The sequence below is a fragment of the Papilio xuthus genome, unplaced genomic scaffold (genome assembly GCF_000836235.2).
Source record: "Papilio xuthus unplaced genomic scaffold, Pxut_1.1 DF827570.1, whole genome shotgun sequence".
NCBI classification, from domain to species: Eukaryota; Metazoa; Arthropoda; class Insecta; order Lepidoptera; family Papilionidae; genus Papilio; species Papilio xuthus.
Genome location: NW_013531079.1, coordinates 3743216 through 3861422, shown reverse-complemented (window position 1 = coordinate 3861422; position 118207 = coordinate 3743216). Strand labels below are relative to the sequence as shown.

General features: G+C 34.7%; 3 protein-coding genes across 3 annotated transcripts; 1 reads left to right on the top strand and 2 right to left on the bottom strand.

The window, feature by feature from the left end:
• Positions 1-21211: 21211 nt before the first annotated feature.
• Or-56 (olfactory receptor 56) lies at positions 21212-24343 on the bottom strand. Its single transcript, XM_013313168.1, has 5 exons — positions 23553-24343; positions 23009-23105; positions 22216-22320; positions 21680-21835; positions 21212-21280 (listed from the first exon to the last, which is right to left on the bottom strand). Exons 1-5 carry the CDS (start codon positions 24341-24343, stop codon positions 21212-21214), a joined length of 1218 nt encoding a protein of 405 aa, XP_013168622.1.
• A 17638-nt stretch (positions 24344-41981) lies between these two features.
• Positions 41982-81251, top strand: LOC106118507 (uncharacterized). Its single transcript, XM_013313167.1, has 8 exons — positions 41982-42054; positions 71698-71790; positions 73664-73863; positions 76045-76146; positions 76575-76683; positions 78437-78548; positions 79315-79493; positions 81148-81251. Exons 2-8 carry the CDS (start codon positions 71718-71720, stop codon positions 81249-81251), a joined length of 879 nt encoding a protein of 292 aa, XP_013168621.1. The 5' UTR covers positions 41982-42054; positions 71698-71717.
• Positions 81252-116252: 35001 nt separating this feature from the next.
• On the bottom strand, positions 116253-117143 carry LOC106118593 (allergen Api m 6-like). Its single transcript, XM_013313263.1, has 2 exons — positions 116997-117143; positions 116253-116544 (listed from the first exon to the last, which is right to left on the bottom strand). The coding sequence occupies exons 1-2, from the start codon at positions 117082-117084 to the stop codon at positions 116336-116338; spliced, it is 297 nt and encodes a 98-aa protein (XP_013168717.1). The 5' UTR covers positions 117085-117143; the 3' UTR covers positions 116253-116335.
• Between the last annotated feature and the right edge of the window lie 1064 nt (positions 117144-118207).

Genomic DNA, 118207 nt, shown 5'->3' with positions numbered 1-118207 from the left:
CATGGAAGTCACATGCATACATGCATACATGCTTCCATGCATACATGCTTCCATGCATACATGCTTCCATGCATACATGCTTCCATGCATACATGCATACATGCATACATGCATACATGCATACATGCATAAATACATACATGCATACATGCAAACATGCATGCATGCATACATGCAAGCATGCATGCATGCATACATGCATACATACATGCATATATGCATGCATGCATGCATACATGCATACATACATGCATACATGCATACATGCTTCCATGCATACATGCATACATGCATACATGCATACATGCATACATGCATACATGCATACATACATACATGCATACATACATACATACATACATGCAAACATGCATGTTTGCATGCATGCATACATGCAAACATGCATGCATGCATACATGCAAACATGCATGCATGCATACATGCATACATGCATACATGCATACATGCAAACATGCATACATGCAAACATGCATACATGCATGCAAACATGCATACATGCATGCATACATACATACATACATGCATACATGCATAAATGCATGCATACATACATACATGCATATATGCATACATACATACATACATGCATACATGCATGCATACATGCATACATTCATACATGCATACATACATACATACATACATACATGCATACATGCATAAATACATACATGCATACATGCAAACATGCATGCATGCATACATGCAAACATGCAAACATGCATGCATGCATACATGCATACATGCATACATGCATACATACATACATGCATACATACATACATGCATACATACATACATGCATACATACATACATACATGCAGGCATACATGCAGGCATACATGCATACATGCATACATACATGCATGCCTACATGCATACGTGCATAAATGCATACATGCATACATGCATGCATACATACATACATACATGCATACATGTATAAATGCATGCATACATACATACATGCATATATGCATACATACATACATACATGCATACATGCATGCATACATGCATACATTCATACATGCATACATACATACATACATACATACATGCATAAATACATACATGCATACATGCAAACATGCATGCATGCATACATGCAAACATGCATGCATGCATACATGCATACATGCATACATGCATACATACATACATGCATACATACATACATGCATACATACATACATACATGCAGGCATACATGCATACATGCATACATACATGCATACATGCATGCATACATGCATAAATGCATACATGCATACATGCATAAATGAATACATGCATAAATGAATACATGCATACATACATGCATACATGCATGCATGCATACATGCATACATACATACATGCATGAATGCATGCATGCATACATGCAAACATGCATGCATGCATACATGCATACATGCATACATGCATACATGCATACATGCATACATGCATACATGCATACATGCATACATGCATACATGCATGCATACATACATACATACATGCATAAATGAATACGTGCATTAATGCATATATGCATACATGCAAACATACATGCATGCATACATGCAAACATGCATGCATGCATACATGCAAACATGCATGCATGCAAACATGCATGCATGCATGCATACATGCATGCATACATGCATACATGCATACATGCATACATACATACATGCATACATACATACATGCATACATACATACATGCATACATACATACATGCATACATACATGCATACATGCATAAATGCATACATACATGCATACATGCATGCATACATGCATAAATGCATACATGCATACATGCATAAATGAATACATGCATAAATGAATACATGCATACATGCATACATGCATACATACATGCATACATGCATGCATGCATACATGCATACATACATACATGCATGAATGCATGCATGCATACATGCAAACATGCATGCATGCATACATGCATACATGCATGCATACATACATACATACATGCATAAATGAATACGTGCATTAATGCATACATGCATACATGCAAACATACATGCATGCATACATGCAAACATGCATGCATGCATACATGCAAACATGCATGCATGCAAACATGCATGCATGCATGCATACATGCATACATACATGCATACATGCATACATGCTTCCATGCATACATGCATACATGCATACACGCATACATGCATACATGCATTCATTCATACATGCATACATGCATAAATGCATACATGCATACATGCAAACATACATGCATGCATACATGCAAACATGCATGCATGCATACATGCAAACATGCATGCAAAATGCATAAATGAATACGTGCATTAATGCATACATGCATACATACATACATGCATACATGCATACATGCATACATGCATACATGCATACATGCATACATGCATACATGCATACATGCATGCATACATACATACATACATGCATAAATGAATACGTGCATTAATGCATACATGCATACATGCATACATACATGCATACATGCATACATGCATGCATACATGCTTCCATGCATACATGCATACATGCATAAATTCATACATGCATACATGCATACATGCATACATGCATACATGCATGTATGCATGCATCCATCCATCCATCCATCCGTCCGTCCGTCCGTCATGTATGCATGTATGCATGTATGCATGGATGCATGTATGCATATATGCATGTATGCATGGAAGCATGTATGCATTTATGCATTTATACATGTATGCATTTATGCATGTATGCATTTATGCATGTATTCATTTATGCATGTATGAATGTATGCATTTATGCATGTATGAATGTATGCATGTATGCATGTATGAATTTATGCATGTATGCATCCATCCATCCATCCATCCATCCAATCAATTGCATTTATAGTATTAGTAAGATAAAGCGTATATGATATTTGCATCTAATTTTGTTCATTTCCAAATAAAATATTAGAACGTTTAACTTTAATTTATAAATGAACGAAAGAAAATTATGATCCATTTATTTGCCAAGCGTGACTAGGCAGTTAAAGTTCTATTGTAACTGCAAACTGTTTGGACTAAATCCAAAAACAATACAAATATCTGCTCTATGGTAATAAATGTTCGCTGCCGAATGTGAACCGCAGTTAAATGTAACAAAAACTTACGTAAGCTTGTGCGTACTATGATAATTTATGTTCCTACATAGTTTACTGCATGGCTTATCTACGTTAATATCCATTGCTACGACGTAGCATTATCAAAGGTTACATACTCTGGTACGAGTAGCATATCTACGAACACTATCTTACAACGGCGTAGCATAACCATATTTGAATACTATGCAACATCGTAGCATAGGTAAGAAAGAATGTTCTAATAACTTTAACATCTAATAATATAAATGCGAAAGTTTAGATGGATAAATAGATGAATGTTTGTTTGAAGGCATCTCCGGAACGGCTCAACGGATTTTGATGAAATTTGGCATACATGTAGAACATAGTCTGGAAAAACACATAGGCAACTTATTCGTTTTTTTATTTCGCGCTGACGGATTCAGATAGTAATGTGTAAAGCATATTTTTATGAGCGAATGTTTTCTCTACTTCTACATAAAGCAAAGAATAAGGCTGTACGCATAGTTATTTTAATATTAAACTATTTTTATTACTTATAAATTACGTCATATTCAATTATAAAAATTAACTATTAATTTTGTTGCAATCGGGCTTAATTATTCGTTAAATTATATTTTAGTGTATATTTGCATTTGTTTCAAAGAACAATGGTACATTATTGTGAAAATTCAACATAATTCGTTTATCATTTCTAAAACAATAGCATTAAAATACATTGATATATTGAACCAAATGATTACAATAACGAAACAATTGAACCGTACAATGCATAATTAACAATACATCTGTACATATATAAAGGAAAGTCGTGTTAGTTACACTATTTATAACTCAAGAACGGCTTTACAGATATGATTGAAAATTAGTGAGGAGGTAGCTTAGAGCCAAGAGACGGAGATAGGATACAATTTTTTTTTCGAATTAATGCTTTGAAGATCTGCTTTTTATTTAATTTACTAATATTATAAATGCGAATGTTTAGATGGATGTGATGTGGATGGATGGATGGGTGGGCTACACTTATTAAGTTTTTATATGTCCACGCGGACAAAGTCGCGAGCGACAGCTAATATATTATAAAGAGAACAGATTTGATTGTTTATTTGTTTGCATTGCATATACTCCGAAACTATTGCACCGATTTCAAACATTCTTTTCCCGTTGGGAAGCTGAAGTATCCCCGTGTGATATAGGCTATATTTATTATTAGATTTTCTAACCCCACGTAGACGAAGTCGTGGAAAACTGCTAGTGTATGATAATCATATTGTTCTGTGTGGTGTCTACTTATCCAAAATTATTTGATAAAAAAATTGAAGTGTATAAACCAGATTATATACAAAACGAGCTATCGCAAGCGACAATAAAATCTAGTTGGCGCGATTAAATTAAAAATTTATTTATGTGGATTAAAAAAATCTCAATAAGCCTCTGTATTCATTCAGTTTGTTCTAAATCTGTGCCGAAGCCAGCTGCAGTGAAAGGAACATCTTTACAATGCGTGGTTTCCAAAATAATAATATATCTCGCCTTTAATATAATTGATTATAATTATTATATCATCATCAGCTCCCTGCACGTCCCCACCGAGGGGCTCGGAGCCTACCCTAAGTTACTGGTGACTAGGCCGTAGTCAACCACACTGGCCAAGTGCGGGCTGGTTTACTTCACACATATCTTTGAATTTCTTCTCAGATATGTGCAGCATCACGATGTTTTCTTTCACCGTAAGAACGTCGTAACGTAACGTAAATCTGAAATCGAAAAACACATTGGTTGGTACATGGCGGGATTCGAACCCAGGATCTGCAGTTCGCAAGTCCAGTGCTTGATCCCTGAGCCACCGATGCTCATTAGCCACCGACGCTCATTGACAAATTATTATATAACTGAGTTATATTTATGTGAAACTATTCTGCTTGTATAAAATCTTAGCTGTATAACTCTTTCAGTTTTCTTTCAGTTTTACAGAAAGTTGTAAAAGAATTTCTTTATTGCTGTTGCAGCTGAAGTATACTGCTCGCTCACTTGGGAGTTACTTCATTTTTACAATTCATGCGAAAACGTCGTATAAATGTTTGCGGTTTTATATTTAAATTCCTATCGTGATGTTAAAATATTCCTTTATTTTACTGCGACAATTGCTCCGCCTTATAAGTAGTTGTTCCTGTGCGGCTTGAAAATCTTTGTTCTATGTTCTATGTTCTTTGTTTTGTTCTCACGATATGTCGCCCGTGACTACGTCCGCGCGGAATTAAAAAAGGGTCTTGATAGACAGACGGACGGACAACAAAGTGATCCTAAAAGAACGGCTTTTCCTATGAGGTACGGAACCCTAAAACCATAATCAGTCTATGAGTTCTTCCAGACTATGTTCTATATGTATGCCTTTCATTTCAGTTCGGTCGTTCTAGAGATACCTTCAAACATGCATCCATCTAAACATTCGCATTTATAATATTAGTAAGAAGTAAGATTGTGTAAAATTTTCTATTGCATATATCAAAATTAAAATGCTCAAATAACATCGAAGGTCATTTACTGAAAACCGTTACCATGGTAACCGTCTTTGCCGCTATCGGTTTGCAATTTTAGTACCTTTCTCGAATAATAATTTATTTAAATTTACCCAACTACTAAGTTTAACAGCATAAAAATATATGGTCTATATCGTGACGTAAGTAAAGGGCCTTTTATTACGTAAAGAATTATTCAAAAACATGCCATGATTGTTACGATCCTGCGTTACAAAGAAGTATATGTTTAAGCCCTATTATATTAATAAAGATATAGCTTTGAGTCTGTTAAGTAAAGATTTAATGTTTCTGTGTGAGAAATTAAGCCTTAGTTAACTTGATCAAAGAAATATGAAGAAAATAATTTTAAAAGAAATGTAGACTAGATAAGATGAAATTAATTTTTTATTTATTTTTTTTTTTTGCAAAATTTTAGCAGTTTTTTTGTAAATTTACTAATATTTCTTTAACCATTCCAACTAACCTCTATGCTTGTCCTAGGATATGGTTTACGAGAATAGTCGAATGGCGGGATTCGAACCCCCTGACCTCGTGATCGGAAATCCGTACCCTTAACCATTAGGCTATTGACGCTTTAGAAATTAATATTGACTTTATCTTTTTATTCTTTCAGCAAGTAAAGTTCTATGCGAGATAATGTTTTTACTTAGAAAACTTCTGTAACAATAAGTTGGAAATTGATCAATGAAATTTAAATTAAATTGAAATTTCTATTAATAGTTTATCTAACAGAAGACTAGGACAATGTTCTGCGGTTTTTTTAAGAGTATATTGACGTTATTATATTGTTATATTCGTTGAATTTTTATTTATTTATTTATTTCATGTAACAGTAGGTATTGGGAGAAATATTACATTGGTTATTGGAAAAAATAATACGTCGGAAAATATAAGACGTGTGTACGTACCCAGTGTCGCACTATCGGGCAGTCAAGCTTGTCGCTAAGGCCTCTTAGTATGGTATGCCTTTATATCATTTGATTAAAATTATTTCAGGCGCTTACGCAAAAATGTTGGCATTAAAATTTGAAACAAGACAAAAAAGTTACATGAAAAGGGCGATATTCATTTTAAAATACTGTAAAAGTGGTGTCCCTGAAACCACATATATTTCTACAATCCACTGTAATTTATACGGACCGTATACAGTCCAGTATGTGGGGTACCGGGATAAAGTAAAAATGTTGACTTCGCTGAAAACAAAATGAAGAAATGAATAACCGAGTTTTCCTTTGTTTTGTTAATGAAATTTAATTTACTGACATATTTTATTTGTTGTTTTAATTGTAATATAATATTTTAAATAAAATAAAGCACGATAAAGCTTGCTTATAAAAAGTTTTTGACAACTATATTGTCGTCTCTTTTATATCCTTAGTAATGACAGAGATAGATGTTTTTGAACGTCTATATAGTATTAGTATATTGACGTTAGTTATTACAGATCGTCGGTGGCTCAGGGGTAACGCACTTGACTTGCAATCTGCAGGTCCTGGGTTCGAATCCCGCCATGTACCAATGTGCTTTTCGATTTCCGATTTACATATGTACATTTATCTGATTTTCTTACGGTGAAGGAAAACATCGTGATGCAACCTGCACATATCTGAGAAGAAATTCAAAGATATGTGTGAAGTCAACCAACCCGCACTTGGCCAGCGTGGTTGACTATGGCCTAATCACCCTTAACTTAGGATAGGCTCCGAGCCCCTCGGTGGGGACGTATAGCTGATGATGATATTAATAGTTATAACAAATATTGAAATTGATACAAACTATCAAAAATAAAGCTTTAGAGATGCTAGCGAAGACTTTATACCTTACTAGCTGTCTCCCGCGACTCTGGCCGCGCGGAATTAAAAAAAAGAAAATTAGTATCCCAGTATTCTTCCTGGTTATATTCTTTATGTATGTCAAAAATGCGAGATCCGTTGCAGTTCTGGAGATACCTTCAAACATCCATCCATTTAAACATTCGCATTTATATAATAACTAGCGGACCCGACAGACGTTGTCCTGTCTACACGTCTTTAATTTAAATAAATTAATATGAAGTTAATATTTGATGAAAATTGTGAATCTAAACCATTCCCAGATCCCCTTGAACACACACAAAAAATTTCATCAAAATCGGTCCAGTCGTTTGAGAGAAGTTCAGTGACATACACACTCACAGAAGAATTATATATATAAAGACATTAGTGTAAAGTAAGTTATCTATAATGTTTGTTTGAAAGTATCTCCGGAACGGCTAAACGGATTTTAATGAAATTTGGTACTCATGTAGAACATAGTCTTCAAGAACACATAGGCTACTTGTTATGTTTTTTTTTTAATTCTGCGCGGACGGAGTCGCGGGTGACAGCTAGCTAAGAAATTACTAAGTAAAACCTAAATCTGAAAGAGTAATAGATCCATACGGCGTCTTCAGCGGGCGGCACAGGACCATTGTGGCAATCGATGGGGGAGACCTACGTCCAGCAGTGGACAAATTTAAGCTGATAATGATGATGATGAATAGATTCTTAGTAAAGTAATACAAAACTGTAATCATTGTGGAATAGGAAAGAACCATTTTCGCACGTTCTGATAATATTAAGATATTATTAACTAGACGATATTATATATCTGTATTTTCCTTTGGCAACTATTAATTCTAGCAATTACCAACGCGTAATCAGATGACTGATATAATATGCTATTGAATTAATTCATACTAGTTGTGCCCGCGACTTCGTACGCGTGAAATACTATCTTTGTGTAGCATTTTAATTATTTAAGCTAATTTTACTTAAACATATTAAACTTAAAAAACAAATACATAAGGTATGTAAGGTACATATTCATAAAAAAAAACTTTCATCCCCTATTACCTATATTTTGCACTCTTGAGAATAATTTTTTTAACAAACATTAAATGTCATATTTATATCAAATTAACAACATAATAAAATTTAAACTACTAAATGTAAAAATTACGATAATTCCATACAAATTTCCACCCCCATTTTAAACCCCTTACAACCCTTTTTTTTGCGTTAAAAAGTAGTATGTCCTTTCTTAGGCTCCAGACTATCTATGTGCCTAATTTCATTTAAATCGGTTCAGTAATTTCAGCGTGAAAGGAGAACAGACAGACAGTTACTTTCGCATTTATAATATTAGTATGGATTAGATATAATTTAGCGAGTATTGAATAGAATGATTGGGTACAGGATGAAATGATATCCATTAGTTGTATTGATGTGATATCCATCCTTTTCACGCGTGTTGGATATTTAATGAATGGATAAATTACTTCATATACATGACAGTATTACGGATTATGTCGAATAACATATACTAATATGTAATTCTTATTTGAGTTTATAGAAGAGCGTCGGTGGCTCAGGGATCGTGATGCAACCTGCACATGCTTGTGAAGAAATTCAAAAGATATGTGTGAAGTCAACCAACACGCACTTAGCCAGCGTGGTTGACTATGGCCTAATCACCCTTAACTTAGGGTAGGCTTCAAGCCGGGGGGGGTATAGTGAGCTGATGATGATGTCATAAAATTCTCGAGTCACAACGTTATTTACTATACTCCTTCGAAACGCATTGACCGATTTTTATACAATGTTCTATGCACATTCAGTAGCTCTGGGAATCGGGTATCTATTTGTTAATCCAGCGCGGACGGATTCGCGGGCGACAGCTATTTCTCTTAAATTCTACTGATTCAATCCTTGATTAACACTTCAAAGTTAAAGTACTTTAAGTGTTATAATTAGACACGTTAAGTTACATCCAAAGCTATCTGTACTTAGTAAGCGACTTGGTAAACTTTGAACAGAAAGTTCTACGAACATCGTAGACTGAAGCGCTTGAATATGGTCGTTAGTCAACTCTTGTCGTCACTGTTATATGCAAGGATGACTGTTAGTTGAATAATTCTTGAGTTCCACTTCCCTAATCATATTTGTATACAAGAGGTCGCCCATTGGTCGAAATTCTATCTTACTAATATTATAAAAACGAATGTTTTGATGGATGTTTGTTTGAAGGTATCACCGGAACGGCTCATCGGATCTTAATGAAATTTGGTAGACGTATAGAACATAGTCTGGAAGAACACATAGGCTACTAATTATGTTATTTTCCACGCGGACGGAGGCGCGGGCGACAGCTAGTTGTTACATGGTTTTTATTTAGCACAGATGTAGAACCTGGTTTGGAAGAACACAGGCTACTTTAATATTTTTTTTTAATTTTGCGCGGACAGAGTCGAGGGCGACAGCTAGTATATAAAAATTAGTAGCCTTTGTGTTCTTCCAGACTATGTTCTACATCGCTGCCAAATTTAAGCGAAACCTATGCATCTGTTCTCGAGATATCTTCTAACAAACATCCATCCATTCAAACATTCGCATTTATATTAGGAAGTTTCTTTGTAGAAATTATACTACGCTACACAGAGTATGTACCAAGAATAAATACCTGGTCGGTCTCAAAGCTCAAGTATTCCGAAGTTTGATAACGTAGCATAGCACTGGCCGACAACTTCAACTTACTTGACATTATCATAGTTGTGCTTAACAAGTTGCAAATATTCAGATAAGTTAAAGTAAATTTTAAATATTGTTATACATATTTAAATGACGTACTTAGTTTTATTTTATGCATTTGTTTTACATATTTTTACTGAAATAACGTTAAAATAACGTTCCGATTTTATTAATATGAATCAACGTATTTTAACTTTAATAAGTTTATCAAAAACTTTCCAGTGTTAGGAAGAAAATCCGTCACTGTGCCGGTGTACTGGTACATATCTGAGAGGAAAATTCTAAGATATGTGTAAAGTCAACAAACCCGCACCGCATCGTCTAGTCAAGGAAGAAATTTGGGCGTTTCGTCTAGCCTTTGTTACTATTAATTCTGGATATATATATATTAAAAACTTTTAATATTACCTAGCTTCCAGTAAACTTTACGTACGTGTTCCGTAGTCGCAGAAACGTGACTGCAAATTTATGCGGTACAACATTTGCATTCATGTCCCACACTAAGTTGGCAAGGACGCTAAGCTGCAGCGCCTAATGGATATTGCATCATATCTTAAGTTTGCACCTAAGTTACATAGAATCCATACATATTAATAAAGTTGTGTGCATGTAATTTAGAAAAAAAAAACATATTTCATTGCTAAATAACTCTAAACTTTTTCTTATAACAGAAAGGGGCAAACGAGCAGCGGGAACACCGAGGTTTTCAACGACGCCCATGGACCTCAGAACTAAACGAGCGAGAACTAAACAGAGCTAAATAACTCTTGCCTCTGAAAAGTAGAGATAGATATGTTTTGGTTTCGGTTAGGTTAGCCATAAAACTCATGATTACTTTAGTCTCTACACCTATTAAAGCTTTTTTTATATTTTAACATGGAAACTTTACATTTTTGTTATAATCATTGTTTTTACTAGCTGTCGCCCGGTCTCATCGGAATATAAAAAAAACTGAATTATTAGACTATGTGTTCTTCCAGACTATGTTCTACATCTATGCCAAATTTCAGCGAGATCCATGCAGCCGTACTAGAGACATTCTAACAAACATCTATTCATCCATCGAAACATCGCGCTTATAATATTAGTAAGATTTATATGTTAAGATGATTTCATTTTTATACGAGTAATCTAGTCCAGTAAGCATGAAAGTAATAAATGCGAATATCGAAAAAATCGTTTTCTCCCGCTCCAAAGAATACGGTCGCAAAAATACTAGAGCGTACTAAAACCTACTTGATTGCTTATACGCGCTGTAATGTAAAACATAAAAATAGTACAATGTAAGAAAACGGTCTGAGTACGTTCAAATGGATATCGGGACTGCCATTTATGACGGATGAACTAGAGCCTACTGCGGACTTCCCTTCAGCTATCACTTCAGCCTTAGCTTCAGCGTTTTCTTATCTTCACAGTTTACGATTAATATTTTGATATTAGAAAAATAGGTCTACTGTTTTTTATGCTGCCAGCTTTCCGCTTTACACAGCTCTTTTGTACATTTTCAACATTAAAAGTCCACTCCACCAAATTGCCGGCCGTGTGTGCGGTGCGTCCGTTTAAGTTAGGGTTAAGGGGTTACATGGGTTTCGTCGGGTAAAAAAGGCTTATTTTCTATATTTTTTTCTATATAAAATATTTATTTAATTCAATTTTTTCTGTCTTATAGATACATATTTAGAGAATAATTTCTGAATTTAAAAAAAAATCGTTTTTTTGAACCCTCGAAACTCATGTAACCCCTTAACGAACACGTACCTCGATATTACAAAGACCCTAATAAGCCTTTTAATCGAATAATAAATAAAACATCAAAACCAAAAAGGCTTTCGTATTGAAAATGCTTACAAGTTTTCATTGGCAGTAGCTGTCAGTTGACTTAAAGGCTGTGGTTAATTGCATTTTCAAGCGACGACGTTAACCGGTGAAACTTTAATGGACTGAAAGTAAAAAGATCGATTGAAACTAATTTTAAATTGTATAATAACTTTGTTACATTTAAAAATGGAATATTTTTGTAGAGTTTTCTGTTTAAGTATCGAGGTTTATTTTCACTGAGTTTTAAATGAAAGAAAATATGATAGAATTGAATTCATTAAAGAAAAACAATATGAGAATAGAGAAAAATTTAAAAAAAAAGGGAAAGCTTTTTTATATTGATTATTTTTTTATATCATAAAGTGGCAAACGAGCTAGCGGCCACCTGAAATCGCTGAAATAGCGAAGTGACCGTTGTCCATAGACATACGCAATTGCATATGCGTTGCCTACCTACGTATAAACGACGGCGGAGAGGATGCACAGAAAAAAATATCTTCCCTTTCAATGCATCCTCTCATCCCGAAAGTCCACTTCCACTTTCCTTCCTTTCCTTATATGAAAAAGGGTGCGAAGGGAAAGAGAACTAAATTAGGCCTCCAGGACGCAGACTCATCAGTCGAAACGCGAGATATGTGCAGCACCACGATGTTTTTCTTCACCGTAAGAACATCAGATAAATGTACATATTTAAATCGAATGGAAAAACACATTGATATATGGCGGGCTTTGAACCCATGACCAGCAAATTAACCACTGAGCCTGTATATATTCTATAGTTATTATTTATGATTAAAAATAATATAATTACTTCATCTAATACGATTATAAGGTGACAGTTGCATTTAAATGTTTGTTTTTGTATAATACATACTAATTAACCAAACGTAGTATGGAAGTGAAGTCAACCAACCCGCACTTGGCCAGCGTGGTTGACTATGGCCTAATCACCCTTAACTTAGTATAGGCTCCGAACCCCTCGGTGGGGACGTATAGTGAGCTGATGATGATGAGTATGGAACAATTGAAAGATAAAATGATCTATGATTCCAGTGAACTTACGTCACAATCTCTTGCCAGACGTAACTAAGCTGTTATAGTAATGGGGAAACGACACAGTTTGGACTATATCCAACACAATACGAACATGTACTAAAGAATTTAAGTGCTCCTAAAGTTATGTTGTGAATGATTTAACTGTTGGTTTCTAAGATCAATATTTATGTATGAAACATATCGTCTTCCCTATCATTATTTTTGATAAAACGGTAATGTTTTTAATGGGGATTTTAAGCTCAGAAACTTATGATAAATGAAATAAATAAAAGCTGCAGTTTCAACTTGAAAGCGTACGTCTGTACGGTGTCTACCCATATATACATTTTTTATATCATGAGGTGGCAAACGAGCGAGCGGCCACCTGAAATAGCGAAGTGACCTTTGCTCATACATACGCAATTGCATATGCGTTGCCTACCTTTAATCGACGGAGGAGAGGATGCACAGAAAGAAAATATTTTCCCTTCCCATGTATCCTCTCATCCGGATAGTCCATTTCCACTTCCCATCCTTCATCATCATGTATAGATGAATTTAATTAGGCATTGTTTTAAAGTTAAAATAATTAATATCTTACTAATATTATTACTGTGAACGTTTGGATGGATGGATGTTTGTTTGAACGTATCTTAACAACGGCCGTATAGATCTCACTGAAATGTAGAACATTGTCTTTAAGAATACATAGGTTATTAATTAAGTTTTTTTTAATTCTGCGTGAACAGAGTCGCATGAGACAGTTAGTATTATTATAAGTTCTTATCAATATCATAGGTTTTTTTGTAAATTTCTTTACCTTTTAATTTTGTGTGATAAAATAATGTGTTTAATAATAAAACAAAACCTTGTAATAAAAGCCTTTTGCGGTGCAAATTAAATAAGAAAAAAACTCCACCGCTCAAAGGCGATGTTCTTTTGCTTATGTTCATTTGAGAAAAATTTTACGTTAAAATATTGTAATTTTAAAATATGCAGAACTAAAATTCTCTTTATTAATCCAATATTTTTCAGTTACATTTCTGTTATTCATATTTGTTAGTTAAATATCATCATCATCAGCTCACTATACGTCCCCACCGAGGGGATCGGAGCCTACCTTAGGTTAAGGGTGATTACCACAACCACGCTGGCCAAGTGCGGGTTGGGTTGGTTGACTTCACACATATCTTTGAATTTCTTCTCAGATATTTGCAAGTTGCATCACGATGTTTCCCTTCACCGTAAGAACGTCGGATAAATGTACATATGTAAATCGGAAATCGAAAAACACATTGGTACATGGCGGGATTCGAACCCAGGATCTGCAGATTGCAAGTCAAGTGCTTGACCATTGACCCACTGACGCTCCTGATTATTTGATAATTAAATATAATTACAGTTAATTATCACGTCAAACGTCGATTAATAATCAATTTCAACTTTGCCACAAACTGAAAATTGGTCACGCCGTGCATCGTATTGATTTTATAAATGCGAATGTTTAGATGAATGGATGTTTGTTTGACGATATCTCCAGAATGACTGAACAGATCTCGATGAAATTTGGCATACACATAGAACATAGTTTGGAAGAACTCATAGGCTACTAAGTATGCCGTTTTTTAATTCCGCGTAGACGGAGTCGCGGGCGACAGCTAGTTACTTAAAAGATTTTTTTAAACAACAACCCACAGAGTTAAGAACAGGTAAATGTTTGGATGTATTAAAACAATTCACTTATTCTACTTCTCTAAACTATGTTAGTATTCTACAAATACTTAAATGCAATTAAGTTGTGCGTTAACTTTAATTCTAAGTTGGAGACGACGAAGTTTCTCAAGACACAACTGGAAACTACAACGTTCGAAACTGCGACGATAAATTTGTTGTATACCGCTGGGATGATGTTCCTTTTGTGACCTTTTTATTTTACTTTTGTTCTTTTTAAAACAAATTTATTAAAACAAGCTCACAAGTTTTATAATATTTTAAAACAATCGTTCGTGTAGTAAGATATTGTGATGATAAAAATAGTAATTAAGACAGATATAAATAAATGCAAACACCACAAAAAGTGTTAGGTTATGTTAGGTTAGATTTTTTTATATCATAAGGTGGCAAACAAGCGAGCGGCTACCTGAAATCGCTAATATAGCGAAGTGACCGTTGCCTATAGACATACGCAATTGCATATGCGTTGCCTACCTTTAATCGATGGAGGAGAGGATGCACAGAAAGAATATATTTTCCCTTTCCATGCATCCGCTCATCCAGAAAGTCCATTTCCACTTCCCATCCTTTCCGTATAAGAAAAAGGGTGGGAAGGGAAAGAGAATTAAGTTAAGCCTCCGGGACGTACACTCATCAGACGAAACGCGGAATTGCTTCCGCTTGACGCCTGTCTTCTGTGTAGTCGTGGTATTTACCGGGCGAGCCGGGACAATTAGTGCGAAGATGTTAAAGCGGGCTCTACCACTGTTAGGTTAGATACATATAAAAACCATCTATCAATGTACCTGTTTAAAAAAGGGTGACAAACAGTTTTAACAGTGGTAGAGCCTACAATAACATCTATTGCACGAATGTACCAGCTCGCCTCACCACTACACGGAACAGCTGTTGTTTCATCTGATCAGTATACGTGCCGTGACAAAATTTTAGTTCACGTTCCCACCCTTTTCTTATTAAGAACGGACAGGAAGAACAAGGTAGATTTAGAAGGGGAATTATCCTCTTTCTAACCATGTCCTGCGTTGATTAAGGTAGACAACGCATCTGTAATTGCAGATGGTCAGTGCTTCGCTATGTTAGCGAATTCAAGCCTTCTCTGTGGTCTTTATTCGCAGCACCTTAAGTTGCCGCGCACTTTAAATATCTTTAAAAAAATTTAACTCCTATTGTGGCAAGATTTTTTTGTTTTTGAAAAAAAGCAAAAAATACGCTAAAGCAAATATAATTAATAAAACTAAGTTAAAAATTATTTTATAGTTATCGTATATTTTTATAGAGTTGTATGTATATAAAATTTAACTTCTATTGCCACGCTTCTGGATATCCTAACTAATGGACTTCGATGCGGTTATACCCGTTACATCAAATATTTAAGTGAGTTTGAAACTTTGTTATTGCATTATTAATTGTGTGTTTTAGTTTATATTGTGAAGTAGATGAGTTTATGATGGTCGAAAGTTATTCCTTGCATTATTTATTTTGATAATAAAAACTCGTTTACAAACCACCTTCTAACTTTAATATACTATGATAAAGTGTTGTCGTTCAACATTCTAACTATTTCATTTTCAAAGATAAATTTAACAAAACATTTCTGTATATGAATTAACAGAGTAAACTAAAATTTGTAAAATGAAAAAAAATTAAAGCAAAAAAATTTTTTGAAAAAATTTGTAATACCGAAAAAAAATTTACAAGTAAACAAAAAAAAACCAAAATTATTCTTAGTAAAATATGGAAGTAAAAAAAAAATTCTTTGAAAAATTTTTCAAGAAAAAAAAATGTTCTTTGAAAAAAAATCTATGAACTATATGGTAAAGTTCCATTAAATCCTAGCAGAAAACGAGACTCGATAATCCGAGCACACGGCCCGCAGATAATCCCCTTACGTATCGAAAGTTACGCGCCTAAAAGAAATCTCTTTAACGGAAAGATTTTTTCTTTACATTCGATTTGGAAACTGATTTATAAGCTGATATTTTGCTTTGACTAAAATCTGTTTACTAATCATCAAAGATCTTCATTATTTTAGGACAACGAAACAATAGTTTGTTTTAGATAACAAAATATGTTCGAGGTCTTTCTCTGATGAATGAGGTTCAAAAAATTTTAAGTTTGGGATATACTTCCCTATCTTACTATCATTATAAATACCAGTGTTTAGATGGATGGATGTTTGTTCGAAGGTATTTTAAGAATGGTTGAACGGATCTCGATAAAATTTGGCATACATATAGAACATCAAAAACACATAGGCTACTAATTATGTTCTTATAATTTTTCGCGGACGGAGTCAAGGGTGGCAGCTAGTATGACATAAAAATACATTGTAGAAAAGAAATGAAAGGAAAAAAGTCGTAAAGTTCACATAACGTCGGATGCCAATAACAATATTTCTAACGTAATAATGGCCGCCCAAATCCGCTTCCTCTCAAAACAATTTATTTAGTTCCCTTGCGACGCGCTACTTTAGCTCTGTCCGTTCAATATTTCACGCCACATAGTTCCTTCTAACAAAGATAATTTAACTCTTAAGCTGAAGAATATGAACTCTACCAATAGTCTAATACTTTGGGATACAAACATCTAATCACATTATCAACGATCATTCCAACTAAATAATAGGCGCGAGGCGCTAGGCGCTTGGCGCTAGGCGCTAGGAGCCTAAAACTTATCTGCAGTACTTAATAGAAAAAAAATAATATTTAATTTTAGAAATAGATTAAAGATGTGACTCGCTGACTGTGGCTCTAGATGGATGATGCGGCTCTAGATGTAGGCCTAGGAAGAAATGGATAGGTTTAGAGAAGATACATTTAGAGAGATTGCTGTTTAACTAGAGATCAATTTGAAGAACGATAAGGTGGTGGGTCTAGACATAATGGTATAAAGACACGGATATAAAGATAATTTATGTCTACATAACTAATTTCACACATATAACCTTACACCTCCGTGTGCTACAAGATAACAGTTTCCGAGATTTTCCTACGCTTTGATAAATTAAGCCCGCTCAAATATTTACATCAATTAACGTCACGTGGAATGTCATATAAATGAGACAATTAACTTCTGTGATTTTAATAATTAATTATAATTAATATTGAGACGAATAAAATAGGCTAATAAAAGTTGATTAAAGAATTTACCGTACCTTACAATTCAAACTCTATGAAGTTACAAACAAACAAAAAAAGGTCTTGACAGACAGAAGGACGGACAACAAAGTGATCCTATAAGGGTTCCGGTTTTTTCCTATGAGGTACGGAACCCTATAACGAAAAAATCGATAAAAATATGTCATAAATTTCATAGCTTATTTATTTCTTTATCCTTCCAATAAACCTAATAATTTTATAGGAAATTTTAAAAAGAAATGCATGATATTAATTGCAATTTAATCACAATTTTATTCTACATTTTACTAATATTATTAATGCGAATGTTTAGATGGATGGAATTTTGTTAGAAGGTATCTTCAGAACAGCTGCATGGATCTAGCTGAAATTTGGCATAGATGTAGAACATAGTCTGGAAGAACACATAGTCAACTAATTAAGTTTTTTTAATCCCGCCCAGACGAAGTAACTGGCGACTGATAATTTTAATATACAAGTATAAGTGAAGTAGATCATTAACATAACGTTCTTAATACTGACAAGTATAATGCAAAAGCTTCCTTATAGTCGTTACTCAATAGATGTCACTGCTACAATTTCTCAAGAGTGTACGAGGACTTTAATAGCTTTCAAAAGCCGCAACGTCACGGGCCATTTAGCGAAAGCTCTACCTATAGCATGTTGTTAGTTAAAGCTCTTCCTTTTCAAACATATTATATAACCACTAACTTTTGCCTTTAAAATCACGTGCGGTATTAAGAAATAAAATTTCATATTGGTAATTTAAAACAGTAAATCCAGCTCTATGTACAATTTTATCTAGATCTGATAAGTTGTTTTGGAGCTACTTTTTAACATCTATCCATCCATCATATTCGCCTTTCTAACAGTTTAACTAGCGCCCTGGGCTTACCTATCCCCCTTTCTGTCCAGTGCCCTGTGTGCCGTGGGCGGTCGCCTACCCGCGCTCTATTCTAACATCTCACGCCTGCATTCACCTAATAATATTATAACAGTCAAATTAAGTCATGCAGAAGAAAAATGTCATGATAAACAAGAATACAATAAACAAAAGAAGAAGTATTATTTTTATTTACCATAATAATACAAAAACTATTGATCTAGAATGAAAAATAGCTTTAGACTCTAAACCAGTGGTTCCCAAACTTATTTTGTCTACTGCCCACTTTGAGAATATTTCAAGCGCCCCATATTTTCACATATTTAATAACACTATAACTACAACTTAAATTAATTAATTATTGTGACCTATATATGTATATTAACGGAGAATTCTAAACGAAACTTTTACTATAACCCGCAACTTGAGACCTGCAGTGTCCACAAGGGGGCGTTATCGCCCACTTTGGGAAAGACTGATCTAAACGAATACATTTTATGAGTTATCCAAAAGTTATTATAATATAAAGAATTAATTTAAATATCGAATCAATCGATATTATAATAAACGTGCTGTCACCTACGACTAAGCACACGCGGAATTAAAAAAAAAAACCTTATTAAGTAGCCTATCTGTTCTTCCAGACTGTATTCCACATCTATGCCAAATTTCAGCGAGATAAATGCAGTCGTTCTGGAGATACCTTCATTCAAATATCCATCCATCTAAACATTCGCATTTATAATATTAGTAAGACTAGATCATTCGTGTTAATAAATTGATTTTAAAAAGCAAAGAGTAGGCACCCTACAGAGTTATATCTGGATCAGAGTAACTTAATCGGGCCGGAGCTCGTCAATATCCGCATTAGAGGCAATTTAGAGGCCGACACTAACGAAGGTTCAGTTTTCCTACTCTTGTGCGATAGATCGGAAAATTTCATTGAATTCCGTTTAAATGTATACACATACTAGTAACAACGGTTATTGTATTCGTTATTGATTTGGCACGCTGGATATAATAGTACGCTTTGACTTGACGTGCCAACTGAAATGTATATATTATTTAGAGTTTAAAAGTGTATTTTGGTAGAGCCCGCTTTAACATCTTCGCACGAATTGGCCCGGCTCGCCCGGCGAAATACCCCGACCACACGGAAGACACGCCTCAAGTGGAAGCAATTCCGCGTTTCGTCTGATGAGTGTGCGTCCCGGAGGCCTAATTTAGCCCTCTTTCCCTTCCCACCCTTTTTCTTATAAGGAAAGGATGGGAAGTGGAAATGGACTTTCCGGATGAGAGGATGCATGGAAAGGGAAAATATTTTCTTTCTGTGCATCAAAATCATGCCTGGTAGATTTGCTACTAAAATATAATATAATACGGTTTTCTAATTACAAACCAGCCAAATATGGTTTAGTATTCATCATCAGCTCATTATACGTCCCCACTGATGGTTGGACCATAAGTTAGTTACTTGCCCATATTCAACCACGCTGGCCCAGTGCGGGTTGACTTTACACATATCTTTGTATTCCTTCGCAGTTATGTGCAGCATCACGATGTTTTCCTTCACCGTAAGAACATCGGATAAATGTACATATGTAAATCGAAAAACTCATAGGTACATGCTGGGATTCAAACCCAGGACCTGCAGATTGCAAGTCAAGTGCTTTAACCACTAAGTCACCGACGCTCTTGTGAAATCAAATAATTTTATTAGTCCAACTTCTTTGTAAATTATGTATCAAACCATATGAATGTACAACATTCGTTTGCTTGAAATATTTATGACTACGAGAGGTTTTATTACAAAGGATTTTATGAGAAAAATTTTCATGTAAAAATTACGACTTGCAAAGTTGAGGTTAGCTTAAGTTAACGATGATTAGAAGTGATTTGTGTCTGAGCTTTGTTTGAAATCTTTTTCTTACTAATATTATAAATGCAAATTTTTGAATGAATGTTTGTTAGAAGGTATCTTCAGGAATGAGAATGGATCTCGATGAAATTTGGCACACATAGACATCTTCTGGAAGAACAAACTACTATGGCCTAATCACTCTTAACTTAGGGTAGGCTCCGAGCCCCTCGGTGGGGACGTATAGTGAGCTGATGATGTGTGTGCGTCTTAAATGGACAGAAGAAGGGAAGGAGATAGGGGACGTATAAAAAAATATATTTCTTTTACCTATACGTTTTCCTGTTAAAAACATATTCTCTGTGTACCACATTTATTTATTTATACTACGTATTTTCAAATTTGAAGGTCTATGGATAGCAAATAACGTTGGCCGGTTGCTAATTTATCATCATATAATTTTAAAAAAAATATAAATTGATTTGCAGTTGCTTTTGTTTCTTCTATTTGTTGAAAGCAGTTTCTTGAGATTGTCGTAATAAAGTATAATAACTGTACGCTCCTTTTAATATCTGCAAATGTAAGGATTTATTAATAAAGAGCTATAATTTATTCCTACATAATTTTTATATACGTCGTATAGTTCAGACTGTATAAGCAAAGAAAGCAAAATTGTTCCATTTTTATCCGTACCTTTGGCGCGGTTTATTGAGAATAACTCAAAAACTACTGGATAGTTTTTAATGTTTTAAAAAAAGAGACCAAATGACACTCATTCGAATAAAAAAAGAATTCTGATAATCTGACCACTAGGGACGGAGTTATCGACGAACAAAAAAAACATACAGACGAATTGAGAACATCCTCCTTTTTGAAGTCGGTTTAAAAGCTATTCTTTGTCGTATTAAAAAAGCAACCTGTACATTATTCTTTTGTTTTTATATTTTTATTTTAGTATACATTAAACTTACATTTATAAATGTGGCCACAGTTAAATTAGTGAATGGTCCAGCGGAGAAAACTATAGTTCTATTGAACTGACCAATCAATATTTGTATGTCCTTTTTACAATGTTTGTTTCTGTTCCACCAAATACTGTTATATGGTCCATTCATTACTTGCCTGCTCTGTAATAATTTTATTAATATTATAAATGCAAAAGTATACATGGATGTTTGTTAGAAGGTTTTTTTTATAACAGAAGGGGCAAACGAGCAGCAGGAACACCGAGGTATTCAACGACGACTGTGGACATCAGCAATAACAGAGAAACCGCAGATGCGTTGCCGGCCTTTTAGATGATAAGCTCGCTTCTTGAAGGATCCTAAGTCGTAGCGGTTTGGTATCTCCAATATGCATGGATTTCGATGAAATTCCACATAGATGTAGAACATAGTCTGGAGGAACAAATAGGCTACTGATTGTGTTTATTTAATTTCGCGCATACGCAGTCGCGGGTGACACAGTCAGTTAGGTAATAAATCAAAATAGTTAAAGTTTCACTAACCGCATAAAAGAGGTCGTTACTGTGCCAACAGTAAATAAATAACTGAACAACTCCAAATATTAAATATTCCGTAGTTAGGAAGCGTTGCATCGCGCTCGTCTCCACCTGAAAAGTAAGTTATGCTTGACATCAAAGAGGGAATATTCAAATTGAAATGCATAAAGCAATTTCAAAATAAAACTTAAATACACCACGTTTACTGTCTGTTCGGTATTAAATAGAATTTGTGAATGTGTCTTTAAAAGGACAGTAATTTATTTTTATATTATAGGATAGCAAAAGAGCGAGCGACCGCTGCCCGTAGACATTCGCAGCTGCAAATGCCTACCTTTAATCGGCGGAGGACATGCACAGAAAAAGAATATTTTCCCTTAACATGCATCACCTCATCTAGAAAATCTACTTCATCTCTAATCCTTTACTTTTAAGAAAAAAGGTGAATTTCTTCTCAGATATGTGCAGGTTGCATTACGATTTTTTCTGTCACCGTAAGAACGTGGGATAAATGTACATATGTAAATCGAAAAACACATTGGTACATGGCGGGATTCGAACCCAGGACCTGAAGATTGCAAGGCGTGACTCCTGAGCCACCGACGCTCTTCATTATTTTTAACCGTCATAAAGAAGGAGAAGGGTCTTAATTCGTCTGTGTTTTTTTATTCGATCGTCGATAACTTCGCCCCTAGTAGTCCGATTTTTATAATTATTTTTTTAATTATAATCTGCCAAAGACCTACAATCTATACAATTAATAAAATTTGTACGTCTGTCTGTCTGTAATATTACTTACTGTAATTTGATAAGCTGTAGCGCAAAGCATTATAGAACAAACAAACATGTAGAGTAACATTATTGGAGATAGACACGTATCAAACAGGCGAGTGTATCTGAAAATAAATTTCCTTTAATAAATTCGATAATTAAATTAATATAAAAAAATCTATAGTCAGTGATATTGTCTTTGCATTTAATAATTTTAAAAAGACGAAGTTTTTACTAAAGACAAGAAATAGGTCACGAAATATCGGAAGCTAAAACATCTTAATCGTTATGAACAGTATATTAGTAGAAACTACGAATGTCTAAAGTTTTTTTTATATCATAAGGTGGCAAACGACTGGCCGCCTGAAATCGCTGAAATAGCGAAGTGACCGTTGCCCATAGATATGCAATTGCATATGCGTTGTTTAATCGACAGAGGAGAGGATGCACAGAAAGAAAACATTTTCCCTTCCCATTCAATCTCTCATTCTGAAAGTCAACTTACACTTCTCATCCTTTCCTTATAAGGGAAAGGAAAGGAGCTTATAAAAATAATTAAAATCGATACTTACTTCATCAATTCAACATGCCGTTTATAACAATTACGTAGACGAATACAAGCAATACTATCAGATACTGGATTTGATTCCGTACCAAATATATCAGCACAATCTATCTTCAATAATTCCAATTCACCTTTGAAGAATACCATAATTACCATTGCATTCGTATCAAACGATGTTATCCAACCACCACCGTAAATAGAAGCAAAACTTTGTATTACCGAAGCTGTTATATGACCAGGGATTGTATTTTTATTAAAAGGTACCCATGAACTAACAACTTGCATGTACGATGCTGTACCATTTTCGACAAGTTCTCTATATGTTGGTAATGCTGCATATTTATATATCGGTAATGCCATAACTATAATAACAGTAGTGTACATAAGAGCCCAATATAAATATGTTATTCTGCGACAGTATTTTGTATATTTATCTATAGTTATTTTCTTAATATTATTATCACTAATTCGATGTGATAAATCGGCGTTGTTCACGTATTGAATTAAATTCTTCCAATGTTTCTGCCAGAATAAAAATGTCATCACTTTTGTTACACTTACTGTCGCCAACATTGTTATTTTAAGATTATTCAATAATAGATTTATATCGGATTTTATAAACCAAATATCAACGTATTCGGTTGCTGTAAAAATTGTAACGGATAAATGCATTAGTAAATAGAAATTTCTTTGTAATTTTGCCTTTGGTAATATTAATCCCCAGAATTTTAATGCTTTCACATTTGGACCTAGTAAAGGCATACTATCTGATTCGAGTTTATCAAAGATATGGTACATTTTGACACTTCAGTCGTCAAGTCGTCAAGTCGTCAGCGGCACTTTATATACTGTTCGTATGATTATTTAATTTACATCGAAATTACTTAATTTTAGAATAGTGTTGTGCATCATTTAAATTAAAAAACATCGACTTTTTTTTCATTCAAAATAAATTCGAATTTTTTTTTGAGTTTACGCACTCATATTTTTATTTTTTTATCTTAAATTTATTGAATTCACAAATATAAAATTTTCATTCTTTACTATAAGTCTCACATCAAAAATGGGTAGGTAAAATAAATATAAAATATTAGAAAAAATCAACAAAATTAATACAAAACTAGCTGTCGCCCGCGACTCCGTCTGCTAGGAATTAAAAAGAACTTTATTATTAGCGTATGTCTTCTTCCAGGGTATGTTCTACAACTATACAAATACCTTCAAACAAACATCCATCCATTCATCCAAACATTCGCATTTATAATATTAATAAGATTACATGCGCGCGAAAAGCATGACTTTCTCTGTATGTTAATAAAACTGGCAAAAACATAAAATAAACAGTGGGCAATCACTTTTTTAAAACACAAGAACACAATTTCTTAATTTACTATAATGATACGAAATTAGGCTGTTTATTTTAAATCCCTCGAGGCTTTTTAAACATATGTGCAAAATCTCATATACGTTCGGAAATAACTAAAACATTTTTTTTTGATAAAAAATGTTATTAACATAATGAGTTAAGGATATTTTACTTTATTTGCCTTTATATATTTAGGCATAGAAAAAAGTGAAAAAAAAAATTACGTGTGTCAAATTAATATATATATTTTTAGTTACTTTAGTAATTAGACTAGTTGGTACATCTCTAAATTAGAAAAGAAGACAAAATAATAACATATTATTTTTCTCATTATGATATCAAAATAGAGCTGTGTTAATTGAAGCCACAGAGTATTTTAAAACAGAAAAATTTCATTAGCGTCGAATAAAAAAAAATAAACTCACAAAATAAAAGACACATTTGAATCATAGCTTAAATGTTGTCTGTTAATCAAACATAGTTAGCGCTTAAAGCTTTGAGTTGGTCTTTACATTGCTTTTATGAAAAATAGGTATAGTAAGGCAATGTGGGGCTACCGCGAAGGGCGCCCGAGTCGGATATTCACCACGGTCGTCACTTAATTTACCTTATTTTAGGAAGATTTCTTCCGACATCAAAAAAGGGGCGCCATAAATCTCGCCCAGGGCGCCGGAAACTAAAACCGGCTATGCCTATAAAGTGATATCTACAAGTTTAAAATAATATTTTGGATTTGAATGGAACGATAAAGGTAATTTAATCAAATTTAAAAATATTTTATACTAGCTGTCGACCGCGACTCCGCCCGCGTGATATAAAAAAAAACATAATAAGTAGCCTATGTGTTCTTCCAGACTATAATATGTTCTATATGAATGCTAAATTTCATCGAGATCCGTACAGTCGTTCTGGAGATACCTTCAAACAAACATCCATACATCTAAATATTCGCATTTATAATATTAGTAAGACTGAAATGTCTGTGTAAAGTTACTCTGTGTACGTAATAACGCTATTTCTTATTAAAATTGATGGTAGCTGTATTAATTACATGAATATTGCTTTATATTCTTCAGAAGCGTGAAAATAAACATGAAATAATTACGTTAATTACGTTTTTATTTGAACAAAGATAATTTCTATCATTACTAGACATATCTTACTAATATTATAAATGCGAATGTTTAGATGTTTGTTAAAAGGTATCTCCAGAAGGGCTGCATGGACCTGGCTGAAGTTTTACTTAGATGTAGAACATAGTCTGGAAGAACACATAGGCTATTTATTAAGTTTGTTTTTAATTCCTCGCGGACGGCGTCGTGGGTGACACCTAGTTATATTATAAATGCGAATGTTAAGATGGGTGTATGGATTATTTGTTCGTGGTAGAACATAGTCTGGAAGAACACAAACACTCTTAATTAACTTTTTTTTTTAATTCCAATTGACGGAGTAAAAAAAAATTAATTTAAAAAGTTTTAAAAGACATTTTATATTGTCCCTAAAATTAAGCATGCATGTTTATTCTTGCTTTAATTATGTGCGTTCCATATTCATAAATGCGGCGTAAACGTGCGGTTTTTGGGCCAGAATAATTTTACAATGTTTTAAGAAAATTGTTCCCTTAATTATTTTTATACATTTAAATTTCTCGATTAATAGATACTAAAACGTTGACCCATTTAATCTATGTTTTTTTTTGTGTATATTAGCAGATTTTTTTGTAAATTAACTAATATTTCTTTTACCATTCCAACTAAGCTCTAGGCTTGTGCTAGGACATGGTTTATGACAATAGTCGAATGGCGGGATTCGAACCCCCGACCTCGTGATCGGAAATCCCTACCCTTAACCATTAGGCTATTGACGCTTAGTTTTACATCAATTAAAATAAAAATAAATCTCGTCTAAAATTTGTTTAACCGTAACACAGATTTAGAAGAATCTTTAATAACATTTTTTGAAGAAACCGAAAATGTTTTGGCTCTATATTATAAAACTTTACTAACTGAGGATATCTGACACCAAAATCTCTGTTTAAATTATATTACTATCTCTATTTTGTCATAGATAATGACGGGGATGATGGTATGTTTTCTACAGACATTTTGATCTCAAAAAATCGCTATAAGTCATTCTTTTACACACTCATCTACACAATGTCATGTTTTCCTCATGTATTTCTTCAACTAATCTTACTATCTTACTAATATTATAAATGCGAATGTTTAGTCCATCTAAATGTTTGTTTGAAGGTATCTCCAGAACAGCTAAATGAATCTTGATGAAATTTAATATACACATAGAATATAGTCTGGAAGAATACATAGGCTACTAATTATTTTTTTTAATTAGCGCGGACGAAGTCGCAGGTAACAACTAGATAAATATTAATACCAATCGAATAGAGCCGTTGCGTATTCTCTTTGTGAACTTTAGACTCTTTGATCAGTCCCGTAGCAATTTGTCAACATTCGTAACCAACAATGGCTTTTTATTTTATAAAGTAACCAACGGTCGCCGATGACTTCGTCCGCGTGGAGTAAAAAAATAAAAAAGTAGCCTATGTGTTCTTCTAGACTATTTTCTATATGCATGCCAAATTTCATCGAGATCCGTTCATCTGTTCTGAAGATATCTTGAAACAATTAAAATGTTGTCCTCTTTCCCTTCCCACCCTTTTTCTTATAAATAATTGATGGGAAGTGGAAGCGGACTTTCCGGATGAGAGGATGCATGGGAAGGGAAAATATTTTCTTTCTGTGCATCCTCTCCTCCGTCGATTAAAGGTAGGCAACGCATACCTCAATTGCGTATGTCTATGGACAACGGTCACTTCGCTATTTCCGAAGTTGGCGTGTGGCCGCTCGCTCGTTTGCCACCTTATGATATAAAAAAAAAAAACAAACATCCATCTAAACATTCGCATTTATAATATTAGTAAGGTGGAAAAAATAAAACAATAGTGTTATTTTAATTTATTTCGTAGACGCTATTAAATTAATTAAATATTAAGCCTGTTGTACATTTTTTTAATCATTTTATTTGAACAATTCTTTTTGTATTCAAATATTTTATATTATTAATTACCTATGATATTCCCTTTGTTATATCCAACTTCATAATTATTTGACAATTTATTTCTTTAGTCAGATTATAAAGTAAAGGAAAATACAATAAATTCACATATTAAAATATTTCACCAAAAGTATACGAATTTTTTTTAGACGAAAATAGCAAACTGATATATTAACACGTCTAAACACTCACGTATATTCGTCCGGTGGCGGCACCGACTAGTTTGGCGGGCATCGGGGGCCCTTCAACAGAAGTTTAGTGGAGTTTGAGTGGTAGTGGTATTATTTCGCGGACGCGGCCCGTCGCTCACTCGAAGGACCGCGTCCGCGAGTGAGTCGGACGAATATACGTAAGTGTTTAGCCGTGTTTATGTTTTTTTTGTTATTAAAAAATTAGCAGATTTGTATAAATTTACTAATATTTATACCATTCCAACTAAGCTCTAGGCTTGTGCTAGAACATGGTTTACGACAATAGTCGAATGGAGGGATTCGAACCACCGACTTCATCAGAAATCCTTACCCTTAACCATTAGGCTGTTAGCGCTTCCTAGAATATATTTACCTTATTGAAAAATAGACGGTTGGCTAAATGAAATTAAAGAAATACATTTTAATTATTTCAAACGTAATTATATAATTTCGACGTATAATAGTAAGTTTCTATTGAGGATAGTTTAACTCTACACTAAATTTACATTTTTATTGTTAATTGTTTTAAAAAATTGAATGATCTGATCTGATCGGCTCGACACTCTGGCGTTGCGGAGGGACATTAATTCCCTCTGCATTTTCTACCGCATCTACCAAGGGGAGTACTCTCAGGCGAGGTCGCGGACGAAAGCGCAAGCGTGCCCGTGGCCTCGCCATGATGCGTAGGAGGAACAGAGGGGTTTAGTGGGTATGCTTCCCATCCGGAAGAGAATCCCACATAACTACCGCGTCCCCCCCGGGGCGCGGAGTATGCATAAAGCATTCCCCTCTGAAAAAAAAAAAAAAAAAAAAGGGGAGTACTCTGAAGAATTGTTTGGAACGATTCCTGCAGCAGAGTTCCGGCATCGGACGACACGTCAGACCGCCAGGTTCCATCCAAACCATCTCGATGGCTGGCAATCCACAACCGTGCGGTTTGCGCGAATCTTCCCGCCTCGCATAGCAGCGTTGTGGAATGGTCTGTCCTCGGCGGTATTTCCAAACCGCTACGACTTAGGGTCCTTCAAGAAGCTAGCGTATCACCATCTCAAAGGCAGGCAACGCATCTGCGGTTCCTCTGGTATTGCTGATGTCCATAGGCGTCGTTGAACACCTCGGTGTTTCCACTGCTCGTTTGTCCTGTTCTGCTGTAGAAAAAAAATATTTTTCTCCAATTGTTTTATGCATATCTTTATTTTTATACAAATTTACACAGTTTTTAATGACTAATCAGATTATAATCGTCATATTGTGAATATGTATGTCTGCACATATCTGCAAAGAAATTCAATGATGTAAAGTCAACCTGCACTGGGCCAGCATTGACTATGGCCTAGTCAACTAACTTAGGGTAGGCTCCGAGCTCCTCAGTGACGTAAGAAATACGTATCAGTTTGTTTTTAATGACTCATTGTGAGTATAATTTTAAAATTCATTGAGTTGCAATTATATTAAGATCACTAAAATAGTAGTAATTATTTTTATTAAATTGAGATAGTCTTCTTTTGTTATTTTTGAAATCATGTTACCTTAAATTAACCGATTCACAGTAAAAGTCGGTAGAAACAAAAGTTACTCGTCGGTACGTTGGCAACAGCTGTGTAAACACGACTCGCTATTATTTACCTTTGAGCTTTTGTAAATTTTATTTTTGACATTGTTTTGTCGAAAAAGGAACATAAAAATGAAAAAACTATGAAATAAATGTTTCTAGCGAAATAGTTTGTCACTGAGGTTATTTATTTTAGGCTGTATTTAAAAGATATATTATAGTATTGAATTTTATCTTAGCTTAAATCTTACTAATATTATAAATGCGAGATTTAGATGGATGTTAGTTAGAAGGTATATCCAAAACGGCTGCATGGATCTCGCTGAAATTTAATATGGATGTAGAAAATAGTCTGGAAGAACACATTATCTACTAATTAATTTATTTAATACTGTGTGAAGGGAGTCGCGGACGACAGCTAGTATGTCATAAATGTGATTTTTTTGATGGATGGATGTTAGAAGGTATCTAAAGAACTACTACAAGGATCTCGCTAAGGAGAATAGATGTAGATAATAGTCTGGAAGAACACATAGGCTAATAATTAAGTTTATTCTCATTTCGCATGGACGGAGTCTGGGGGAAAGCTAGTATTATATTTACCATACTATAGATGGCGTGATTAAATTTATTTTTCATAATTCATGAACTAATTTCACTGTACCCCGATCAATTTAGTTTCTCCTATCAAACACTCACTATCTTACTAATATTATAAATGCGTATGTTTAGATGGATGGATGTTTGTTTGAAGGTATCTCCAGAACGGCTGAACAGATCTCGATGAAATTTGGCATACATATAGAACATAGTCTAGAAGAACACATAGAGTCGCGGGTATATGTATCAAAACTTAACTGTCTTTATATAACTTAACTTTAGCTTAGAATGTGTTGGCTTCCACGGACATATTTATCTCATATTTCCATGCAAGACTTGTATTTAAGAAATCTCATCTAAGGCTAGTTGTAAAAGTTTGCTAAGCAGCAACAAACTTATCCCGTAAGCCACGCCTTGCAACTATTAGATAAGGCATGTGCTAGGGATGTGCTTAGTTAACAAAGGGTATGGTCATACTGTTAGCGTATTTATTAACACGTGTTGTAATGCCAAAGTAAAAATAACCGTTAAAATCAAATAATAAAAATTATCGTACTAATATTATAAATGCGAATGTTTGTTTGAAGGTATCTTGAGAACGGTCGAGTTCATCTCGATGAAATTTGGCATACATATAGAACATACTCTGGAAGAACACATAGACTAATTATGTTTTTCTTTAATTACGCGCAGACGGACTAATAAAATCGTAACAAGCATAAAGATTTAGTAAAACATTATTTTGTTTATTTTTTAGAGCATAGACCTTGTATGTAGACCTTTGAACAACGTGCGAAGGACTCATCAAAATAGATGACTTAGGAACAGGTAGCGAACATACGCAATCATTTATTTTTGTTTAAACAGATTTAATAATTGTTTTTATAGTAACATGAATTTACCAATAAAAGAATCTGGTAAGAATTTTAGATGTTACCGTTTTTATTGCTCTATCACTGTGACCCCACCTTTATAAAGTATGCTATTCCGTGGATGTAGATCTAAGTCGTTTTGCAACTCACAAAACCGTTTTGCATGTTGCATTGTTGCTCTTCCAAATCATTTGTACGTGAGTTCAAACTACAGCGTATGCATAAAGTAATATGTTTTGTAATACAATGTTGACGTAAATGCAAATTTTGTTCTACATACTCAGAGTCATTTAGTAGACACTAAAGGGTCAATTAGACGACGTTTAGTTATAGTTGAGTTATATCTGTACCGTTTACAATTGTAAGGATAAATGAAGAGACACTTCTTTGTACATTGAGTGTACAGTTAGCTGCATAAATATTTATACATTTACAAAACTTTACACTAGTACGCCTTCGATTTAAAAAAATTGTATTTACGTCAGTAGCATGTATTTATCAGACGCGTACGCCTACAAATTATTTTAACCCTAAAAGCGTATATAAACGTCTTAAGCTTTATAAAGGTACTTGCTGTCGCCCGCGACTCCGTCCGCGCAGGATTAAAAATAGATGTTGGCCGATTCTCAGACCTACTCAATATGCTCACAAAATTTCATGAGAATCAGTCAAGCCGTTTCGGAGGAGTATGGGAACGAAAATTGTGACACGAGAATTTTATATATAAGATAAATATTAATGTAGCTGACTGTACCGTTTCTAGAGTTGTGGTCTGGCGGAAGGGCGTTTGAATAGTTGACTAAGATCTTGTCACCCCTAACTTTAACTTAAGGGGTGACTAGGTCTTAGTCAAATATAACTATTTTTAGGTAATGTTAGTTAGAATAATTTGGAGCGAATGGCGCGCTTTCGTTACCAAGTTTCGTTCCATTAGTGAGGGGACGTAAGCGTTGATATTTTAATAGGTCTAGTGTTGCGCCAATAAACCGGAACAGTATCGGTTTTTATTCCTACTATGTAGACCAGAGTTCCCTAAACTTTTTTGTGTCGTAGACCCCTTGCCATATTTTTCCTTGTTGGATAGAAGCAAGCGATATCAGTGTGTGTTGAGATCCACTATCGTGGACCCCATTTTCATTTCGTGGACCTCCAAAATTTTTTTCGCTGACGTAGACCCCTTGCAGGTTGTCATAGATCCCTAGAGGTCGATATAGATCACTTTGGGAATCACTGATGTACAAACAAAACGACTTTGAATGTTGTTGTTTCACATTGTATATGTATGCTATCAATTTACTGAGTAACATCGTTGTAATTGCCTTCAGTAGACAGATAAGCTGGTATTCTCTTGGGGAAATAGTTTCCACAACTCTAATTTGCAGAACTCGTAACAAGCAATATGAATGTAGATATGTTATTTTGATGGCTGTAATCTTTGAATGTATCTAATTTAATATATTGAGATAAAATTGTCATTCTTACGGTGAAGGAAAACATCGTGATGCAACCTGCACATATCTGAGAAGAAATTCAAAGATATGTGTGAAGTCAACTAACCCGCACTTGGCCAGCGTGATTGACTATGGCTTAATCACCCTTAACTTAGGGTAGACTCCGAGCACCTTGGTAGGTATAGTGAGCTGATGATTAAAATTGTGATGGGCTTCCGCTGCAGACAAAACATACCGTTTTGACATTTTTGGGACGAAATTCAAAATTAATGTGTGAAGTCAACCAACCCGCACTTGGCCAGCGTAATTGACTATGGCCTAATCACCCTCAACTTAGGGTAGGCTCCGAGCCCCTCGGTGGGGAGGTATAGTGAGCTGATGATGATGATTAAAATTGTGATGGGCTTCCGCTGCAGACAAAACATACCGTTTTGACATTTTTTGAACAAAGAATGGAAGTGATGAAAATAAGTATGGTTTGGTTTGTAAAAAACACTGTTTTTTTTTCTTATTATTCATTACAAGTTGCCGTCCGCGACTCTGTCTGTAAGAAATTAAAAAATAACTCAATTGGTAGTCAATGTGTTCTTCCAGACTATGTACTATAATACATCTAAACCAAATTTTAGAGAGATCCATGTAGTCATTCTGGAGGTACCTTCAAACAAACATCCATCCATACATACATCCAAACGTTCGCATTATAGTATTAGTAAGATAGTATGAAAAAAAATATTTATTAATTTAAAAAAAAATTAAAAAATATTTTTAACCGATTGAAAGGAAATTTGTTTATAAAAAATGTGAAGTAAAGATCTTACCTTACGTTATTGTAACAAACTAATGAAGGAAGTAAATATAAATGTATCAAGTAGAAAGTCAAAGTATCAAGAAGCATCAGAATGTACCTCAACTTTTGATGCATAAAGTCTAAACCTAATCAATTCCCAGCTAACGACGTAATCTCGACCATTCAGTCCAACGTCGCTCGTCCAGGTTTAATTACAAGGCGATTGCACGTACTTCGCTATACACTGAATAGTAGCACAAATTAACATAATCCTATTTAAACAAAGCGCGCAATGAAACTGTGAATTTAATTTTGAAAATGTTTTTAATACACAAAGCGTGGTTTAGGCTAAACTACTACGAACTTTTCATAAAATATTACAGTATCCAAAGGGTGTTGTGTTTACCCTAAATGTTTAAATTTAATTTTACCCTCTTTTTTCATTCACTTAACTAGCTGTCGCCCGCGACTCCTTCGGCGCGGCATAAAACAACTTAATTAGTAGCTTATATGTTCCAGAGTGTGTTATTTATCTATGCCACATTTCAGCGAAATCCAAACAACCGTTTTGGAGACACCTTCAAAAAAAAACAACCATCCATCCAACCATCTTAACATTCGCATTTATCATATTAGTATAGTATCGCATAGGCTTTTTTATATTGGTCGCAAGAATTAGCGCGTTAGAACTAGTATGTTATTTAAAACTGTTAATAAAAAAACCCAACTATACTTCTTTAAGACTCAGAAGATAATTAGGAATCGAATGACACGTCATTTGTCAAAATCGGTTAAGCCGTTTGGGCTGTAGGCGGTCACAACCGAAATTACATACATACAGTCAGAGCACTTCGCGGTGTACGACTTACAGATTAAATTCCTTGCTCATTGCAAAGAAACAAACTCAAGCCCATTCTAATAATACGACCAATTAGGTAGCAATGAGTTGCGCAAATGGCATAATAGTAAATAGTCGCGTACAACCGGATCTTTTTTCGAACTATTAGTTATTGTTACCGCAATTATTTGAATTTAAGAAGTGCAAGCTCTCGTATTAAATGTGGAATACCGCCAAAATCCCTGATAGTACCAGAAAATCTCTCCTGATTCAGTGAGTATAATACTTAGTAAAATATATATAGAGTAGTCGTAATTAGAGACAGGGTTTACCGTATCCCAGTAATCCGGGGCCTTATTTTGTAATCATCAACCGGTTCAATGTCCGTTTAATTGCGACTTGATTGAATAAGACAAGGATTATACCTTCCAGTCCCAGATTAATGGAAGACCTAATGACTTCTATTTTGGCCTATCTAAAGATATTATAGTCTTTTATAGGCGAATTCACTGACCTTGTATTGAAACATATTGTAGTGTTTTTTTTGTCAAAGATTATGTATAGAAATATGTTTGGAATGATTCCTGCCGCTGTGTTCTGTCATCGGACGACAAGACTGCCAGGATGGCTGGTATTCCACAACGGTGCGATTCTCGCGCAATTCCATGTCTCGTACCGCTGTATATGACACGATTTATCCTCGGCAAGATTTGCAAACCAATACGACTTAGGGTCCTTTAAGTAGCGAGCATATTATTTCCTTAAACGGCAACGTATTTGCAGTTCCTCTGGTGTTTATATCCATGAGTGTTGATGATTACTTCGGTTCCCGTCGCTCGTTTGCCCCCATCTCTTATAAATGTATGGGCATTATTAAGAGAACATGTAATTGGTTTGTTAGAAATTATTAATAAGCTTCCTCGTGTCCAGATCTCAATAACATCAAAAGAAATCCGCAAAAATCGTCGTAATACGTTACGAAAAACATCAAAAAAGTTAATTAAATTTATTATTAAAATATTTTTATATATTAGATATTGTGTTTCTTTGAGCATATAAAATATTAATTATGGATTCCAAGTTTATATTTATGTAGTCGCCTTTTGTTCGAAATCAAGGTCAAATTCTAGTTAAACATAATAATCTTTTTATCCCACAGACGAACTAATGTAGTTTTCTGTGATAAGTTTAGATTTTAGTAATAATAAATAAATGTTTTTCATTAAAATAGCTTCATGTACATACTTCTTTACATTAATATTAAAATTTTGTTATATTTCACGTTCACAAGTTGGCACAATTTCCATAAAGAGGTGCAAAGTTTTTTTTTCTTTTTTATTTAATTCAATTTTTATTGTGCACGTAAGCGTGGGATGCGGCGTTATGTCGCCGACGCGAATAATCTATTCGGTCAGTATTGACAGAGCGACTGACTTGTCAACCGTTCCGACTTTTCTCACAACGGTCTTGACAAGCAGGTTGCGAGCGTGTCTTTGGTATTTGGCGTTCGATGACAGATAGAGATGTTGGCGCTGAGAATCGTTTTCGAATATTTAAGTTACCATATGTTCGGAGCGTCGGTGGCTCAGTGGTTAGACCCTTTACTTGTATCTGCAGATCCTGGGTTCAAATTCTGCCAAGTACCAATGTGTTTTTCTACATTCGATTTTCATATGTACATCGACGTTCTTACGCTGAAGGAAAACATCGTGGTGCAATCTGCACATATCTGCGAAGAAAATCAAAGATATGTGTGAAGTCAACTAATCCGCACTGGGCCAGCGTGGTTGACTATGGCCTAGTCACCCCTTACTTAAGCCTCCGAGTCCCTCAATGGGAACTAATAGTGAGCTGGTGATGTACGAAGAGCCTTAAATGAAATTTCAATGGGTAGGTAATAAAATTTCTCGACTATACATTTATTAAGACAAAGCTTAAAGCAGCGATCTCTAATACGAATCGTGACAGCGATGCCAACTCGAGCACAATTCCCTTTTGTTATCATCGAGCGTAACATGAATTTAAATAAAGAATTAACTCTGTTATAAACGAATGTTTTATACTTAACTCGAGAAACAATGTCAGATTATGATTAACTGTGAATTTAAATCGTGACACCTGTTTAACAGTGGGCTTCTGAGACCAAAGTTTAAAAACATATTGTTATCTCTGTTTCTCAAAGATAAAGACAAAGATGACGATATTATATTTTACTAGCTGTCGCCCGCAACTCTGTCCGCGAGAGATTAAAAATAGATGTTGGCCGATTCTCAGACCTACTCAATATGCTCACAAAATTTCATGAGAATCGGTCAAGCCGTTTCGAAGTAGTATGGGAACGAAAATTGTGACACAAGCATTTTATATATAAGAAGATTTATCTTATGATATTAGTATTATTCAAATTATTTTCAGATTTCTAAATTCTTCATAGTGTGTTACGATAGTCGAAAATCATTTATTACCCTCGCCATCACAGGGGACCGAAGAGCTGGCAGCTACCTCGGACAAAGAATTAGTATAGCTATACAAAGGGGAACGCTGCCAGTATCTTTGGAACCTTGACTAAAGGGACTCCTTTTAATAATATATTTCTATTTATTTGTTTTTAATGTTTTATTTAATATAGATTTAAGACTCTTTTCACTAGAATAAATAATTATTTTACAATCATAAGTACAAATTAAAAAATATATTTTACAAAAGTGCTTAAGTAATATTGAAATGCTTAGGCATAATTTAATTATTTTATTAATAAAAAGTTTTCAAAGATATTGACATAATTTTAGAATAATTTAATTACTAAAATTAATCAAGAATAGATTTGTTATACTTAACTACGCGTTATCTGCTTAACTACGTTAACTAAGTTACAGTTGTGTTGAACATACAATTTAGATTTCAGTGAGCGACGGGCCGCGTCCGCAAAATAATACGAAGGGCCCCCGATGGGCTCGAAACTAGTCGGTGCCGCCACCGGATGAATATACGTGAGTGTTTAGCCGTGTTTATATATCAGTTTAATACAATTTAGATATCATAATAGAACACATTATATACTATTATAATAGCTAGTTAGGATATCTAATGAAATATATAATCGTTTATATAAAGAATACATTTAAGAGTGGGAGAACCCGCTTTAACATCTTCGCAAGAATTGGCCAGGTTCATCCGGTGAAATACCACCACCACACAGAAAACAGGCGTGAAGTGGAAGCAATTCCGCGTTTCGTCTGATGAGTGTGCGTCCCGGAGGCCTAATTTAGTCCTCTTTCCCTTCCCACCCTTTTTTTACAAGGAAAGGATGGGAAGTGAAAGCGGACTTTCCGGACGAGAGGATGCATGGAAAGGGAAAATATTTTATTTCCTTGCATCCTCTCCTCCGTCGATTAAAGGTAGGCAACGCATATCCAATTGCGTATGTCTATGGGCAACGGTCACTTCGCTATTTAAGCGATTTCAGCTGGCCGCTCGCTCGTTTGCCACCTTATGATATAAAAATATATATATATATATGTACTGTTATAATTATATGCTACTGAAAACCGTTTTTGAATACTTATGATTAATTCTAAATGGCTATTTAAAGGTTAACTTTATATGTCTACACGTATTTTTAATACATAAAAAACTACTGGACCGATTTAAAAAAATCTTTTATCACAAAAACGCTACATTATCTCTGAGTAATTTCTTACTAATATAAATACGAAAATTTTTTGGATGGATGGATGTTTGTTAGAAGGTATCACCAGAACGGTTAAACGCATCAGGCTAAAATTTCGTATACATATAGAACATAGTCTGGAAGAACAAATAGGCTACGTGCTAAGTTTTTCTTCGTAATATTGAGAGAGTAATCGCGGACAACAGCTAGTAGGATATATATTATACCTATGTAAAGCTAAAACGGGACGCTAAATTGTCACAGAATAAATGCATAGTAAATGTAGTAAGCTTTTGTACATTTTTCTAATAATAAAATCGACCATATGTAGATTTTTTTTCATGCATTGCTCTTATAAAATGCTCGTTTGAAAGTTACACATCGTGAAAGTTAAAACTTTCCGCAGCCGGTGCTCTTGTTCTCAGTTCAATAACTTGGCGGTATCTATTAGTTTCAAGCTAGGATTTACGTGTAGACTTGAATTATGATAAAACTATCGATCGCCCGCGATTCCGTCTGCACGGAATTAAAATTAAAAAAAAATAGTAGCCTATGTGTTCTTCCAGGCATTTTGTCCAAGATCACACGGATGACGATATGGAATGACAGGGATGAGAAAGAAATGAACGATCAATGAAGAAAAAACATTCATGTCCACAGAAGTAAATTCCTATTTATTAATTAAAAATCCAAAAAGGATTCGAATGCAGGACCTACAGATTGCAAGTCAAGTGCTTGACCCCTGAGCCACCGACGCTCTAGATAAAAGCCAAATATTAAAAGCATTTCGTAGAACATTCGTAGTGATGTTTCTTTATTGGACATAAATATACCTTTAATCTAGGACAACATTAATCCGCCTGTTGCGAGAAACAAAGAGCCGGAAAATAATTAATTACTTTGCAAACTTCTCGTATCCATTAACTGTGTTGTTACTTTACCTCCCTTTGGATCAAACAGTTGTTTGGATCAAACTAAGGTTAATTTCTTTTAACATCGGATTTTAGGGTGTGTTTACACTGGCCATACGCTGTAAGATTTTTTTATAAAAGACTAGCTGTGCCCGCGATTTCATTGGCGTGGTTGTCGGAAAGACTATTGCAATTATCTTAATTTTCCCCGATTTGGAACATTTCTCAATGACGTTTCGCACCTTTTGGTCGCAGCGTAATTTTATATAGCCTAAAGCCTTCCTCTGTAAATGGACTATCTAACAAAAAAAGATTTTTTCAAATCGAACCAGTAGTTCCTAAGATTAGCGCGTTTAAACAAACTCTTACGCTTCATAATATTAGTATAGACAAGGTTCAAACGAGCAGCGTGAACACCGATGTATACCTCGACGCCCATGTACATCTGCAATACCAGAAGAACCGCAGATGCGTTGCTGGCCTTTGTGATTACGATAATACATATTAGCATCCCAGTTTTATTACGTGTCATGGCAGTCAAATATCAAGATTATTTCGAATTATGGCGACCGTTTAAATTAAATAGAATTGCGAGCCGTCAAGATGAGAAAATCTTTTGACTATGTACATTCATCCGACGTTTTTACGGTGAAGAACATCGTGATGCTGCACATATCTGTGAAGAAATTCAAAGATATGTGTAAAGTTAACCCGCACTGGGTCAGCGTTGTTGACTATGGTCTAGTCACCTCTAACTTAGGGTAGACTCCGAGCCTCTAAGTGGGGACGTATAGTGAGCTGCCAATGATAACGAGAATCCAACAAATACTAAGACCTCATCTCTTCGACATATTTTTCGTATTACCCATTGTTTCTTTTAGATGTTTTAAAAACAAATTAGAAGAAATTCTTTATTTCATCTGATAATCGTAGTATATTAAATAAGAGATTAAAAAAAACATGAGAATATACCTATCTTATATATTTATGAGACATAGAACGTTCATTTGTTTCTCATATCCGTAGGCAATTATTGTGACAGGAAATTACTTCGAGAGTTGTTTCAATGTTTTACTTCTGTGGCACGTTTTATATGAAAATGTTTTTCTTTTAATTCTTATATAAATTAACCTTCGTGTATTTTTTATCTGGAAGAAATCTTCAAAAGATAACCTTCAAAATGTAAAATAGAGTTATGTAATGTTGTTAATAAGAGTGTATGTTTAACAGTGGTAGAGCCCGCTTTAACATCTTCGCACGAATTGATCCGGCTCGCCCGGTGAAATACCATGACCACACAGAAGACAGGCGTCAAGTGGAAGCAATTCCGCGTTTCGTCTGATGAGTGTGCGTCCCGGAGGCCTAATTTAGTCCTCTTTCCCTTCCCACCCTTCTTCTTATGAGGAAGGGTTGGGAAGTGAAAGTGGACTTTCCGGATGAGAGGATGCATGGAAAGAGAAAATATTTTCTTTCTGTGCATCCTCTCATCCGTCGATGAAAGATAGGCAACGTATATGCAATTGCGTATATCTATGGGCAACGGTCACTTCGCTATTTCAGCGATTTTATGTGGCCGCTCGCTCGTATGCCATCTTATGATAAAAAACATGATGTAACATTAATAACAATAATACATTTGTACAACAAACATTATGCTATTACTTTGTTTATAAACGAGACAAATAACTTGTTACATTTTCTAACCACATGGAAATGCACAGTAATTAAGTGCAGTTTGCGAAACTTAAGCTCGCGTCTGCTTAATGTAAGTGCTTATTATAATAGTAATTGTTAAGTATACTTAGTAGTGTCATTATCATTATGGCAGAGTGTTGATTGCGTAAGCACTCTTCTTAGTAATTGGAATAAATGTAACATATTTTTGCTTTTAAAGTTTATTTAAAAGTAAAGCATAAAATTTTTACAATGGACGGCCGATGGGGCCGAAAAGTCCTAGAGTGGCGGTCGCGGACGGGTCGACGCAGCGTAGGTAGACCTCCCGCACGATGGACCGATGACCTGGTCAATGTTGCGAGAGTGCACTGGATGCGGACGAGACAGGACCGGGCATTGTGGAAATCGATGGGGGGAGGCCTTTTTTTCCAGAGAGGAATGTATTAAGCATACTCCGCGCCCCGGGGGGAATCGGTAGTTAAGTGGGATTCTCCTCCATAGCGGAGGCATACCCACTAAACCTCTCTGTCTCTTCAACACATCGGGACGGGGCCACGGACACGCTTTCGCTCTCGTCTGCGACCCGATGGGGAGGCCTACGTCCAGCAGTGAATGAATTTAGGTTGATTATGATGATGATACAATTTCTTTCTACCAGCTTATTAAAGAATAGTGTTCTTTTTAATTATTGACTTGACTTGATTTCCCCGTCTCTTCAGTCCCCGTAGTGGGACAAAGAGCGTCCATAGTGCACCGCCATCTTGGCCAGAATAGACCAAGATGGCGGCGCTTGGTCTCGTGCCGTCGTCACTGATGTGCCGCGCCGTACTCGGCTGACCACGTTTCCTTTTTTCCTAGTGGGACCTGCTCGAAAGCTTCCCGAGTGTGGCCAACCCAAGACGCTCTGCGCCTTATTTGATTACTGACGTTCGTTCGTTCTAGAAGCTCTTAATTGCGGATGTTTTGCGGTCAAAAGATGCCTAGAATCTGTCGTGGAAATAACTTTTGTCACCTTAGCAAGATTGTGGCTCTCGAAGAAAAGAGTATTTTAAATTACGTCGAAAACAGTTATTTTTCTTTTATCTTCAACTTTATAAAATTGCGGTAAATATAGCTTTCGAATTTTGAGTTTTTTTTTCACAATTCCGTATTAAAAATGTGTATATAAACTATAAATCAAACTTAGATTTTAGGATAATAACAAATTCGCATTTGAAATCTCATATTTATAATGAGTTTTGGCGCATGCGCGGTTGCGCGCAGCCTGTCACCCTTAGGGTGGGGGTAGAAGACCTTTAGATGCGGCGGGGCCTGCACGCTTCATCCCCTAAAACTACGCGAGTGTAGAAAAAAAAATGCTGTGAGGTGTATAATAAAAATTGACGTAAAAACATCAAGTGATATTTTCCGAACCAGTGAAGTGAACGCAATTGGAATTTTCCAACGAATACTTCGTAAACGGACTGTGTTTTTTATTATATTTTTTTATTTGCAATGTGTGTTCGAAAGTGAGAGGGTAAGTTTTTTGAATTTCATTACGATTCCCTCTTGAAAGTTTTACGTAACGTGTTCTAATATTTTTAGAAATAATTTTGTATTCAAATAAGTAAATTATAGGGTGTAATTTATTTGAATTTTCTTAATCGTATTAAAAAACTATATAAATGTACAAAATTTAAAGGAACATGCTTTGTAAGGTATAGATTGTCAGTTAAAATTTATTTTAGATTTTAAAGACCACACTATTGTAGTGGATAGAAATTACAAATTAAATGCCGTACTTTAGAATTTGTACCAAAAGTTACACCGTTGAATTTCGCTTTCGAGTTTATTGGAATGCACCATTTTATTTCAAGAGATTCTCTTTACCTTAAGGTCGGAATTTCGATTTTTTTTTTCATGTCTTCTTTACTCTACTTTATGACATGTCTTTTAATTTAATAATAAGAAAATAATCTTACATTAAAATACACAAACGTTAAGTTTGCAATTAATAATAATATTTATACCGAAAAATACCTTTGCACAAAACGGTGCTTTTTAATATTATTGAATTTATACTTTTTATTCTGGAAAATTGTCAGTGTCCTGGACTAAAGGCTAGTTCACACTAGGCTACTTATTTAGTCGAGTTCCTAGTAATTGCGGATGTATTAAGGACAGGGGTGGCTAAATTCAAATGGTCCCTTGTTCGTTTGATACCTAATAATATAAAGAAAAGGAAGCTAAAGAAGCTCTCGCTAAACATTTGGATTAAGGGCCCGATACAAAAGGCAGTTATTCTAGAAACCGCGCGCATCGTGAGAAGGTTCCTGTCTCTGCAGCCCTGACCACTGGTTGTTTGAGTCATGGGATTCCGCAGCCGGTAGTGTTCTATATTTAACATAATATATTTTGTATATTTTTTTTTCGATATGAAATGTACTATATTAAAAATATGATAAATAAATGAAAAAACAAAGAAAATACCAACGTCAACGTTGACTAATAAACTCGATTAAAACAGGTTTGGACTTGTTAAGTACATGGTAGAGACAAGTGATGGGAGGCGATATTCGCCGCCGCAGCGTAAGGATAGAACAAAATATATTGACTCGACTAAATGATTTGCTCTACTACTCTACTATTTTCATTGTTCGGACACGTTTAGTTACTGAATTACTAGCGTAGTGCTAACTAAGCTTAAAAGCTTGTTCGTACCAGGCTAGTATATTGACCAAGTAGCGAGAAATTTAGTAATTAAACGTGTCTTAACAACGAAAATTTTGTTTAGTACATAAGTACATTCTTTAGTCTAGCTAATTAGGTACTTTTTTATATCATAAGGTGGCAAACGAGCGAGCGGCCACCTGAAATCGCTGAAATAGCGAAGTGACCGTTGCCCATAGACATACGCAATTGCATAAGCGTTGCCTACCTTTAATCGACGGAGGAGAGATGCACAGAAAGAAAATATTTTTCCCTTCCATGCATCCTCTCATCCGGAAAGTCCACTTCCACTTCCCATCCTTTCCTTATGAGAAAAGGGTGGGAAGGGAAAGAAGACTAAATTAGGCCACCGGGACGCACGCTCATCAGACGAAATGCGGAATTGCTTCCACTTGACGCCTGTCTTCTGTGTGGTCGTGGTATTTCACCGGACGAGCCGGGCCGATTCGTGCGAACATGTTAAAGCGGGCTCTACCACTGTTGAAATCACTTTTAGTTACTAAACGCTACTCGACTAAAATCCTAGCCTATTTCGTACTAGCCTTAAGTTAGGCCGAATGATTTGGCGAGATACTATATTAAATAGAATTATGTAGATTGCCCTAAGGCAAAATAAATTTAAACAAACTCCGCCTACAAATGTGAATGGATTAATTTATTTTATTTTAACTTTATGTCGATGTTAGTTTGTTTTGTCCTTAATGTAATCAGAAACTTTCTGAAAGCTTAGTTTGGGGAAGTTCGCTCTTCTGTGTAACCTAATTGTTGAATGGTGTCACATAATCCAATAAAATACTTTGGATTTGGTAGAATATTTAATTAATTAAGGGGATTTTGGTTTTGCAAGGCAGGGGTATACTTAGAAAAGAGAAATAAAACTTTTCTCTACTTCCATTCTGTCCTGGTTCAGGTTTGTTGCAGATGTCTATAGGCAGAGGCCGCTTCGTTATTTTAGGAATATTAAGTGAACCTCTTGCTTGCCACCATCTAGTATAAAACTAACGGATTGGTCAATAGTAGGCAAGTTGTAATAACCACATTAATTTAAAACAAATAATATTTCTTTAAATTATTAGCCTAAAATTTAAAAAATAAAATGCGAATGTTTGGATGGATGGATGGATGTTTGTTTGTAGATATATTCAGAACGACTGCATGAATCTTGCTGCTAGATGATAGATGTAGAACACAGTCTGGAAGGACACGTAGGCTACTAATTTTATTTATTTGATTCCGCGCGGACGGAGTCGCGGGCGACTGCTAGTCTATTCATATTAATAAAATTGGGGTGTCTGTATGTAATATTCAAATGACTAATTATAATCGTACGTATAATGTATTTTCGTAGGTGATAATAAAAAACTTTTTTTTAAATTTTTGTCTGTATGTCTGTCAACAAGGCAGCGTCGAAAATCTCCGAAACATCTAGACCGACTTCTACCGGAACTAGCAAGTAGGAAGCTGATGCATGGGGGAATATTAAAGGTTAATTTTCTTGTTTGATTCTGCGCTGACAAAGTCGTGAACCACTAGTAAAAAATAAATTTACAATTACCATGAAACATTAGCTTTGTTACAAATGAGTACTGAATTTTGTACATTTCTTGGCAGCAACGCAGAAATGCTTTTGTTTCTTAGAGCGAGACTTTGTAAATTAGAGTATAAATAAATAATGTAAGATGAAATATAAAACATCTCGAGAATGAAATTTTTGGTTTCTTTCTCTTGTTTTTACCTGGAATTATATGTAAGCAATACCGCATTTCATCTGGTGAGTGTGCCTAGAGATATTAGTCGTCTTTCTCTTGCCACCCTTTTGGGAAATATGTGGATTCGATGGAGGAAGCGACGCATAGGAAGAATTCTGTTTTTGTCTGTGTGTCTCATCATCCATCGGTTAAAGGTATACTTCCCTTTCTAATTAATATCCTTCTTCTTCTAACTAATATTTCCCCGAATTTAGATGGCTCGTTTGCCACCTTATAATATAAAATAATATTTCCGAGAAATTTAAAAAAATATCTGTTTTAATTCTCAAAAAATTATTATAAAGCGTTGATTTTCTAATTTATATTTTTAGACATTATTAGTTAGAATCCTTTGGTGCGAATGACGTGCTTTCTTTACAAAGTCAAGTGTCAGAATGATTAGTGAGGGGACATAAACGTAGACATTTTAGTAAGGCTAGTGTTGCGATACACCGGCATTCGGATTTGCTTCCTAACAATACATAAATTCTATTATAAGTGCATTAAAAAAACATCGCATTAACAAAAAAAACTCACCAGTAGTTAAGCTCTTGGACTATAATTCGTTGTTCAGACAGACCGGTATTATCGCAAGAGGAAAAACGTTAGGAAAAACTGAGACAATGACGAAGGCGAAAACAAACTGAACATGTTTGTTACTTCCGACCCTTTCAGGATTCAGCGACCTTTGCTATTGTTTCAAATTAGACTTTGGAAGGTATAGACTAGAATGGATTAATTTTGATCAACGTTGACCGATTTTTATATAATTTTATATGCACATTCAGTAGGTCAGAGAATCGGCTACTATCCATTTTTAATCCCGCACGGTGGGAGTCTCAGGCGATGACTAATCTTACTATTTTACTAATATTATAAATGAGAATGTTTTGGTGAATCGATGGATAGATTTTGTTACAAGGTATCTCCAGAACAGTTGGACGGATTTCGATGAAATTAGGTATACATATAGAACATAGTCTGGAAGAACACATAGGCTACTTATTATGTTTTTTATCCCTCGTTGACAGAGTCGCGGGCAACAGCTAATATACTTATAAAATTACAATAAGTGTGTCCTTTAGTGAGATAAATTGTCCACTAATATTTATGAAAACTGATTAATATAGATAACTAGGTGTCGCCGGCGACTCCGTCCGTACGGAATTAAAAAAATAATATCATTAACCTATGCGTTCTTCCAGATTATGTTCTACAGCTATGTCAAATTTCAGCGAGATTCATACAGCCATTCTAGAAATATCTTCAAAGAAACATCCATCCATCTTAACATTCACATTTATAATATTATATAATGAGTTTGATTTAATTTTAATAAAAGACAAACATATATGAGTTTAAAATAAAGGGTTTATTTGTAAATCTATTTGAAGCTAGACTTTCACGCGTTCTAAAGCTCTAATTGGTTTTGCGAACGAATCCCAGAGTATCCTATTCCCAACTCAACATTGAATTTATAAACAGATTATCCACGAATAAGTTCCAAACAATGGTATTGTGTTACACAATCTTGTTTTGTTCAAGTCAAGAAATAGTTGAAGATTTGGGTATAACAATTATAATAGTAATTAGGATAGGTAAAGTCTTTTGTGCTTAATCTATGTTTCAAATGTTTGATGTTTAAAAAAAATAAAAAACCAACAAAAAATATCATTTGTAATGTCTTGATAGTTTATGTTATGGCAAAAAATACTTTATTCGGTTGACAAAAATGTTACTAATATTATTTCCGATTAACATATGTACATTTATCCGACGTTCTTACGGTGAAGGAAAACATCGTGATGCAACCTGCACATGTCTGAGAAGAAATTCAAAGATATGTGTGAAGTCAACCAACCCGCACTTGGCCAGCGTGGTTGACTATGGCCTAATCACCCTTAATTTAGGGTAGGCTCCGAGCCCCTCAATGAGGACGTATAGTGAGCTGATGATGATTAATGTTAAGATGGATGTATGTATGTTAGAAGGTATGTCAAGAACGACTACATATATCTCGCTTAAATTTGGCATACATATAGAACATATCTTGATGAATACACAGACTACCAATTAAGTTTTTTTTTTAATACCGCGGGGACGGCCTCGCGTGCTTTAATTTAAATTACTACTTATGACTCAATGTTAACTTTCCGTTGTCTTGTCTGTTTGATGGCTATTAATATTAAAAAAAAAACATTCATAATATTGATATTAACGCCTACCAAAGATCTAGGTTAGTAGTTCTTAAAGATTTTTCAATTGCCACAGTGATGTCATGTGCTCATTTCTAAAAGAACACGAAGAGTCCCAAAGCGACCTCAACACTATTTCTAACACAAAAATACAACATCAAAATACGTAGAACTCAAATGGGTTTGCTATGAATATTTTTTTTATTTAAAGAGGTGTCAGGAATACTGGAATGTGTTGAAGTAAAGAGCTGTAATTGATTTTTTTTTAAATTAATTGTAGTCAATATGAATCGTTAATAATGGATGAAAATTTTGTTCGTAATAGTATAATTAATTATTATAAATTGCGATGAAGGAGAGTAAGGATGGAAAAGAGCGGTTGGATTCCTGATAAACTTTGCAAAATAATATAACGTTAAAAGAGAAAATAAAAATATCTATTTAATAAATAAAATAATCGATTCTCATGAAATTTTGTTTGCATATTGAGTAAGTCTGAGAATCAGGCCACATCTATTTTTAATCCCGCGCGGACGTTGTCGCGGGCGACAGCTAGTTATAAAATAGAATAAGGAAATAAGATAGGCAACTGTTTGTTTGATGATATATTTACAACTGCATTTTAAATTAGAAAAAAGGAAGAAAAATATACATAATGTTCGAAAAATAAAAATTATAAGTAAAAAGTATAAAGAGGTTCCGTATGTGGCAGCAACAATTTTCTTCTTATTTCTAAATTCTCAATGAAATTAATAAGAATTAAAAAAATATTCCAAAATATAAATGCATTAATAATAACTTATAGGATGATTTAAAATTAATATAATTTTATAATTTTTGTATCAACTCCAAAGCAATAGTTAGTTTTTATATGTTCGTTTTCAAAACGTATAAAAACGGATTCTATGTTTTGAAATTTTAAAAATGGAATCAACATTTCGAAATTCAAAAAATGTGGAATTTCTTTTTTCTGTGAATGCTAAGACCGGACAGAAAAAATTGATAGTCAACTGGTTGATCGGTGTCGGGTCGGAAATGATAAATGGGGCGAGTCGTCTCGTTGACTTTGGGCTTGTATCACGTTTGCCCAACGAAAACCCTACGAGAGATTGACGTAACAAATTGATTATTTTTCTTACAGCTATCACCAAGTTACGTAAGTTCCATGTTGTTTTTCGAAAATTGGTTTTACTTGATTGAATCAGGGGAGTTCATATTTAAGTTTATATATATGTCGATCCACCTGAATTCGCCGAAATAGCGAAGCAACCACTACCCATAGATATCAACATTTGCAAATGTGTTGCCTATTTTAAAAGACAAAGAAGGGGACGCACAGACAGAAAATATTTCCACTTCCTATGTGACCCATCCTACGCCAAATCCAACTCCTCTTCCCATCCTTTCCTGGCGATAGCAATACAATACAAGCTAGCAAATAGCTTCGTTATTTCGGCAAACTCAAGTGGTTGCTAGCTCGTTTGCCAACTTATACAAAAAATGTTAATATCCAATTCTATTAAATAGTGAATTTCATCCGCATATTCTTGATACTTGCAACAATAAAATGCAAACAATACGTCTAATTATATACAAACTCGTTTAATTATAATAACTTAGGCAAGTAGACAATGATCAGTCAAGCTGTAACGAGGCCGCTTGAATAATGGACACGGCCGCGGCGTCCGCTACGTGTCTCGACCTTTAATAGGACAACTATTCCAATTAACTTCAGTTGTACCCGCGTTGCGCTCGAATTGATGATATCGCGTTACACTCAAGAAATTACTGGGACCTCAGATAATTAGTGAAGTCAACCAAAATGGATGTTACCTTTTTGATGTAATATTAATTACATCATCAACAAATCTGAATATTAAGCCACTAAGGTTTGGGATGAAAGAATTACATGTTGCTGAGACGCGTATGCTGAGATGGATGTGAGGTATGATAAGAAAGGATAAAATTAAGAATATGTATATTAGAGGAAGTTTGAAATTAGCGCCAGTGATAGAGAAATTGAGGAGTAGAAGGTTAGGTAAGGATGCTGATGAAATAAACAAAAAAGTAACTAAAAGTAGATTAAATTTTAATTGCTACAAAGCTTGAGTAAACAAAACCAAAAGAATAGATGGATTGTGTGAAAGAGGATATGCATAAGATGGCGATGAAAGAAAAAAGATATAACGTAAAGGTGCTGCACGATTCCTCATTGTAATTGTGGTAAAAATAACTTTTGCAGCAAAAATATTTCACCCTGTGTCGATTATAGAGATAGCCATATTTACGGTCAACAACGTTCCATCGTATATAATACCCTGCAACCGAACGTGACCAGGGTACAAACACTGACTCGTATCGAATAAATTAAATGGGACAGATACAAGTAAAGATAATAAAGAGAGGTCACAATTGTGCAGAAAATCCTTTAGGTCTCGAAATCCCCGACTTTTTTTATAAACTTTACTTCTCCTTACCAATATTTTATTATTGGAAAGGACAGGAGAAATAGATCTGATAGTGGTGGGCATCTATAGGAATTATAATATCCTTATGCTGGGGAGATCCTCTGTCCATAAAAGCAGGGGGCGCATCTGCAACCTTCTATATTTAGGCGGATGACTATTGCCAACGGTCACTTCACGATATTTTAGCGTTATAAGATGGTTATTGACTTGTTAACCAACTTCTAGTACAATAAAGAAATAAAGCTTTTTGAGAACCGCCAGATTTTTGAAGATGTTTATTGGGTGACGGTTACCTTCTTCGTTTGTTACTTTCTGAAAATGAATTACTACTGCTGTCCCTTTCTGAATTCTATTGCCTTTCTCGTTATACTCTGGAAAATATGGTAGGTTATTTGTTTAAACTTACACCTTGGTTGTTAGGATGTTTGCATAAATTAAAAAAGTTATGGCTCTCGAGAGAAAGTTTTTATCTTAGACTTACAACTTCTTGAAACTTCAGCGTTTTATTACTCACTTATCTTGATAAAGCGGACTTCAAAAGAAATTTATGCGATGTTATTTATGCTGTGGGTACTTAAAATACCCATATGCACTTTTTATAGTACAAGATGACAAAATACTACGAGACACTTTTTGACAGTGGTAGAGCCCGCTTTAACATTTTGGCACGAATTGGCCCGACTCCCCCGGTGAAATACCACTACCTCACAGAAGACAGGCTTGAAGTGAAAGGAATTCGGCGTTTCATCTGATGAGTGTGGTACTGGGTTCTTATAAGGGAAAGATGGGAAGTGGAACTGGATTTTCTGGATAAGGGGATTTATGGGAAGGGAAAATATTATCTTTCTGTGCATCCCCTCCTCCGTCGATTATAGGTAGGCAACGCATCTGCAATTGCGGATGTCTATGGCCAACGTTCGTTTTGCTATTGCAGTGATTATAGGTGACCGTTCGCTCGTTTGTGACCTTATAATATATAAAAAAAGATCCCGCAACAAAAATTTTTGTTTGCTACACGAATGGGCCACGACCGGTAAAATACCATGACCCCACAGAAGACAAAAATCAAGTGCTTAAGAACTGCGCCACCACACTCTTCCTAGGTCGTAATAAATTTTTTAAGGAATAACTTTCGTGTACCATTTTTTTTAAATCTATTAAATATTTTTCAAGTATTAAAATCAATCGATCAGCGAAACTCAATAATGATGTCACTGTGAGATAATTTAAAAAGTTTTTACTTTATTTTAAATTGATATTGTTAGTATAAGGTAGAAAATATTATTTTAAATGAAAATGAAATCTTCCAAGTTATAATTACTTGTAAATCTTCTAAGTATTCTCAACTTTATAAAAGACTTTTAAAAGTAATTATAAGTCTTAATTCAGCTACACTCATTTAAACATCTTTTGAATTTCATTTTAGTATTTTTAAAAACAAAACTATGCTATAAACTGCCTCAGAGTAGATTGTGACTTCATTTTGTTAATGAAAATTAGAAAGTGAATAAAATTGAAAAAGTTACCTGATTAATAGAAAAGCATTTATATCAAAATGATCATCACCATCAGCTCACTATACGTCCCCACCGAGGAGCTCGGAGCCTAACCTAAGTTAAGGATGTATAGACCATAGTCAACCACGCTGACCAAGTACAGGTTGGTTGACTACACACATATCTTTGAATTTCTCAGATATGTGCAGGTTGCATCATGATGTTTTCCTTTACCGTAAGAACGTCGGATAAATGTGTATAAGTAAATCAGAAACCGAAAAACATTGGTACATGGCGGGATTCGAACTCAGGACCTGCAGATTGTAAGTCAAATGCTTGACTTCTGAGACACCATCAAAATGATACCACTAACAAATCAGATAACAGTGGTAGACGCCAGCTACAATTATTGCACGAATGGATCAGATCGACCGGCGCAATAGCACGTCCACACAGAAGACACGCGTGAAAGCCATTCCGCATTTCGTCAGATGATTATACGTAGACATACTTTATTCCTATTTTCCTTTCCACCTATTTCTTATAAGAAAAGAATGAGAAGGGGAACTTAACGGAGTCGTAGACTCATAAGAAGGGGTAATATTCTCTTTCTGTGCGTCGTCTTTCGATTAAAGGTACGCAACGCATCTGCAATTAAGGATGTCTATGGGTAGCGTTCGCTTTGTTACTAGGTTTCGGCAAGTTCAGGTGTCTGTTTACTAGTTTGCCACCTTACGTGTGATAATTTTATTAACTTCCTCACATTAACTTTTATGTGTTAAATTTCGAAATTAATACATATTTTATGTTTTTTCAAAGTGATATAAAATATTCGTTAAGTAATTCTTTATAACAGTCAATTTGAGGAAACATTTTTCAACATTTAGTACATTCTCAACAGCAAAATGAGATAGATTTTTATTTCTCTTTCTTGGAACTTTCCTCTTTATTGTCTAAGAAGCCGTGTGTACGATGTCTAAATTAAGTTTTATTTTATGTCAAGTATAAAAGGCCCGATGAAGCTGGAAATTACTTTCAAATGGGACTGAAGTACTAAGCTTTAACCGTGGCTTTGTTTGAGTCCATCCATAAGTACATTTCAAAGATTAGTGCAATAATATATTTTATACAACTAATCGAATTGCAAGCGTTTAAGCACTTGACTTGCAATCTGCAGCTTCTGTGTTCAAATCCCGAAATTTACCAAAGTGTTCTTACATATGTACATTTAGCAAATGTTCTTTCGGCGAAGGAAAACGTGATGCAACCTGCACATACCTGCGAAGAAATTTAGAGATATGAGTGAAGTCAACCAACGCAGTAGGTTAATTGCCTATAGCCTAGTTACTCATAACTTAGGGTAGGCTTCAAGTCCCTCCGTAGGAACATATAGTGAGCTGATGATGATGATAGAATTGGTCGACGAAAACATTATGTGCCAATCCTACATAGAGGAGAGGAGATGGATATAAAATAATATGGAATGGTGATCACATACAGATGGAATAGGTAGATCTAACACATACGATGTTACGTAAGGGCATTGTTTGAGGATAGGGTCTTATCTTTGTGGGGATAATTTGGCAAAGCTTAGCTTCATGCTGTAGACTGGTGACAGAAATATCCCGTGTTCTTAACTTCCGAATATATGTGCAGTGTCTAGTTCTGGAATGTAAGGCTAAATGCCAACTGTGATCACGCGTGACTGTCTGTGACTGTGTGTACAAAATACGTATTTATAATATTAGTGAATATTATTAAATATATTTATATCGCAGTATTACGCAACATCAGATGTCAAGCAGATGCGTTTGCTCATTTGTCAAACTGTTAACTTTATATTCTTTGGCACAGTTCCAGATTACGTTGCGCCTACTGACTTATACTGATTTAGTTATGAATAGTTGATTATTTTAGCATTATTTTATATAAAAGATGAAAACATTTAATAAAATTTTTCATCATAATTTTACCAGAAATTTGGAGCCTTTGACTAATTGAGTCATTTCGCATATGCTACTTTTTAAATTGCTTTAAACATGTTTTGTAATATAAATGTAGCATGTTATATTCTATCCACATAATTAATTCCTAATCCCATAACATTTTTATGCCATAAATAATATTTTAGGACATCTATATATCATCAGCTTACTATACGTCCCCACTGAGAGGCTCAAACCTACCCTAAGTCAAGGGTGACTAGGCCATAGTCAACCACGCTGCTCCACTGCGAGTTGACTTCACAGATATCTTTGAATTTCTTCGCAGATATGTGTAGGTTGCATCACAATGTTTTCCTTCACCGTAAGAACATCGGATAAAAATTAATTTATGTAAATAGAAGTACATACATACTTGATATGTAATGCAGGTCATAGGTTCGAATCCCCTATATGATTACAAGTCAAGAGCTTAACCCTTGAGCCACCGACTGTCCTTAGGACTTTGATCAGGATTTAATTGAAATTAATTATGTAGACACGATACGAAAATCAGTCTGAAGGATACGTTATGTATCACTAATTATATATTACATTTTATATATTCATTATGTACTTATGAGAGACCTATCAAAGAGAAAGGATATCTTTTCATATAAATGAAGTTTACGTCACGTCCCAACTGATTTGCAAGTATAAGTAAATGTCTTTCCCTAACTTAGCTATTTGCCAAATAAGTTTTTCTGAGAATCGAGATAGCGTAGTAGTTGTTAAAGTTTTTATTATCAACCAAGGAAGTTGACTGTTTTATTGTTAACGGTTTGGTAAAGGTTCTTTCTCACTAAAACCTCGGTGGCCAACCTCAAATGCGACTGCCTCTTCTTCCTCGTATCATCACAAAGATTCAGCAACATGGGATCATACAATGTTGCCATCATCCTGGAAAAGATGATTAGTCTATTAAAATTATTAGGTTAGCCGTTTTAATGATATAAATTAATTTAAGCGTTGTTCTATTACTGTCTTATTAATATTAGAAATACGATTATTTAGGTGGATGGATGAATATGTTAGAAGTTTTTGATGAATGTATGTTAGAATTGAGAGCGTCGGTGGCTCAGGGGTCAAGCACTTGACTTGCAATCTGCAAGTCCTGGGTTCGAATCCCGCCATGTACCAATGTGTTTTTCGATTTCCTATTTACATATGTACATTTATTCGACGTTCTTACGCTGAAGGAAAACATCGTGATGCAACCTGCACATATCTGAGAAGAAATTCAAAGATATGTGTAAAGTCAACCAACCCGCACTTGGCCAGCGTGGTTGACTATGGCCTAATCACCCTTAACTTAGGGTAGGCTCCGAGCCCCTTGGTGGTGAGCTGATGATGATGATGATGATGATGTTAGAAGTTATATCCGGAACAGTTCAACGGACCTCGATGAAATTTGTCACAGATTTAGAACATAGTCTTGAAAAACATATAAGCAACTGTTAGGAAGAAAATCCGACACTGTGCCGGTGTACTAGCGAAAAACTAGCCTTATAAAATGTCGACGTTTATGTCCCCTAACTAATCATTCTGACACTTGACTTTGTAACGAAAGCACGTCATTCGAGCCAAAGGATTCTAAATAATAATGTCTAAAACTACTCATTAAGTTTTTTTAATACCGCGTAGACGAAGTTGTGGGCGATAACTAGTATGTGATACTACAATGAAAGCTATATATTTTAGCTTCTAGTCCACATTCAAATTTCATCAGAAAAATCATGTATGATTTTTTTTCAATAACCGAAATAAACCAAATCTGAATGTTCATATACACATAAAATCTGTGACTTCGTAGCGGAATCAAACGAAAAATTTGAATAAAAAGATTGATCACCACGATGAATTCCTTTTAACGTGTGCCCTTTACCCGGTGTCATTAATCAGTTGGGATAGTATCAGTGAATCGATGGAATTTATCACACCAGATCCCAGTTCACGGCCTAGCGCTATAACGTATTTTTGTACATTTGTCATCTGATAGAAGATTTTTATAAAAAAAGATGTTACATCGAATTTTTACCTGTCAATAGATTAAGCTGTTTGAATTTAAATTTGAATAATAATTTTGATTTCAATTACTTACTTACCTACTTTATATTGTTGCTAATACGCGTCTGATTTAATTTTTGCATGTCTACAATTGGCATACATCTTTAAAACGTTTGTGTGAATTTTGTAATATTAATCAGCGAAGAAATTCAAAGATATGTGTGAATTCAACCAACCCGCAGTGGGCCAGCGTGGTTGACTATGGCCTAGTAAACCCCAACTTAGGGTAGGCTCCGAGCCCCTCAGTGGAGACGTATAGTGAGCTGATGATTATGCTGTTGGCTTGTCTTTATAAATAAATTAAATTTTAAAAAATATGTAGGAATTAAGAAATTTATATATAGCTGGTTGTAAATAAAACAAAAACTCATCTCAAAAAATTCGCATAGAATTCTAACTTGACAAAATGTATTCAGCCGTTTAGTCTTCAGGAGGTTACATTGATATGAAAATTTAGCTATTTAAATAGTACAAACAATACTTATCAAGCCAGTTATCTAATTTGACCTATATTATTAGTCTAAATAGCTGCAATTATAGATAAAATGAGCATTAACGTTTGCGGATAACCGGTTTGGCGATAAGCGGTGGCGCTAGCGTCGCATTAACTCTAAAATATCGCACAGTAGCGCCATCTGTGACCTAGGTCTAACTATCATTTGCAAAGCACCGATTACAATCTAACTTTATACAAATGCATTCAAACGATTTGTCGCATTGAATTTATGTCTCTCTTTTGAATTATTCGATACACTGTTTAGAGTACCTATAGCCTAATGGTTAAGGGGATTTCAGATCACGTGTTGAGAGTTCCAATCCTGCTATTCGACTATTGTCGTAAACTATATTTTAGCACTTAAGCTTACTTAGAATTTTTTTATATCATAAGGTGGCAAACGAGCGAGCGGCCACTTGAAATCGCTGAAGTAGCGAAGTGACCGTTGCCCATAGACATACGCAATTGCATATGCGTTGCCTACCTTAAATCGACGGAAGAGAGGATGCACAGAAAGAAAATATTTTCCCTTCCCATGCATCCTCTCATCCGGAAAGTCCACTTCCTTATAAGAAAAAGGGTAGGAAGGGAAAAAGGACTAAATCAGGCCTCCGGGACGCACACTCATCAGACGAAACGAGGAATTGCTTCCACTTGACGCCTGTCTTCTGTGTGGTTGTGATATTTCACGGGGCGAGCCGGGCCGATTCGTGCGAAGATGTTAAAGCGGGCTCTACCACTGTCTCTAGAATGGTACGAGAGATATTATTATAGTAAATTGACAAAATTTGCAAATATAAAAAACTGTTTGAATAACATAGAAATTTAATTACACTACAATATGTTGTTGCTCCTGTTTATTAAAAAAAAGTGAAAGGGACATCAATACGATTCTGTCAGTGGAAACTCAAAATTATGGATGGATGTCTCCAGAATGGCTCAATGGATCTGGACGTTTGGCACTTAGATGTCTCCAAGAACACGTAGGCTACGGATACGTTATTCGCATATTTAATCAGTAACTCCGCAAATAAGTTATTGAAATTTGGCATAGATATGTATATAAGATAGTCACGAATAAATTGTGGTCAAGCAGTGGTTTATTCAATATAAAAATTATTATATATTATATATTTCATCCATTGTTTTAATTGTGCACAGGTCTACTTGGGAGAAAAAGCTAGTGTAAAATAAAAATTCGCATCTAAAAATTTTATACGATGTATTTGAGAGAAAAATGCTTTCATCTGCAAACATTTGAAGGGGAACGAAAATGTGTGGATTGACAATATTGGAATATCTTTATCTGATTGTTGGGATTTCATGGAAATTTTGTAGACATTGCTGACATTCTCTTTTCACACGAACAGGAACAACGTTTGCTTACCGAATGAGCAACAAATTTTTAAACGATTTCATTTAACTTGCTGTTTATTTGGATCAAATCTACTAACTAATTTATACTCCATATTACTAGATTAAACTGTTTGGGATATACCTTTAGTTTGTTCTTTAGTGCGTCTTGTATCATCATCATCAACCTGCCCTTATCCCTACAGAGGGTCGGCAAAGTACTACTCTTCAATCCATCGATAGTTTTTGCGTCCCACATTTACACTTGACATACATCTTCTTTTTCTGCGTCCCGTCTTGCGTGGATTAAAGGTAGGCAACATCTGCGACTGCATGTCTCTTGGCAGCGCTTTGCTATTTCGGCAAATTCAAGTATCAATTTGCTTGCTAGTTTGCCAGGTTATGATATAAAAAGGTATTATGCCGAGAAGTGCATTCTACTAATATTATACATGCGAAAGTTAAGATAGATGGATGGATGTCTGTTAGAATCTCAAGATAGTTAAACGGATCTCGCTATAATTAATAGATTGAGAACTTTATCTTTACACTGTAACAATACATAGGCCACTAATAAAGTGTTTTTTAATTTATTTAATTTCTTGTTCGTTTCCATTGTCAGAAATTATACATTTTAATAAAAAATCTCTCGTAGACTGTTCAAGCTTATTGGTCAACTACGTTCCTTTTAAATCCTTTTTTATAGAGAGCTCTTTTATGAGAGTCGTTGTTTACTTTTTCTTTTATTTCCTTTCTATATTTCCGTCGATGCCAGTGCCTGCCTTTCCTTCTTCTTTTTTTTATTGTACACTTTTCCTTCTCTTCATTGTAATGATTTATCTAAGATAAATTCCTTATATTAGCATCTTTCTACGAACTTATTTCTTCTAACTACGAACTTATAGAAACAAAGATATTAAATATTGCTTGAGATATTTAAAAAATAATATTAAAATAATGACCATATTCTTTTTTTATTCTGCTGTAAGTACCAAATATTTTCAAATTCATTCGAATTTAAATTCACTTTTTATTTTAATTTACAACACCCTATATAATTATATTGTCATCCTGCTCATTCTCTTAAGTAAAACTGAGACAGAAATATTTTTTACGAATACGGTGCGAAAAACATACTGTATTCTCAATGTTTTAATTTGATAAGTTCATGAAGATTTGTAGCGAAGAATTAAAAAGAAAAACTGGCTTATACCATTAACCTGAATTCGATAACAGCTTGGTACCAGATAGTACCAAGGTTTGGTTTATTTGATTTTTAATATTGCAGATATACATTTTTACGATATTTTACGTTTTGATCCAATTACCTTGAAGCTTAATTTTTTTGTCGGTTGCTATTTTTAGACATTATTAATAAGAATCCTTTGAGGCGAATGACGTGCTTTCGTTACAAAATCAAGTGTGAGAATGAATAGTGAGGGGACATAAACGTCGACATTTTAATAAGCCTAGCCTTAGCTAGTGTTGGGCCACGTTTCGGATTTTCTTCCTAACAGTACATAACAAATGACTTGGTTGGCGATACAAATTTAAAGGTAAAACATACGCTTTTATAACATTGATAACACTAATATCATCGGCTATCAAAAGGTTAAAATAAACCTTAAGCTTATCCTATATTCAGATATAAGGATCGGTGTTTTTAGTAAATTCTAAAAAGATATTTTAACTGACCTATTTCTCTACAACCCGAACGCCGATTGAATTTTCTCAACAAATCGTTCTATAGTCAAGCCCAAGGCGGGAAAATAACTCGGATTGCTAATTGTTCGTGGTATAAATTGAATGTTACAAACTAGTCGGTTTTCGATTAAATGGAACAAAGTTCTTTATTTTTTTTTTAATTTTATATTCAAACAATAAAATTTTGTACAGTATTTATGACGTTATTAACAAACTGTGTCATTTTTTTTATATAATAAGGTGGCAAACGAGCGAGCCACCTGCATTCGCTGAAATAGCGAAGTAACCGTTGCCCATAGACATACGCAATTGCATGTGAGTTGCCTACCTTTGATAGAGGAGATGATGCACCGAAAGAAAATATCTTCCCGTTCCATGCATCCTCTCATCCGGAAAGTCCACTTCCTATCCTTTCCTCATACGAAAAAGGGTGGAAGGGGAAGAGGACTAAATTAGGCCTCCTCATAGAGTATGTGTTACTTGAATTGTGGAGCCCATAGCATCAACTACAAATTTATATCACAATTTCTTTTCGGCGATATTAAGTCTTATATAAGACAAACACAATTTAAGTCCAATCGTGTTTCGTTACGCTTTAGTCCTGTATAACCACGTTTACATTATTCAAGGCGTTACGTTATTGCTCGTGTTGTTCATTTGCGGGAATATTGACTGATCTTTGTTGTTTAATTTTCTTACCTCCATTTTTCAGCTATAAGCCTACAATAATGTTTGCTGTATTTTTTGTTTCCTCACATCATTTCAACGAGAATTTTTACTGTTATTTACAATATTTTATTGGTATCCACCGATCCATCAGATGGATGGATGTTTAAAGGTATCTCCAGAACGACTGTATGGATCTCGCTAAAATTTGGCGTTGATGTAGAACATAATCTGGAAGAACTAGTATACTACTAATTAAGTTTGTTTTTAATAACGGGCGGACGGAGTCACGAGCAACAGGTAGTTTAAGACATTTTGAAGTTTCATAGACTAATGGTTAAGGGTATGAATATCCGTAAATAAATGATAATAGCAATAAACATTCCAACGGTAATTAGGTTCCTAAAATTTTCGGATGAACATCAAATCTTAAAAAAATATATAATTCCTGTTAATCCTATAATAGCTGTACTTAATAAGATCATGAGAATCTCATTCAAACAAAGATCTGCTCCAGTAAACCTTTTATCAGAAACAAAGATAAAGTCACCAACTTTTTCAACCGAAAATACAATTAGTACGTTAATACTCATTGATCCGAAAAAACTTTTGTAAGTTCTCGTCTTGAGTACACTAGACATATTTGAAGAAAGTTTTGTTGAAGTTGTCATAGTAATTACTGCTCTTGCTTTGATATCGAACATCAGAAGGAATAAAGCAATGTTTAAGAATTCCTTTCTTAATTACTTTGTGTAATAAAGAATTCGTTCAGATGAATGCTTATTTTTAGGGTCCTGTACTTCGAAAGGAAAAAACGAAACCCTTTTCGAGTCACTTTTTTGTCCGTCCGTCTGTCTGTCAAGACCTCTTTTTATTTTATGAGAGTAGGGGGGTATACGAACAGCGGGAACACTGATGTGTTCATCAGCAAACTAGAGGAACACAAATGGACCCTAATTTGCAGTGTTTTGGAAATACAGCCGAGGACAGACCATTCCACGACCCGGCTGTGCGAGTCAGGAAGTTTCGAGCAAACCACTCGCTTGTACATTTTCATCAACATGATATTCATCATCATCTACCTACCCTTTTTCTTAGAGAGGGTCAGCACAGTGTGTACTATTCTACGCTACGCTAGTCCATCGAGGCTATAAACCCTTACAAAAACCTCACATTCCTTGCGAATCAAAAAACCGGATTCTGAGCTTTGATGGCAGTTGTTTTCCATTAAAGCGTTTGTATGACTGATGGGCTTACTCTTGTTGCTATTAGAATATTATATAGTGGTCATCAATCTTATATTCAAGTGTTTTTCTCTGTCCTTTTCTGTATATAAAATTTAATTTTAATTTTTTTTTACACGAAGGTGACACTTGAAACCTTAAATTCTAATCATCTTGTTTCTGCAATGGTATAGGGCTTCGTCTGGGATGTGGAACAATAGAGTGAAAGAGAAAGAGATTTAGCCAGATCTATGTATTTGTAGGAAGGGAAAATAATTTCATTCTCTACGTCTCATCTTTTGTCTATTTCAAGTAAGCAACGCATCAGTAATCTTCCAACTTATTGAAATATCTATAGGAAGCGAAATCATTTGAAAGAAATCAGTTGGCCGTTTGATGGCAGCTAGCTCGTTAGCCAACATTTACCAGATACAGCAAATCTGATTATAAAAGATTGCTACCCATAGACACGTACTTTCATTGGATACAGGAGAGGATAAACTGAAAAGGTTATTCCCTATTCATCCTGCGACCTTTGAAGTTCAAAAGAAATTAAAATAATAATTGCTCGTTGCCAAAATATTACTGCACATAAGAGAAATGGGACAAAGTACCAACATAAAAATAAAGTGTAGGGTTAATCGTTGGATACGCCAGAAATTACTTGCTTGGGACCTTTTTTTACGTTATATTTTCCTTATAATATCTTCATAAGTTAGAGGCTGGCTTGTGAAATATTGTAAGATTATTATATTATGTGTCCCGAAGTGAATTTTTGTGCGCCACAATTTCTCACACGATACTCGTGAATTTTAAATTAGTCTTTACGTTGATACGTATAAAAATTGATACCGAATTTTGAAGACATAGACAACTACGTAGACAAGGGAAAAGAAAATAAAACTCTCTAATTAGTTTATTCATAACTTAATTAAGTCTATTGTTATACAGGTCTGCCCAGTTAAGGAGCCAAGGAAAAATTGAATTATAAACTTCGTGTGTAATAATAAAGGTTTTTCATTTTAATATTTCATTGTATTTGGGCTAATGAGAAGTACAAGACCCGTGTCTTATCATATTTCTCCGTCTGTCTTTTCTGTAGTTCAATATATTTTAAGATAGAACTTACCTCAAAGGGAAAAAACCTTCATGTTTTTTAATTCATCCGGACTATTACGAACTTAGAAACAATCGTTAAATTGTTTGTTCCAATGCTTCATAGCATGGTACAGTCACCAGCATAAATCATACATATATTCCTTTATAAACCTGTATACGCTTTCGGCTTTAATAATATGAACGTATTCATCCGTATGCCTCTGACCGTGAATTCACGTAATTGGCGGATTTACGTAAAGCCTATACAAGTGATAAAAGTTTTGTTAATGTATACATATTAATGCAGCTGACTGTACATACCAATTAGCCTTCTAATGCTGTAAAGTATTGTATGTTCGTGAAGAAATGTGTAACACGATACTCAGAGTGGCTTCACACAACAATGTGATCCCAGTGATGCGTTCACACGACACGTGACCCGGAATATAGCCTCTAATAAACTTAACAACGATATCTACATCAATACTATCAAATTTATTGTAATCTCAAGGCCGGTTTCAGCATTTACGGCGGCCTGGGCGAGATTTTTGAGACGCCCTGGGCGAGATATTTGCGACGCTCCCTTTTTTGGTGTCGGGTCAAATTTTCAATTAGGGAGCCATAGGCGCCGCTTTATTTAAAACTCTATCACTTTTGGCACGCCCTTGTGCCGGGCGCCCTGGGCGCCCTGGGCGGTCGCCCCACCTCGCCCAACTCTAACACCGCTACTATTTAATCTATAGAAACAAAATCAATGTTTGTCTCCTATGCGTTCTGCCGCTGTATAATTTTCAATGAAATTTCGTTAAGATTCGAACATCAAATGTTTGTACTATGTCTGTATTTATATTATTAATCTTGATTTGTATGTAAAGCACAAGGTGGCAAATAAGCGATTTGATTTCGCTAAATTAGCGAAGCGACTTCTACGACAAATTCAAGCTTGGAAATACCTAGCTTAACTATCAAGGGATGAAATGTATTACCTTTCATATTTCCTTCTCATTAGAGAAGGGTGAAAAGGAAAGAGGACTACAATTTGGCACTTAAGATTACAAAAAAGGTTTTTATAAGTAATAACAGTATTAAATAAGTAATACCTTTTAATACATATTTCCTCAATCAATCAAATCAGTAAATAAATAAGTATATAAGCAATAAACCCGTCTTTCGTGACAATTTTACTGGCTATACATTAAATCAGATCCTTTTCAGGAAACCCTCGGGTATTGTACGAGGCTCGATATAAATTCTAAGCAGAAATGACGCCTCACCTTTCTAACATCGACTTTTGTGTATACATTTATATAAAAATACTGGCTGTCGCCCGCGACTGCGTCCGCTTGTTTGTCTAAAAAAAAAACATTTAGGAGTATGAAAAACAGATGTTGGCCGATTCACAGACCTACTTAATATGCTCACAAAATTTCATGAGAATCGGTTTAGCTGTTTCGTAGGAGTATGGGAACGAAAATTGTGATACGAGAATTTTATATATAAGACAAGAAGATAAGGCTTTCACTGTTGAAAAATTTGTGCAAAAATATGTTGTTTTGTATCAGTACTAATGATAAACGATTTTTATTTTTAAATCTAACTTCTTATATAATAAATGCGAAAGTTTAGATGGATGGATGTTTGTTAAAAGGTATCTTCGAAACGCCTCAATGGATGTTTATGAAATTTAGCACCGATATAGAACATAGTCTGTAAGAACACATAAGCTATTTATTAGGTGTGTTTTTAATCCCGCGCGGACGGAGTCGCGGTCGACAGCTAGTAGTTGATAATTCTGTTTGACATAAGAAATTATTAACGATTTTTTACGTTTGTGTTCTGTGCGATTCAAAACCGTTGGATAGGTTTTGATGAAAGTTTGAAGACGCCAAGTTTTATGCCTCAACGAATCTTGATAGAATTTGGCACAGATGTAGAGCCTAGCCTGGAAGAACACAGGCTACTTTATTAAGTTTTTTTAATTCCTAACAGACGGAGTCACTGGCGACCTAGAATTATTATAAAGAAACTACTATATCGATTAGAGTAATTCTTTCCATGTTGAAAAGCTATGCTTATTTTATACGCGAAAATATAAAAAAAATGATTTACAATAAAAAAAAAATTACACGCGATAAACATTACCCACTTGTTATTTGGATAAAAGGAGGTCAAATAAATAACGAAGCGACCAAAAAACACAGTGCCAAATACGGACAGAGGTACCATAAAACGTAACATGAACATTATCTCCTAATTTAGACCTCTATTAAAATTGGGCTTCATAGCAACTGTCGTCGCTTCGATGGTTTAATTAGGTTCATCTTACCGTCTTTGTTCATTAGGGTCACCTCTACGTCTACTTAGGATCACCTTTCCTAGAGCTTAATACATGAATTGTGTCAATGAGAAATTCAAGACAATTACTATGTCTACATCGAACAATACACCCTGTTTTGTGTATGATACGTATATAGGTGGTATCTCCCTGTATTGTTTGATATCACTGTGTCGTATACAGAATGTTTTGTTCAATATACAGAGTGATTTTTTTAAAGTTTGAAGTATTAAGTTTGTTCATGTTACGATTGATTTTTATATTAGTTCCTAAATCCAATTAAATATATTGGTTAGCTTTGCTTAAGTTAGTGCAGGTATTGATCGTGGTTAAGTTACATTTAAGCATAACTTAAAGCATGACAGCGGACTACCTCGCCTTCCTAACTCAATTAACTTTTACCGGAAATTCCTGTTTTCTTGACAGATTTTACTTCATAACTTGATTAAATTTGACCTATTTCAACATAATTAAATTCGGTTACAAGCAAAAGGAATTCCACAAGTAATATGTGTTTATTTAGGACTTTATGTTTTAAAGATAAAAAGCTAGCCTTGAAATTTGCTTTTATATGAATTTCGGTCTCAAATTTTATTATTTTAAAATTATTTTTGTAAATTAAAATGTTATTAGTATTATAGCAAGCCATGTTTGCCAAATATAAGTGAGGCTGTAAAATAATTATTTTGGATTTTTTATTCTTAACTAACTTTAGCCGCGACTGCCCGTCAGCGCGGAATTTCTTTGTGCATATGTATCCTTCCAGACTATGTTCCACATCTATACCAAATTTCGGCGAGATCTATTAAACCATTTTGGAAATACTTGATAACAAACATCCATCGAGTAATACATCTAAACTTTCTTATATATATTTTTCTTTATATCATAAGGTGGCAAACGAGCGAGCGGCCACCTGAAATCGCTGATATAGCGAAGTGACAGTTGCCCATAGACATACGCAATTGCATATGCGTTGCCTACCTTTGATCGACGGAGGAGAGGATGCACAGAAAGAAAATTTATTCCCTTTCCATACATCCTCTCATCCGGAAAGTCTACTTCCACTTCCCATCCCGTCCTTATAAGAAAAAAGGTGGGAAAGGAAAGAGGACTAAATTAGGCCTCCGGGACGCACACTCATCAGACGAAACGCGGAATAGCTTCCACTTGACGCCTGTCTTCTGTGTGGTCGTGGTATTTCACCGGACGAGTCGGGCCAATTCGTGCGAAGATGTTAAAGCGGGCTCTACCACTGTTATAATATTAGTAATGATAAACCATCATTACCATCAACCAACAATTCCTTATGCTTCTAACTATAAATACTTGCTACTGGAGGCTTGCTTACGTATTTTTATACCGATGACGTATACAAGATTCTGAAGTTCTTTTTATTGTATATTTATTTATGTAGCTGACTGTACTTGTCAGGAATCCAAGTGTGTCACCTCACATTCATTCGACATATGGATAACAGTCAATAAGACAACCGTATCTAGTCTTCATTTCGCATTATCTAAGAATAGAGTAATAGTATCGGCCGGTAAACAATTGAAAATCCAAGCTACCTAGAGGGTAATTGGTGATTTTTTATTCTCCAATTCGAAGTACATTGTACTCAGTTCTATAAAATATATCACAGTACGTTAAATGTATTGTATTTCACTACTCAAAGGTTGCTTCAAGCCTTTTGTAGATCTAAAACAATAAATTTCTCACTCTATTCAACATTCCAACGTTCACGAAGTCAATTGTTCTAAGATGCTTTATATAACTCGACTTAATACTTCAAAACTTGCGAGGGTAAAATGTCTTCATCTATTACAACGTTTTGAGAAATCACAGGCGTCAGGGCGTTGTAAAAATGGCATGACGCCAACGTTAATAAATTGCGTCTTTGTATGGCATTGTGAAGTAGCCTCGCGCAGCACAATGGGGCAAATCTATCATGCGTAAAACAGAAGGGTAATTCAAGGACATATACATATAAATATATGTCAATATTGTACGTACGTACTATACTATACTATAAATAGTACACGCTAATAAAGAGTTTGGTATAAAATAAATATTAAGTTTAAAATATTAGTAACTAACTATATATAAGAATCAATTGTTGTTCGTTAGTCTCGTTAAAACTCTAGGAAGACTTATCACGTTTATCATATCTTGTTCTTGAAATGTTTGTGGAAGTCTAGGAAAGGTTTAAAAGGTGAGAAAAATTCCAGTAATCCCCGGGAACTAATTTTTATTTCATTCCACGCGGACTTAGTCGCGGGCGATAGCTAGTCGCTTGTATAAGACATTTTCATTGAATTTCTTTGGTTTACATTAGCAAGGGTTTCTCAAGATTTTAATTTTAACTTTCTCTGCGAATAGTTTTTTTGGATTCCTGAAAGAAAAATCCTTTATTATCTTTTTAATGTTCTATCTTTCTTTTTATCTTTGTTATAAATATAAAAAATGTAATCTTAGTGAATATTCTGATACAAAGTGGAGAATCTAAAAAAAGAAAGAACTTTAAAAAGAATTATTAATCGCGTTGACTTTGAAAGTAACATTTCTTTCGCAATTGTAAAGTCTCGAAGCGGGTTCCGTGTGCAAGATCTCGGATCCGACTGTAATTTGCTGCGTTACCGCATCCCCCTTCCGTTTCCCCATCCCCATCCGGCGTACCCCTAATAGCCTAGCGGAATAAGCAGAATTCACATTGAAATTATTTACACAAAAGACTGCGAATAGTTCATAGCGCGATTTTAAATAAACTCAGCGACATCTAGTGTGCTAAATATGAAACTTTTAACCATATCTAGAAGTAATTTGATTCTCGATTGAAAATCATTTTAAATCTTCTCTAATTTTAATTCATTCAAACTTTCGTGAGAATTTATCATAAACTAATATAAAAACAGCTACATCACGTATGTATGTTCGTTCGGTGGCGGCACCGAGTAGCTTCGAGCCCATCGCACCCTTCAGTAAGCGACGGGCCGCGTCCACGAAATAATACCAGTCCCACTCACCCTAAAGCGCCCCCGATGGGCTCGAAACTAGTCGGTGCCGCCACCGGACGAATATGCGTGAGTGTTTAGCCATTTTTATATAAGTTTTTGTAATATTCTTACCAAGGTCTTGTAGACGAATGATTCCAGAAAATAGCGTTGTAAATATCATATTGACTGACATTAAGCAAACAGGCTTTCCGGATTCGTAAAACAATATTTATTCGTTTCGAACGAAGCAGTAAAGGAGTCGTTATAAGAATTTAGTGTGGCGTCGCAGTCACATTCTGGAGTAAATTGAATTTCACACAAATAGAATAACGTACCAGTCGTTGACGTAAATGTACAACCTCGTTTTTTAAAACTAATGCCTCTTGCTTTTATACTTTCGTGATTTTGTTTTGAATATTTTTATTCGACAACCAATCCTTACTAATATTATAAATGCGAAAGTAACTTTGTCTGTCTGTCCTTCTTTCATGCAAGATCTACTGAAACGATTTAAAAGGTGGTTCGCAGATTGTCTAGATCCTGGGAAAGGACATATACTACTTTTTAACGCGAAAAAGTTGTTGTAATTAGTTTAAAAGGGGGTTGGAAATTTTTATGGAATTATTCATCATCAGTCAGTCGGACGAAGTCGCGGGCACAGCTAGTATTAACATCAAACTCTTTACGTGTGGTTACCAATACTTCTTATATTCTTTTTTCAGTCATCTCCTTGCCATACATTCGTTCTCATTCCTTCTTCGTTTATATAGATATTATATTTCCGCATAACATATTCATACCACTTCAAGCAAGCCCGTTATTTCCTCGTGAACGTATATCAACTAATGTTTGATGAGTTGTTAATTAACTTTAGCTTTCTCTGCTCCTACTTCATAAATATTGGTCCCGCTATACCGTACTGAAAATATACTAAAAGGGTCCCCGAAATTTTCGTTTTCGAATCTATTTTGGATCAACAAATACTATTTCTACGGATCGTAAATAAAGTCCTCGTATCAAAGATTCCTCACAATTCATCTGGTTTAAATATTTTAACAAGTTATTTGTGTCTGTTAAATAAAATATTCGTATTGACATTTGTTAATATATAACAATGTAAGGAACATGAAAAGACCAATTACTGTGATGAGAATCCATATTGTTTTTCCTTTCGAGTTCACACATAAATGTAAGAAGCAATCTACTTAATTGTTTCTCGGAAAAGCGAAATTGTAAGAGCAAGTCGAAACGTGAACGCCCACGATTCACGCATCAATACATGCAATTACAAGACATTCTTTACATTGACAATTCAGTAAACAACGTCCCTTAAACTTTAGTCTTATCCTGGAATATTACGTTTCAAAGGATCAAAGCGTTTAATAAAAGTAGCTTATATTCATATACAAAGTAATTTCGTACCTCAAAAATAATCGTAGTCATTTTGCATTTGTACCTTTCGTATATTAATAAAAGATGTTAAGAGGAAGAAATTTCTTTTTGATCTTGCTGTGTTTTACATTTGTTTCTCCCACAAAATATAACAAAATACATACCTACGTAGAACTTAATAGACGGAAAGAAAAGTAAATATTTCCAGGAACAAATAATAAGGTCGATGATAAAGTCTTTATTAAAGACATTATGCATACGTTAGTATACAAACTTTTTTAGTCTCCAATTGTATATTTGCCTTGTATTAGATATTTATTTTTGTCTGAAATAAACAAAATAATAATAAAGCTGAAAACATCAGAACAGTAAATGGGGCGGACGATCTACTTTTATATTTTTATTTAGTAGTCAGACGTCATCGCGCCATACATGTTAGTCGCGATATTACGAGACGAGAACTCATAAAACTTTACTGCCTTGTATGAAGGCCTTCGAATAATGCATTCACTCTAGATTAATTTTACCCAAACATAATATAAGCATTTAATTTTTAATACGAATAAATAGCGATGTTAAATTACATCTAACCCAAACCAGTACCAATTGTAATCTACCAAGGAGACAACGTAGTTCTTTAAAGGCCAGGAACACTTCTCTATTTTTGGCTTGATCGGAGAGTGAGTGAGAGTTTATATATGGGTGAATAAGTACAGGTAAGGATTTAAAGAGATGGATGGATTGTACGAAATACTACAATTAAGAAGTGAGTGACCACTGAAATATTGATGGAACGATTTGGCTGTAGAAAATCTGGTGCAAGCGTGGGGACATAGGAATGAGGACTGATGAAGCTTAGAGAATAGACGTTAATGTAATTAATCTCATTATTTATTATATCTTAACATGACAGTATGTGTCATAGACAATGACTTCTAAATTAAAACGTTAACACCACGAGCTCGACAGTCGAGTCATGTGAAACGAGGTCAAACGTTGTATGACGGAATTCCCAAATTAAAGCCAGAGTAATAACCCTATAAACGCGTAATATCAAGAACGTTATGATCCGTGACTGCGCCGCCGTATTAATTGTGTGTAATGCAGCATCCCAATGAGCTGTATGCAGCAGCATTCAATTTGCATCACAATCCACTTTGATTTGCATTTTGCACCCTTATGCAAATTATTTTGTTCTCTTTTTTATGCTCATGACTCTATCTATCTCTTTGTCCATCTCTCTGTTCCTAGCTATTGTCCCTATAGCGATAGAGTCTGCTTCCCTTACTATTCTCCTCCACTTTCGCTATGAGATGCTTAAAACTTCCCAATTTATTTCCTTTTTGGTTAATTTATTTGGTTCATTAAATGCAATAACGGTCCAATGGGAATTATTTACCCATTTTACCATTGATCGGTAGATAGATCGGCCCAACGGGAAACACCCGACATAAGTGTCTTCGTGACACAAGTTCTCCTATTGAAAAAGATTATTAATAGGATTTATTTTATGGTTGAAGAATGTACACGGTAGAAACCAAATTATATTCCACAACCATCTTTGATTTTTAATATTTGTAACAATCTATAGTAAGCGGTGCACTGCCAGCCTTTAAAGAAAAGTAGGCTTGGATAATAGTATAGTATTAAAGCTACACATTTTTAGGGTTCCGTACCTCGAAAGGAAAAACACGGTACCCTTATAGGATTACCTTGTTGTCCGTTCGTCTGTCTGACAAGAACCCTGTTTAAGAACATTTGAATCTGAATATTGTTTTGTCTTAAAAGCAATAGAATGTTTATTGCTACTGCATTCACCATAATGTGATCTAAACAGCCCCTAAAGTTCGCAGACATTTGGAGAACAAGGATTGATAAAATAATAAAAAAAGTTTATCGACCATTAAATTTTTATCGCCTCTTGATCGGATCAAAGTGGTATGTTAGAAGACATTTTATTATTCTTAAGTTGTTGTTGCTCAGTCGTAAGACGCCCACTGCTGGGAATAGGCCTCCCCCAACGATCGCCACGATGACCAGTCCTGTGCTACCTGTATCCAGGACACTCCCGCAACCTTGACCAGGTAAGCGTCCCTCTTGCGGGAGGCCTGCCCACGCTGCATCGATCTGCCCGTGGCTGCAACTTCTTAAGTTGTTTAAGAAGTTTTCTTCTTCCTTGTCTTTTTATCAAACAGCGTAATTTAATCTTTCATTTTCTTTTTCACAGAATTAATTCTTAGTTCAAATCTCGGATAAAGCTATAATTAATGCCATTATTCAATAAATAAATCTCCAAATAATAAGGACTTTGTTACTATTTTCATTAATTTATTTCCTAATTAATGAAAAACATTATTTAACTTTATTCTTTGTAAAATAAATACGGGAATAACAGACAAAAACAAATTCATTCATAATGCTTAAATATACAATAGAAAAAAAAGATTCAATGAATATTCTAATAGAAAGAAAGAGAATTCCTAATACAAAATAACAAAGAGATTTGAAGAGTATAATTTTTAAAATGTTTTTTAACGGAAAAAAAAGTTCTTTAAGTGATAGGGATCAAACAATAAAATGTCGGGGCGCAATAATTGCTGAAACGTTCCATTATGTCCTTCTTTCCCTTTTGAGATCAAATTCTGAATCGACAATCATTTACGTAGCCTTTAGCGTCGCTTCTAAAATAAATTAAGCGAAACTCAATAGTCGATCCTGTAAATTTTACTCAATTAATTGAACCATGAAAGATATTTTTGCAAACAACGATTTAGATGGTGAGAATCGTTTTATTTTAAATAAACAGATAACAAATTAACGGTAAATTAAAATAAAATCAATCGGAAAGAGATTAACTAATGAAATTTATGGCACAATAGTTGTCGCCCGCGACTCTGTCCGCGCGGAGTTAAAAACAAACTTAATAAGTAGCCTATTCTTCCAGACTATGTTCTACACATGTGCCAGATGCCAGATCCGTTGAGCCGTTTTGGATATACATACCTTCTAATAAGCATCCATCCATCCATATTTCTATATAAACTTTCGCAGTTATAATATTAGTAAGATTTACTTAATCAAAAAGCATCATACTGAAGAAAGTCTCCATAAGGAGTACCGAAGCAAACAGGCATATGCGTTAAATGAGCATACGCTTTAAATGGTTTATAGATCCCCTATCTCACTGAGTAAGGATATTAGTTTTATTGATTAATGTTGTAACGTTTTTAGGCTCGTAACCGGCGCCAGCGATGTCGCTGGAGGGCCAGCGATGCGTCTGCGTGGTCGTACTTCTCATCCACACGGTCACTGGAGCTGGTGAAGGTATGATAACATAAGGATATTTATTGTGTTAATAGACCTAATGAGACTGTATATAAACAAGAAACTAATGATATTGAATGTGAATGATTACAAAGGACGAGAAAGAGCATAGATAGTAGGAACGGATTCTATGAAAGAGGATATGCAAAAGGGATATCACGTATATTCTAGTCTATAGTCTTATGGAAAAGAGATGGTGATGTGTCGACTTAATAACAAGGCTTCTCAACATGCAAAAACTCAGTTCATATTTAAGAATTGAGCGTCCCGGAGGCCTAATTTAGTCCTTTTTCCCTTCCCACCCTTTTTCTTATAAGGAAAGGATGGGAAGTGGAAGTGGACTTTCCGGATGAGAGGATGCATGGGAAGGGAAAATATTTTCTTTCTGTGCCTCCTCTCCTCCGTCGATTAAAGGTAGGCAACGCATATGCAATTGCGTGTCTATGGGCAACGGTCACTTCGCTATTTCAGCGATTTCAGGTGGCCGCTCGCTCGTTTGCCACCTTATGATATAAAAAAAGAGCAACTTTTAACATTATCTTTGTCTGTACTATAGTGTTGACTTTGTGATACAGTTTTTTTTTTCATAATTATACATAGCGAAACGTCATTTTGCCTTTATTATTTTTAATTATACTATCTAAATGAATTACAATTAAGGCAATTGATATTACCATATCTTTACAATACCAATTCCCCAGTTTTATCTTAAACATAAAAATACTAGAAAGAAATTCTTCCATAAACTGCAATACAAAAACAATTTTCATTCCAATTCTTATATATCTCGATTCTAACAGAAAGATAACAATCAAACTAGAACTTCGCGGGAACAAAGTAAATAGTCATTTTTTTCTAGGAATAACATCAGATGTATTGTTGGAAAGAGAAAAATAACGTAGACGGTAATCAGGTCAACCAAGTTCCCTGATCAGAGACAATGCTTATAGAAGCGAACAATGTCTTTGCAACGCGACAAGTGCTAGCAACTAACAATAAATATCAAAATAATAAGGAACATTGCAACAAATAGATATTTTGTTTGATACAAAACTCCATCACAATAACACTGTTAAATAAATATTATCTCTTTCATTCTCTTTGACTAAAGAGAGACAATAATATTTTTGTCATGACATTTGAACTCTATAGTTACTATTTCAATATATACCCCTTTAAAAATTCGCTTATCAAAAACAATGCTTCCAAAATTTTAAAATTTTCATTCACAACTGACTTTTGTTTCGTGAATTTTTAAAATACCACAAACAAAGATAGAAAGCAATATCCAGTCAATTTCTATTGAGCTTTTATAGTCATTGATGTTATAGGAAATAAGTTCATCGAAATAGATAAGACGAGACTAAAACAAAAGTGGTTTCGAAAAAAAAATAGAAGATTTGCTGATAGGGTTTTGTTTTAGGGGAAATATTTAGCGGGGGTTATCAGTGTAGTATAAGTCTTTTCAAATATCTCGGCCGCCCAAGGTATTCTTCGCGCTACGCAGTGTCTTTTTTTCAGTGGGGACATGGTAGTGATGTGTGAATCTCTTCCGGATGTGAAGCGTACTCACTAAACCACCCGGTTCCTCCCATACATGGCGAGGCCACGGGCACCCTTGCGCTTTCGTCCACGACCTAGCTTGCGTCAGCTGCCGAAGAAGCTCCAACTGCACCAAAAATTTTGAACTGTGCAGCCGCTCGACCTAAGTTAAGAGCCGCAACAATCTTGTGCCTTTCATTTTCTTTAAATTATAGAGATAACAATACTTTGTGAAGTACGACAGACAGTTGCTTCTACCTACAGGATCATACTTTAAGCCCTTGATTAATAGTTAGTAAGGATATGTTTTAATAAATAACACTATTCCCAGGATCATCATCTCCAGTTCCAGAAATATCAACAATTAAAGCAGAACAGAATGAACTGACGGTCACATTCCCACCATTAGATGAGTTTTATGGAAACGCACCAGAGAAACATTTCGGCACTGAAAATAATACGATTGTGACGTCACAAACTGGATCCACCGCACTTCTGCCCTGCGTGATTAGGAATATTGGAGATGGTATAGTAAGTACTGCATAAACAAATATTATTATACTAATTATTTAATGAGTATTTGATGCGATGCTGTTCGTTTCTGAGATTAAAGTCTCTGTCTATCGTCATCACTATCAAAATCATTGAGAAAACAAAAAAAAACAATATGTTTTAAACGGGGAGTTGTTCTCAGAAATCCACGGTTAGATGCACATGTTTGACACTCGATTTTTAATTTCTCATGAATGAATTAAAGGTTAAAGGACTTGAATTTGCAATCTGTAGGTCCTGGGTTCGAATCCCGCCATCTACCAATATGTTTTTCATTTCCCAAGATTTCCATACATACATCCGACGATCTTACGGTGAAGAAAAAAAGTGATGCTGCACATATCTGTAAAAAAATGCAAAGATATGTGTGAAGTCAACCCGTACTGAGCCAGCATGGTTGACTATGACCTAGTCACTGGCTTAGGGTAGGATTGGCTGGGCTGAGGCTCGGAAGCCTCTCAATAGGGACGTATAGTGAGCTGATGATGAATTATGTACATATCAAAATATTCTTAGAGCAAAACTTTGTGTATGCAATATTTTTTTCTTATAAACGATATTCCCTAAAAAGTCGTCGAAGCGTGTTATTGGATGGATAGTTACACCATCTGCACATCAACTGAGGCGTATTCTTTTCCCTAAAAAGACCAAGTGGATGTGATACTGGAAATCTAATTTTCCAGTTAGAATAAAAATCCTCAGTGAATCAAGAAAAAACTAAAAAAAAGCAATGATATTGAAAATATCGAAACGTGGCATTATATTCGTTTTAACTAGCTGTGCCCGCGACTTCGCGTGAAATACTGTCATGGACTATGTGGACATGGTATACTGTATTGGACAGTACTTGGATATTGCAACATTACTTTATTTTCTAAAATAAACGTATCCTAAGTTCATCATCATCATCATCACCTCACTATACGTCCCCACCGAGGGGCTCGGGGACTACCCTAAGTTAAGGGTGATTAGGCCATAGTCAACCACGCTGGCCAAGTGCGGGTTGGTTGACTTCACACATATCTTTGAATTACTTCTCAGATATGTGCAGGTTGCATCATGATGTTTTCCTTCACCGTAAGATCGTCTGATAAATGTACATATGTAAATCGGAAAATCGAAAAACACATTGGTACACGGCGGGATTCGAACCCAGGACATGCAGATTGCAAGTCAAGTGCTTGACCACTGAGCCACCGACGCTCCCTATCCCTATCCTACGTTACTCCTTATTAAATCAGCTACCTGCTTATAAAAGTCCCGTCAAAATCTGTCCAGCCATTTCAGAGATTAGCCAAAACAAACAGACAGACAGAAAAATTTGTAAAAAATCTTATTTTGGTATTGTATTCATATACATGTAGTAAAAATCGGTTGTTTCAATATCACAAACAGACACTCCAATTTTTTTTATATTTATACAATTGACGTTGATCAAGTGATCTGCTTGTTCCATATAAAAATAATTATTTATACTCCAATTCATTGTTGTGCTGCTGGTTTTTATTTGGGTCAATATCGATTCTAATTATCGAGATAAAATGTTGACCCAATATTCACTAAAAAAAATAATGAATCATAACACCTAAAATAATTGCCGTTGGTTTCTGAGACCAATATCTTATATATAAAATTCTCGTGTCACAATTTTCGTTCCCATTCTCCTCCGAAACGTCTTGACCGATTCTCTTGAAATTTTGTGAGCATATTGAGTAGGTCTGAGAATCGGCCAACTCGGACAGAGTCGCGGGCGACAGCTAGTCTCTCTATAAAATTATATATACGCGTCAATAGCCTAATGGTTAAAAGGTACGGATTTCCGATCACGAGGTCGGGGGTTCGAATCCCGCCATTCGACTATTGTCGTAAACCATATCCTAGAACAAGCCTAGAGCTTAATCGGAATGGTAAAAGAAATATTTGTAAATTTAAAAAAAAAACTGCTAATATTAAAAAAAACATATCGTCGTCCCTGTCATTGTGTTTGTAACAATATGTTTTAAACAGTGCTTTTGATCTTAGAAACCCATGGTTAGTGCTTCAACGGTAATTAAATAAATTTTTGTTGAAGATTTTTTTTTCGATAATGATTTTTTGAAGTTAACCCATTTCAAACGTAATACATAGTAAAATAGATTCATAAAAGTTTTATCTCTACAGGTATCTTGGATAAGAAGAAAGGATTATCATCTGCTAACAGTTGGATTGACCACTTACAGTTCCGATCAGAGGTTCCAAGCAATACATTTGCAGCATTCAGAGGTAATAAAAATTACTGGCATGATCTCTATTAATTTGCTTGTATTTAGAAGACTCTAAAATTAAACATTAGGACGTTATTTAGTTTACTGTGCCTTCATTTACTTGGGATCAGCCTTTCTTGGTCTTCACCACCGGACTGCATTATATCTTGGAGAATCTTCGTCATGTCATAATGTTCTGAAGTCTTTTCCTACCAGGTCTTTGTACCATTGTCAGCCAAGCAGGTCGTCTTCCGCATCTTGTCTTTGTCAGAATGCTTGAGTCTAATTTGATGGTTATCTGGCCTTTGCTGGACTAAAAATTAAGGCACAGTTGTTCATGTAATTAATGCACAACTGCTATACCATTGTAACTATGTCTAGCTAAAGCAAGAGACTGAAGCTAGTCTTATGATTTATGTTAAGTTAAGAAGTGTCTTTGTTCATCAGGATTGGACTCTCAAGGTGAAATTCGTGCAGAAACGTGACGCAGGTATCTACGAGTGTCAAGTTTCCTCACATCCACCGACCAGCATCTTTCTACGGCTCGACGTTATTGGTAAACCATTTTAAATTGATATTTATTACAATTCTAAATCAGTGTGTTGACAGTTCGACTTATTATGGTGTAGATTTTGACAACACTAAAGCAATGGATTGCTGAAATACCTGTACCAAATACATTATTGCTATCTTTGTTACTTTCAAAGATTTTGTAAGGGATGACATGTTTTTCTACTATTATTCAAGCAGTAGATGTCCATAGGAATAGTAAGTATAATATGTTAAGAGATTAATCAGATATATTTAGCATAATGAGCTAAGTACTTTTAGACATTATTAATCAATTCTTTGGCACGAATGACGTGCTTTCGTTACCAAGTCCAGTGTCAGAATGAATAGTGAGATAAACGTCGACATTTTAGTAAGGCTAGTGTCGAGTCAATACACTGACTCGTTTGCGGATTTCATTCCTAACATTTGAAATAACTCATTGTTAGTCATAAAACATACAAATAAAAATGTAAATTTCTAGAATTACTAACATTTCCAATTCAAATATAAAATATTCAAAATATTATAAAATCTACAAGCTTTTAGCCAGAATACTAAAATGGTTTCCACTCTGGAAAGCGTTTAACCTTATCGCGAGGGAAAGATAAGCTTAAGCGAAACTCGATGTTTGAAATCGAACCATTTGCAAAATATTTTAGAGTAAAATTCTCAGTTCGAAAACCATCCAATATATACATTTACATATAGCGCTATCATCATACTCTGTTTTATTAAAATACTAGCTGTCGCCCGCAGCTCTGTCTGCGCGGAATTAAAAAAAATATTAGTAATCTATGTGTTCTTCCAGACTATGTTCTATATGTATGCCAAATTTCAAGGAGATCCGTTCAGCTGATCTGTAGATACCTTCTAACAAACATGCATCCTAACATTCGCATTTATAATATTAGTAAGACTAAATGATGGACCGAAATATTTACTTAATTGTATTATAATAAATTCATATTATATGAAACAAAGAAAAATGTGTCTTAAGTCAACGAGCTACCAAATAACGAAATATAAGAAAACAAGGCATATTCGTCTTCATTTACAAACAGGATAAACAAAAACCCAACCAGTTGCGTCTTTACTTATCACAAGAAAGTGGAGTTTATGAGAAGAAATATTATTTCTTATGAACATCTGTTACCGGGGTAATACATCAACGTTGCGCATTCACCACTTTCATTTGACGGCCTAAGGGCGGCTGTACACGGGCTCACTTTGCATAGATACGCTATAGTTCCATTACGATCAATGCTACGGCGTCGGTGACTCAGGGGTTTAAGCATTTGACTTGTAATCTGAAGGTCCTGGGTTCGAATCCCGCCATGTACCAATTTGTTTTCCGATTTTCGATTTACATACGTACATTTATCACATGTTATTATGGTGAAGGAAAACATCGTGAAGCTGCACATATCTGCGAAGATATTCAAAGATATGTGTGACCACAACCTGCACTGGGCCAGCGTGATTAACTATGGCCTAGTCACTAACTTAGGGTAGGCTCCGAGCCCCTCAGTGGTGACGTATAGTGAGCTGATGATGATGACTACTACTACTACTGTCTAATTCCTACTCTATAATTCCTGGTCCCTGATTGAATGAGATTCATTAATAAGGTAACACTACAGACGAGCGTCATGTGGTTAACACCTAAAATTACCTAGCCCGTTGCAACGCAAAATTGTATGCTGTAAACGTTCGTCACATTTGCTGTGTGCGATCAGCCTAAAATAAATATTTCACAGAGGCGCGCGCCCAAATATCCGGCCCCACGGAAAAATACCTCAAGCCGGGATCCACTCTACGTCTGCAATGTTCCGTCGTACAGACTACTGAAGCACCCGCTTTTGTGTTTTGGTAAGTTATATTTCATTTTGTAAATGCAGTATTTGTTTTTATCATTCCTTTTCCTTTTATATTTCCTGCTTTTCTTTATCAATACGTATATGTATCTTATTCTTATTGTTATCTGATTTTATTTTGTCATCATGATCTCGCCCTTTTGCCCGCTGAGGGTTGGCACGTCGTGCCACTCTTCCGATACGAATACTAATCGTTTTCTCTCTAGCCACACCCTTCTTACACATGTCCTTTTTCATACAATTCATGTATACTTTCGTAATTATTTCTCTACGGATTCAGATCAGATTTAACAGGGGTAGAGCCCGCTTTGACATCTTCGCACGAATCGGCTCGCCCGGTGAAATACCACGACCACACAATACGAAGACAGGCGTCAAGTGGAAGCAATTCCGCGTTTCGTCTGATGAGTGTGCGTCTCGGAGGTCTAATTTAGTCCTCTTTCCCTTCCCACCCTTTTTTTGTAAGGAAAGGATGGGAAGTGGAAGTGGACTTACCGGATGAGAGGATGCATGGGAAGGGAAGATATGTTCTTTCTGTGTATCCTCTCCTCCGTCGATTTAAGGTAGGCAACGCATATGCAATTGCGTATGTCTATGGGCAACGGTCACTTCGCCATAAAAAAAAGATATTTTCATTTGTTCCTTACTTTTTCTTAATTTACACAACTTTTGTTTTAATACTTGACAAAACGTGTTTTATTAATATTTGACGGTACCCCCAACCAAGGCTCTATCTCTGTATTCAATTCTTCTTGTCTCAGGTATCACAATAGTAGAATGATTAACTACGACTTGGAACGTGGCATCAATGTGACCACGGATCCAGCACAGCGACTCTCCGACCTCCTAATTCCAGCTGCGAGCGTCTCTCACGCCGGTAACTACACCTGCGTCCCCAACAACGCCGTACCCGCTAGTATATACGTCCATATTTTTAATGGTAAGACATTCAATATATTTAAGTAAAACAAGTTATACAGCGATAGTTGCATAGACATTTTTAATATTACAACATGATCGATGTAAATCAATCTATTGGTGTTTTCACGTCTGATTTCTCCTACTGCGTGCTTTTACCTATTGCATGATACTTATCTTTTGCTTCGCTGATAATACTAAACGTATACGTTGACTCAAGAGTTAAGAAACCACTTAATTTTATGGTTAATCAAGTGAATATTGAGAAGGCAGTATTACCAAATAATTTAAATTGTCTTTAATCAGGTTAAATATTTTGTTGAAAATTAACTTTTTATCTAACTGTAATTTACGTATGTAGTTCTGTAGATATATCAATTCTATTATGATCTGTAGCCTAATTGGTTGTTTTATTTGTTTACTAACTGGCGCCTGCGACTTCGTCCGCGAATACACATATATAAAAAACTTAAATAGATAAGTTAAATAAAAACCAGCTCTTCAAGGCATAAATTCGAAATAAAAATGATTAAATAGTATCCTATGTCCGTCTCCTGGCTCTAAGCTACCTCCTCACCAATTTACAACACCTTTTAAAGCCGTTCTTCAATTATAAATAGTGTTACTAACACGACTATATATTTATAATATATAAAAGTAATATATATATATATATATATATATATATATATACATATATATGACGTGAGCTAACATTTTCACCGAAGTTTCATAAGGTTTTTTCTGCATATTTTAGTAGGTCAGGATTCTAGACGGATAGTGTTTGAGATCGCCATCCACGTCTGAGCTTTAAAACTTAATATCGAAATTGGTCTCGTCTTGGAGCGTATTTTTTTCCTTCAGACTCTCGGCGACTCGATCCACTTTTCCCGATGAAACTGTCAAAACGTGCGGCACATCGAATTGCGAGCATTTTCATATTTATGAGATCCCAATAGCCGGTGGATTTTACGCCATCGCTTAGACGAAAATGAATTCAGTCTGATGAAATAAAACTGTTTAATCTATTAAGAGAAAATTATTTACATAAAAGGATGTTTAACATAAATTAACAAAATATTTTATCACCTTATTCTTATACCACTCAATGTACGATCTGTGGGTGATTTTTTTAAAACTATAAGGAGGCAAACAAGTAAATGGTAACCAAAATAGCAAAGCTTCCGTTGCCTATAGGCATTTATATTGTAGATGCATTACCTAACTTTCACGTGACTGCGCGTCTCCTCGTCTGTCAAATCCAGTTTTTGCCATCCTTTGCTTTTAAGAAAGAAAAGTGTACCCAACTCATAGTACACGTTTTATGATTTGGCACATTTGGAATAAGAATACTTTCTATCCTGACGTGCCAACTCAAGCGTGTTGGTTGTGATCTTCACTAAAACACGCTTAATAGATTTATAAAACAACTAGCTGTCACCCGCAACTCCGTCTTTATTAAATTAAAAAAATAAATACTCGTAATTAGTAGCCTATGTGTTCTTCTAGGCTATGCTCTACAATGCCTAATTTCATCGAGATCTGTTCAGCTGTTCTGGAGATACATTCAAACAAATATCCATCCATCCATTTTAACATTCGCATTTATAATATCTCCACCAAAACAAGCTTAATTTTATTAAACAATTCATATAAATCATATTCTTTGTTCCCAGGAGAGAATCCAGCCGCGATGCAATCGTCGTCGCCTTGTCCTATGAACTCTTGGTACATTCATGTCGTTCTATACTCATTTCTGATACATCTTATTCTCCGGTGACAAACAAACTGAATGTTCGATTTAATATTTATATATCAATAGTTTACTCTTAAGTATGAGGTAAGAATAAACGGTTTTAAAATTGCTGGAATTATCTTTGGTACTGTGACCAAAACGAGTTTTACGCTAATATGTTTTATACCAATTGCATATATGCAATTACAAAAACTTGGCCTATTCTGAACTTTATTCAAAACCTCATACTAAGAAAATTTTATTGTTTTTTTTTATATTAATGTCACTAATCAATGGATTTGAATGTAAATGTATGACATAAGAAATGTAAATTAGATTGTAAAAAAAAATATCTGACTTTCATGTGAATAGCTTAGTTAATAAATATATTTAGTAGAATTAGCTACGACTTTTTCACTGATATCAAGAACCAATTTGTTAATTGCAATATTTGCTCAAATCACACACAAATTTAACATAATGTCATATAAAAATTAAAAAATAAAAAGGAATCATTTCGAAGAGAAACAAAAGAGCGGCAAAATTAAATGTAATTTTCATTATTTTTTTTCATATCAGAAGGTGGCGAACGAACGAGCGGCCACCTGAAATCGCTGAAATAGCGAAGTGACCGTTGCCCATAGACATACGCAATTGCATATGCGTTGCCTACCTTAAATCGACGGAGGAGAGGATGCACTGAAAGAAAATATCTTCCCTTTCCATGCATCCTCTCATCCGGAATGTCCACTTCCCATCCTTTCCTTATAAGAAAGAGGATGGGAAAGGAAAGAGGACTATATAAGGCCTCCGGCTATTATCAGACTATTTTGATAAATCCATACCTACATTGTCTACGTTAATAGTACTTTTAAGATACGCGTACATCGGCCCGCACCGGACGCACTGCACTAACGGATTAAACGGATAGATAAACGGATTTGCTTTGTCTTGCTTATGCGGATGGACGCAGCGCTATGTAAAATCATACAGGTGTGTCCGGTGCGAATCAATAAACGCGTACCTTTATATGTCTTAGTATTGAGTAGAAATATTTTTTACTATCGAATTATTTGATTCACACAAATTCAAATAACAGTTTATTTCCACTTTCGAATAATTTCAAAATCCAAATGTTTAATGAGATAATTTACAGTGTTGTATTATTTCTACAGTGGAATCCAACCTTTATTATGTTTGAAACCTAAAAGAAAATTGTCATAAATATGCAAGAGCTTAAAAATGCAACAATTGTACATTTTTCATTGTAAAATAATTTATTTTATGTTTCAATTGAATTCGTATAAATGACATTCTAAATAAAAGAATATTTTACGCCTTGATGTCTAACATTTTTAATATATTTGTATCGGCTCTATTTTAATTCCTTAAATATTTGAAATGTAAATATTAGTTATATATATTTGTGATATATAAGTAAATAAGTATATAATATTGTTATTAAATTGTAAATAATTAAAATTAAGACAATCATTATTATGATCATAAATAACTGTTCATTTTAAATGTGATTTTATTTATGAATACCTTTTAAAAACAATAGGTTTAAAAATAGAATGGAATGATCTGTCCTCGGCGGTATTTCCAAACCGCTACGACTTAGGTCCTTCAAGAAGCGAGCTTATCACCATCTTAAAGGCCGGCAATGCATCTGTTCCTCTGGTATTGCTGATGTCCATTGGCGTCGTTGAACACCTCGGTGTTCACGCTGCTCGTTTGCCCCCGTCTGTTATAAAAAAAATGGTAGAGTTCACAACTATATTTATTGGTTGCACGAATGTTTCGGCTCGACCAGTGCAATACTACAACTACACAGATGACAGGCGTCAAGTTTAAGCTGTTCCCCATTTCACCTGAAAAAAATACTTATAACACCGTTTAAAAAATTAATTTAACGAAATTAAACGAATGACGGTTATCTTTCTAATATTATAAACTAGCTGTCGCCCTCGACTTCGTCCGCGTGGATATATAAAAAAACTTAATTAGTGCAGCCCACCCATCCATCCACATCACATCCGTCTATACATTCGCATTTATAATATTAGTAAGTTAAATAAAAAGCAGCTCTTCAAGGCATAAATTCGAAAAAATGAAATAAAAAAATGAATAAATAGTCCTATGTCCGTCTCCTGGCTCTAAGCGACCTCCTGGCCAATTTTCAACCATATCGTTAAAGCCGTTCTTGAGTTATAAATAGTGTAACTAACACGACTTTCTATTATATATATAAGATAGATTAGAATGTTTAGATGGATGGATGTTTGAAGGTATCTCCGGAACGGCTGAACGGATCTGGATTAAATTTGGCACAGATATAAAACATTGTCTGGAAGGGCACATAGGCTACTAATTAAGTTTTTTTAATACAGCGCGGATGAAGTCACGGGTGGCTACTAGCAGCTACTAAAACTGCCTCAAGTAACTTAAAACACACTTCACCAAACAATACAATACTGGACTAAATGTCAGGTAATTTTGACTGTAAAAAACTGTAAAATTCATTTTCTAATATAACATAGAAATTTTAATTATCAATGTAAAAACAATATAGGATAATGATAACCTTAAAATGTGAACTTATTCAGTGAATGTTAAATGGGAAGGAAGATAGAGTTAAAGCCCTTAATCTATTATTAAGTAGATGTGAAAGAGATGAGGCCGCGCGAAAGCCTTTTGTTATGTAAGCCGGCGGATTATTGTTACGACCTTCTACCGGAAACATTTATTATTGCTGACGAATATAACTTTGGGGTACAACGAGTTATACTCCCGGTATAAATGTTGCTTATGTAAAATTATGAGGAGTATCACATATATATTTTCGAGATTTTTTTTCATTTTATAAGGTGGCAAAGCAAGATGCCATTTGAATTCTAAAGTGAACATCTCCAATAGACATCTATAATTGCAGATAATTAATGTTTCCTCTTCCTATGAATCTCCTCCTCTATCAAATGAACTTCCCATCTTTTCCTTATAAAAAAGGGGTTGCCAGGGATATAAGACTTAAACAAATAAACATATTAAAGCAACGACTTGTCAGATTTAGAAGAAAAGCCTTCTTAAGTAATTGGGTGAAAAACGAGATATCTTTAACACTTTGTGACCTTTAGTTTGAATAAACTATAGAAACGATTATATCATTATAAAAGTTAATAAAATTCAAATATATAGAAGAATATTCTTAAACTTATTGTTACTAATATTATAAATGGTAATATTTAGATGGATGGATAAATAAATGGATGTTTGTTGTGAAAATTTGGCATAGATGTAGAACATAAATTGGAGAAAAATATTGAATATTAATTAAGTTTTTTTTTATTTCCGCGAGGACGGAGTCGCGGGCAACAGCTACTAACATAAATGCGATTGTTTAGATGTATGTATGTATGTTTATTAGAAGGTATCTCCGGAACGACCTCCAGGATTTCGCTAAATCTTGGCATAGATGTAGAACATAAACTGGAGAAACATATAGAATATTAATTTTTTCTTATTTCAACGCGGACGAAGTCGCGGGCAACAGTTTGTAACATAAATGCAAACATATGCATGTATGTATGTTTTTGTTCAAAGATATGTGTGAAGTCAACCAACCCGCACTTGGCCAGCGTGGTTGCCTATGGCCTAGTCACCCTTTTTTTTTTTTTTTTTATAGTCAGGAAATGCATTTACGCACGCCTACGCCGGGCGGTGCAATGGCGTAGGGAGTGTGGGACTCGCCGGCCACAGAAGGTGACCAGAATACCGACTAAAACCTGACTGCCCTCTGACGCATCGGGACGGGGCCACGGGCACGCTTTCGCTCTCGTCCGCGGCCCATGGCCTAGTCACCCTTGGTTTTAGGGTAGGCTCCGAGCCCCTCTGTGGGGACGTATAGTGAGCTGATGATGATGATGATGTATGTTTATTAGAAGGTATCTCTAGAGCGGCTTCATGGATCTAGCTAAAATCTGTCATAGATGTAGAATATGTAGATGTAGATATAGTCTGGAAAAATTAGCTATTAATTAAGTTTTTTTTTATTATTTTCGTACAGACGAAGTCGCGGACGACTTTACTTTCATTATCAACAAACTTTTGTTTATTTTCAATCTATTTTACTGTCTTTTGTAACTTGATGTGACATAGTTTATGTTCGCGATCACAAAGCACCTCCTCACTCCTCACTTCGATTTATTTATAGAATGCTTATTGATTTTCGGTACATTGCAGAGAGAATTAATAAATTACGATATGTCATTTAACTATAGTATCGAGTTAATTATGAAGTAAATATTTTAAGCAAAAATAAATAAAGTTTGCATAAATATATATTCTTTAATCTTACTAATATTATAAATGATAATGTTTAGATGGATGGATGTTTATTTGAATGTATCTCCATAACGACTCAACGGATATTAATGAAATTTGACAATATTTCAATATTATAAGGTGGCAAACAAAAGAGCGGTTACCTATAATCGCTGAAATAGCGAAGTTATCGGTGCCCATAGACATACGCACTTGCGTATGCGTCACCTACCTTTACTCGACGGAGGAGAGGATGCACATAAAGAAAATATTTTCTCTTCCCATGCATCTTCACATCGCCAATTCGTCCGAAGATGTTAAATCGGGCTCAACCACTGTTTCACATAGATGTGTGTCCATGGGCGTCGTTGAACACCTCGGTGTTCCCACTGCTCGTTTGCCGCTTCCGTTATAAAAAAATTGCAATGATAGTATTCGTGATGATCATCAGCTCACTATACGTCCCTACTGAAAGGCTAGCCTACCCTAAGTTAGGTGTGATAAAATGTTCATTTAAAGCAAATTCCAAAGATGATGTCCCGAATAAGGCCATCGTTATGTAAATGTGCAAGTAAATGAATAAATACGAAGTGAAGAATTTCAATAAAAATTCCACAATTTTTTCTCCAGTCTACTGAGCACTGGTTTTTAATATTCCCAGAGGCGGTTGAATGTTTTTTTTCAATCACACTTTTGACATTTACAAGTTAGAATGTTCGTTGCAATGTTTTATAGTAATTTTATATTTACGATTTGTATTATTGAAAATTATGTATGAAATATGTTGTTATGTTTGTCTTACACAAGGAGAATGAGTGGGATGATTATATTTTTATAAGACACATAAAATACGGACGAATTATACGAAAAAGGTTATCAACCTCTTTCTTTTTGAAGTCAGCTAATAATTGCGCTTGAATTGCGTGTTTTCCGTTTTTACTTTACTAGCTGTAGCTCGCGACTCTGCCTGCGGGGGATAAAAAAAAATAGTAGACTATGTGTTATTCCAGACTATGTTCTACACAAATTTCAGCACGATCCAGCAGTTTTGGAAATACCTTCTAATAAACATCGATTCCGATTACTTACTCCGCTAGCTAGCGACCCAAAGTGTGACGGAGGACACAAGTCGTCTGTCTTGTGCCGTCACCTGCCAGTCCATCGCTTACAGGTCCCGTAGGTCCAACTCCACGGCATCTTACCAGCAGTGTCTTAACCGGTGGGTCAGCGCCATTCGAGGTCCCGAGAATAATATTAGTAAGTACTAAAATATTTCCTTACTAGGATTTTATCTCCAAAATTCAATCTAAAAAACTATTGAAAGTATAATAAACAAAATAACACGCAACACCTTTTAAACAAGAATAGAATTATGATATTCGGACCTATAGGGGCGGAGTTGTCGACGATAAAAAAAACATACAGTTGAATTGAGTACCTCCTTTTTGAAGTCAGTTTAAAATACTATTTGTTAATAATTAGTATCGCTATCGTAAATAAATTATCAGACATTTAAATAATATAAGCAATAAATAAAGCATCAAAGAGGCACGTGTCTTTTAAAATTCAATCCAATCGAAACTCTCCAGTATTGTATTGGAATACGAAAGAAATCTAATTTATTTGCTTTCGAGGTTTGTATACACTTTCAAAGCGTTTTTGATTATTTAAATCTGTATACTGTATTAAAAAGGAATCGAATAAGGATCTTTGCTAACATACTTGAAAGGAAAATCGGTTTTGAAAGTTCAAACGTATTCTACAAAAAAATAATTTCGACCTATATTTATACATATACTAAAAAGATTTTTTTTAGAAAGTTAATAAAATGATTCACTTGTTTTATAACTAGCTGTTCCCCGCGAGTATGCGTGGGATTAAAAAATATTATTCTATGTTCTTTCAGACTATGTTCTACATCTATGCCATATTTCAACTATACAGTCGTTCAGGAGATACCTTCTAACAAACATCTAAACATTCGCATTTATAATATTAGTAAGATATATTTTTTTAATTTCAGCAGAGCAAGCTTTGGGTTAATATTTTATATCAAACAGAGTTACTATGAATTTTTTTTTAGAACAGAAGGGGGAAAACGAGCAGCGGGAACACCGAGGTGTTCAACGACGCCCATGGACATCAGCAATACCAGAGGAACCGCAGATGCGATTTCTCTGGTAATTCCACTGTTAACACAATTATAATAAAACCAGACGTATTTATGTTGACAAATATGTTTTCATTTAAGTATCGCGCCAATGAAAACGCAATTACAAACTAATTAACCTAAAAGATATTTGAAATATCAATGTAATTGAATTCCCGTGTTTTAGAATTCGTCGATTTTCTTTTGTTTTTTATCAGTCCGTTGTTTTTCAACTGATGATTTTTTTTTATTTGTTTAAATTCATTGTATTTGTAGGAAGTAGTGGCTGGATACGTGCTCCAATTTCACCGGATTAAGACACAAAAGAAAGCAGCCATTGTCACACTTTCGAAATAAAAAGCGAGAAAACACTACACTGTATTTCCATCTTTATTCGTGTTGTTTATTTTAGTTTGTGTAGCTACGGTTCATTTTAAGAATAAAAAAAAATAACTGGTCTATGTATTCTTCCAGACTATGTTCTATATCTATGCCAAATTTCATTGGGATTCATGCAGCCGTTCTGAAGATACCTTCAATCAAATACCCTGAATGGGTCATACATCGAAACATTCGCATTTATAATATTAGGCTACTTTTAGACATTATTAGTTAGAATCCTTTGGCCCGAATGGCACGCTTTCATTACCAAGTCAAGTGTCAGAATTTTTGTTTATATTAAAACGTGGCAAACGAGCAAGCGGCCACCTGAAATCGCTGAAATAGCGAAGTGACCGTTGCCCGTAGACATACCCAATTGCATATGCGTTGAATCGACGAAGGAGAGAATGATGTCTTCTGTAAGATTGTGGTCTTTCACTGGGCGAGCCGGGCCGATTCGTGCGAAGATGTTAAAGCGGGCTCTACCACTGTTGAACGTTGAATGATTAGTGAGGGGACATTAACGTCGACATTTTAGTAAGGCTAGTGTTGCACCGATACACGTCTACACTGTCGGATTTTCTTCCTAGCAGTAGTTGTTTGTCTCGAGCGTACACGCCATAAGTACATGCCGGAGGGAGAGAACGTCAGTTGATGTCAGACCTTTGGACCGGCAACAAGTGTTGCAACGAATGCTACAGGCTCAAAGCAATTTTATACCATCTTAAGTGCGTTATAATTTCATTAGATGTTTTAATTTAAAATAACAAATCAATTTCTTTTCTATCAAGTTTGATGTCACCGGCGTTGTATGTGTTAAATCATTTTGTCGCTGAAAAACTACACATGTTTTATACAAACGTCTTTAGAATACAAGAATAAAGTACTTAACCGTTGAAATGTGGCGTTTCTTGAAACTTAAGACAAAAAGGGTTTTTCAGTCAGGTCAGGGGGCAATTCAGAAACATTGTTAGATAAAGTGGCTACTTCATGTTTAAAACGTGAAATGTAAAACATAGTAATCTCATAACATATTAACTCTCTTTACATTAAAAGCTTCTTTTAGGTCGTTACGTAAATATAAAATTTTGTGAACTTGTACTCTGAGTTTGTCTCGGACATATATTTATAAACATTCTTAGGTAGAATCCTTTTCAAAGACCAGTAACAGAATGATTAGTGAGGAGACATAAACGTCGACTTTTTAGTAAGGCTAGTGCTGCGCCAGTACATCGGCAGAGTGTCGGATTTTCTTCCTAACAATATCGTGGAGATGCACTTTTAAAACTTCTGCTTTTGACGTGATAAGTTACTCGCACAAAAAAGCATGATTCATAGTCACGTTCCGCTTGATCTGAACGTGCAAGCGTGGGCGAGGAGCAGGCGAGAACGAGGAGCAAGTGATAAAGATCGGCCTAAGCGTTGAGCTTGTCACGCTATCTCTTTTCTAATTCAATTCATCTTTCTAATATTATAAGTGCGCAAGTAATGTATGTATGTTTGTTAGAAGACGGTTTAGCGGATGATGAAATTTGGCATAGATCTAGAACATAGTCTTGAAAAACACATATGCTAATTTACTAAGGTTTTTAATACCGCGTGGACGGAGTCACGGGCGATAGCTAGTAGTTCTAGGAAGTACATTTAACGTATTGTTATTTACTCCCCGTATTTATATATCTGAAGTTCAATAGAATCAATCGACGCGAGATAACATGATAGACAACTGACATATAAATCTTCTCAGATTCGAATACTCTGTATCGAAAAGATATAAGACAGGTGTATATCAATATAACGTTTTACGTAATATTATACGAGGATTCTACGTAGTAAGAAATATTAAGGAAATTAGTAGGAATATTGTTTGTTAAAGTAAATCATCTAAAAACTAAAAATATCGATTGCATTAGATAGAGAAAAACAACTTAAGCTCGTAATCCAGAAGGGTAGGCAGAGGTCACAGAACTCCGTTTGGCGTGATCCTTTTTTCTCCAGAGGGGAATACTTTCTGCGTACTCCGTGCCTCGGGGGAGGTCACGGTAGTTATGTGGGATTCTCTTCCAGATGGGAAGCATACTCAATAAACCCCTCTGTTTTGGTTCTGACACATCTGTCACGATAGGTATGTTTTAATATTTTTAAACTTATATTATAGAAAAGTACATTATTCTAAAGTTATTGATAAAGACTTTGCTTGTGATATTACTATCTGTTGCCGACAGATATAGAACCTTTTCACACGTTTTTTAATCATAATTTTTATATTTTTTATATTTAGAACATATCATATTTTTTCTTCCTTTTTTTGTCTGTAATTTATATCAACTGTAAATATATCCTCTAACAGCGCGTGCTTATCTCTTCATGTCGTACTTCTATTTTATATTTTCATTTTGTCTTTTAATTTTTTTATATAAATTCCAAAATTCATCTTAATTCAACCGCTCTTTCCATCCTCATATTATCCGTCGACTTTACTATCTTAAAATGATTTAAAATAAACTCGTTTTTTTATACCTTTCCATAAAAAGGTTGGCATTTCATCAAACTTTTAATAATATATTCGTTATCACCCGCTTACTCAGTTATATCTTTATTTTAACAGTGGTAGAGCCCGCTTTAACATCTTCGCACGAATCGGCCCGGCTCGCCCGGTGAAATACCACGACCATACAGAAGACAGGCGTCAAGTGGAAGCAATTCCGCGTTTCGTCCGATGAGTGTGCGTCCCGGAGGCCTTATTTAATCCTCTTTCCCTTCCCACCCTTTTTATTATAAGGAAAGGATGGGAAGTGGAAGTGGACTTTCCGGATAAGAGGATGCATAGAAAGGGAAAATATTTTCTTTCTGTGCATCCTCTTCTCCGTCGATTAAAGGTAGGCAACCTACATGCAATTGTGTATGTCTATGGGCAACGGTCACTTCGCTATTTCAGCGATTACAGGTGGCCGTTTGCTCGTTTGCCACCTTATGATATAAAAAAATACTAAAAGAATTACGTAACAAGTATGGATTAACCTTTTGACAGCTACATTTCATATCCATTTCAATGCCATTGTTACTGTGGTTGAAAATGTGAGTCGACTTTTGCACGCGTTCTCTGATGTGTGTCAACACTCGAGTGCCGAAATTGATAGGTCGCTAGCACCTCGATTGTTCGGTGTTACACAATGTAATAAAATCCGTTTGATGGGAGCGTACGAGCGTTGAACATTCCATTTTATTGAAGCGTCTTTTGATGCCACATTGGACGAGTATAAAGGTTTAAATCTTTTGATTGACAAGAAAATATTCTAGCGGTCTTTAGAGATATTCACAGACAACCTAGAACAATATGTAGTTAAATCTATAATATATATAAATGCTAGCTGTCACCCGCGATTCCGTCCGCGTGTTTGTCTAAAAAATAAAATTAGGGATGGACTACCCTTAACATTTAGGGGGATGAAAAATAGATGTTGGCCGATTCTCAGACCTACTCAATATGCTCACAAAATGTCATGAGAATCGGTCAAGCCGTTCCGGAGGAGTATGGGAAAGAAAATTGTGACACGAGAATTTTATATATAAGATAAAAATCAATTGTTGCTCGTTAGTCTCGCTAAAACCCGAAAAGAGCTGAATGGATTTATCTCATCTTGGTCTTGAAATATTCGTGGAGGTCTAGGGAAGGTTTAAAAGGGATAATTTCCGGGAACTAATAATTTTTTTTTCATTCCATAAGATTACACCTTTAGCTACTTACATTACTTAATTTCCTATGTCCCTTGTACCTTATAATCAGCTGTTTATATTTAGGGTAATATCCATTTCAAATTGACTTGACATCATTAATCATGACGCTACAAAACAGACATGGATTGATGACATAGTAAGGTGACAATGTAACAGGAAGAAAAATATGGGTCAAAGATATAAAGGTGGGTCACAAGGACTTTACGATTGTATTTCATTTTTATATGGTGACAGTTTTATTGTCTTTGAGGCTCTAGAAATATTTTACTAAGAAGCTTTGTAATAATGACAAAAATAATGTTCACCATATACCCTGTATAACGTAGTTATCGCCCGCATCTCCGTCCGCGCGGAATTAAAAAAAAAAACTTAATAATTTTAGACATCATAAACTGGAATCCTTTGGCGCGAATGACGTGCTTTCGTTACCAAGTCAAGTGTCAGAATGATTAGTGAGGGGACACAAACGATGACATTTTAATAAGGCTAGCGTTGCGCCAGTACACCTGCACAGTGCCATATTTTCTTCCTAACAATAATTAGCCTATGTTTTCTACATGTGTGCCAAATTTAATCAAAATCCGTTTAGCCGTTCCGAAGATACCTTCAAACAAACATCCATCCATGTAAACTTTTGCATTTATAAAATTAGTAAGATTTCAAATCATATCTAAAACTGAAAAAAGAAACATGTTGTTTTGCGTTATTACAATATTATATCTGAGATGAAGCTTGTATATTTAAGAAAAAAAGTAAAAAAATCAGAGAATTAAAACCCAAAAAATATTGACAATTTGACAATCTCTAAAATTGGTCTATTTCATAAAGGAAGATAAAATATTCGGGAGAAATACAAAAGCCAAATAAATAAACTAAATCTACACAATACGAACCCCTTAGTGATAACTTCACTACTCTGAGTAAGATAAATAAGACGTTATATATAAAAACTCAGCATTATGTCATTCAGTTGGTTGATTTGTGTTTTTTGCTTGCATTATCAGTTCATGGAGCAAAATGGCACGATCGTACGTGACCATGTCCGCCACAGAACTTAGGATGACAAGAATCAGACAGGACATTGAGGAAAGATTACTTTGGTAAAGAAGAATTATTTTAAAATTAGACATGAAACTTAAGTATTAAGTAAGCTTTGCATATATTATATAACTGTAATCATATTTTTTTTAGTTAGAAAAAATATTTAAATCATTGAGTTTTCGTTCAAATGTTTGATTGTACCTAGTTATATGGATTAACTTCAGAGAATAGGCAAATGGTGTAATTAAACTTTACTTTTTATACTATAACGTGGCAAATAAGCAACTGCCTGAATTCGCCGTATTGGCGAAGCGACCACTACCCGTATACATCCGCAATTACATATGCGCGTGACAGCGCAAGTGTAATTGACCTTGAACCTTCAATCGACGGAGAAAACGCACAGAAAGAGAATATTACCACATCCTATGAGTCTCCTATTTCATCAAATTCACATCCAAAATTAGGCTCCCGACACACTTAACCGAGTAACTACTATGTCAGTAATGTTATCGTGAAAACTCCATTGAAAATAAAGAAAAAAAATTATTTCAAGTACGATTGTCAACTATTTTTATTATTAATTACTTTTATAATTAGTTTAAAGATATAATTTTACTTAGTAGTTAAAAGGCGAGGGCATTATAAACCGAAATTTTTGATTTGTGAAATTATTAATTTATTTATTTGCACAATTTCCCTTTTCCAGGCGTTGTAGCACAAAATTTCCTTTTAACAAAATACTTTTACAAACATATTATACAACAAAAGAAAATTGAACAAACTGCCAATCCGTTAGTAAACCCGCGGAACATCTGCCAATAAAACTGCAGATACTAAAGTAGACAACTGTTCGAGAGACTTCGATTGTAAAATCAATGTAGTCTCGATGTTTGAATCTACATAAATTATCTTCAAAATTCATTGAAATATTTCTTATATAGACTTAGTTTCAAGGTGGGTTTACTGACAAGACATCTACTACACTAGCTGTCGCATGCGACTCCGTCCATGCGGATTAAAAAAAAAACTTATTTAGCATATATGTTTTTCCAGACTGTCTTCTACATCTATGCCAAATTTCAGCGAGATCCATGCAGCCGTTCTGGAGATATCCTCTAACAAACATCCATCCATCCATCAGAAAATTTGCATTCATAATATAAGTAAGAAGACAATGAGCGTTTAGAAATTGAAGAACAATTGTAACAGTTGGGATTTCACCAAAAACTAGTAAAATTTTGAATGCGGTCCTATAAAATAATTCGATAATCAATAGTTTAAATTCAGGAGAGATTAACAATTTGATTCCACTCAAAAATAAAATTCATATTTAAAAATATCATTAAAATTTAATTATTCATTAAAAATATTTATTATTTTTTCAATCATTAAATTTCAATTATAATTGTACTACAACTGCCAATTTCTTTTGTATAATAAAATTTTACTTGAATCTTAAAATTTCTTAGAGTTATATTCTTAGTGGTTTTCTTGCTTTAGACATCGTTGAGAAATTGTTAACAATACTACAATGGAAATTTTCACATTATAATAGATTCAGGTTTACCTCGTTAACGTTGTTATACTTTTGAATACTATTTTACTATTGTTTAACCCTTTTGTTGTATTTTAAAATTCGAATACTTTAGTAACAATATTTTTGTTATTAAGAATACCACTAACTCATGCTTAAACTAATTTTCTAACAAACTATTAAAATGCCTAAACTACAAGCATTATTATTAAACATTTCTAAGACATCATTAATCATTATATTTTGTAAAAAATAAATCATTATTTTTATATCATTATATTTTGTTAAGTCTAAATTGAAAAATCTTTAGCACAAAATACATTACAACAGTTTCTCGATCCTTGATATCGAAGTTCTTATTTAAATCAAAGTGTCTGGAGTGTTAGCACGTTTAACTGGCAAAGTTTCTGAGCAACTTACATAAATCTCCAACGCCGCGGAAATCTGGGACGTAATGATTCATAGCCTCAATTACCGTTCACTGTCAAGACGGAACTGAAATCGATTTAAAAATTTATAAAATTATGATTTAATTAAAAAATAGACTTAAACATTTAACGAGAAAATCTAACTATTTAATAGCTAGATGTAACTTTAAAAGATGTTTATAAATATATAATTTATATAGAGGTTCACAGGTTTACTGTGTTATATATTTCTGTGAAATATAACTCCGTGTAATTCCCTTTTATCCTATTCTAGTCTTGTCATGTGTACTGTATGTAGCCATAACAAGAGTTCTCGTCTTCACCTTTAGCAAAATTATTCTGGACACATTATTTTTTTTACATTGCATTTTTATTGAACATTTGCGTTGCCTACTTAAGTCTTGGATTAAAAAAAATTGACTGATGAGAATTTTCGTGTAATTTGACAGATGAAGCTCAATTTAAAATTTAATTAAGCTATACTACTGCCTAATCGAGTCTTAGTCGAGCTCATTAATAAATCCCAAACAGTTAACAGTACGATGTAACGCAAAACAATAACGCCATTGGCAAAGGGTACATAAATTACAGGAAGGCGAAAATTTCCTCCGAAACCTCACTACCGGTTTGAATTAAGCCTACTATAAATCACCACAATAGATTGGCTTTAAATTAATACGTCCAACCAATCTTATTGTACCATAATTTATTAAACCATTTTATTTTAGATGAAATGGATGGATATTTTTATCAAGACCACATAAGTGACCGCTACCATTACAAAAGTGGGATAACATAATGTGGTGCAGAACTTTAATCAGAGAAGACGAACTGATTAACGATAAATCACCTCAAATTATATTACTCTTTACATTCTTTCTTTAATAAACGTATGAGAAAGGAAGAACTATTTTTTGAACACAATTTTCAGCCCCAAATCAAGAAAGTAAAAGCCAACAGATAGCATTAAAATACGGTAATGTCCTAATTTTTCTTTATAAATCATGTTGTTTAAAATTTTGTCCATTCTTATTATTATTTCTTACTTATGTTACTAATATTATAAATGCAAATGTTTAGATGGATGGATGGATGTTTGTTTGAAGGTATCTTGAGAACGGCTGTATGGATCTCGTTGAAATTTGGCATAAATGTAGAACATATTCTGGAAGAATATATAAGATAGTTAGTTTTTTTAACCCGCGCGGACAGAGTCGCGGGCGAGAGCTAGTCTCTTAATAAATCGTGCATATAAACATTAACTATCAACTCGCTTCCTAACGCGAGTTGTAAATTCTGAAACGTTAAACGTGTCTCTTAATACAGTAATTTATTCAGACTTAAGTTGGATTTGAAGACTTATTACTTAAATGGCTACGGAATAGAAGCGCGTTTTAGTGCTTCTGTCTTGCATTTAACTTAATTGATGCTTGCGACTCTACATTTCGCTCTAATTACAATCTTGCGTGCGTTATACCAGTTCACGTCCATCTCAGCGACGCTGCTTTAATGTCTTTTTTTAATCACAACGAATAATGAAACACCTCTGTAGTAAAAACTTTCATTTTAAAGTAGGTGATATATAATATTAAGTAATGATACTTTGAAATAACAAGAAAAATACAATTATTTCACTTTTAGTAAGCAAATGTAAGTATTTACAAATAATTTACTATTTAAAAATTGTAGATAGAAGGTGCAGGATTAAAATAAATAAATATAGCATGATTAATAAAAAGGTCGTTAGGAAATTATTTATTATTTACAAATTAATTTTATAATTTATATCATTAAATATTGCAATTCACAACGTTTAATGAATGTTTTTATCATTAAATCAGATCAAGAATATAGTGAAAAATGTCTGCTTCGAACAAATTTACTGAAAATGAATACGAGAGTAATAATTACACATTACGCTTACATTTTCCAAGCAATATGTAGACTAAAATCTCGTGTCGTCATTAAATCTATACAGAGCGTCTCTAGTGTTCCATTTCCTTGCTCCCGAGTTAATTTACATAAATCGAAATTTAATAGGACCTTAAGATGTATGAACACTTATAGCAAATGTTTAAGGGAATTACGAATTACGTCTGATGGGTTTAATTGCATTTGCATGTTTTAAGACATGAAGGTATTTACATATATCACACACACATTTACATAGATCATATATTTGAAGTCATTCATTCAAGTAATGTGTGAGCGTCGGTGGCTCAGTGGTCAAGCACTTGACTTGCAATCTGCAGGTCCTGGGTTCGAATCCCGCCATGTATCAATGTGTTTTTCGATTTACATATGTACATTTATCCGACGTTCTTACGGTGAAGGAAAACATCGTGATGCAAACTGCACATATCTGAGAAGAAATTCAATGATATGTGTGAAATCAACCAACCCGCACTTGGCCAACGTGGTAGACTATGGCCTTATCACCCTTAACTAAGGGTAGGCTCCGAGCCCTTCAGTGGGGACGTATAGTGAGCTGTTGATGATGAATTCAAATAATATTTTCATCATCATCTTCATCATCAGCTCACTATATGTCCCCACCGAGGGGCTCGGAGCCTACCCTAAGTTAAGGTTGATTAGGCCATAGTCAACCACGCTGGCCAAGTGCGGGTTGGTTGACTTCACACATATCTTTGAATTTTTTCTCAGATATGTGCAGGTTGCATCACGATGTTTTCCTTCACCACAATAATATTTTAATATAAACATATTTATAAAATTGGAGTGTATGTATGTAACACAGAAAAAGTTATATTTCTTACGTTGCTGATTTTTACAATTTTTTTTTCTGTATGTCAGTAAAGTCGCGTTTGTTCCGGGTAATCTCCGGAACGGCTGGACCGATTTTAACGAGACTTGGACTGGAAAGTAGCGGATGTATGCGGGCATGTTATAGGATATTTTTTTATAATTTGTGCAGACGAAGTCGCGGGCGACTGTTAGTAATAAAATTTGTCATAATAACCATGAATGTCTATTGTCAAGTAACTTGTATTAAAATATCTAATTAAACATCTATGTTTTTTGTAAGAGACTGACGATGTGCGTCCACTTAATGATTCATAATATCATAAACTACCTAAGTAAGAAATTAATTAATAAATTAATATTCAATATAATAGTAACATTAAGGTGGAATTTTGTTAAAAAAATCCTATTACCTTCACAATCATCGTTGGTTAAAATTTGTGCACGTCGCACGTACATTACACAAAAAGTCACATTTTTCGCGATGCAGTTTAATTTAATTGAGCGGGAAGCAATTTTTTGTGAGCCTTAATTTGTTTCTTTCATAGTCCGCGAGAGGGCGCTGCACGTCGCTAACGATGTAATTATAAACGACATGTTCAACGCTACTCAACTTCATCACCTATTTCACCATAATAATTACTTCTCCACGAATTCCTCACAATAACTATATTGTGAAGACTTTAGGAGCGTCGGTGGCTCAGTGGTCAAGCACTTGACTTGCAATCTACAGGTCCTGGGTTCGAATCCCGCCATGTACCGATGTGTTTTTCGATTTCTGATTTACATATCTACATTTATCCGACGTTCCTACGGTGAAGAAAAACATCTTATAAGGAAAGGATGGGAAGTGGAAGTGAACTTTCCGGATGAGAGGATTCATGGGAAGGGTATATATTTTCTTTCTATGCATCATCTCCCCCGTCGATTAAAGGTAGACAACGCATATGCAATTGCGTATATCTATGGGCAACGGTCACTTCGCTGTTTCAGCTATTTCAGGTGGCCGCTCGCTCGTTTGCCACCTTATGATATAAAAAAAATCTATGTCAAATTTCAGCGAGATACCTTGTATGGAATAAACATCAGTATATCCAAACTTTCACATTTATAATATTAGTAAGATAATATATTGTCATCCTTTTTACATTATTTGACAAAAAAGACCATAATATATATTTCTACAAGTGTAATTTATAAACAAACGTTGTAACAAGCTTTAAATTAATAAAGAAAACAAAAGCACAACGTGATTAAAGTAAAGACGATCTTAACAGAAGACTGAATTTGTTTGTAGCATAATTTTAACTCCAGGATAATAAAGAAAATGCAACTGGCTCTGTTCTTAAATGCATAAATAAATGAAATCAACTCGACTGGAGTTCTTTTATATTTGAAATCATATTTTTGAAGCTTAACTAAAAGATATAAAAGAATTTTTATTCTTAAATCATTTTAGTTAACTAGATTTTTTCATCTTACTATTATTATAAATGCTAAAGTTTACATGGATGGATGTTTGTTTTAAGGTATCTTCGAAACAGCTAAACGGATTTTGACGAAATTTGGCACACATTTAGAGCATAGTCTGGAAGAACACATAGGCAACTTATTAAGTTTTATTTTAAATCCGCGTGGACGGAATCGTGAGCTTCAGCTAGTAGATTTATAAAAAACTAGCTACCGCCCGCGAGTCCATTCTCGTAGTAATGAAAAATAATTAGTAGCCTATGTTTTCTTGTAGAGTATGCTCTACATTTATGCTAAATTTCATCGAGATCCATGAGGTCGTTCTGAAGATATCTTCAAACAAACATCCATCCATCTAATCGTTAGCATTTATAATATTAGTAAAATGTTTTGGCTACAAGTTTTAAGTTTGCCGATTGGTCGCCAAACTTTATTGTATCAAGCAAAAGAGTAATATTTCTTAATTCGCCAAAATAGCGAAGTGCACTGACCATAGACATTCGCATTTGCATTTTCACCGCATCTGCATTCCTTACCTAGTGGACAGAGATTATTTTCTTATGAATTCATAAAGCTATTACGAATAAGATCAAGATAAACTCATCATCTGAAATTTGAAGTTATTTGTAACTAACTTCTATCATTGCTCGATTTGTCCCAGTAGATAAAGTTCATCAATCAAATATTATAACTTCGCCTTTGATGCTAATGGATCGAACTATTCAACACATTGAAATCAAACTTGATTCAATAACCAAATATAGTCAAAGAATATAATTTACTTCCCTCTTAATATCGAATTTTATATAGTAGTCTCCATAAAGCTGTGATTTTGAGAGACAACAGCAAATAATAATAAAAAAACAACTCTGCTCGTAGTGTCCTCTCTAGTTCACCAAACCCCCTTTAATGTCACTGTCGGGGATCAAGTATAAAACGCATCGGTGACCCACACACTTCTGCGCTACCCATGAAGCAAACTTTACATGTAAAAAATGCTACAGCAACATGCGACCCCGCCATGTTACTTTCTTCCTTGGCTAATTAGTCACGACATCTGTCGCAACCGCAGATATAACTAGATAGGTATAGAATTCACTTGTTTTGTTTAAGGAACCTAGCGGCTTGAAATCGCTGAAATAGCGAATCAACCTTTGCCCATAGACATATGCAATTGCTGATGCATTTCATACCTTTAATCGACGGGGATCCACAGAAGGAGAATATTTTCCCTTGCTATGCATCCTTTTATCCAGAAAAACCACTTCCACTTCCCATTATTTCCTTGTAAGAAAAAAGTGTAAAGGGAAAGAGGACTAAAATTATACTATGCTGCCAATTCCAATGTAACTGTTGTTGTGTGAGTTTGTGAGTGTATGAGTGTTTAAGTGTGTGAGTTTGTGAGTGCACCCCCAACATAATTGTTACCGATTTGCATTTTCTGATGTGTGTTTCAGTAAGTTTCGTATATATAATTTATGCCTTCATTTGATAAATCAAAATCAATTATTTGAACGGCCACAATTCGTACCTGCCCCCGTGACATCAATGAAATTAAACATCACCTAATGACAGTAATTACGTCAACAAAATCCATTTCAAAACATCCCCTATAAATATTCATAGAATAATTAATTTCAACAACTAGTACATTAGTCTCGGTTCTGTCGATGTGTTCTAATTTGTCGTGTTCAGTTTGCACTTGATAAGTGTGGTAACTGCACTGCAGTCATTGTTATAAATTATTATCACGCTTTATCATATATAACTAACATAAATGCAGATGTTTGTATGAAAATTTGTTGGAAAATATGTCCAGAATGGTTGTATGGATCTCGCTGAAATTTGGCATAGATGTAGAACATAGTCTGAAAGAAGATATGGGCTACTAATTTGTCGTGGGCGACAAACAAATCATTCGGGTTTCATTCCTTGATACTAGAGGTAGCGTTGCGGTGTACTTGACCTTAGCCTCGTCTACGATAGTCAAAATAATTATAAATGTATAAAAGATGGATATTAATATTATACTAATATGACATAAGATCCTTGTCGTATTGTTGCTGTCTTCTTCAGTTGTTTATATCATTTCCTGAAAAATGAATCGCTTCCCCGATAAACTTTTTAAATATGCTTCAAACTGGATTTTCGCTTTCAAAACACAAGTACAGTCAGCTGCACAAATATCAATACATTTATTTTAGAATATTGTAAAGACCTTTGTTATTAGAAATACATATCCATGTATTCTTCAATTATGTATTTATAGTCGGAGTCATACGGATACATGCATGTATATATTTAAATCCAAAGTTGTATACAATTTTGTGAAGCTTCATAAATGTATACATATTATTGCAGATGACTGTACAAAATTGTAACGCTTGTTCTCTTTATTGAATCTTTATTTTTTTAATTTGTTAAGACAATATTACATCGTTATGCCAAAATATAACATTTGCAGAATATCAACCCACCAATTCTATTTACCACATTAGTCGTCTTCATAATATCCTTGAATTAAATGTAGTTCGATACTTTAATAGGATTAATGTTAGTTCTAATAAGTTTTGCTTTGTACAATATTTAATCCTTATTCACTAATGAACGAGTACTAATTGCTAGAATGAAACAGTAATCCTTCCACAAACTTTAATACTTCGCGAAATTAAGTTATAGTAGAGTTATAGAGCGTCGGTAGCTCAGGAGTTAAGATTTTGACTTGCAATCTGCAGGTTTTAGATTCGAATCCTGCCATGTACCAATGTGTTTTTCGATTTACATATGCACATTTATCTGACCTGTGAAGGAAAACATAGTGAAGCTGCACATATCTGCGAAGAAATTTAAAGATATGTGAGAAGTCAACCCCCACTGGGCCAGCGTGGTTGATTACCTAGTCACTTAGGGTGGGCTCTAAGCCCTTCATTGGGGGCGTATTGTGAGGTGATTATGTCATAGACATATGTTGGTGTGCTTACTGTGTAATGCAAAACTATTAAAATAGTTAGTAAAATATTTATATTTTTCAAAGTATTTCAAAATTTCCAAATAATTTTAAATTTCCTGCCTCGCACAGCCGCGTTGTGCAATCTGTCCTCGGCAGTATTTCCAAACAGCTACGTCTTAGGGTTCTTCATGAAGCGAACGTATCACCATCTCAAAGACAACGCATCTGCGGTTCCTCAGGTATTGCTGATGTCCATGGCCGTCGATGAACACCTCAGTGTTCCCGCTTTTCGTTTGCCTCCTTCTCTTATGAAAAAAAATAGTTTTAATCAGTATTTCCTATTTTGTAGCGATTTTTGAGATATTTTGGTAATATAAACAACTAATAGTTAAAGCTTAAGTGTTTTTTTAATTTTGAATGATAAATTTTTATTTCTACACATATATATGTATAACATTATTTTCGACATTTACAGCCTCAATTCGAGTAATGTTAGTAATTCTACATGTGTCAAGAACAATCCGACATATTATGTGTAATACGAATACCGACCTTCCTCTAAATTCCTCCCTTTTCTATTATGAAATGTCGAGTGAAATGTCGTATTTATTTCCTTATTGTCGAGTAAAATGATAAATGTATGTCAACATACAAACAAAGTTAAATTAACTTTCAAATTTATAAAATAAAGTGCAGGAGAATTAATCAAATGTGTGATAAAAAGTAAATTTTAATGTTACTAATATTATAAGCTAGCTGTCGCCTGCGATGCCAACCGCATGGTGTTAAAAATACTTAATTAGTAGCCTATGTATTCTTCCAGACTATGTTCTAAATCTATGCGAAATTTTTGCAAGATCCGTTCAGCCGTTCTGGAGATACCTTTAAACAAACATCCATCCATCGAAACCTTCGCATTTATAATATTAGTAAGAAGTGTAGTAGAATTAATCAATCTTACTAATACTGTAATTGCGAATTAAATGAACGCATCTTTAGAACGGCTGCATGGATCACGCTGAAATTATAGCATAGATATAGAACATAGTCTGGAAGAACACATAGGCTACTAAGGTTATTTATTGTGTGCGGACAATCGCGGGCGACAGCTAGTATATTATTAAATATAATATTCCTATCCGTTTATTGTTGATAGAGTTTATTCGGCCATAATTGTAGTCACAAAAAACAAAAAAGAAGGTTACCAATTTTTACGTTAATTGAAAAACAAGTGAATTTTATTCTTTATTGTGTGTTTAAATATGACATGAATAAAGTTTTCCTTCACTACGCAAGTGATATGATTTTTTACAAGGTTTTCTATTTGCATGATAATGTCGCAACTTGTATGAAAAATGTTTCGTTTAGACGTGAGCTTATTCAAGCAAAATACTAATAAAATAATCTGATCAAATAACGTGTGTACTGTATGCATAAACGTAGTGTTGTTTGTCTCGAGCGTACACGTCATAAGAATATGCCAAAGAGAGGGTCCGTCAGTCGATGTTAGACCTTTGGACCGGTAACACGTGTCGGTACGTGAACGAGCCAAATATAACGCAACGAATGCTACAATGTACTTTAGTTAATTTCAATCTTCTAAATGAAATTACATATATTTTATTTAAACCTCCACCTGAATTCGCCGAAATAGCGAAGCAACCACTGGTTATTGACATCCACAATTGCAGATGCGTTGACGATTTTTAATTGACAGTGGACAGGACATTCACATACAGAATATTTCCCCTTCGTATGCGTCTAATCCTCTTTCCCTTCCCATCCTTTCCTAATAAAAATAAAGGGAAAGAAAAGAGGACTTAAATTACGTCTCTATCTATTCATCAGAGGAAACACGGAATTATTTCCACTGGACGCCTCTCTTCTGTATGTTCACTGACAGATGCTATGGTTGGTGGCTCCTTATTGCACTTGAGTTGTCGACAAACTAGACTTTTGACCTTAAGGTTAATCTTCCATAATTTCTTCTGTCATTTCCTTCTCAATTGTGTTAACTTTTATGTAATACATCTCTTAAGCAAGTACGCAAGTTCTTCTACTTAACATGTCCATACTATGCTTATCTTTGGCTATATTATAGAAGTGTGGTAGTAATACAAATTTGATGACGTCATTCCTACGTGGTATGGTTCCGTCTATTTCCCTAGACGAGTTTCCACTACATTAAGCAACTGACTCCACACCCTTATCTAATCGATAACAAACCCTCGAAGAAAAAGGGTTCGATTTGATTTATTCCTACATTTAAAATAAATTGAAGTTCAGTTTTAACCAGTAAGCTTAAAGTATAATCCATATGACTCTCTCTGAAATTCTTGGATGTCTACATTGTGATTGATTACTCGTAATTCTAATATTTTATTAATATTATAAATGCGAAAGTAACAGTCTGTCTGTCCTTCTCATGTAAAAACTACTGAACCGTTTTAAATGAAATTTGGTGCACAAATAGTTCAGAGCCTGGAAAAGGATATAGGCTAGGCTTTTTAACGCGAAAAGAGAATAAGGGGTTGAAAGCGGGGTTGAAAATTTGTATGGAATTATCGTCATTTTTATAGGTAAAAGCTTGAAATTTATTTTTTAGGCTGTTAATCTATATATATAAAATAAAGTCGTGTTAGTTACACTATTTATAACTCAAGAACGGCTTTACCGATATGGCTGAAAATTGGTAAGGAGGTAGCTTAGAGCCAGGAGACGGACGTAGACTTTTTATTACTAGTACTACTAACATTATAAATGCTAATATTTAGATGGATGTGAATTGGATGGATCGATGGGTGGGCTACACTAATTAAGTTATTAATATATCCACGCAGACGGAGTCGCGGGCGACAGCTAGTTTGATATAAATAAGTGACATTCAATGTTCGTATAAATGTTACCTTCAAGGGTGCAATATAACAAGAGGGCATCGGCGATGAAAATTTGAAAAAGTATTAGAATATGTGATGGTTTCTTCAGTTTAATCTGTTTTGTAGCTATATACTATAATTGTTAGTAAAATAAGTAGCCTAAATAATCAAAATGCTACCCAAAGACAGAATTTCACGCGGACGAAGTCGCGGGCATTGCTAGTATTTGGTATTTCTATGAACCTTATTCTAAACGACAACTGTTTTAAGGGCGTTGTTCAAAAGTTGAACGGTTTAAATCGAAATTGAAAATCATTTTAATCCGCACTGAACATCGAAACTTTTCCAATAGCTGCGGCTCGTTTGATGTTAGTACGGCTTAAACTGTCTCATTCTGGTTTGAATTACTTGCTGAAATTTTATATATGATTTTATCTTTCCTTCCTTCTCGTTTATATGATACTAGCTGTCGCCCGCGACTCCGTCCGCGTTGAATGATAAAAATTTATTTAGTTCCCGGCAATTATTCGAATTTTTCTCACCTTTTAAACCTTCCCTAGACCTCCACGAACATTTCACGACGAAAATAAGATAAATCCGTTTAGTCGTTCTCGAGTTTTAGCGACATTAATGAACAGCAATTAATTTTTATATATAGATTCAATAGAAGTTAAGATTACTCTGAGAAGAGAAAGTAAAATAAAAAAAACATTATGACATAAAACAGATGTATTATATATCTTTCTCTTTAGTCAATAATAAATTCCAACTTGATACCTTCACGCGTTCTTGAGCAAAAGGGTCTTGAGAGATAGACACAGGGCCGGACAACAAAGTAATCCTATAAGACTTCCTTTCTTCCTTTCCAGCTACAGAAAACTAAAAGATGGATTAGATGAGATGTTTTTTGCGACTCGAGAGAAGAGTGCCATATTGTCAGTGCATACGGATTAATTAGCATCGAGTCTGTCCCATGTTAGGGTAACTAGGCCTTAGTCAACCACGATGGCCCAGTGCGACTTCACACATATCGTTATCGTTCATCGTAAGAACAGTGGATGAAGGTCACAAGCCAAATATTTTTTAATCACCTAATCAATATTGCGACAATAGAGCGTCGGTGGCGCAGGGGTAAAGCACTTGACTTGCAATCTGCAGGTCCTGGGTTCAAATCCCGCCTTTTACCAATGTGTTTCTCGGTTTCCGATTTACATATGTACATTTATCCGACGTTCTTACGGTGAAGGAAAACATCGTGATGCATCCTGCACATATCTTATAAGAAATTCAAGAAGTGTGAAGTCAACCAACCCTCACTTAGCCAGCGTGGTTGACTATGGCCTAGTCACCCTTGATTTGAGGGTAGACTCCGAGCCGCTCGGTGGGGACGTATAGTGAGCTGATGATGATGAATCAATATTGCAACATACTATAACTACAACATATATTGCACAGATGTGCAGAAACACATTAAATCATAACATAAGCGCTATCAAGAGTTTAATTTTACGACGCAAAATGTTCCCTTGATTTACGTTCGTTGACATGGCAGTTGTGAACAAACCGTAAAACGTTCCCCTAGACCGCTCGGCTTTCGAACTGTTTGCAGACATCGCGGTTTTACGGAATTTGTGGGACGAATTCTCTTACTTAGACAGTCTTTGGATTGTTCATCACATATCTTGTTTTGTTAATAGTTAGAAAACGTCTATTTTGATTTAGAGTAGATTAAATTCGAAGAATTTATCCACTACATTTGAATTACTCAGAACTAGCTATCGCCCGTGACTCCGTCCGCACGTTAAAACTCAATTAGTAGCCTGTGTCTCGACTATGTTCTGCATCTATACTAAACTTCAGCGAGATACATACAGCCGTTTGGTAGATATCTACCTAACAAACTTCCGTATAATTTTATTGAGAGTTTAAAAAAAAGAAATAAAGAGCGATAGTACCCAACATCCCTGACCCACAAATGCTGAGGGAACGAGAGGACGGCATAGCGCCGGCCAAAAAAAAAACAAACATCCATACATCCAAACATTCGCATTTATAATATTAGTTAGTTTCATTCATAATCATCGGTAAGTATTTTCCTAGAAATATTTTCTTTGTTTTGCGCAAATTAATAAATATTTAATACGAAAATTATCATTAAATACTCTACGCTATTAACAGGTGCTTAACCTGAACTTTAAGTTATAATGTCTGGCTAATTTTTACTTAACAAGTGGTTAAGTCTAATTTACAATGAAAATAACTTCATATAATGAATTCTATTTAACTAATAAACTTTGAGTAAAACTAAATCATTTAAAATTCTTAGTTAACATCTATCCTATAAGATTCATCATCATCATCATCATCATCAGCTCACTTTAGGTCTCCACTGAGGGACTAAGAGCCTACCCTAAGGTAGGGCTGATTATGCCATAGGTAACGCTGGCCCAGTACTGGTTGACTTCACACATGTTTAAATTTTCTGATATTTCCAGGTTGCATCATGATGTTTTCACCTTAACAAAGTTGGATAAATGTACAATGTAATTCGAAAATTAGAAAACATGTTGATCGATGATTTATGCTAAACTAGCTTTTTTCCCCCAACCCCGTCCGCGCGGAATTGAAAAATAAAATAAGTAACCTATGTGTTCTTCCAGAGTATGTTCTACATCTATGCCAAATTTCATCGAGATCTATGCAGCCGTTCTAGTGGTACCTTAAAAAAAACATCCATCTATCCATCCATCTAAACATTCGCATTTATAATACGAGTATTCTTAAGATTGGAAGTCTAGTAATTTATAGACGGTTATAATTTAGACTATAAAATATGCTGTACGTTCCGGAAGAAGTTCCTCTCTGAAGCTTAAACATAAAAGCTTACATTATCAAAAGAACAGCTTTACTATCGCAAGCGATTTCTAAGAATAGTTAATATAATATGTAAGATAACATAAAAGATTTATGTGTAATAAAAAATAATACTTTAGTTTAGTCACTTTAGTAAATTCCCAGAATTATAATATCATCATGGAAATTGTGTGCTTTTTTTAATTAGAGATACTGGTTGAAAATAAAGTAAAAATTGTAAAAAAAGGTTATAGTTTAGTTCGAGGAAAAATCATCAAAAGAGGTTTTATATCTTTACCTTCAAACTTTTTTTGATACATTTTAAGGATGCTATTAAGGTTTAGAGAATTATTTATTTTCATAATAAAAAATTAATAATTACCTTATAGGTCAAGAGCCAAGTGCCGACAAACCTTACTTACACTTTACGAAGATAAAAGGGAATTAACGTCAATTATCATATTAATTCGTTAGGAAATCGCTGAAATAGCGAAGTGATCGTTGCCCATAGACATACGCAATTGCATATGCGTTGCCTACCTTTAATCGACGGAGGAGAGGATGCACAGAAAGAAAATATTTTCCCTTTCCGCATGGACTGGACGTGACTGAAGTAGACTTTGCATATCCTCTCATCCGGAAAGTAAACTTTCACTTCCCATCCTTTCCTTGTAAGAAAAGGGTGGGAAGGGAAAGAGAACTAAATTAGGCCTCCGGGACGCACACCCATCAGACGAAACGCGGCATTGCTTCCACTTCACGCCTGTTTTCTGTGTGGTGGTGGTATTTCACCGGATGAACCTGGTCAATTCGTGCGAAGATGTTAAAGCGGGTTCTACCACTCTTACATTGGTACATGGCAGGATTCGAACCCAGGACCTGCAGATAGCAAGTCAATTGCTTGCGTGCTACACCAGCACAATGTATTCCTAACATTATTAAGAGAAAAAATTTAAAATAAAGTGTAAATTTAGTAGCATATGAGAACATAATACATTCAAAATATTTGCAGACAACGTTCATTGAGAACTTTATCACATTTGTATCCATCAAATAAATGACTCGACTTAACGTAGTGGCGAAAGTTGATCAAATTACCAACAACTTTGATATGGATAGTAATTTGTCAATGTCGTATGGTATATGTACACTAAGATAGAGCGTCGATGGCTCAGGGGTTAAACATGACTTGCAAACTGCAGGTCATGCATTCGAATTCTGCCATGTACTAATGTAACGTTGCTGACCTTTGATTAAAGGTTTTATTTTAGGGAGACATTTGCGGATGTATGAGTTGTAGTCGCTTCGCTAATTCGGCGAATTTCGCTGACTACTCACTCTTTTGCCACCTTATGTTTTATAAAAAACTTAAACGATGAAAAGGTTTTCGTAAATTGTTCAAAACCCTTGAACTTATACTTTTCAATCAATTCAAGCAACAGTTTTTTTTATGTCGAATTTATTTTTTTATCATAAATAAAATTTCATAAAAATTGGAATTCGTATTGAAAGTTGTATTAAATATATTTTCAAGTATCACGGCTATAACGCAGTCGAGCCACAATAAGGAGTCTGACCGCAAACATATTACATTCCGACGTCGGGCCCACTTCCAATCCAGGACAAAATAAAACTACATATAAGTAACCTATCTAGAAGTCTTTAAAGTGGAAAATAATTTCTTGAAATAAATTGCATAGACTCTAATCGAAATTTCAAACTCAATATAATAGACCACATACAGAATTATAACAGATTAGCTTTCACATGCGACTTCGTCCGCGCGGTAAAAATAGTAAGCTATGTTTTGTTCCAGGTTATGTTCTACATCTATCGAGATTTTTTTTTAATATTATATGGTGGCAAACGAGAATCGCTGAAATAGCGAAGTGACCGTTGCCCATAGACATACGCAATTGAGGTATGCGTTGCCTACCTTTCATCGACGGAGGAGAGGATGTACAGAAAGAAAATATTTTCCCTTCCCATGCATCCTCTCATCCGGAAAGTCCACTTCCACTTCCCATCCTTTCCTTATACAAAAAAGGTTGGGAAGGGAAAGAGGACTAAATAAGGTCTCCGGGAAGCACATTCATCAGACGAAACGCGGAACTGCTTCCACTTGACGCCTGTCTTCTGTGTGGTCGTGGTACTTCAACGGGCGAGCCGGGACAATTCGCGCGAATATATTAAAGCGGGCTCTACCACTGTTAAATTCAGATTGATGCTCTATGATTTCAGAGAATCATAGAGCCATTCTGGAGATACCTTCTGACAAACATCCATCCATACATTTAAAAATTTCGCATTTATAATTAGTAAACATACTAGAAATTTCTCCTTCAGCTTGTGACTTACTTAATTTCTCTCTTATTTTTTTTCTCCCGTTTCTCTTATGTTATTACATTGTCTTATGGGTGTTAAGGATGTTTTAACGCAAAATCCAATTTTTTTTATAAAAGAAGGGAGGTAATAAGCTTCGGGAACACCGAGGTGATCAAAGACTCCCTTGGATACCAGAGGACACGACACCAGAGGAACTGTAGATGCGTGGCTAACCTTGAAGGAAATGGTATGCTCGCCTCTTGAAGGACCCTAGGTCGTTGCTTTGAAAAGTAATCTAATACGTCAAGATTTCTATTTCCTACCACAAAAATGTTGAAATCAAGAACTGCTTTATCTTGTTAAATTCATTAATCAACGTCACTTGACAGTGATTGTGTAATCAAGTCGAAATTGTTTTTCGAGTTCCGATTGCTCTCCGTTGGCGTCGGCGTCGTGCGAACTGATGTAAATTAATCCGATGAATCATTTCACTGAGATTTAATTGAGCGTTATGGAAACATTCAGAATATTCTTGATAGTGTTAATAGTATCAGTTTAAACAAGTACACTGCTGAACATAAAGTTTACCTTAGCCGCAAAAATAAAAACATTAGTTAAAATTCTGCAATATTTAATTAATTTTCATAGCTTGACTTAACGTTTAGGTAGGCGACCTTCTATTCTATTTTCAATTGGCAACTGGTCGCGTAACTCTGGCCATGCGTGGCCGCTTTTTTATGGACTTGGCTGTCCTATTTCTACTATCGAGACCACAAAATGATGGCCATGATAGTCATACGTCTGATTCTATATTTTGACGTCTATTTTTTCCATTTCCTATGAGTAGATAACACATAAGAAGTGGAAGTATCTCTATCTGGATAAAATCTACTTTCTTATAAGAGAAGGGTGGGAAGGGAAAGCGGATTAAAATTAGGCCTCCAGCTAGCACAATTCTACTATCTGTTCATCTTTGTCTTCTCTTTATTTTAAAAGGTGTTAAATAATTCACGTTCATATATTCCCATGGTTCGAAGCGTTCGTGATATAGTGAAATCGAACCTGCATGGTGTGAAATAACGGGGTGTTATCGCGTGCGGCCAGTAACATGTGTTGTGGTCGCGGTCCGATAACGACTCAATAGCTTACTAAATCGCTACTTGTTGGTCACGACCGCAAATTGTTTTTATCCAATGCGTTGCTATAAATTTATTGGTAATCTAGTTAGTGCTCGTATCGATTAAATATTACTTTTAGAACGGCAGTTATGATCCTACTAATTAAAAAAAAATATAAGCTACTTATGTCTAGCAGTACATTCAGCTGCATAAATGTGTATATAATACATTTTTATTTCTTTAAAAACTTGTAAACCTTCTGTATCAAAAATACGTTTACTCGTCGGTAGCACACGTACGGATACGAGGATATCAATTTCTGAAATCAAAGGCAACAAGTTTTTAAAGCGTTATAAATGTAAAAATATTTATGTAGCTGACTGTACATAGTAGAACAGTAATTGTAGCAGAAGTGTAGACGTAGAACACACATAGACGTAGCAGTTATCGTAGCAATAAGCTACTATATAAAGATAAAAAGTCCTAAAACTTCTATTTGAAATTTCTATCATATTCATAATCATCATCAGCTCACTATACGTCCCCATTGAGGGTCTCGGAGCCTACTCTAAGTTACGGGTGATTAAGCCATAGTCAACCACGCTGGCCAAGTGCGGATTGGTTGACTTCACACATATCTTTGAATTTCTTTTCAGATATGCGCAGGTTGCATCACGATGTTTTCCTTCATCATAAGAACGTTGGATAAAAAGTACATATGTAAATCGGAAATCGAAAAACACATTGGCACATGGCGGGATTAGAACCCAGGACTTGTAGATTACAAGTCAATGCTTGACCCCTGAGCCACCGACGCTCTTCATTCTCTATAATATTATTATTGGAAAACTAACAATAATGCCAATACTGAAAGCAAACGGAATCCATCTTCATATTAATCCTATTAAAAAGGTCTGCGGTTCAGCTTCGTTAACGAGTAATCCAATTAAATTACTACTATTTATAAAATTGACTTTAAAATAATATAACATCGAATAATGCCTGCTCTTACAATATTATCAAGAATAAGAAAGCTGATGTAAAAAAAAATAATTATTTTTAAACCAGTGTTTTTTTAACCTATAGGTCAAGGCTAAAAAAGTTTTGCAGGGTTATGGAATTTTATCATATGTCCAACGACCTTAACAAACGTCCAACAACTTACGTTCTATCTATCTATCTAATATTATAAATGCGAATGTTTAGATGGATGTTTGTTTGAAGGTATCTTTAAGGATATTTATGAAATTTGGCACAGATATAGAACACTGGAAGAATATATAGGCTACTTTTTAGGTGCCTTTTTTTATTCCGCGCTGACGCAGTCGCGAGAGACAGCTAGTTATTCAATGATTCTGTTTAACATAAGAAATCATTAACGATTTTTTTATGTTTGTTTGTTATGTGATCCGAATCCATTGGATAGGTGATTATGAAAGATTGAAGACGCTGATTTTATGCCTTAAAATGTACATGTGAAAGAGAAAAATTTGGTAGGTTTAATGTAACGTTGCCAGTAATTATGACAATAAAAATATTTTTTTAATACAACATAATGTATGTTTAAATTGTAACACAATTATTGTTCGAATGTTAAATATAATCCGTGAAAATAAGGACAATTTAAATTTTAATAAACTGCTTAACAAAAGCATTTGCGACAACTAAATGATTTATTTTCTGTATAATCTGTAATTTATTCGATCGCTTGCGGCGTCTGTTTTTTACGACCACCATTAGAGTAAAGTTTGACATACATTTGAAACCATTCTCTGTATTAAAATAGGCAGGTAAATTTTATATAATACTAGCGGACCCGACAGACGTTGTCCTGTCTACACGTCTTTAATTCGAATATTATTTAAAATTTGACACTGCGATGGTAGCACCGTCTGTCGGATCCAATGTAAAACATTCCAAAATCAACAACTACTAATAAATTAAAAATTAATTAAAAAACATTGTCCAGCGGACAAAATTGTGAATCTAAACCATTCCCAGATCCCCTTGAACACACACAAAAAATTTCATCAAAATCGCTCCAGTCGTTTGAGAGAAGTTCAGTGACATACACACTCACAGAAGAATTATATATATAAAAATTTTTGATGTTATTAAATTTACGTATCGTAACTTACTTTATACATTTAAAATTAGACTTCGTACGCGCGGAACTAAAAAAAACTTAATGGCCCGTGTTCTTCCAGGCTATGCCAAATTTCTTCTAAATCTATGCCAAATTTCAGCGGGATACAGCCGTTCTGGAGATACCTTCAAACAAACATCCATCCAAACATTCGCATTTATAATATTAGTATTTTAAGGTTCAATTTTATTTAAATACTAAATAATTTTAGAAAGAATCTTCTCATTGTTGATTATTTTCTTAGTTTTGAACTGTTTGACGTTTTGTTGTGTGTTGTTTTGTAGTTACGGAGTTAAGAATAGGTACTTGACTTAGTTTTTTCAGACTTTTTGATATTAAAAAGCTAATTAAAAATCATAATATTAGAGGGAATGGAAACTAAACTAAACTAAAGATTAAATAAAAAGGGTGTTCTTTTAATTTAGTATTAATATTATTTAATAGTACATATGTAGAAAGCCTAGAAAAGTGCGACATAAACGAGTGAACTGAAAATCCTTAATCTATGCCTATTTATCTTAGATATAGGCGTATTTTGTTATATAAAATCCTAAGTTATATCACCTCGTTTCAAAGTGTTTTGTAGGCATTTTATAAGCATGATTAATGCAAGCTTTTCAAAAACATGGCCAATGTCGCTTTGACAAATGAATCGAAATCAATCCTCGCACACAAAAAAAATATCAAAACAACGCGCAGAACAATCGACTACGTTGATTATAGATAAACGGACTCGCCAAAGAATAGCTGTTGTATTAAATAAATTATGCCACTTTGCGCAGTATTTAACTCCCAAGTAGGGTTGACGATAGGCAACTTTATAAAACCTTGAGGATGATGATGATGAATTAAAAATTTACACACTGCTCACAAGCTTGCATGGTTAGAATTCACTGTTCGTCTTTTTTGTTAGGGTGGCGTGAGCGTATGTATGCGCGACCTGTCAGGTCCTGTCTCTTAAAAATCAAAGGACAGAACAATCGCCACCCGCGATAAGAATGTCAGGGATTCAACATAAATCTCATCTCGCTTTCACGAATTGTTTTCAACTGAAAAATTGTCATCAATTTTGTATGATGTTACAGGAGATTTCCACTGACAAAAAACTCACACAAAAGCATATCGCCATCTCTCTCATTCCTTATGAGAAAAACTGAGAAAACAATGTCTTTGTGGAAGTTTTCAAGCAGTGAAGATCTACCTTTACAGCTTTTCTTGTTGGGCAGAGAAATATAAATTTAATTAAAGATTTATAGACTTATAAAACCACTTAAAATTATATTCAAATAATTATTTTTAACTTTTTATAAATCTAAATAATAGCCATATTGATCGAAGTTGACGACGGTTTTTTTACATTTCAATATTTAACTCAAAATCCGACTCGAAGGAGCATTCGTGATTCTGTACTTGAAAATCTTATATATAAAATTCTCGTGTCACAATTTTCGTTCCCATACTCCTCCGAAACGGCTTGACCGATTCTCATGAAATTTTGTGAACATATTGAACAGGTCTGAGAATCGGCCAACATCTATTTTAATCCCGCGCGGACAGAGTCGCGGGCGACAGCTAGTAATTTTATATTAACTTTAAATCTAATTTCTATTTTGACACTTTAACTTTTCCGTCAGCAGTCAAGCTTTCAACATCGTCGCAAAGTTTGACAAGTTTTTGACAGTGAAACATCGCACGTTTAGTAACTTTATGACATCTTCAAAAATAATAACATAGTTTGAAAAGTATGATTATAAGAGCAATTATATTTTTGTTATTTATTTATGACTAGCTGTCGCCTGCGACTCCGTCCGCGCGAAAATTAAATGAAGGTAATTAGTAGCCTATGTGTACTTCCAGACTATATTCTACGTGTGTGCTAAAATCATCAAAATTTCGATAAGCCGTTCCAGAGATCATCATCATCATCATCATTATCAGCTCACTATACCTCCCCACCGAGGGGCTCGGAGCCTACCCTAAGTTAAGGGTGATTAGGCCATAGTCAACGCTGGCCAAGTGCGGGTTGGTTGACTTGGTTCCAGAGATACCTTTACGCAAATATCCATCCATCCATCTATCTAAACATTCGCATTTATAATATACCATAATTTTTCTCATACTTCAAGTATACATAACAGTTTGACAAAATCTATTCTATTTAACTATTAAAAGTACAATCGCGATCAAAATACATTTTACACAAAATTCAAATACAGTTCCGAACAGAAATGTTATTCTTGAACTTTTCCATCGCAGTGTACACGGAGGTACAGAATAAACACGAAGTATTTTAGTTCAATTTCAAAGGATAGGTAAATAAAGTACATTTTCTGCAATGCGATGTAGGCAGCTTTAAACCCCCTTTCCACTGAACAATAGATTCAAAAGAACATGTTTGAGGTTTCTAACTAGACTACGAACTAGGTTGCTTAACCAAACTGTAATGTATTCCGATGTCTTTAAAAAGTCGACTTTCATTGTTTTATTATAGCACTTTTTCACAAAACATATTCAAATCAGCTGAATAATTTGTGCGAAATTAAAAAAACCTAATTAGTAGCCTAAGTTTTCTTCCAGTCTATGTTCTATATGTAGGGCGAATTTCATCGAGATCCATTCAGCCGTTCTGGAGATACCTTCAAACAAACATCCATCCAGACATTCGTATTTATAAGTAAGATATGGGTGCAATAGTAAACATCAACTTAAATTCGCCAAAACGGCGAAGCAACAACGGTCTATAAACATTCACAACTTCCGATGCCTATTTATCGACGGAGAAGAGGACGGACAGAAAGACAATATTTCCCTAGTCTGTGCTGGTCGCTTCTGATAAATCCCTATCCCCTTCCCATCCTTTCCTTATAAGAAAAATTGTATTTTTATTGCTTCGGACACAATCATGTTTTTTTTTAATATTATTGCCAGGTCAATACAAAAACAAATATTTTTATTTCGTTATTTTATTATTCTTATAGTAATTGATGAATTACTGTTCGTCTTTTATCAGAGTTTAACAAAGTTCAAAAAATCAATGAGAGACGGGCAACACTAGTTTCATGCAGTCTTCTTTGGGGATACAATTTCCGTTGTAACCTCTTAAATAACCGGGTAAACATAAACAAGTAGGTTTATAGCAATCGTCAATTGGAATACAAAGACGTCTTTCGAATAAATTTGCGCAAGTCTGTTGGCAAACAGCATCAGAACATTTGTGGTACTCTTCATTTGGTGGGCAATCTGGGAAAATTAATACGTTAAATCACAATATTGTTTAACAGTGGTAGAGCCTGCTTTAACATCTTCGCACGAATTGGCCCGTCTCTGAAATATCACGATCACATAGAAAACAGGCGTGAAGTGGAAGCAATTCCGCGTTTCGTCTGATGAGTGTATTCCCGGAGGCCTAATTTAGTCCTCTTTCCCTTCCCATCCTTTTCTTTATAAGGAAAGGATGGGAAGTGGAAGTGGACTTTCCGGATGAGAGGATGCATGGAAAGGGTAGATGGATTATCCTACTTAAATTACAAATCGGACCAGTAGTTCTTGAGATTAGCGCGTGTAAAAAAATAAACTCTTCCGCTTTATAATATAATAAGAATAGTATAGATATGTATAAGAAAGTAGTTATTGAAAAGCTGAGATGTATGGAAGTACGACTGATTATGATAAATTAAAGGTTTTAAACTTACCAAACGGCTTATTTTCATCTACCGGTGATGGGGTAACCACTACCACCGTTGCCATGACAACAACAAACATCAAAACGTGTGATTTCATCTTGAATTATGCCGTTGCTTTTCGCAGACTGAATGCAAATTATTATAATATATCCAATGCAATGTGCATTTATATAATGTGTTAACTAGTTGTTGCCCGCGACTTCATTTACGTAGAATTAAAAATTTAGCACAAGTTAATCGTGCAAACAGTTACCTTCAAATAAAAGTCTCGTTGAAGTCAGTCCTGGCGAGAGATTACCTGCAACAAAGTCGGAACTACGAAGACAAAAATAAAAAAAAAATCCGTATTTAAAAACACAAATATCATATCTACGAAATTATTTTTATGTTACATACAGACACTTATATTTTATTAATTATATATATTTAATGATCTCATATTAACAATAACTCTTCCAGCGACTCAATAAACAAATCGTTATCAAATTGTCCAAGTCTTTGTGCTATTAATATGTTATTTATTTTTTTAATTACTATGACTTTCAGATAAGGTACAAAGAAATATTAACCCTTAGTAGCCTAGAGTTTCAATTATGATACCAATCTTTTAAGCCGCATGTTCACATTACTATTAGTTTTTTTATAGGTTGGCTGTACCTATTTTACTGTTGTATATTATTCTTTCCAACGAATTTAAAAAAAAAAAACAAATTTCATTATTGTTTTATTTTATCAAGCAAACACAGTAATATTAAAAATAAATCACTTTCGTAGTAAATCAGGCTACTAAGGGTTAAACGTATGATCTCATTTAATGCGTATTTTTCCCTGACGTTCATAAGCTGTAATCAGTCTGTTAATTTTAATTAACAAAATAAACATCGTTTTTATCAAATATAATAGTCAATAGCCTAATGGTTAAGAATACGGATTTCCGATCACTAGGTCGGGGGTTCGAATCCGGCCATTCGACTATTGTCGTAAACAATATCCTAGCACATGCATAGAGCTTAGTTGGAGTGGTACAACAAATATAAGTAAATTAACAAAAAAATCTGCTGATATTTTCTCCATAGTCGCGTTGTGGAACGGTCGGCGGTATTTCCAAACCAATACGACTTAGGGACCTTCAAGAAGCGAGCATACCATTTCCTTAAAGGCCGGCAACGCATCTACAGTTCCTCTGGTGTTGCAGATGTCCATGGGTGTCGTTGATCACC

Coding starts and splice junctions, on each gene's coding strand:
- LOC106118593 (XM_013313263.1), bottom strand. CDS start 117,084: ATGAAATCACACGTTTTGATGTTTGTTGTTGTCATGGCAACGGTGGTA. Junction 116,545..116,996: donor AGATGAAAATAAGCCGTTTG/GTAAGTTTAAAA, acceptor TAATTTTCCCAG/ATTGCCCACCAAATGAAGAG.
- Or-56 (XM_013313168.1), bottom strand. CDS start 24,343: ATGTACCATATCTTTGATAAACTCGAATCAGATAGTATGCCTTTACTA. Junction 21,836..22,215: donor GTAACGACCTCTTTTATGCG/GTTAGTGAAACT, acceptor AAATTATTACAG/AGCAGGCAAGTAATGAATGG. Junction 21,281..21,679: donor CTGTGGCCACATTTATAAAT/GTAAGTTTAATG, acceptor TTACATTTGCAG/ATATTAAAAGGAGCGTACAG.
- LOC106118507 (XM_013313167.1), top strand. CDS start 71,718: ATGTCGCTGGAGGGCCAGCGATGCGTCTGCGTGGTCGTACTTCTCATC. Junction 76,147..76,574: donor TACATTTGCAGCATTCAGAG/GTAATAAAAATT, acceptor TTTGTTCATCAG/GATTGGACTCTCAAGGTGAA. Junction 78,549..79,314: donor GCACCCGCTTTTGTGTTTTG/GTAAGTTATATT, acceptor TTCTTGTCTCAG/GTATCACAATAGTAGAATGA.